The 118,147-nt window shown below is 37.4% G+C and overlaps 2 protein-coding genes across 3 annotated transcripts; one reads left to right on the top strand and one right to left on the bottom strand.

Annotated features, from left to right (window-relative positions):
- The first annotated feature begins 3,955 nt into the window (after window positions 1-3,955).
- On the top strand, window positions 3,956-105,094 carry snx19a (sorting nexin 19a). 2 transcript variants are annotated; one of them, XM_032576260.1, is made up of 15 exons: window positions 3,956-4,294; window positions 22,392-22,443; window positions 47,704-47,808; window positions 94,728-94,835; window positions 98,158-99,678; window positions 100,200-100,338; window positions 100,424-100,524; window positions 100,588-100,707; window positions 100,804-100,922; window positions 101,017-101,104; window positions 101,200-101,350; window positions 102,382-102,505; window positions 102,928-103,112; window positions 103,203-103,290; window positions 103,444-105,094. In XM_032576260.1, exons 2-15 carry the CDS (start codon window positions 22,417-22,419, stop codon window positions 103,571-103,573), a joined length of 3,006 nt encoding a protein of 1,001 aa, XP_032432151.1. In that variant the 5' UTR covers window positions 3,956-4,294; window positions 22,392-22,416; the 3' UTR covers window positions 103,574-105,094. The 2 variants fall into 2 exon arrangements, with proteins under 2 accessions (XP_032432151.1, XP_032432152.1); XM_032576261.1 differs by lacking the exons at window positions 3,956-4,294; window positions 22,392-22,443 and adding an exon at window positions 46,577-47,589.
- Window positions 86,401-96,242, bottom strand: LOC116728287 (beta,beta-carotene 9',10'-oxygenase-like). The gene is made up of 12 exons (XM_032576262.1): window positions 96,089-96,242; window positions 92,681-92,864; window positions 92,338-92,549; window positions 91,792-91,907; window positions 91,204-91,306; window positions 90,550-90,678; window positions 90,290-90,450; window positions 90,041-90,208; window positions 89,776-89,913; window positions 88,642-88,824; window positions 88,130-88,240; window positions 86,401-87,442 (listed from the first exon to the last, which is right to left on the bottom strand). The coding sequence occupies exons 1-12, from the start codon at window positions 96,117-96,119 to the stop codon at window positions 87,326-87,328; spliced, it is 1,653 nt and encodes a 550-aa protein (XP_032432153.1). The 5' UTR covers window positions 96,120-96,242; the 3' UTR covers window positions 86,401-87,325.
- Window positions 105,095-118,147: the final 13,053 nt, after the last annotated feature.

The raw sequence follows: 118,147 nt of genomic DNA, 5'->3' as shown, positions 1-118,147 counted from the left end.
CCAACATGAAGACACCTATGAGCTCAGGTAGGCTAAGCTAGCTATTGTTTTTGTTCCGTTGATTATGTTTTCAGTTTAATGCTGCTTTAACGTTTTTTAAACACTTGGAAATATTTTCCCGTACAAAGTCAAAATTTTATTTAAGCCTCTGGTTGAAGTAGATAATAGTTGAAGTGCCGTTCGCTTCAATGTTCCGCAAATGATTAGCTAGTTAGCTAGTTAGCCGTAGACGTTTGAATTTTTAACATCTGCTGTCAAGATGCTTATACTGATTTATGTTTCTAAGAATAACATGGGGAGCCTTATGTTTTAAGAAATGGGGACAATTTTGTGAATGGTTTCATAAACATCTCATCTAAAGCGCGACTCCATTAAACGGAGAGACAGAATATGGTCTCAGATCTTGGGCCAAGTGAGGTCGTACAGTTTCTCTATTGTTACAAAAGAGTCAGTTTTATACAGTTGTTTTTCTCTATGGGAATTTTTTGTAGTATTTATTTTTAACCTTTTATTTGCTATAAAAATGCAGTTCAGCTTGTGTCTACTGAAGGTGCATCAGTGAAAACTGAATTGACTTTTGTCAATGACGCCAGGACAGCAGTAGGAAGGTAAAGCTTTAGACTGAGTAAGAAAGAATCAAGTTTTGTAATTGTTTTGTCTAAGTCTAAACCTCAACGAGACTGAATTACTGTTGCGTGAGACAGCTTAAGACAGCTGTGCATTTAAAAAAAAGAAATGCAACCAACCTCAATGGACCAACCAAAACCAACCACATGTTGACTAGTCTAAAACTGCCAGTGAATGTAACTCACTGAAGGTTACAAAACAGTGAGTTCAGAGTACCTCTGCTACTTTAATCTACAGTTATAGAGTGAAATAAGTTATTTCATATATATTCATATATATATTTCTGTTTATTTACGTTTTTATTTATCTTTAGCTGATCTTCAGCTCAGATGTCTTACTGATGAGATACTTTTTTTTATACCTTGTATGAATCATTTTTACGTGTTTTTTTCAAAATTGAAATATTCATTTGATTTTACTTCAAAATGTTTGTAATCAATTTTACTTTTTACTATATTTGTGTCAAATTTGCTAGCCTTGTTTTCTGTCACTTTCCTTTTCCGACTGCATGTGTGTTACCGAGACACATACATGCAAAGTGTAGAATTTACATGATTCTGTGTGTGTACTTCTACAATGAAAGTAAACACTAGATGGTGCTGTGGACCAATGACAGTAGATATCATGCTTAGCTATAAATTGGCACATCTGAATCATGAGTCAGAAATAATGCTTATTTATGTCTTGTGTCACAAACATTACTTTTTAATTAATTCTTTGAGTCAGTTTGCAACAACCTGTTTGTGAACTGGCTTGTTTTGACGTTTTGATTTGGTGCAACGTCCGATCATTGCATCAATACAATGATACATTACATCTGATTAAAGTTTGATGTAGTTTTAAATAACATAAAATATTTATTATTCCTCCAACCTTAAGGGTGACTGATAAACATAAATACATTTTTTAGGCTTAGTTGTAGCACTCGGCACATAGAGAACTTTTGTTTCCCCCCTATTTATTAGTAATTTTTTTATACTTCAAATAAAAAGATTTCAACATCCAAATTTTTTAGCTTCAGAAAAAGTCTCAAAGTGAAAATTAGATTTTATTTACTACTATTTGAAACATCTTTAAATTGTTTTGCAATCATGGTTATTGGTTTTGCTGAGTAATAACTCACTTGCAAGTAATGAATTAAACTGGCAGTCATCAACTCTTCACCTCAACATAATTATAAAGATTCAGCTAGTTGGTTCAGTTTCATGAAAAAAGGTTATTCTTGACGTAAATATTAACATTTAAATTTTTAAAGTAAGAACAGAAACTGACTTAAACAACTGGGGACATACTGGAACCTGGAAATTATCCTCTGACTCCCTCTGGTCTGTATTTGGAAGGTGAAATACTAATTAGAAAAAAAAATTGTAAAGGCATCAAAACTGAAAACTCACTAATATTTTTATGCATAAACAAACCACATGTTCTTTGATACAATTTGTTTTGTGTTTACTACTAATTAGATAAAGGTTAGTACATTCTTTGGGGACCTCTTATTCCATAATTTTTCATCACTACTTCTTTAAATCTTCCCTTTGTGTTTAATGTTATTTACATTTTATTGTGGAATTAAAACAAAATGTAAACAAATACCTGGTTGGTGATACAGTCCTTAGAAAGAACATCATAATTGCTTGATCTGACAGAAAAAGTCAGCAAGATCCAGCTGCATCTTTTTCAGGAAGTGAAGTATCTCTGGCATTTTTTTAAAAACTAAATTAATACATTTTTCATTATTATATAGCCGCAGTAGACTGTAAATTAAAACTGAACAGTACCAATGTTTTATTTCAGTGTGTTTGGTCATAATATTATCCAAGAAATAATTAGAAATAAAGCTTAGGAATCCTTTCTGTCACCATGGAAAAAGCAAAGCTCTGGCTTTTTCACTAGTCTTTAGTATAACAAAAATTAAAATTGCATATGGACAACAGCAAGTTTAGCTCAGATGGCTTAATAATAGAACTATTACTGTGTGAAAGGTGACTCTGACATAATGTGACCCTTGTGCCTACTTTAAACATATTCATTCGTGCTGCTGTACAATTTTTTGACTGAATTTAAAAGAAGGTTAATGTTTGATGTGTGTACAAAGTTATAGAATCTACTCATTTAGCCGGACTTTCTTATATTAGTTTTACCACTTGGCATGATGAAACTGATTTACTGTATAAAATAATGAAATTGCACCATATTGCATTTTTGTCATAAAGTAAATTGATCTGAACTGAATATTTGACCGGTTTACAAAGTAGCTTGAGATTATTTGTGTTGTAATTTGGCGCTACATAAATAAACTGAATGGAAGTAAAACACTGATATGAGATCAGAAAAGTTGAATATTTTATTCAGTACCAAATATGGATAAGCCCATGTGAAGGGAATAAATCAAGATGGGATGTTGATTTTTATAATCAAAACTTTTACCTGACTGTTCTGAAAAAGTTTCACAAAATACATTGTCACTTTTTTGTTTTTTATATTTACAGCGTTTGGAATTAAAATGTTCTCTTAGCCTCTCAATGCTAGGGATAGCAGCTATCACGAGTTATTGACATCTCTGCCAATTGTGAACAGACTCCAGTTTGTAAAATGCCAGTTACTAAACACCATCTCTAAATGGATAAAACTGAACTCACAGTGATTGTAGAGGAGCTCTTCAGATTTCATTAGGCTTTCTCTCTAAATGAAGGAGTAACTTTCAATATTGCGAAATACTTTCGCTTTGACTTACTCGAACACAAGTCAGTCGTCTAGATTTATTCATGTAAGAACTGTCAGGGCCTGTTTGAGGCCCACATTAGCCTAAGGGGGACTTTGATTTATGCTTTCGAAAACCTTCATGCTGATTTTACTCTATCTTCAAAAGTCATCAGTATATAAGCAGTCTGAGTTTTGGTGGGAGTTTTTGCTTTTGGACAGTTATTTTGTTGAATTGTTTTGAAATTCATTCATCACCTACGCATTCATTCTTGCCAAACATTTCAAGAAAACATCCAACAGACATTTCTCATTCAATTGTAACTCTGAATTGTGTAATCTAATCTTATCGTGACAGGGAAATGAGTTTATCTTCTCGAATCCTTCAGATTACAAACTCGGATGGCGCTGCTAGAAGTTAAACTGTTCTGCAAAAGATGCACGTGAAAAAAAAGTTTCTTTATATTGCATTTAAAGCTGTTCAAAAGTAACATTTTGAGAAAGAGGAGTTTGTGAGTCCTTCTCTATTATGTCTTTGAGCTGTTTGGGAGCAAGGGAGCGGAGGCACAGGGAGGAGGGGGTAGGTGGAGTAAGGTTGGAGTCCCACACGAGGGGAATCACTGGCAAAGGAGCCGTTTCATACAGTTCTCCTTTGAGCTCTCTGTGTGCCTCTGTAATATCTGTCAGTCTGCATGCACCTGTGTGTTTTAGCACTCACTGGTTTCTCTCACTCCTACAGGTTGTTTATCTGTGTTGTTACGTTAGTAGCCCGTGCAACAGGCAGTGGAAGGGAGACAGAAATTGACCCGGTACACTTACAATAACAAAACTCAGAGCAGAGGAATTGTGTTTGGAGAGGTTTTTTTTTTTCTTTCTCCCCTCCATCTTGAGACTCAACGAATCCGAGGAACAAACTTGCCTTGTTGGAGCAGAGGACTGACAACAGACAGAGTTGTGTGAAGAAAAGGTGAGTTACTCACAAACAGCTGAAGTTACTGTGACTTGTTTGGTTTCAACCTAAATACACAGAAATGTTTTGCTAGCTTGTAGATCCTTCCTTGTAGAGTGGTTAACTGTGCAGAACTGAAGTTCTGATTCAGTTTTCTTCTACGCATGTTGTTTTTATTCCTGCGTCTGTGTGTGTGTGTACACATGCATGTGTGTTGTGTTTTTATTAGGTGTTGCCTGCTCTGTGCTTGATCTTTGGAGTAGACTCAGCTGCTCTGTGTCTCTCCGGGTACGTCTTGTTGTGCCGTGATCATTTGTACAGACATTTCACATGTCCAGAAATAAACACACTTACTGGAACACACGTATTGCCACACAGGAAACGAAAGAAGACTGTATAACGTCTTTACTTTAGCTCAGACACTAGATCAGGGCTGGTTAGTAGTTGACTTCAAATAATTTGATTTAGTCCTGAAAATATGTATATTTTTTACACGTTGTTTAAATTAAATTGTCTCTGGGTTCTTAAAAGTATCGCCTCAAAAGGTGTTCGTTGTTACAACTTGTTGCTATGTAAAGCTGTGAGTGATGATGGTGGGTGAACTTAAATGCAAGCTGAGCTTCAGTGACTGATGTGTGATGAAGATAAAATACAGTTTAGTAAAACTAAAGAACCTGTGTGGTAGACGGTCAATGATTCAGAAAACCAATAATAAACATTAGCATGGCTGGACATGATGAGAAACGCAAGAAAACACCTGAATCTTACATAGAACATCAGAAAACTTGGGTGTATATAAGCTTTGAGGTAATGAATAACCACAGGCAGGTGTGGCCGTTGGTAAAGTGAAACCTGGACCAGAAGCCCAACGGACATGATGTACATTTATTTGCAATTGTGCAGTGGTTGATTCATTCAGAGGTAGTTTTAGGTATTAGTTTAAATAACTTCTGTAAAAGTTGTTTTCCTTACATAATGTTAACCACTGTTTACCAACAATACCAGGAGCTTAATTGGATGTTTGCAGATAAGCCATTTATTAACTAATGTGTCAACAGTAAACAAAGAAGGTGTCTATGTTTTTTATTTCTGATATTTGTTAAGCAAATGTTGATAAGAACATGTTTTTTTCTACTAAAGGAAACCCACAAAAAGCAAAAGAGCAACCAGGAAAACTAAATCAAACTTCTGATGCTAGATGAAATTTAAAGAAAAGCAATATTAATCCATAAATGTCTTAGAAAGCATGAGCTACATGTTTTGTTTCTACCCTATATTATTTGGTAGGTTTAAAAATTGAATGAACGAATCATACTTTCTTCCAAATGTCTTTTTCCCGGTTTTTCTTGCAGTGCGACTTGCTAATTCCAATTTTTCATAAATTCAGAATTTCACAGAATTATCAATTATTTTTCTTGAAAACTTTATTGGTATAAATGTGCTATCGTTTCTGTAGCAGGAGCAATAGTATTGAATTAAACAGACACTGAAGGAATTGTGTATTTATCCCCATTTATGGATTTAAGCAGATTTTCCTGAAATGTATCTCTTTTTTTTTTATTGAGCTAGAAAAAATTAACATGTGGTTGGTTAATGTGTTTACAGTCCAAAAGTGGTGGGGAGTATCTGGTTTTAGTTTTTAATTATGGGAATCGGGAGGCTTGCCTGTACTTAGGGATTGGATCATTTTGACTCCCACCCAAAACCAATGTAGAAAAATTGTTCAATTATGTCTGGTTGGTTGATTGATTGATTGATTCAATGCATTTAAAATAAAAATTAATATAGGTATTTTACATTCATTCTATATGAACATTTTTCATCATATTTCTAAAATGATTACTTTATATTAGTTTATTGTATTTAATAATTATTTGGTATAACTTTTGCTTGAAGGAGTTTAAATTTAAATATCTTTGTTTTATATTTCAAAAGGACAGTTTCATTGTATTTAATATTTTGTAACTACAGAAGTTTGAGCATAAAAACACCCAAATAAAAACACAACTCTAACATAATACTTGCTGTACTTGAATATATAAATAAACTCTTTATGCGCAACATGGGTATATATTTGTTGTAAATAAACAACAAATAAAAATGAATACAAAAATCTTAAGCTAGCATCAGGCATTTCTAAATTAGTGTGTTGGGTTAAATAAATAAAAGTTGAACATAATCACTTATGGATGCATGTTGTATTTCAGTAAGAAATTTAATAAAGATTTTTCAGTTATTTCTTATATTTGTGCTTGAGTACATTTTAACATTGAAAGATATTTTTTTCAAGATATTTTTGCAATTAACAACTCCTGCTGTGAATCGTTTCACTTTAGCTTTTCAAAGTTTTACAGTGCACACCATCAGATAGGTCATTTCCAAAAAATAGATAATACACTCTTGTTGATGATAATAAGGCTGAATGAATTCTGGATCTGGTTTAGCAAAGACTATAACACTAAGCACATTGAGAGCTTAACTTGTTCTTTTCTGTCGTGAGTTATTCCGTGTTAAAATGTACATGCTGTACCAGGATATCCTGCAGGAAAACTGATAAAAATAGCGTTTCTACTCTTATTTCTTTCTCAGGTTTCGCCTGGAGGCACTCTTCTGAGAAATACTGACATAATAGTTCTCACATTTCTGTAATCTACAAACAAATCAAATCTGCTTTAAGTTGTACATTTGTTTGAGATTAAAAAGATTTAATGAGTTGTTTAGGAAAAGCAAAGTGAACACCAAAGACAATAAGTTATTGATAAATGTATAAAAAGATTGTGGTGGCTGTTGGGACAAGAACAGCATGTTTCGGTCTATGCGTGCTTCACATTCTTAGCTGCTGACCTCTATGGAAAGTAACAACAGCCGGCCTTGAAGGTCACACTGCCATAGCCAGTGGCTGAGACTGATTTTTTTTTTCTGGTATCATGCTTGATGTTTGCAAACTCATTGATTTGCTCAGTATCTATGGAGCAGGTTATTTTTGGGGGCTTTTTCAGAATTATTTGACTATTTATGAATCCATTCATTATAAAAATCTTTATCTGATACAGTTGACATAACTTTACCTCTTTATCTAGGACAAGTATGAAGTTAAGTATTAGCTCCAGGTGACAGGGTATGATAGAAAACCTGTTTCTTTGTTGGCATAAAAAGACAGTCTCAATGTCCCAATGGCGTGAATACACACCATTTCACTAAACGGTTTAGAGTAATCCCTAAACAAACCAGAGGGGCTTTAGAGGCAGTGAAAACTTCTGCTTGGCTCGTTGTACACAAAGTAAAACATCTATTAACAAAAATAAACATGTGCTTTTAAAAAAGTAACCATGACATGAAGTGTAGTCCAAATGCTAAGACCTCTTTATGCACTTGGCTTTCTGTATGCATTTTTAAAGCGTATATTTGTACAGAGAACAGCTGGTGGACCGCCAGAAGTGAAATGTTCTCCACAGTAAGACTGCTTACATCATTGCTGGAAATATTTGAAAGTTAATAGTTCTGTTTGTTTGGAGGAAAATTTGCACTTGTAGAACCTTGCAAAAGTATTCACACCTCTTGAACTTAACTGAAAGCTTTCCCGTTTTTCTTTGCAAATCAAATTAAGCAGATAATTGCATTGGATATAGAGCACAACTAAACAGTTTAGTTACATTTAGAGTCATAGATGCTACGAAATGTAGGTTTGGGCTATAAATGGGCCGCTCACGTGAAAATGCTTTAATCTTAAACAGTGGTTCTTTTTATAACAAGTTCCACCTTTTTAAATACCAAGATTTATGAGTGACTTTGACTTTTTCACTTTGTTCTAACTTAAAAAAGAAAGTAATGAAAAACGATATATTTTTCCATTAGCATCTTGTTCACAGATTAGGTCTAAGTATGCATTTTATTGTTTGTAGTTAGGAAACTGAAAGTGTAAACTTTATGTGATTTTTCTTAACACTCCCTGACTTCCGAATCTAACATGGAGGCTTTGAGTATAAACTGTGACAATATGAGTAATAAAATCATTTATTTGCACTTTTAAACATTTCTACCTCATGAAACTTTTCAAGTGCTCTTCTATCAGCAATCTCTTTTAGTGAACATGTTGCTTCAGTTATTGAAAGTATAAAATCACAGAAATGCAGGTATTCGTAATAATTATCATAGTCCCTGAGCAGTCATTTAGAAAATCCCTCTGGGTTTTGAACTTAGAGTTGGTATATTTTTAAATTTGGTTTCTTGTCGTTCTCAGATCTTTTAGTAGAATTACAATTTTCTTCAGAGGACCACTAGGCTCAGCCCCAGGACTACCAGTGGTTCTTGTACCACATTTTGAGAACTCTGGATTTAAAGTATTCCATTGTAGCTTAGACTGCATCTCCAGGATTGTTGTCCTGCTGTCCACCTTGTGTACAGCACAAGGTGGGCCCTTGTAATCTTCAAGAGACCAACAGGTTCAAAAATGATTTTAAAATCTCTGGAAATAGATACTCATAGAAATATTTACTGAGGATGTAGGATACATCTGTATCAACATCGGTATCGGACGATGTTAGTTATTTTTTAACGTATCTGTATCGGTCCGACAAGTAAAGCACGATTGATATGAACTGCTGATGTTATTTCCTTCTTGTTGTTGTTTGTGTGTGTTTCAGTCATGTGACAGTGATGCAGCACAGGATTATGGGGCATTGAACTGGAGCAGAGAATCGGTGTTACATAGGGTTGAAAATACAGGACAATTTTCATATTGGTTCATCCCTAACAATTACTGCTTTGTAGTCCAACATTAAGAACACAAAAATGTGTATACACTAGTCTTCAGGTTTTGTCTTTATCCTCTTCAGCCACCTAAATCGATAAACGCTCACTTTAAGCCATATTTTTATAGTTTTTGTGCCCAGGTAGCCTACCTTTGCCAGTGATGTAGACGGTGCACTCTGTTGCCCATTTGTTGCAACCACTACGGTATGAAGGAAATTTGTTTCCCAGTTTGTCCGTAAAGGTACACTTATGCTTTGTAAACATCAGCTTTAGCACAGTCCTACTGGCTGTTCGTCAATGAAGGGATGAGAACCATCCAATACGCAGCAGCTCAGGGAGGATGTCAAAGAAAGATTGGCGTATTTCATGCATCACACCTGTGAATTTAAGTATGTCTTTTGGTCCCCTGATAAATGATAAAACCCCAGACATTTTTATCCATCAATGAAATCCCCCGAATGTGAAAAGTGGATATGTCCGGTGGGGAAAGAAGACGTTTGGTCACCTTATCTTATCTGACCAGAGCATCTTCTCCCACATGTTTATTGGGTTTCCTACCTGGCTTGTGGCTTCCTCTGGTTTTCTTTCAACATCAACTTTCTACATAAAATTTCATAAAAGCAGGACAGAAACAAAACAGTTTCTGTTGTGTGTGAACAATAGTTATCCTATCTAGCTGACCTGTATTCCATTGGTCTCTTGGCTGCTCCTCTCATTTTTGTCTAACCTGTTAACTTAGGTGGACAACCATGTCTTGGTAGATCGGCTTATTTTTTTCTTTTTTGTTTTCAGATGATAGCTTCAACTTGGACATTCTTTGTGAGATGTTAGCTTATATTTGTTTATTTTGTATATCTGTAAAAAACTATCTTAAATCTCTCAAATATTCTTTCACAAAAGTTATTTGGAATAGTAGTTGCTTTATAGTTAGGAATGCTGCAGTTCTGAACCAGAATTTGTGGTTACCTATAGATTTATCTACTGATAAATGAGTAAGAGTAGTACTTTTTTCAGGCAGATGCATTTTTTTTTACGAAGTTGGCAGAAATGACTAGTTTTAACCTGTTCTCCTTTTTCCTCTTAGGACAACCCCTCGTAAAAGGAACAACTCTAATAAACTAATTCCTGCTATGCCTGCCAAACCGCACGCTTGCCGTCGGCTATAAAATATGAGCCTCCGCTTCCCCTTTTCACTGCTGACATTGCCCTTTTGACCTCTTCTCATACCTTTTTTCTGTCTCCATTGTCTTCTGCTTTTTAAAAAATCTTTTTATGTCTGCTATTGTTAGACTTATTTTGGCATTTGTCAAGTTTTAAGGTTTTTGTGTTTTGTAACTCTCAGTCAATTATTAGTTAGTGGTAGTCATAGGTAAAGTAGTTGGGCGAGTGTATCGCTTTAGCATGTTAGGGTTTTAAAGGTGAAAGCATTATTAGTTTTTACCTAGCGAAAAGAAAGCGATCTACCTCAGCAGATATAGAGTTTTCTTTGGCCTTGCTGATATTTTAAAACTAGGATAGCCTATTTTGTTGGTATGTTATTCAGCTATTTTGGACTGATTTTTTTTCTCACATTGTTTTTTCACTTTTAAGGTTTTTTATAGCATCTTTTTATAGTTACTTGCAAAGTTTTTTTGACAGTTTCTTGATATAAACAACACCTATGTATGAGGTAAAAATAGAGTTGGATGATATGACTGAAAAACTCATCCTGATACATATCAGTCAACATATAATTATTGATTAGTTTTTTTGTTTTAAATATCGAAAATACTGCCAAACTGGTGACGTAACCTTTTGTTCTTTATCCACAATTTCCTCTTAAGCTGTTGCATTAGGTTTCTCTGTACTGTTCTTGTTTGTTTTTACTTAGTTATGGGGCACAGTGTCGAGGTGGCCAGGTGTATTGTGGGTATTCTGTGGACGCTTGACATTTCACAGTGGAGCGTAGCAATTGCCTACATTTCTCGTGACAAATTTCGTCATTTTCCACAATCCGAATGTATACCAGGAAGTCTGATGAATGAGATGGCCTAGCTCCGTTTCTTCTCCTCTAGGCCAGCCATTGTACAGCTGTCGGTGCTGCACATGGAGTGGCAGTCACTTCTTACAGCTGGTTGTACTTATTCCCAACATTGTGAGCTTGGTGTTGCATTCTGCATCACCAAATACACATATGTACAAGTTTACCTATTTTGGGAGGAGTCTAGTGGACATCCACATCGAGACCGCCTGCAGTACGCAGGGTTCTCTGAAGAGTGAAGTATGCCCAAATATGTCGGGGGCAATATGAAACTGCTACTGTGCTTGTTACTCAGCAGGTTGTTCCTAGAGTGAGTTGCTTGATCCCATCAACCTTGCTTAGCCGGCTGTAAGAGGTTGAGTAGCTAAAGCTTTTCTTCTGCTGACATCCCCCAGAATGTCGTGTGGTTCTGGATCGGAGTTCATTGAACTCATTACTCAATAGCTGTTATTATTGGGTAAAAATGAGCTGGAAATAGCATTATTGTCTTTCTCCTTGTGGCCCTCTAAAGAACTGTTGGAGAGACATTTCTGATGAGTCCAGGCTTACCATGGAGGTTTTGAGTACTCCATGAGCTCATGGAGCCTGTTCATTCTCTGACCATCCTCTGGGGTTTGGCTGAACCTGTTTGATTGACAGGAAGCTTTATTGTCACCTGTTCCCCATTTTTACAGATGTGAGGCCTGGTTTGTAGGCAAGGCAAGGCAACTTTATTTATATAGCACCTTTCAGCCAAAGACAATTCAAAGTGCTTGTACAAAGAAGTTTAAAACAACATACAACAGAATAAAAATAAACAAAATAAACATTACAAATTTGAATATAGTTAAAAAAAAAAAAAAATAAATAAATAAATAAATAAAAATTTAAGAATAGGCAACGTCAAATAGGTCGAAGTAAGCTCAGACAAGGTGAGTGCTGGTATTTAAATAAAGGCAAATGCTGGCTTACTATGTTGTCTACTTGATATATTAGCTTCTAATACGAGTATACTTCTTGGTATGCGGTCTGCAGTTGTTGATATTATACTGCACACCCATTATTTTCCTGTCATACATACAAAGCAGGAGAAAAATAAAGTCAGCTCGTTTTCTAAAGATTTCATACATCCTCTTATCAATCAATTTACCTATGCTTATTTCATTTTAAAGGGAAAAAGACTGTGCCTAATGTACAAACTTCCTGTTTATGGAACCTCACTGTGTCTTTGCTGTTAACCTGCTGGCTGCTTCTAAGAAATCTGTCTCTTGACCAGAGAACAGACCCAAAATAAACAACATACTGTGAGGGGATTAAAGGTATTGGAGAGCTTCTAGAATTACAGCCCTCAGAACATATCCAGATGTTGCTTTCCTGTTTCTGCTCAGGTAACACGCATGACAGAGTTGTGGTTTGAGTCCAAAGTAATGAAAGCAGTTCATGTTGAGCATCCCCGTTCATATATTTATACTAGGACTTTAGCCAGAAGGATTAGCATGCTAGAAAAACAGAACTCTGTGCAATGTTCCAAAGGCTCTTTGCCACCAATTGATTGTATAATTTACAACAAGACAGATGGAAAAACCAAACAAACTTGAATTTAAATACTGAGGTGGAGAAAGAAGTTAAAAACATAGTATTTGACCAGTTGAGGGTCAAATTCTACATTCTGCCAGAAAATGCCCAAAACATCTTCTGGCACCTGCCACACTCTGACTCTTCTCCTCCTTATGTACACATTTGGCCCGATGTCTGTGTTCACAACAAGGTGTATGTAAATGAACCACATTAAACAATTGGATCGGCTTTTACCCAATCGCTAACATTTAGCCGTAACATGAAGCTACACTATGAAGCTTACAGGAAATTGCATGCGTTGCAAACAACCATCCCCCTCTGCAAAGAAAGAAGTGCCAAGTTACGTAGGTAGATCACAACATCTTTGCCAGCAATATAACGTTTAAAACATTGTTCTTGCTACAACCTTTAACTTTAAGTCAATATTTGGAAGCATAACCAACATGGGCTGAATAGCTTTATTCACTTACTTGCTGCCATTGCCAAACTATGACCATAGACAGAGTACAATTCAAAAATGGTGCAGAAAATCGACGTCTTTGTTTACAAATCCTTCTGTTAAGTGATTCTCCCTGGTTAAATTCATCCTGAGTTCATTGGAACAAATCCCATAGCAGTGAAGGAAAATGAGAGTTGAGCGAAATTACTTAGGAACGCATTGGTCTAGTTAGTTCGTAAGAAGTTTAGCCCTTAAAACATTTGCACTAATAATTTAGATTTTTCTTTTATTTCTTAATGTAAAATTTGGGTGCACTTAAGCTTTGTACCGGTGCACCTTGGCCTGTCACAATAATAACTTTCACTGGATGATAAATTGTCCCAGAAGTTATTGCAATAAATGATAATATTGTTTTGAAATCATTTCACATATAATATTAATAGCATTGGTGGTGTGAAATTCTGCGCTCAATTGAACTGAGTGAGTAGCAAGGAATATTCTGGGGTGAGTACACTCTTAATCAGGGTAGTGGGCCAGAAAAATACACTTTGGAACCACTGTCCTATTACACAATTCATATGGTTGGAGCTTCAAGAGAGGGGAATTTTGATAATTCCTCTCAGCTTAATAGCTCTGGGTTAGTCAGAATCACACATCTTGTCATATGCATGCTCCTCTTTTACTCACTTCACAGGTTTTCAATGCATTTCGACATGGGGATTCAGTTGGGAGTTATGTTTGGTGAACAATTAGTCATTTTGACCACAGGTTTTGGATTATTAACTTGCTAAAAAAATAAAATAAAATAGCCCATTTTCAGTATATTGGTAGAGCCATCAGTTTATTGTTTCAGTTATCTAGATCGCCAGGTTTTTATTTAGTCTCCTAAATTTAGTATTTTAAATCAGTGTTTTTCAAAGTGGGGATTGTGGCCCTCTTAGGGATGATGAGGAAAAAAAATAAAGAAAATTGATTCTAATAAACTTTTTAATTATAATTTTTTATCATAAAATCTAATCTGTTATTTAGTTATTATTCTGAAATATAACTTAAAGTCAATTATTGAAATGTTATTTGCCATGCTTATCTTTCTGATTGATTAATAAATTCATAAAGCTGCTTTGCTCCTCATGCTAGCATAACAAGCATGAATGGATGCATTTTTTACATGAAAAAGAGCCGCCCTGTTGAGGAGGACATTCCTGCAAAAATAAACCAACAACTCATAGCCAACCTAAATCAAAATGCATCAATCAGGATTTCTGTTAACTTGATCTAATAGTGAATAGTAAATGAAATAATGAAATAGTTTTTATTTTCCAAAAGAAAATATTTAATCCTATGAACTGTTTGATCCTACGACAGTTCATAGGATTAAATGTTTTGCTGCATTGTGAGTTTGCACAGGGGGTCCCAGCCCAGAAGCTAATTTTATTTGTGGGCCCCTTTTTCATAGAGTTCATGTTACCAGGCATTTTTTGTGAGTAAAAGCCCACAGATTTCCCACCAATCTTATCAGTGGATATGAAGTTCTCTTTCACATATTCAGCATGAAAAGCTCAGTTTTATTCTCATCTGATCACAGTAAAGAGTTCAGGTGAAAGTTTCAGTAAACTTAGGATTGTGTTTTCACTATTTAACTACATTTTTGAACTGGTTAGTAAGAATGACTATTACATTTAGTTTTGGTGTTAAGACTTTGATCAGGAGTTTACATTAAAGTCTCTAATCTGAGAGAGAAACCTTCAAACTCTAGCAATGTCATTCTTTGTGATATTTATAACATGATGCAAATAGATTTTGATAAATAAAACATGAATGTCCAATGCAGGTGTTCAAATTTGTCTTGTGGGATCCTCGCTCTCTCAATATTTAGACAAACTACTAAAACTCTAGTTTGTGATGATTGAATATTTTCTAGAGTTTGTTTTATCTGAAATACAGTCAGTGTGAAGTTGGTCTTGGCTGTATGGAGCCATTTTTCAGCAGCATAGCTTTGAAAAATAATGTAATGTCATGAAAATTACCAACATCACTCAGCGTTTGTTATGTTATGGCTGGGCAGCAATGCCTGCATTTACCTGTGTTAGTGTTGCTAGATTTATGTAAACTGATCTGAATACTAACCCACATTCCTGCATGTGAACTCTTCATTCTAACTTGAATAAAGGAGTGAGTGTGAATGCACATAGCTGCTTATCTTGCGTGTCTTTGGTCCTTTCATAAATAAAGCACTTTCAAGTAGTGCTTTCTTTTCTAAGTGTGATTCTTTTAAGATGTGAGGCAGCATGTGGTGGTTTGAAGTTAACTCGCTGCTATTACATTTCTGAGCCACAAAGGGAAAGATTCATAGAGCTGAGTTGGTATTTTATGATAAACTGAAAAGTTTAAATTGTATTTAGATTATAAGCTGCAATATTTAGTAATAAATACATCAAGTGGTTCACCAAAGAAACATTTAAATGAACCATAAGTGTTTGTCAAGGTTTTTATTGCACTGATATTTTCTCTTCTTGATGTTTTGCTCTTTGTAAAGTAACCCTTTGATTCTAACAAGCTATTAGCTGACTAATTAGATGAGCTGTTGGCACACCCAGCTAATCTGTAGTCTGATTGCCAAACTTGTTGCTCTGGCCTCCTAATGTCTTTATAGACAGCTTTAGATTAATAACAGTAACACATAGCACTCCTTTAGTTTGCCCAAAATAACTTTTTATACAGCCAACCTGTTGTCTTGTAAACAGGAGAAAACTGAGGCATTTACCAAGAGCGTGCAGAAACAGACAACAATGGACACTGCTTATACAGACAAACCCTGCTTGCTCTGAAACCTTTTCTGGCATGTTCTTAAAGGGACTGTAAATTGTAGCAACTATATGAAGGACAGTTTGTGTTAGGAAACACCTTTTTTGGAATCATGCTTTACCTTATTTCACCTGTTGCACACTTATCTGCAGGTGTTTTATGCATATCAAGATCAGAGGAGAACTGTAAATGAGTGACCATGAAATGACATAATTTTGATGGGGTGTATTTGTATAATTTTGCTTGTGAACGACAGAGGGATGCTCCCAGTATACCCAGTCATTCCACTCACCTGTTTCCAGTTGACCTGTTCACCTGTGAAATGCTCCAGACAAGTGTTATTGGAGCATTCAACGTCGTTTTCCGTCGGTTCTTGCCCCGACTGAAACTTTTTTGGAACCTGTTGCAGGAATCCATTTAAAAATGAGTAAATATTTGCAAAACACATTTGAACATTAAATATCTTGACTTTATATTCAGGATTTGAAAATTGTCATTGTTTTTGTTGGTGTTTTACAACTTCGTTGGAATTGTGGTTGTATGCACTGTCATCTTTTAAGAACTGATTTATAATAAATAGTATGCTGGAATATTAAAGTTGAAATTAAATGATGAACTTTTAAAAATAATTTTGAATGCAACTTTTTGGTGTCCTTACACCTAAATTTTCTGAAGGTTGATATATCTGATTTATGCTAAAAAACATAATTTAATAAACCTTTCCAGTTAGTTTGGATTTATGTTCATACTATGATTTATTTGGTTTCCCCTGTTTTATTCTCTGAAAATCTATGCTACTGAATTGTTTGTCTGTAGTTCTTTTATTTCTCTATGCATCTTCACGTTACTTTTTTTACATGTATTTTTTTCGCTTCATGACCTTTGGTCTTTCTATGTACATGTAAACATGCACAGATTGTTCCTAAAGAGCAGTGAATGCAACACAGAAGGGACGACCTGTTCGTGTGTTTCACAGAGCTTTGCTTTAAGGGCGAGCCTTGCTACTTGGTTAAACAAAAGGGCCTCCATGTCGGTCCTCTAGATAAACATACTTTCCCTGAGAAAACACGGACACAGTTACACTTTAACCTGCTTGAGGAGGCCTCAACCACATCCTCCTGGACAGTTTAGTTCAGACTGGGCTTTAGTTCAGACCCACAGTGGGAATCATGCGCTGCACGTGAAACCATGCTGGCCTATCAAACAATGGAGCCTTTGACAGCCATGCCCTCCCTCCCCGGTCCACAGTACAGTCAGAGCACTGTCTCTCGAGGGCTTGGATGTCACTCCCCATCTCTGTTGTGCTCCCCCGGAGCTGACCAGCTGGCTTCTAGGGTCTAGGGAAGCATCAGCACAGAAGAGCTACAGTCAACGTTCAGCACCGACTAGTTGAACTCGGCCCAAATATTCCCACCATAAATATCTTGACAAGCTTTGTGATTTCAGATGATCAATACCACAAAATATTCACAAAATAAAAATTAAGCTCAGTATAATATTACCAGTTTTAGATTAAGGAAATAACTTGAATATGGTGTAGGTAACAAAATCCTTTCCATGTTCTCAAACTTCCACCATTTTTTTGTGATTGTAGTGCATCATTATGAAATAGAAGGAAAAGGATGTCCTTAAAAATAAAAAGAAACTTCAAGACTTTGGGTACGTCCAGTTTTGCCTTTCTTTGCCCAGTAGTTCTTTGTCAGTCAAATTGAAAACAAGTGACGCCTCCCAATTTGAAAAGGAAAAGAAAGGATTAAAAAAGGGGCGGGTTAATTTAGTATGTTTGTTTGGATCTCCATTAGCCACTGCTGTGTCAATGGCATGTTGACAACATTCCAAAAGGAAAAGAGAATGAGATAGGTGTGGCTGATAAATTTAAGGAGAAAAAGAAAAGAAATTTAGTGCAAGATGCAGCCAAATTTGTCAAATAAACCAATATTTTCCGCGGTCTAGAGGCCAAGGTCAGTGACGACACGAGACCAAGCAACACGACTACAGCAGGTCAGCAAGGACTTCCTACATGACTCTGTCATCCCACCCCAGACTTACAGTGTGTTTTTGGATGTGTTCAGGGCACACAGATTAGTAAAGGAAGCCCATAATTGCACCAATGTTACACCATTGGTGCATAAACCATTAATCTACTTACTCAATTAAATCGATCCATAGTCTGACCAGAAAAAGTACATATTTAATTATAGCAAAAGAAAACATTACCTTCAAAGTTAAAAAGATAATATCTGAATATACAGACTATTCTTCAAGTAGTATTGTTCTGTTTTTTTCATTCATATACAGCTTTTCCAACCAGCTTCAGAAAAATACAATTAATGTCATCAATTCTCTTCCTATGTGTAGTCCTTTTTTACGTTGCTTTCTGTACTGTATTTGTGCTACGTATTTTTTTTTTTACAAAAGTGCTACAAAGTTTATCATTGTTGCTGTTAAGGACAAGGACAGTGTCAGCTGTGGTTGAGAAGTTGTAAAAAGGGGTCAGGATAGTTGGAGTAGGAATGAGGAGGAGGGGGAAGAGATGGATGCAGAAGTACAGGAGAAGGAGGAAAAGAGGAGGAGGTGGAGAGCGCAACAGGAGCAAATAAAAAAATTACAGAGGTGTAGTGTACAGGATTGGGTTGGCATTTTGTTTTAGGATTATGTCAATCTCTTAAGATCAAAGAATGGTAGTGCAAACATCTGCTTTTTGACATATGAAAGCAGTCTAAAAAATTTTTAATTTCCCATCAGACATATTTAATTCTTTCTCCTGACAGATCTGTAAATAAATTTTATCCAGAGTGAGTCTTCTACACACTCCTGACCTGATGACATTGATTTTAATAATTTTGTTCAGGGCATAAAAATTTATAAAATAAATGAATCTGTAAATCTTTGATAATAAACATGAAGATTCTCTCTCTCTCTCTATAAAATTAATTCAACATATTTGTCATAATGAGAAATATAATATGTTTGAGAAGAAATTAATCATTCTTTTATGTTTTCAGCTGTTAAAAATTGGGTTTCAACTAAATTTGGTCCTAATAGGTTATAATCCCATCATCAGATTATTGTATTATTTCCCCTTCAGCTGAATGAATTGTGCTCAGTGTAATTTTCAATGCTAGAAATATTGATTTAATTGATTCAGTTACACACAGGAGGGCTATTTACAAATTAGAATTTTACTTTATTTATAAGTATTAGAATAAATACCTATACATTACAAATGTATACCACACTTTTCAGATTATTTTTACAGATTACTATTGCACTGCATTGTGTTGGTCTATTACTTGAAATGATAAGAAGATAGATTCTGTAAAATGAGAAAATGTGGAAAAGTTAAAGGAGTACGGATATTTTTGCAAAACATTTATTACAATAACATTACTCCTTGTATTTTTCATGTTCAAAAACAATCCTCACAAGTAAAGTTATACATTTTTATTAAATAAATAACTATAACTTCTTCTTAAGTTTGGTTTGTCATATAGAAATGATTCTTACTCTGTCAGAGTGCTGTGTCGTATTGTAATACACTTCATCAGGTTCTGATGATGCAACAGGAAGTAAAGTCGTATTATTGTGATGGTGTTCCTCCGATAAACTGCTGCCACTGTTTGTGTTCAAATCCACATCCAGGCAGTCAGAGTGAACTGATATTTGTGTCCTGAACGCTTTCAAGACTACAAATAAAAGTTGACAATCCTTGTTGGGTGATGAACATAAATGCGAGGTATGGTTTTATCTGACGATGTAGATATGCAGAGCTGCCACCTCCCCCAGGCCCAGCAGCAGTCATGTAAACAGAAAGCGCTCTGGAGGAATGCTGGACTCTGTGACCTCCCGCCCTGAGCGCAGATACAGTGCACCGAGTTCAGCTGAAGCAGCCCGCCCCATGCTGCGCCTCCCCAGAGCTCCGCCTCACCCTACCCCAGCCTGAGGCCTCACACAGTGGAAAAAACACACCCCGTTCACTTAACACTAAAGCCTCGACACACACATACATGAACACCCACTCAGACACACATGCACTTCCTCACTGACTGACGACTACTCCTCACTTTTTTTACTCCACCTTTACTCAGCTGTCAGAACAGCAAGTTCACAGAGTTCCTTCGGTTTCAGGCTACTTTATTTGAGATATTTTTCAACAAGTAGGTTTACTGTACTTTGTAAATATTCAGTCCTCCCTGGCAGTCATTTTAATATTTCTTCGGTCTAATTATGTCCTGATTATCCTAGATAATGCAGGAAAAGTCTCTGTTCTTCATCTTTTAACCGTCTCTGCTATTTCAATGTGTATTTACTCAAGGATTTAAAATAAAAAAAACCTTAAAAGGAGAAAAAAAGCTTTCATAAAAACTAAAAAGCTCCTAATACCCTTTCTTATTAGTTAGATATTTGCACTTCTTTTAAAACCACTGACTGCATTTTGATTGGAAAAGTTAGCACCATGGAGACACTGCCATCTGCTGGTGCACAAAATGGGGGAAAAACGTGGAGTCCAGGGAAAGTTTAAATAATTTCTATAAAAATAATAAAAAAACAAAGTGAAAATATAAAATTATCGCGAAAAAGTCTAAAAATTAGATAAGAAAACACAAAATAAATTGAAAATCATTCAATCTGAGTGTGTTATACTTTTTCTCTGCCCTTTGCCGCAAAACCTTAGTTCTCTTGATCTACATGTTTTGCAATTTCCTCTCTGTACGACTCTTATAAATGAAGTTGCTTTTGTCTAACGCTGGTCAATCTCTATTATTTAATTTTAATTTTAGGTAAGCTAACCTCAAGGCCATCTGGATTACTTAATGAAACCACAGTAAGATTGAATTCCCTCTTAATACGATTCCTCTCTTTATCAGGAAAAAAGTCTGGATTTGGGCTGGGAGCTGTTTGCTGCTGTTATTCTCTTGTTCCGACTCAAACCCAAGGTCTATTTGCCCATAAAGCAAAAGCGCTGTGCCCTAGAAACATAAAGATCAATTATTTCAATTTTTAAAAGGATAAAAAGTTATTGTGCATCTTCATGACTCACTATTTAAAGACGTCCAGGGTATTCCCCAAGACTCGCCTATTAACTGCTGAATAAGTGAATATAGAAAGTGGATGTTATGATAAATAATAAGGATGTCAGTATTGTGTTCATTAACATTGTCACCTCACAGCAAGCAGATTTCCTGTTTTAATCGTTAATTTGCAGGCCCTAGTGTGTGTTGTTCTCCCTCTGTGTGGGTGTGTTTTCTCCAGTAACTTTAGGTTTGCAGTTGACTGTAGAGTAAATTGGTCAGAGATGTTTGTGTTTGTTCACTGTTTGTCTTCTATATCTCTGTGTTGGCCCTGTGATGCACTAATGACCTATCTAAAGGGTAACGCTTCCACTCCACTCGCCCATCGCAAACTAAGTTAGGTTCCAAGCCATGAATAACATGAAGCAAACATAAAAATATATTAAATATATTACATCTATTTTTTTAACAATTATCCTGCATGCTCTGATCATTACTCATTTAGTACTTGACATATTCTATGACAGATTTATTCTTTTGTGCCAATCGTTAAATTCCCTCCGAATGTAGGGAAGCCTTGCACACATACACCCCCCCACACGCACACACACACACACACCGACTGAAATATACACTGCTACTTTAAACAGATGTTCACCAGATGTGACATCCAGCAGAATCCAGCAGGTCAGTAAAGAGCTGGGCATATTGTTGAGCATTTTGGAGCATACATCTTTAGACTCTAGTTGTCATTTTACTGCAACAACTCACAGTAAGCTGTATGCATGCATGTATACAGTGCCTGTGCCCACATGTGGACAGGTGGTAGCATACACACACACACACACACACACGTCCAGAGTCTTGCACACTGAAACACACAATCACAGATAGCAGTTTGCTGAGAAAACGAGGAGCTGTCTGGTGCCATAGCAACCAATGCGGATATCCCACCCTTCTCAAGCAATAGAGGAGAACAAAAAGCAGACGTAGTAATGACAGATTGACAAGACCTGAATGAGATCTTTAAATATAAGTGCAAAAGTCAGGGCATTATATTGCAGATATGTTAATATCAAGAAATAATCAGAAAGTGAAACATGGAATATAAGGGGAAAGCATAAAGCACACAATAATAGCAAAGTAGAGCAATTAAAATAGTTTTAATATAAAAAGCTCTCTGGGGTATGTCTGTCTGAGCCATGGCCTAAAAATATAGTTGCTCTTGCAGCCTGTCTCCGCTTGCCTTTCTCTACCATGACTCCCATTTGAACTGCTGTCTCATATGTAATACTATTATTCTGGCCCATATATCGGGTTACATAACACTCTGTACCAAATCCTGACCTCAATCTGCGAAACAGCCACTCTTGCTCTGATCTGAATATTAGACTTCACATTATCGCTGGTGTATGTGGAGCACCAGATCAAAAGCACGAAGAATCAGTAGATCACAGCATCAGTGTTCGACTGTATTTTACCGTTTGGACAAATACACCTGTTTCAGTCGTTGTTTTTCTTTTTGTTTAGGAGGCTGAAAGAGCTTTTGCAGTGGATGGAGAGCGCCAACCAAGTCCCACTGGTAAGTTGAATCTTCACAGAGCTTTATTTTTCTGTCTGGCCTGCAGGTGAAAATCACACCTACTGCAGTGTGATAGACTACAATATTGGCAGAATCGCTGTTGGAAGACTCACTTTCTCTCATCGTTATTTGCTGATTTTTGGTGTGCTGTGACTAAGAGACACTGAACACTGTTGCATCTCACTACTGTGTTATGCTAATGGGGGTGTGTGGCGGTGTGTGTGTGTGTGTCTGTGGATTTATCCGGCATGCTCATACAGCTATTTAGATTGGTGTTGTACACATCAAGTGACTCAAAGCAATGACGTGACCCAGTTTAGTTGCATTTTGTGTGTGTGAGCCTGATTTGCAAACCTTTTTGAGCTTTGATGAGCTGCCCTAAAGTGACCTTTGGCACTTTACTGTTTGGTGGTTTTGACTTAGATTTCAGAAAAGCAATTAGCACTGTTGTCACTATGCTAATGACTATAAACTTGTGGAAATTATTTTTTAAAATAATTATTTCTAAGGCTGGGCGATACGGACTTAAAGTTTTATCTTGATATTTTGTGGTACTGTTGTTATAACAATAAAAGTGACAATAAGAACTATTTATTAATTCACTTTTTGGGCGTGACACAGCAACCATAGCACCATAAACACAATAACTGCTCTTGAAAAACATTTCCATTTGTAATATGCCACCAGTAACGTTAAGAAGTGCCATTTGTATCACAAACTGCACACAGTAGCTACATTAAATCATATTTTAAAATTTATTCATATTTATTAGTTATATAAACTAACAATTCCGACAACATAGAAATATGGTGGGGTTTTAAACATTATTCATAGGAATTTATTGTGGTAACAATAAATATCACAATAGGAACTTTATTACGATAAATTATAAATTATACAATAAATGCTCACCACTACTCAGTTGCATTTTCCAGAATAAATACATGTAAAGGAAAGTGATATACAAATGTAGAACAACACACTGGCACCTCTCTAAAGACGTATAAAAAGCTTTAGTGTCGTATGTTGTTGCAGAAACATTCTTAAATTGACTATTTTTGAGGAATCCAGACTTTGAATATGTATTGAGTGGGGCAAAACATGTTTAAAAGAATTGTCATTTGCAGCGTTATAGGTACAGCTGCTGTTGATACATACTGCAACCTCTTTTCTTTCCTTTATTTAACCAGGTAAAACTTCAATGAGATACAGATTTCATTTGCAAGAGGAACGTGGGCAGAAATCTGCAGCACATTACGACCTGGTTACACAAAAGTAAAACTACTGTAACCATATACACGAGTTTAAAACAAATTATAAAACAGTTTTAAAGCAATGACCTTGATTGATAGAATTACATTGCTTGTTTTTGAGAACCGCTCTAAATAATTCCAAAGAAACAAGATCCTCCTGAAAACCAGACAGCACTGAATCTCCTCGTATAACGTTTAGCAAGGTTGAAGCACACAGAGACACAGATCTTTCATCACTCATCTTTACACATTCTCTTTAGAGCATGTGTGGGCAGCACCAGTCCTCAAAGGACAGCGTCTTGCAGAACTTGGTGACAGGCAGAGGATATGACTCGAACGTTGAAATCAGGCGTTTTAGCAGGGGCACATCTACAACCTGAAAGACCTCGGCCCACGAAGAGCGAAGGTGTCCGACCCGTATTGTTCAGAGTTCTGGCTTCGTTTTTATGCTCTCTTCTGTTCAGCTCGTCCCTCAGGATGCATCCCTTAGTGTCTATGTCTGGGGACTCCGATGTCCATTATCCAAGGGCAAATATTGAATCATTTAGTGTTGTCTCGGAATAAAATGGTGTGGCAAGCATTGTGATTCATAATGATGATGGTAAGGGGACGGATCTACCCGGTTTCACCTGTGAGAGCATCAGTAAATATTAAATTCAGATGCAATTATTGTGTGCTGCTTAATACTATAAATGACTTTATGTACCAGTATTATTGAACGTTTTGCAGAGCCTAATGTTAAAATATATATATATATATATATCATCACTTTTATCATTTTTGGAATAAATGCCACAACATGATACAATTTTAAGCCTACATCCTCCATCCTTCAGGTCAGTGGTAGTTGCTTTATTTGAACCATTTCTGCTCAATTTGGCTGTATGTGTTGGATTATAATTTTTGCTGAAAGAGCCAACTATGACCCGTATCAGTTTACTGTTAAAAGTCAATCTGAGTTTTGTAGAAAATGCTCTAGCACTGCTGAGTTCATGATTACAGAAAAAGACCTTACCCTAACCCATTATAGATCCTCCAGTATATTTCACAGTTAGCATGATGTGTTTTCTAACATAGTCATTGTTTCATGTCAGGCCCACCTGGAGTGTTTTGTTACAAAAAATGCTCTACCTGGAGAGTTGTTTTTGTTGGTAGGACGAAAAAAGCTTCTTTTTTTTGCTGGCACATCTCCCAGACGACCAGTTGGCATGAAGATAGCATTGTGTGGTTGTTATGGCGACTCGGTGACTCTAAGACACCGCTTTTTGCTGCAGTTCTCTCACAAAAATTGATGAATTATTATTTTTTTCCTTCGTTACCAAGGTACTCACTGTGCATGCTGCTAAACCTAATGGCCACACTACAAAATTAATGGTTTCCTTGTTTGAATCTTTTTTATTGTCCAGGAAAAACCAAAAGAATATTTGCTTAATTTGGTTCAAGAGATTTGTTTAAGGTGACAATTGTTGCAGCAGTGATTTCGTACTAAAAACTCAAAATAAAAATTAGATTTTCCAGTGGGAGTTTATGCTTCTGTAATAAAAAGTGAATGCATTAAAAGGGTTTTTCTTAAACCACTGATCCCAGCAGATTTATCTGTGCCTGTTGTTGCTACCCTGTCCCCCATGCTGGTGCTGTGTTACCTGGAGTGGCGAAAAGTGCTTCTTCCCGTCTCTTTAGTAGCGAAACCCCACCTGAGCCACTCATCTGTCTGCCTGCTCATTTACGCCCAGGCTTGGGGAGAGTGTGGTTGGTGAAGTGTGGAGTAGGGTTGAATTACCAGCCAATAAGACTCCTTATCCTGACAGTGCTTGACACATGTGTTCAACCAATCACAGAACACTGCAGCAAAAAAAGAAGCAGCAGTAAAGAGGGAGACAGAAGAATAAATACAACAAGAATTTATTCAAAATGCGGATCTGGGCTCTCCGCTTTTTGGGTCAAATGGCCAAATAGCAAATTAATTCAGGTCTAGTTATATGTGACATTAGCTATTGCCTTACATTTTAATAAATTTGATTATTCCTTATCTTAAAACTTTTAATTTTGATACGTGCAGATGTCCAGTGTTAAAACCTCACTGCTCCATTACTACTGATAATGTCTGACTTTTATGTTGGAAAAAGGATTTTCCGCTCACTGATGTGAAAAGGACAAAGAAAGGGGAATACCACAGGGAAAATTTAATCTGTGTTAAAAAAAAAACAAACATATTTGTGACTGAGTCGCTTTTCCTTTTCATTTTAGGTTGAATTGATTTAACTTATCAATAATCTAAAGTAGACAAACGGTATCATATATAATGAATATGAATGACAACATCTCACTGTAATCAGTACATTTTGTTCAGGAAACGAGTGGATCAGAGTCTGCCTGGTGTGTCTCATTTAGTTTCAGAAGTCTTCAGTACCTCAAAAATGTGTAGAGCCTTGTTACTGTACACCAGTCATCGCTCAGCCTCTGGCAGTTCTTAAAGAATCAACAGAGGAAGGAAGGATATAGCTAATCAGCTTATAGTCCGTCAGCTCGGTCACAGCAGATCAGAAGCCTCTTTCCATGTCAGCTCAGCATGGTGGTCCGGTCTTCAGAAGACTCCTGTCAGGTATCGGAAACCATCAGAACGACGTCTATATTTACAAGCACTTTACTGGACGTGTCTCTGTTTCCTCTACTGGTAACAAGTCCAAAACCAGTGTTTAATATACGTTCACACGGCAGGGAACTGAATCAAGACTAGAACCTACAGTGATTGTTTTGTTGAACTTTTATCAGAAAACAATTTATAACTGTAATTAAATTAAAGAGATAAACATTATAACTCCTCTTTAAAGTTTAGTGCCTCGGATTTCATTATGAACACATTAATCTTTAGCCTGTTCAGACTCAGAATCAAATGGACTTAATTTATCTCCAGGCTTGGATTTACTTAGCAGAAGACCAGCACTATCACTGCAACATGGAGACTATGAAAGATGTTTTTTTTAGCTACTATAAACAGGTCATATCTACAAAGTCCCTCAGGAGACAAAAAAGACATGAAAATAAACTTTATAATCCATTTGTCTTCTGTGTCTCAGACAAACTTTATATGTCCATTGTTCATCTGTTATGTCTGTAATACTAGATTTAACATGATTGATTCATATGAAAGAAAGTGTCTTGATGGCTTAAATAATGTTCTTTTTTTTTTAATTAAACTATTTGAACAAAGAATGTTTTAAAACTGGTACATAATGGCAGTTTTAGTAACATTTTAAAATGGTTTATTTGTCTAACCTTGTGGAATCATTATGCAGTTTTTTTGCTTCTAGATTTGTAAATATCTTAGTAATATCACAGAAATGCTGTTTATAGGGTCACAGTCCTTATATCTCTGTCTGTTATGTACACAGACAAACAAATATAAAAAATGACACTTAATGTAAGGGTTTTATGTCCTTAATTTTCCATAAAATTCCCCATTGTCTGCTGTTTTTTTATTTTCAGTGAGTAAAGACAAGCAGGGATTCCTGGTGTGTGGCTTTTCTATACTTGATGAAAGATTTTAATTTCATTAGACCCTGACCAGATCATTTATAGGACGGAAATCTGAGTCTATATTTTGCATTTACAGAAATCAGGTAAACCTACTTTAGCTTTCTGATAATGAAAAGAATTTGCTTGTGATCTATGTATTGTTTAAACACCTGCAAGTATAGCAGTCACATTCAAGGATGTTTGCTTTTTCACATTTTCATTTCATCGCTATGTGTCGCTTTCAAAACTGAAGCTGGCGGCTCTGTCAGAATATTCTTTTTCCCATTGGTCTTTTTTTAAACATTTTCTTGTTCCTTCACCAGAAAATCTTACAGTAGTGATGGGATACTGATGAAAAGTTTTTCTTATTGTTTATCATTTCATTTTTGATTGAGTTTTAGCATGCAGTAGTGCAAATAAATGTGCAACATTGACGAACAATAGCAGACCGTTGTTGTTCTGACCACAGCTCACATCTTTTCTCTATTCACAGTCTTACACCTGGAGGTTGTGAGCCCTGACTGGCCTTTTTCCCGATGTGCAATATTATGAATTTGTATGTAGTGATGCACCAAATAGTTGGCTAGTGTTCAGAATCAAGTCAGATTGTCAGTCCAAATCCTGAAAAATCTTTATTTTTGCTTTATTTTTCCTTTAATACATCTAAGCTGAAGGAAAACCCCTTCCTTTTCTGTCTATAAATGCATCAACAAAGTGTCAACTATATTTTTTTAGTTGATCCAAACTTATTAAGGTTGTACACTTTGATTCATGCTTGATGATGAGCTTTTGATATATTCTCTTGGCTTTGAAAACGCTTAACTGTGTCACAGTGTCTATAGCACAAGTATTTTAATCTATGATCTAAACAAGGTTTTTAAAAATGACTTTGCATATGTTTTAGCGAGGTCACTCACACCTGTAAAACAACAAGATAGGAACAATTAGTAGTTAGTATTGGGCTTTATTGCCTGTATCAGTGCATCTTTATCAGCTTGGGCAACTGAATTCCTCTTCGGAGTAATAGTTAGTTTGTAGCTTCTAGCTCTGTAAATATATTGTTTCCATATTGTAGAAACAATAGAATATATAATTTTTCCTTTTTGTCAAAGAATACTTTGGTTTACTTCAGTTGTTGCTCAACAGTAGCTTATTTCACTCCTTCTGGATGCCTTTCTAGTGAATTAATATCTTTGGATTTGTGTTTTAGAAATATTATGAGCCGTTGTCTTGTTTCTAACCCTTAACCCAACCTTCTGTGGTTTAAAATGCTTTCTAGGAAACGATTGAATATTGGTATACTCCCAAATGTTTATACATATTTTTAATTCTTTTAATTTAGTATTGATCAACTTACATTGGAGGAATCACTTCCTAGTGGTTGTTGAACGATTCACTGAAATGAGGTTCGTCTTTGAACTTTGGTGTAAACAAAGCAAAGCAGTCACGGTTGATTCAAATCCAAAACCTTATCAATGGTTACTTGAGCCCTGTTATGGTTCCTTGTACTACTTCCCTTATTGCATATTAAAAAGTTTTACTCTTATTATAATCCTAAAAGGCTTTTTTATCTTTCAGTGCAAATTTTGGGGAGATTTCTGTATTAAATTACCCATGACATAAATAAAATGAGCAGCAGATGCACGCCCAGCTCTGTCGGTCTGAACTGTTAATGTCTGTCTGATTTGAACTTGTGTGTGTGTGTGGGTTGGCGGGCGGGGGGGGGGGCGGGGGGGTGCACTGGTGTTTGTGTGTGTGTCTCTGGACATATGATTCAGACTGTCTTCATAGTCCTTGAAATAGGTTTGACTAACTAGTTTGTTCCTTTAGTTCATTACAAGTGAAAGTGCAACTGAGTCATAAGGCAGACACAATAGCACAGGAACCCACAATATTTTCCTGGATGAGTGGGTGCACACTACACTGCAGTGTGATAAAGCATGCACACACTCAATTTACTCCATTGAATGTCTGGGACTTTCATGCCCTCATATCGGCTTCCCACTGTTCTAAATCATGTCTGGTGTTTTTGGAAAAACACACCCATCATAGTGCTGTTTTCATAACTCAATGAGTCATTCTATAGAAACAGGGTGTTATAACATGTTTTTTAACTACTGACCTGTTGCTGGAATATAATGTAGCTCTGCTTATTTGGTGACTGTGAAATTGTGTAGGTGGGATTGTTCCACTAAGGAAGATGTGGCTTTTCAGTACCATACTCATTTTTACAGTGCTTTACCACAAACTTCAGTGGCATCTATGGGGATTTTATATGACAGACCAGCACAATGTATTGCATTACTATGAAGTGAGAGAATGGTCAAACTATTTTAGAAATAAAAATTGGGAAAGGGTGTGTATTTACAAGGTTTCCCGAAAACCTGCTAAGCCCGGTGGTTGGGTACACTCATCAGTCGATCATTCAGTGGCCTGTTGTGTTTTTGAGTTAAATTTTTTTTTTAAATTGACAGGAAATTTTAAACTATCACTTGCTAATTATGTATTGTGGACAGTTTGTAAGATTAATATCTGAACACCAACTATACAGTCTTAAAAAATGCAGACATTTTTAAAAACGTAAATAAATAACCAATGTTTTGCCTGGTGGGGGCACAAGTAAAGCCTGGTGGCCCGCCAGGCTTATAATACTAAGGGGAAACCCTGTAGTCCATCTCATAAAAACAGCCAAAACACAAGAAAGGCTCTTCGGTTGAGTCTCTAAGTAAATGTTTTTACTTGAACTTTGTGTTGTAGTTAAAGCTACCTTTTTGGACTATTTTTTGTCCAAACTCTAATGCTTTTAAACAACGCTCAACTTTAATGTTTTCCATTATAACTGTATTTTTTACATCTTTCAGACCTAAAGGTGTATTGTTAGCCTAGTCTGACCCACAGAAGTGCCAGAGGTTGTCTGTGGCAAATTGATATGAATCAATTCATCATGAGTCAATTGTCTTTACAGCTTCTCTTAATATATTTGCTGAAATGGTGAACCAGGAAGGAATATGTGTCAGACAGCCAAGAGTTATGTTTGCCACATAAATGATGCAGAAAAAATTATTTGGCTACCTTTAAAATTTGGATGGCTGAGAATCTGTGTGAAAGGAAAACTAAAACAGTCATATAATTTTTTTTCCAACTATATATTGGCTTACAATATTCAATGTGTAATTATTTACAATTTTTTTTCCCTCACAATCTGTTCTCCCGACTTAAAGCTGCAGCTTGTAGCATTTATTCACTTTATTTTAGTGTTTACTATGATGAGGTTTTTTTTTTTTACAGTCGGCATTTATTTTAATTTAGCTAAATAGCTTTTTTCAATAATCATCAGGTTGATTTAGAATTTATTATTTACTGTTATGTTGCTCTGATATAGCCTGGAATAGGTTTGTTGTTAACCTCTATTTGTTTACTATCTGCATCTGACTCTCACTCTTTCAGACCAATTACTCCCATTTCACAGCTTTAGATCATTGGCTCTTCCCTTCCTCTCTCCTCCTCCGCAGACATGTGTAACAGTCTGGCAATGTCCGCATCGTTTTGGTATTTTCCAGAGTTGTGTGCTCCCCTAATCGTTCATTGAAATAAGCTGCTGACGCAGTTTCCTGAGTCCAAAATGAAAAATAACTTGTCAGAGCCGAAAGGCTTGACTGCAGCCTGCAGAAACTACGAGGAGTCAGCGTCTGTGACATCACTACGGATTTCTGAAGGGAAGGTTTTACTCCAGGATCTGGGTTTGCTTATCATCAAAAGGGAGGGGTTTTCCCCTTAAGACAGACTCTATGAATCATTGCTCTCCTTCACCGTCACACCCAGTTACACAAATGGGTGTATATATTTTATTGTTTAGTTACTGTCATAATAAGTGAGAAACATTTTTGGGCATCTTAACGGTTGTCTAAAAATGTTTAGACAGTGTTGGAGAACTAACACTTAAGTAGCACATAATGTTTTATAATCATTAATTTTTTATTGGTTTATATATTATTATTAATCGTGGAGACAGCGGCACAGTGGTGTGTTGGCTAGTAGAGCACAGGGGCATATTTTCTGGTTTCTCCCCAGACTAGAAGCAGCAACACATCAGGAGTGAGTGCCTATGTGCATGTTGCCTTGTCTTGCTCTGTGTTATTCTTGGTTTTCTAATGTCCTTTGATTCTGCGTGACCCTAAACAGAAAAAGACACCTGCAGAACATGGATGGATGAATAAACGATTAATTATTGTTGGGTGTTACACTTATGTTTCTTCTCATCTGCATCATTAGAAATTAAATTTTAAATCCAAAACATTGTAATCGTATGTCCTTATAAAATTTATATGAATGTTTTGTTTTTGCAAGTTTCATACTTTAAAATTAAAAAGATATGTATTTTCTTTGTCTATTTGAAAAGCTCAATTCGTAATTGTTTTTGGACTACATTCTGCACATAGACTGGACCCTCACTGCTACTGCTTGAGTTTTGATCATGATATCTTGATTAACAAGTAATTAGATTGTCACACTATACAAGATGGTAATATTCGAAGAGATGGTACAATTGATAATTATAGTTTTGACTGTAATTAACATGTTGTGACTGTGTTTTTGTTATGATTATATATTTACCCAAATTGCCGTAACTGTTTTCTCCCATAATTGTTAGCTTTTTTAAAATTGTGACACATGCTTTGGACTGACATTCAAGAAACTAAAGCGACTTGGAAAATTCATGAAAAATAATCTGAAAGGAAGAAATTTGTTGCCATTTAAAATAAAACTAAAAAAAACAAAATAACTGCAAGTGGTTCCAAATATTGTTTTACATTTTTTTCCCTGCCTAAATAAGATTTTTATTTTTTTATGTTATTAGAACATAACAAAAATGCAGCGGTACCCTCGGTGATGAAGATGAAAATATGACGATAGTAAAATAATCACAGAAAGATGCAAATATAACTAAAAACAAAAGATAAAAAGAGCAAAAGTCAGCTGTCTCCCGTGACACACTTCTCTCCATCCACCTTGCTGACATGTTACACGTTGTTTTTCTCACTGGTTGATCATTGAGGTATTTGCCTAAAAAAAACACACCAGCTGCAGGAAAAGCAGAAAAAAACTGTTTCTGAGTTTAAGATGTTCACTTCCAAACACAGCATTTCACATTTCTTTAAAAAGGTATTTAAGATATAATTTTATTCATCCTTGTGATTTTTCAACTACAATGAGCATATGATCTTTAGTCTGCTTCATAAAGTATGTACAATTTTAAACTGATGGGAATCTCCACTGAGCATTTTAACTTTACTGCCTCAAAATTTAGGGGAAAAAATGCTCAAATTTTCCCCAAATATCAAAATATTCTAATGCCTTTAAAATATTTTTTCTATATTTTTTTCAACTTAATAGCAAATAATTATGACCTAGTTTTGATATAGAATATCTTACTGTATTCAGTACAACCAACTTCAATGTTGATTAAAAACTTTCATAGGGAATATGAAGATTCATGTACAATTTCATTGCAAGAGCCAATTTGTAAATACAACTATTTTCTTAAAACAAACTTCTGAAAAAAAATGCACCTTGAGATAATTAATCTGTCAATGTTTAGGTTTATTAAACGATTTTATCTTGAACATTTTAGCTCAGGTGACTCACTGATGGACTATGGGTGAAAATCTATTGGTCGTTCATTACAACATTGCAAATACGGCCTTTTGAAATAAAACAAATACTTTAAAAATATTAACTTATTCATATCATACTGCCACCTAGTGTGGGGTGAACTGTCTTTGAATGATGTTAAAATAGATTTTATCGATTAACCTTTTACTACATATTTTTCTATTATCTAGCTAGCAGTTGGTTATTTCCAGTCAACTTTCAAAACATAACCTGTCTTCTTTTTCAGCTTCTGTTAGTAGATGAAGCATGCCATTTTAATGTACTCCTTTACATGTACAGTTGTACTTTTCAGATTCACGAGGAGCTTATTTACCTTTATTCTGTGCCAGTTACACAACATTAGATAGTCATACAGTTGTTGAATGTTGTCTCTTATCATAAGTCCTTTCTGTCTTTATGGTTTCACAACTCTTTGTTTGTGACCTATTGATATCAATTATATTAGATGTGGAGATAAATGCAGTGAGACTCTGTGAATATGTACACTGACCATTTTCTTTGGCATGCTGGTGAACCTGTCACATGGCAGCAACACAGTACATAAGAAACCTAAATTTGGGGAAGACAACTTATCGGATGATACGCAGAAGTCGGATACTCAACTGACTGACCGTTTCACGGTTGTTGGTGTCAGAGGAGTTGTTCCGAGTATTTTAGAATGTGCTTACCCACTGATATTTTCACACACACGGCCACCTCTCTGGTTTGCAAAAATATGTCAGAGAGAGAAGAGATCAACTGAGTAGCAAGTGTTTGAAGAAAACATATCGTCTTGTTGTTGGTGTTGGATAAGGGACAGACACAAAATGGTAGAAAGTCAATAGTAGGTTTAATACAAGCAGGAATAACATTTTTGAATACACAAGCATCAAACGTGGAAGCAAATGGATACAGCTGCCGAGGATCTCACTGGGTGCCACTGCTTTCAGCTAGCAATATGAAACTGAGGCTACAATTTGCAGAGACCCTCCTAAAAATGGCCAATAACAGTCTGGGGAAAAATTTGCAAGTTCTCATTTGAGCTTTTATGTGTTGAACATTTTCTTACCACACTTTGGACCCCTTAGAACTACCTGGGCATTGTTTAACTTTACCACCACCTTCAGATTGCTACTCCTGGCAGGATTAGAACCATGGCTCAAAATTCAAATAATCTCAAGCTGGTTTCTTCAAAATGACAATCAGTCCACTGATTGGTCTGTACCAATCTCTGGTCACCAGATCCAGAGGTTTGTTCCATGAATGTCCAGCTATCATGTCTATATGGATCAACATCTCGAAGGAATATTTCTTGTTGAATCTATGCAAACATTTCTCAGGCCAAATAACATGGCCTAAGTGCAATATTGATGAATTAATGGCTCTTCAAATATAATAGGATTCCAAAAAATGCTTTGATGATATCCTTACTGTGCATGCTGATATGGTGATAATGTATTGAACACCCCTGGGGTCTTTCCATTAAGTGCTGTCAAGTGTTTTTAGGTTGACACAAAGGAGCTGCCAGCTTAAATGTAAAAAATTGCTGCATAGGTCATAGAAAGGTCATTTTAATCCCAATATAATAGTGACATCAAAAGCTAAGATTACAGTATGCAAACCTTAGACTGGAGCTGTAAATGCTTGTTGTAACGCTCTTGCAGACTTTCTCTTGCCAACTGAAGTCTATCTATAAGGTCTCTGCAGAACTGGCATCAGTCATGCGTCCAAGCACTCTATTTAGAGGGGAATTAGAAATCCCGAGAAGCTGTTAATCACCACAGTCATTCACATTCCTTATAGACTCTACTCAGCTCAGGACCTCTATGCTTGGGGAAGGGGCACAGTCTGGGGAAAGCTGGGCCAACGCTACTGGACTCTATGGTCTTTAATTAGAGTGAGCGCTTGGCAGGGACTGATGGAGGAGAAAGGCTCTCAGGATGTTAGTCCTGGGTGAGAGGGTTCTCACACAAAACACTGGCTTTTCATTACTGCACTACTCACTCAGTTTGTGTGTAAAGTATGGTGTATATGTGAATGCGCGCCTGCTTGTGTATGCATGTGTGCATAAGGCAGAGAAAGTGAGAAAATCCGTGTGTTTGTGCGTGTGCGGATGTGTATGCACATTGGAGCGTGTACATGAGCTTCCTTACCTCATTGCTCAGGCATTCCCAAAGAGAAAGTGGTGTGAAGTGAAAGGGCGGCTCTCACAGTGTGAGTATTCATGGACTGGGCCCCCGTGGGCCAGCCAGGGCTCCAATGTTCATAGACAAAGCCTCTCCAGCGGGACCCAGACACACTCACACAGCAAGGGGAGCAAAAGAAGGAGAGGAACACAGAGGAGGAAGGGAAAAGGTAACAAGGGGAGGGAAAATGGAGAAGGACAGGGGAAACCGTCTGTGTGGCAGCACCCCCTGTCTCCCAATAGTGCAGGTGTGACGGGTTGTCACTGATAATAGACCAACTCAAACTCGCTGAACTCCCAAGTTTTATTTTGAGAAAAATCCTGACTGGCGTGTATCTTTCTGCATTTTGCTTTCTGAATTCCCGATTTAGGTGGTGGTATTAAATTTTCCCTGAAATTCTTCTCTAAGTCACCTTTAAGAAAAGAACTTGGACTCTGATCTCCACCTCTTCTTTTTGTTTTACTTCTGTCGGCAGATTTTATAAATCTATCCTCCTCCCTCCTCCTGTTAGATTTGACCACTCCCTCTCTCCTTACATGAGCCAGTCCTCTCCCTCCTTCTGCCTTCGCTGCTCCTTCTAGCTTTAAGCCAGCAGCTGGAGCTCTTACAATTCAGAGAGTTTATTCCACTTGGCCGTCCTGTCAATGTTCCCCCTGCCTGGCCCCTTCTAGATCGGGTAGCCTGGTTCACTGTGTCCTTAAACAACCCGAGTGCATGTACACGAAAGAGGCCCCAGATTGGGGAGGCCCATCTTTAATCCCTGGCTTTTCTAAAGGAACTCACAGTGAGCAGTCTCTGTGCAGATTTCTTTGTTGACAACTTACTCCAGTATGTCTGTTCTCTGCAATTACATTATTAAACTTGCCAGCATGCAGACAGGCGTACACTGTAACTAGGTGATGATGGTTAATTAATGCAAACCGATAATACAGATTCACTCTTATATTACATATTTTAAAGCAGTGAATTAACAGCAACGTGAACAAACTGGTCAAAGCACTTCAAGTAAAGACGCAGATTGATTCACTGCCTGTGGAGATCTTTTATTCCTTTCTGCTCAACCAGTGTTGCTAATGGATTGTAAGATGTTGCCGACTGAACTGAAGAAGTCATGGTCACTATGCTGTCTGAAACATTGGACTCAAAAACTATTTTAGCTTATTTTTCCACAGTTTTTTACTCTAACAGAACACAAAAAGTTAGATTTTTTTTTGTGGATCGTAAAGTGTCTTTCAGTCTATTGAGATAACTGAGAACATTTCTTTTGAGGATTAATTTTTAAATTTAATTTAGTGGTATAAGAATATTAGTCTATTTGGTATTTTTGATAGTTTTTGTAGGTTATAATGAGTGGCACCACCTTCAGTTTATGTGTGCAGTATCTTATTTTAGTAGAAAGCACTGTCCCTGTACAACCTAAGAGCTTGGTCCACATCTGGTGAGAATTGGACTCTGTAAAAGTTTTCCGGTGTCACCGATTCTGTTCATAACCTTTATGGACAGAAGTTCTAGGTGCAGCAAAGGTGTTGAGGGGATCCGTTTTGGTGGTCTTATGATCGCTTCTCTGCTTTTTGGGGATGATGTGGTCCTTTTGGCTTCATTAGATCGTGATATCCAGCTTTTGCTGCAGTATTTCGCAGCCATGTTTGAAGCTGATGAGGATAAGTGCCTCCAAATCTAAGGTCCTGGTCTTGAGTTGGAAAAGGGTAGAGTGCCTTTTCCAAGTTGGAGAGGAGGTTCTGTCCCAAGTGGAGGAGTTTAAGTATCTCTGAGTTTTGTTCAGGAATGAGATCGATAGGTGGATTGGTGCTGTGTCTGCAGTGATGTGGGCTCTGTACCGAGATTTCATGGTAAAGGAAAAGATGGATGGATGGGTGGGTGGGTGGATGGATGGATGGATGATTTGGAAGTATGGCTACGATTATATACATAGCAAACTACAAAGAAATCTACTTTCTTTTTTAATCCACGGTATTTTAATAGGGCTGAATGTAAAAACTGAATCTGATTGTATTGCATGAACTCGACTGATTTGCATTGAAACTAGACTCAGTTATATGTTAAATATTTAGTTATGAATTTAACCTGTTTGTCTTGTAAAGTGCTTCCAAAATATGTTTGTTGTGAAGTAGTATTGATTTGAAATTGTTGCAATAATTTTCCCATTATTGTAGTATTCTTGAAACAAAAATGAACATTTTGCCATTTGTAGAAGTATTTTATTTTTTTGTTTCTAGCTTAAAATCACATAGAAGTCCATGGCTCCAGATGATGAGGCAGAAATTTGGAAAATGTACAGTTAACGTTTTAAAATAAAGACTTAATGATTGATGATAAATTAGTTGCCATTTAAATCTGTCTAGCACTTTATACGAACAATTTGCACCTCTAGCATTGCTAAAACAGCAATCTCTGTGTGTCCCTCAGAGCAGACCAACACACCTGAAAACAATGGCTCCTCAGCATCGTTTAGCTCTACAGAGGCCTGGTAACCAGACATTCATTTGATTCAGTTGTGTAGAAGCAGGGATGCATCTTAAAGTTGCAGCATAGTGGATCTGAAGGACTGGACTTGGGCACCACTGCCTTGGAGAATATCGATATAGTTTATTGTAAGTATCTAGTAAATACTTGAGTCAGAAACAGCAAGGTTTCCCCCAGAAAACTTGCTAAGCCCAGTGGTTGGGCTCCAAGGCAGTCATTCATCCAGCAGCCCGTCGTGTTTTTGAGTAGAAAAATGTTCAAAGTTAACATGAAATTTGAAAATATCACTTGATAATTATGTGCTATTGGAAGATTGGAAGATTAATGTCTGAACACCAACTATAAAGTCTTAAAAAATGCTAATGTTTAAAAAGAAATAAGTAAACAATGCTTAGCCTGATGGGAGCACAAGTAAAGCCTGGTGGTCCGCCAGGCTTATAATACACCTGAACCGATATAGTGCTTTCACCGGATTCCAATCGCCAGCAGATTTCTTTATACATCTCTACTTTGTCATGAAAGGAAATATACATTTTGTGTGTTCTTAAGTTTAAAAGAATATATGAGTTACAATAAATTGTTGTCATTTACATGTTGTCTATATATGGGAATCCTATTAAAAAGGAACAATTTAAAAACATTTTTCATGACTAAAAAGGCTTCCAATATAACAACATATGATTGTTATACCTTTAACTGGACTGTAAATGATTGGCTAATGGATATAGGAATACATAAGACACAGTAGAAATCATAATGGCTTTATAATCCCTTTGACTCCTGATCCCTTTAAATCCCCCTTGAGTATAAGGCCATGACCCCAACATCTGCCAGCGCTGACAGAAGGAGCAGCAGTGGCAACATCTGAGTTACTCCAAAAAAACATGCTCCATATAAAGTGAAGGAGAAAACCCCTGTGTTTGCTGTCTGTTGGAGTCTTGCAGGGCAGGATGTATGATAAAACCTGTGCCTAGGTTAGCAGCAATAAGATTTTATTTTGGGTTTTGTTTCAAAAGTTGTGAGTAAAATTAGAAACTTTCAGTCTCCTTCCATTTTGCCAAGTGTAATTTTCCAAAGGATGCAGTTTTGGAGTCGACAGCATCAGTTGAGATTGTTGTGTGAGGTCTTACACCTGGTGTCAAAAGTCTGGTGTCACTGAGACTAATCTAACACTCTGGGATGCAGCGCCTCTCTGAAGGATGGTTTCCCACTCCGAACTTTTCCCGTTATGTCTACAGACACTCTGTTGTCGCTGGGATTGTGGATTTGTCTTCAGTTCCAGATGTGATTTATGAGAAAATGTTTATTTTTTTTCCAAGTTAACAGCGGCTAAAGATACTGGAAGTGATGTTGTGAAATTACAATAGGAAAGGATAAGGCTAACCCTTGAAATAGTAAATCTATCTCAGTTGGAGGGCACTAGCCAATAATTACAGCTTCCAAAATGCATCTAAGAAATTGTGACTTGTGCTTTCTGTCAGTTTTCTGTTTGTGTTAAACTTTCCCAGACTAAAGTGTGAAGGTTGTAACATTTAGCAGGGTTTCTACACAATCAGGAATTTGACTGTAGTCCGTCCGTCCATCCATTCTTCCTTACTTCTTTCTAAACCTTATTGATTTTTCCTAAACTTATGTTTTACTCTTATTGACCACTTATTATTGTCTAGACATAGCTCACGACAGTTCAATAGGATGATTTTAGTCTGATAGATTAGCTAGTTTATGATTTTATGCATTTTGTGGTTTTGTTTACTCTAAACTTCTTACATTATCTAAAGGTTATAACTGTGGCTGTAAGAAGTTTAGGCCCTTCTTGATTTAAAAGGGCCTTTCTATGTATTCTTCCTGTGTATTATGGCTATATTTATTTGTTCGCCTTCCTGTATGCAGCAGTGCATGGATGGATCACTGGTTTGATGTGCCGAAGTGAAGCTGTTTGTCTCCATCCTGTGTGTTCTGAGATCTCCTTTGCTGCAGACAGTCTGGGGTGCAGAGATGTTGTGGGGAGTGGGGGAGGTGGGCAGCGGACATGGCGGCAGGCCAGAATCAATTGCCAGTGTAATGAGATGGCCCAGTGCCAGGTAACCATGGAGCTATCCTCTTTCCCTGTCTACAAGTGCAGAGTTCAAAATTAAACTGAATGAATGAGAGAGAAAGGCAGGAGGGAGGGGAAGGAGGGCAGGGAAATAAGGGTCTGAAATGGCAGGAGTGGAGGGTGAGAGAAAGAAAGAAATGCCAAAAAAAGAGGGTGGTTGATGAGGCACTGTGGACTATTTCTAAACTCCTCAGTAAAATCCGTCTTGAACCTGTACTTGAGAAAGAAAGATGGAAGGAGCGAAGATCCAGCTGAAGAGAAAATCCGAAAATTATTGTTTCTGCATCTGCCACATTAAATCAGGCATATCAGGAAGAAAAAAAATCCTTATTTGGTGTCCACGTTTAGATTCTATCTTCTTAAAGAATTGCTTTTTTCCTGTCAAACCTTTGCATTTCCCCGTGCCTCCCCCTGCACCTCCAACCCACGCCCTTCCTGCCTGTCACGGAAGATGTGTTAATACAGAGAATTTGGCTGCATTCTTTAAGTGATTAGTAGCAGCACGTGGAGACCAGAGATGAATAGAAATTAAGCAATTAATACAGTAATTAGATCTTTTTCTTCTTCTTGCAGCCCTACCCCTGCTATGTCCTTGTGCTTTAAAGGAGCAGTGTGCCAAAAAAGAAACTTTCTCACTCGGATTTTGTCTCATGAACAGTTAGACTCTGCTGCTGTCCAGACATATTTAAAATGTTTTCACAAATGCTTTATATATGTCAAGCAGAATGACCTTCTGTATTGTTTTAAGTAAAATAAAGATATTATTTTACATTAATAATGAGCAAATGTAATAACAGCCAGCCCGGTGTTGTTGAAATAAGCCTTATGGTACATGTTGTGTGTCCTGTTAGCATTTTGTGCTTCAAGATCTGTTTATACTAATTTGACCTCTCCTTTGATGCTGCATGTTTTCTGCTGAGTGGCATTTAGAGAAAGGGAGCCTATAGCGTTAGACAGAACGCTCTATCTGTACAGTGAGAGGCATGTTCGGCCTCGTGGCCTGAGAAAAATGTAGAGGGACTGAAACGGGCTAGACTTTGAGACTTCTGAGTGCACGCTGTCAGAGACGAGACAGTGGGCCAAGATGTCTGTGGTGTGGATTAATGGGGAGGACTGGAGAAAGGGTGCCGCAGTTGTGCGTGAGCAGAATATTTGATGGAGGCAGCAAGAGGAGGGAACAGTAAGGGACAAGGAGCAGCAAGAAACGGGTTTGGTGAAACGAGGGATACGGACAAAAAAATGGGCCAAAACCTCACAATGCAAAAATTTAGACAAGGCGGTATGAATAAAAAAAATGTTGAGTAATTATTAATACAGTTGCTGTCTGAGGTCTAATAGTGATGATTTATTTTACTCTCTTCTCTGATTGAGCATTATTGTAGTGGATTTAAACATTTGAAGATGTAAGTAGGATAAATAATATCTTTAAATAATCACAAACTGATACATTTCAGGTAAGCTTAGTGTAGACAATATTATTTAAACACATGACAAACAAGATCAACAAAGCAGAAATGTTCTCTACTTTATAACTGTATCTCTATGCTGAAGTAATAAATGCTGTTAAACTTTCATTATTATGACTGCACAACCTTTTAGACTTGTTTAAGAAACACTTTGGTAATAATCCACACTTTTGGATATTGAAATAGATTTTTTTATTATTATTATTTTATTCGTTTTTCCATTAACTTCTCATGCAGACAGATATATTTAATCTGTTTATGTCTGTTTTTGGATCAAGGCCCAAATTAAGATCAGTGAATAAAGTGCTCTACTGGCTTTCATTAAAATACTTTTATATGTGCAATTCAGAGCTGTAATTAAGTAATGAGTCTGTTATTTATTTACTTTATAAATGACTTCTTGTATATATTTGTTGAGCCCAAGTAGAATTTGCAGATGGTGTGAACTATAAGGAATCCTTTCTGATTCTTTTGGTAAAAATGTAAACAGGTTGTATTATGGATTAATTGATGTCAAACGTTTGAAATCAGGCATTTCTGGTTTCCTTGCATCTTGAATGTCACAGTTTGTCGATAGGTACTAAATATTCCTGAAAGGAATTTATTTCCATTTAAGGTATCAGGAGGTGGGAAATCTTCCTGACGTTACTTTGCTAAGTTTATTTATAGGATTTCTTCCCCTCCTTGTTCTGGCAACCAGGATGAATGACTTTTGTTCAAACTCTCTGCTATAGATGGACAGAAATCCTGCCTAATATGTAAAAGAAAAATGAGTTGTGGTTATACATTTTCAGTGCTCTTTTTTTCAGGATAATCTGATTTGTGCTCTAAAGATATTAAACTTTTGGAAAATAAGGATTTGGATTGTTCTGGACTTCTCATTCCTAGTACAAAAAATGTTCTTTTGCTACAATGATTGTGTTAAAAACGGATGCAACAATAAAAACATGCCAACTTTATCACAGTGCTGAGTGTAATGTGGTGTGTGTGTGTGTGTCTATTAAATCTAGACAAAGAAACATGAAGGCGTTTCCACTTATTTTATGTGATTTATTATAGTCTGGTTACCAGATTAAACTCCTACAGTCTGTTCTATCCTCAACGGAGCTCAGACCCACAAGAGCACACGGAGTGAAACCAGATAATAGACTGCTCAAAGAAGAAACAGCCAAGGGGAACCGTATGAGTAGTTCTCAGCAAGCTGTTGATTTATCACAAATTTATTACAGAAATATGCTTTAAGGTCACTGAAGAGCAAGAAATATTGTTGGGTTATCATCTGCTGACAGTGCATCAAAAGGTCAACGTTATACATAAAGAGTCAGCTTTTTATGTGGAAAAGACAAAAGTGCAAAAAGGAGAAAGTGTGGTAGGGCTTTGAATTTAAAGTTTTATATAGCGATGCACCAACCATGTTTTTCAAAGTCTGTGCTGATTTCTAGGGGTCTTTCAGATCTGACCAAGTTGTTCACCAAATATTATAAAAGAACATAAAGCAAATATAAGTAATAATATGTCCCTAACCCATATCAAACTTTCAATTGACAAAAGATCAATTTAAGACACTATTAATTAATCTTTTAAAACAGTGGTTGGTGTTCTTAGTTTCTGAATATCATTTGATTAATTAGAAATTTAATAAAAACTTTTTCAGTATTTGACCTGCCGATCATCTATTAGAGCCGATCAAGGAATAATTTACCAATTCCGAGCTCTGGCAGATTTGTTGATTTAGTTGTAGTTTTAAATGAGTTGATATCAATTTTAAACCCTTTATGTCCTAAATTTAAAATGGATATAGTGGATATCTTTGCTTATTTTAATTGCACGCAGTTCTTTAAATGTCCTGTGAGTAAATATATATTTGCCCATTTATCCATAATAACTGGAACTTTCAATATCTAGCAAGTTATTTTTTGCAATTTACCATCTATTAAAAGAGCGCCCCCCTGATTAATTTCACTTCCTGCTATGGTGGGAGTGAAATTACCGTAATAACCCGATATTGGCTGGAAAGCGTCTCCCCTTTCAGAAACCGCTGGAATTTTTTGCAATGTGTGGCGGAATTACGTTACTGCAGATTTTGCTGTCGCCGGCACTCCATTTAGGACATAAAGGGTTATTTAAAGGACATTTTGTCAAGTTATTATGATGCGAATGCTCCCAGAACAATAGGTGGTTACAGTAACTGAATAATTTCTGTAGAAAATTATTATTATTCAGTGTACAAAGTACAGTAGAGCAGGTAAAATGAAGAGTAATGGCTTTCAATATTTGAGTAAATAAATAAGTACTTTAAGTCTTCTTTTGCAAAGGGAACACAAACCATCTTTCTGATGTGATAACAACTTGTCTCTAAATATTTGATAACAAACGTCATCTGAACTATAGGATCAGCAAATACATGTACGAAGTACTTGATAATGTGCCGGATAACCTTGGGAGCTGTTGCATCCGTACTGAATATCATACGCTGTCCTCGCATGGATAAGAGCGTAATGATCTGAACCAAAGTTTCCTTTAAATTTTCCTTTGCATCTATGTACAGTAGCATGTCTTTTTTTCAAAATCTAGTGGGAGATAGCTAATTTTCACTTTTGTAAACAAATTATGCTAAAAAAAAGAGTCGCATCCATCTCGTTCTTTCCCCAAAAATTCACCAATAGTGCTGTTGTGTGTCCATCTTGAGTTTGCACTCATTCACAGGTTGAGGGATTACTGTGAAAGTTTCCAACAGCAGCAACTAACCGGCCTTCTGGTCCTTCATTAACAACTTTAAAAGTAATTATCATAAAAACTTGAAGCGGTGACACAAGACCACTCATTAGAGTCGCCCCAATCAGACATTTTTGGCTGATAGTGATTTCTTTCAGGTCTACTCTCCTGATTATTTTTTTACTCTAAGGATTATGAGACATAAAAAAGAAAATCTGTGCCACAAGTAATTTGATAGAGGTAGTGGTTTCGAATCCAATAAAACTGATGGTGTTTCAAGACTAACCCTACTAATAAAAATAAAAAAAACCTGTGAATTTTGTATGATGTAAAAAAAAAATATATATATATGTTAGATTGTTTAAATGTATGAGATTTCTTGTACCCCTCAACTGAAAAATCAACTAAACATGTTGGGAAAAGTAGAAACAAATTTCTCCTGTCCAGGATTTTTCCAACATTTACTAATTTGCATCCAAAAGCTGTAGATTTAAGAAAGTTTTCAAAGGGTCAAATCATTGCAATAAAAATAGGTATTAGGGCAAAGATGCACAGTAATTCAATAGTGTTATGTGTACACCATAAAACTGTAACCGTTAAAGAGGGATTATGAAACATCAGTCATGGTATATTCCATTAAAATTTACTGCATATAAAGATACAATGCATTTGGCAAGGTTTAATTTTTGATTTCACCAAAATCAGGAGTGTGTTGACTTTTTATATCTGATGTATGCCCTTAACCTTTATTTATTTTAAACTCGGAAGACGAGTGCATGTTGGTTTGTGTGTTTTTATAGAGAGGATATGTGGCATGTTGTTAGTTTTGTTGCATTTAATTTAGAAAAGCAAAGTTCAGTATTTGACCTGTCCATCACCAACTGGAGCCAACTAAGGGAAACTTAATACATTTCAATTGTTGGTCAGTTGAATGGTGCATCTTTGTCATTTGGGCTAAATTGATTCTTTAAACTTGTGAAATGGCTCTAAATACCATGGCTGAAAAGAAAAATCATGATTCCTAATTAAGTAATTTTATTTGACCTTCATATTGAGTGGTGAACTGCAGTCATTGCATCAGGCTTGAGGGCAGAAATGTACTCTAAGTCTATTGTTTATTTTTTTGTTTGCATCCGAACAATGTGACATTGTGGTTGAAAGCTGAAAGGTGAAGATGTCAATTGATGTCTGAATGTGGTTTTGCTGGATGAAATGAGTGAAACATGGCTGACTTTTAGTGTCCTTGCTCAAGCTAAGTTTAGACCTGGGCTCTAAATAAAGTCAAAGAAACCTGGTCAACCTTGAATATTCCTTATAGAGACACTCATCGACCCTCGGTGCTTGAAACATAATGTAAAACAGCGAGGTAATTACTTCTACCTATTGTTGGCCCCTTTCTTGTCCACTTTTTCCCAGGCTCTCATTGTACCTTTAAGAGATTACCTTGTTTTAGGTTTGTTCTTGTGCCCATGTTGGTTACTCTGTTTTCTGCAACCTTCTGTTTCTGGAGAGGCCCTTCTCTGTGGTTCTGGCAGGGTTCTTGGCAATATCCTGAAAGTCAAATCTGTTCATTTAGATTCAAGTGGTGGCCATGGAGCAGACAGCAGCCTATTGGCATGCTGTGGCAGAACTGGTATCCTGGGCGCATAACGTGCTGAACCCAGCATTTGTCCTTATTTATTAAACACCAATAAGCTAATGGGTGGACGGGTGTTTTTGTTTTAAGATGCGGCTTCTTGTGCTACTTGTAATTGTTCATGTATCTGTTTGCAAGCTCACTTATTTGTCAGAGGCTAAAAACGTCGGTGCCAAATCGGGCTACTGTACGGCCTGTTCTAGTTTTTTATGTCTTAAGGATACTTAACAGGAGTGGCTGCCTCAGTGAAGGCACTTGAACTGCATAGTGAAGGAAGAAATGCTGCTCTGACTGAAACTTTGGCTTACCTAAAGTGTGCACCGATTTAACAGAGTGGAAATATGTTGGATTTTTTTTTTTTTTTTTTACCAGGAATAATTGTTTATTGTGCTGTCAGATATTTTTAGTATTTTCGTATTTAGTTTTTGTATTTCAAATAAAAAACGAAAACATTCAGGGCTTGCTTAAATGATTGTAAAGTGTGCAAGTCAAAAGGTACCTTTTCAATCTAAAGGTGTACTTTAAGATTGAATCTTGAAGCTGTGATTCTGTTTCCCTACAGAATAAAGGATACTATCTGTCTTCTATTTATTTTTTTTAATATTCATGACATTTTTAATAATTCGGCTGATGGCAATCGTTGGACTATGCTGAATTTGAAAGACGTTTCAGGGAACAAGGCAAAGAAAGCAGACAATGATTAGAATCGGCCCATGGTTATAGCCTTGAGATGCTCTGAAGAGAGCATGGATGACTGCAGCAGTGAAGCTGCTTCACCACGTACTGTAGTCTTGTGACGTCAGAGAGAAAGCACAGAAACCACATTCAGCTAAATATGTGCTTCAAATAAATGTGATTCATGCTGAGATCAAAATATGATAAAAACATGTATAACACTTTACTGAACAGAGAATTAAACAGAAAGCGCGTTTCACATTTTAAAATTTTAAAACTTGTTGCAGTGCAAAAAAAAAGATCCTACATGCTTATAAATGGCATCTCAATTTGCCTTGCATGCTGATAATAGAATTAAAATTAAACAAGATTAATGATAAAAGTATGAGATTTTACAAAATATCTTCGCGAAAATGGGAGATTCCTGTTAAAAGTCTGACATACTAATGCAGTTGCAGCCTCTCCTGGCTGGTAGGCCAAGTACAGTTTCTAATGGATTCACAACAACACGGTTGTACGCCATTCGTTCCCTCTGAAAGGAGGCATAAATAAGGAGGGGGAAACGAGGGAGCGATGCTGGCTGAATCGCCCAGCCCTCCTTCGAGCAGGACGGGGTGCACCTCTCTTCCTCTCTGCTCAGAGCTGCTTTCTCTCAGCCCTCAGCCATTTTGGAAAGGAAAAAAGTGGCTGCTTTCTCTCTCCCTCTCTCATTACGTGGCATAGCATTGGAGACGTTTCGGCTGTTGCACTTTGGAAATAATCTGTTTGCAGGACAAAAACAAAACAAAACTGAGAGGCAACCAAAAACCTGTATCCATCGTGACTTTTTTTTTTCTTTATTTACGGAGCTCCTCTCCTCTCTAGAGTTTTCTTTAACAACTTTCGCTCCACTTTTGTTGACAGATCATTTGGCTCTCGTCTCTGTTCAGTTATATCTTTTGCCCATCCCTCAGACTAATTTTGTGTAACAGAATTTAAGACAAAGGGATATGTCCAGATTTTGGCAGCACTAAGAAAAGACAGAGCTGAAGCCAAGGATCCTGCTGGGATCCAAAAAAGCCAAGCAGAATGAAGCATCAAAAAAAGAAAAAAAGAAAGGAAGAAAAAAAGAAAACACCACCCTTTCCTTTGCTTGGTCACAAATTCCACTTTCTCTGTAGCCAGCCCTGCGCTGCGCCTCCTCCTCATCCACATCTCACCGCATTCAACCTTTTGCCATTTCTCTCTTGCCGTACCATTTTTTTTCAAAGGCGATTTGAGGTTTTGTACCCTGGAAAATAGGGACCGGACAGCGGGTTATGAGGGCGTAACTGGGAGTGAACGAGGGAATATTATCAATTCACTTTCGGGTGTTATTTAGATTTTTTTTTTTACCTCGTTACTTTCTCTGAATCGTTGCTTTGCTGCCTGTAGTTTTTTTGGCCATTTGTGTCTTACTGTAAGGGTGTGCATGGACCACCACGTGTTTGTAAGTGCGTGATTTTTGGAACGTGTGTGCATGAATATTGCATTTTTGAATGCTACTCATGCTTTGCTGTTCACAGATCATTTATACTGATGATTTATGTATCTGTTTTTTTAGGGTTTTTGTTATTTACGCCAAAGCACCGGCCTGCACTGCTCCTCAAGCCTGACTTCATCTGATTTTAGAGGACATTTGACCATCAGGTCCAGCCTGTGTCCCCTGGTATGTTGGCAATTCAGACTGCTTTTAGTTTTCTCTCTGTCAGAGTGGTCTCCAATAAGCATCATATGATGTGTGTCTGATGATTTTTATCTGGGTGTGCGTATTTTAATATCGTTCGCTATTTTTGTTTCTTAACAATTATTTACTGTGTTGTATGGCCGGTTGTAAGAAAGACGGAAAGATGAAAGCATAAATATGATTAGATTACTACGAAGAGGGAATTTATACAGAACCGCGTTTGTTTTATTTTAATTTTTGTGGTTTTATTGTTTTTGGTTTTAATACACACACACTGAATATGGTGCAGGGTTACTTTAGCAGTACTTCATAGCTCTAATATGATCTTGTAATCTCACCTTTTTATGGGAGGGTTGTTCATAGTGTAGCTTCACATTTTATTTACATAGCTTTACATCCAGCTGATTTCAGATTTATTGCATCAACCCATTTAATATTTAATGCCATGTTAAGATTCTAGGGCTTTCTTTTATTGTTGAGTGATATTTTAGACATGAATGCTGACCTCAGTCGAATGGGTTAAGTAGGCTACACAAACACCTCATTACCCTCACAGTCATGTGCTCTGGCCTGTTCAAGAACATTATTGCAACTTCAAAGCTCGCCTCTGTTGGACATATGAGATCTATAGGTTTTCTGCTTACCTTTAAGAGGTGTTTAAAAATGTAAAAAAAAGACAAATGATTGTTTCTTCGTGGTGTCTACTATTAAAATTGTACCGTTTCTACGATTTTTTTTTTGTTTTGTTTTTTGTCTTACTCTTTTTCTTTGAATAACTATAGTTACCTGGAGAGCATAGAGTGAGTTTCGCATCTGAATGTTTCTGTGGGTTTTTCCTGTCTTGAAATGGGTAATGCTAGTTGCCACAAACCCGTAGATCCGAACTTGTGCTGACTGTCTACGCAAGCTCGTATCTATAGGTATGTGTCTTCCTGGCAAATTCTCCACTCGCCTTTCACCTGTCAGAAAAATCAACAACAGAAGTAATGGAATAGCTCTGCAGCAGATTTTTTTTTTTACTCAATAGTTATAAAGGCTGGAACTGATTTTGTTTGTGTTCTAATGATTAAACAACACGAAGCCTGAGTCCTTGGATACGGGGTTTTCTCAGCCAAAATTATCCCACATGTGACGTGTTTGTGCAGTGACCCCACCCAGTTTGGAAGACTGTGTTATGGTGTAACGTTGTGGATGACATTTTCACTATGTTACCCATTCATGACCCAGTCCACTAACATAGAGAACATGGTGAAGTGTTCAGACTCGTTCTGCTCTCTGGGTTTGGAGATAAGGGCTTAAAATGTTTTTATGTTTGGCTTTTCTCAATGCAGATGAAAATGTTTTCTCTTTGAATAGCTTTAGAAAAACAAATACTTTTCTTAAAGGAAGGTTACATGTAGATATGTACCGATCAAGTTTAGAAATTAGCTGTTCAAATCCTGAAAAATAGCGCACTTTTTAAATTCTCCATTAAATGCATTAAAACTAACAACTCCTATAATTAAATAAACCACAATCATACACTTTAGGTTCTTTTTTTAGTTTGGTAATGATCAGATAACGATTGGGGAAGTTTGAAGCATAAATTGGGAAAATCTAATCATTCCTTCATTCTCAGTCTGACTGAAAATGAAGGAAGGAATATTGTGTTATTTTCAGAATTGGTAAGGAAAAAAATATTTGAAATTTATCAAAGTTTTTTTCAGAAAATCCCCGTCCAATCTGAAAAACAAATTGGAAATCGTCTCAAATAGTAAGAAAAAAAATTCCCCTCCACTGAGCAACTGCAGTACTCAGTTTCTGCCTTTGTTCACCTCTGTGTCTGAAAGTGTGTTAGTATGACAGGCAGTCGGTATTACAAATATATTCAGAAAGAAATCGGTCAAAATTCGTCAACAATTTTTTTGAAAACAAATCCTGTCCTCCTTTACATAGATACCTGCGAAATAAAGTCAGTATCATTGTTTATCTGCATTGTGATTTGGTTGAAATATATTTCAAATGAGTTCAAATAAAATGATCTGAATTGGTTTAAGATATAGTATTATTTTATCTCCAGGCTCAGGACTTGGAGAGTCTTTCGCTCTCTGAGTCTTGGGTTAAAATCTTAATGAAAAACCCAAAGTTAATATTGGCCAGGAAAAGCCTGATCGGCACATCTCTACTTACACATTATTAGAAAAGGGTAGTTTACTACAATACTATATTTTATAGTTCAACTTTATTGTTAAACAGTTATGTTTGGTCATAGCTGAAACTTAGACACACCAACAATTGATTGGATTTATAGTCGAAACATGGTTCAAACTGTAAAAGTTTGAACCACCGTGACTATTTGTCCATTTGGATAGCATCATATTCATGATGGGGTTTTTTTTGGGGGGGGGGGGGTTCACAATAACAATGAACAATATAATTGCCCCTCCAGCTGCTCGCTCCGCCCTTTCTGAGCCGTCGTCCTTCTGTGTTCCTCAGGCTGAGGTAGTAGGTTGTATAGTTCAGAGTGACACCACAGGAGATAACTGTACAGCCTCCTAGCTTTCCCTGAGGACACACAACACACTCTACTCTGACCAGGAATTTAAATATGAACAACTTTGATGTATTTGTGGGGGGGTTTTTTGCAGTTATTTCTACAAAAAAGAATGCTACATTTTTAATGTTTTCACATTTTTACAGAGCAAAGTAACAGAAAAAAAAATATCTGGACCAGCTAAAAAAGACCAGCATCTCGTCCCGTGTGACAATATTTGTGACAGGAAGAGCTAATTAAAATCCTGACAGAGCACAGGACAGTGCTTCAGATGTTTGAGAGTCAAGGGAAAAGTACCGTTGCATTGAGGTTTGTGGGACGCTGTAATAAAAGAGATGCCACTGAATGGGGGAAACACCATACACCCGCAAGGGGAAGAGCACGGTTTTGGCAGCCAATTATGAACAAAGTTTAATTTCACTTAACCAAAACGATATATTTCCTCAGTGCAACTATGCGGTGAACATGCTGCTGCGATAAAAACAACTTTCACTGCTTCAGACCAAGAAACCCACAGACCCCAAAATCATCTACAGCAACTGGAGGTTTACTTATTTATTGTTTAATTTGGGGTGTACTCTGATTGATTTCCTGTGCATGCTCGGAGACAATTCAGCTGGTTCCGATTAACGTCTTTCTGTGAATAAACTTCTGATCAAATTCTGCTTAAAGAGGGATTTTATTTGTAAACTGCCTGACACTAAGGATGATTAAAAGCAGCCAGACAAATAATAAGATAAGCATAATTATGCTTTTTTTTCCTTTCAAAGAAGTTTTCAGATGTGATCTCCGAGGCTTTGGCCGGTTGTTCCTGGTGCTGTGGTATGCTGCTGTGTGCAGATGTGAAGTACGTGGAGCATCGTGGTGATGAGAGGCTGTTTCCACTTAAACTCTTTGCTCTCTGTCTCAAGGCCACCGGGTTCGACAGCAGTGGGGTTAGGGAGCTCTTTGAGCCAGAATGAAGAAGAGGCCCTGGGTACGGGGTAGCTTTTCTCAGAGCTCGAGCGTGTACAGTTACAGCAGACACAACATTAATCTGCCGGGTTTATTTAGTCAGTGCATAATTACTCTAGTTTGTATATCTTGCCCTCGTGCAAGCGAAGTGCTTTATTTTGTTTTGCTTTTTGCCGATTTCTCTTTTTTGTTTTGCATCCTTCTTTGTGTGCTACGGTTCTCTCTCCTTGGGGTAGTGTAACACTCTGTACAGCAGGAGGCACCGTCGAGCTCTCTCGTTCATCCCCCAATGCACACACACACACTCCACTTTCCTTGTATTTTATCTGAACATTAATAGTTACTCACATGTTCTTAATGTAAATTTGGATCTAAACGAGGAGCTTCCTGAACAAAAAAAACTTTTTTAAACTGCTCGGAAAAATGTAGAAAATAAAAATACGGAACAGAACGATCGATTTTTATCGGACTGAGCTTTACAGGACGAAGATAAAAACCAGCAGAGGGAGAGAATGGGACCACACAGGCTTCTTTCTGCCTTTACTGATCACTGTCCATTGTGTGCTGTCCCTCTAAAGAACCCTGTTCCGGTAATTCCCTCTTCTCCCCAGTCCTCTCGCGTTCGTCTTTCATCTCTTCTTTTTTTCCACAATCCTTTTCTGCTACTTTAAAGAAGTAACATTGATCAAACATAGGAGTACCAACCAGCAGGCGTACAGTTACATTTCCTTTACCTCTTCCTGAACCAGTGCGTTTACTCCCTTGCTCCCTCCTTTTCTCTTGTTCCCACCCTCCTTTTCTCCATGAAATGCACGCTGTAATACCGACTCACTTTCACAGACACAGAGGGCGAGGGAGACAGGAACAGAATAGTGGACTTGCCGACCGGAGGGGAAATTTTTTTGTCTGAAATGAAAGCCAGCTTGGGAACGGACACTGTAAGATGAAAACATGCCTCCTTTTTGTTTTGTTTTTTCTGCCTTCGCTCCTTCTCTTATGTGCTCATGTTCAACACTTTCTCCATTCTTCCTCTGCTTCTCGGCTTCTCTTTGTACACCAGGCCTTTTGCAATCTAAGTGATTTCAGCTGTGGAAGGAAATAATAGAAAATTATCTGAATTTCCTCACTCTTCTCCTGCTGTTTTGATGTTTTGCGTGTGTGTGTGTTTGTGTGTGCGGGCGTGGGTGTGTGCGTGAGTGTGTGTCACAGGCAGAGGGGCATGCAGGGGCTCCACAGTTTGTCTGCCCTGGGGACTTGAGCCTACAAAACCATGAAGCATACGAGGCAGAGGAGGGAAAGGCAATCAAAGCGGCACAAGCTCAAGCTGAGAGGTGTGATACAGCCAAAGACAAAGGCCCGAAGAAGGAACGTGAGGCAGATTGTGCCAGGAGACCAGATAGACCGACAGGCAGTAGAGTCACATGGAGAAAAGAGGCAGGAGCTCTACAGCAACAGGCGTTTCACGTTTTTCCCCAAAAAAATTCACTCCTGTAGTCGTTTTGACATGTTTGTGTCAGATCTGCTGAATTTAGATTTTTTTTTAAATTTGCTTTTTTGCCATGTCGTTTCATTTTAAGATCTGATTTGCGATTTATGCAGACAACTTTAGGAAATGCTGAGATTTCACATTCTTGTGGCACGAGGTGTGGATTTTTGAATTGCTTTAGGGGATTTCCTTTGGATTCGACCGTTACAGATACATTTCTTGTACTTTGCTGTATCACGGCTGTCACTGTGATGTATTTAGTTTCTCTTTCTTATAGCTTCTTCTGTACTGGTCAGCACGGTTTTTACAGTAGCAGCTCAGGCCAATCGAGCTGCTCGTTTCTTCCTTGTGCGTACCATTCTTGTGCCACACCACATTCGTTCTTTCTCTAATCTTTTTTTTTTTTGAGAGAGAGAGAGAATCTTTAAAGGTAGATTTACACATTAACTCTTTCTGACTTTGTCGTCGTCCGCAGTCCTCGCTACTTTCCGATCTAAACTTGTCTATCCTTCTCCCCTTTAACATTGCACCTGCTTCCCCCTGCATCTCTCTCTGTGTTTCCCTGCCTCTCCTTCTGTTTCTCTCCGGCTGCACATGGTACAGTCTCGCATGTCTGAGCACCAGACGGCTAGACGGCAGCAATCTGCTCGAGAAGCCTCGTGCACTACTTCGAGCGATCCATTGAACAAAGCCAGTGAAGGCGGCACTAAAATCTTCCTCTACTTTTCTCTGCAGCATTCTCTCTCTCTCTCCCTCTCCCTTTTCTTTTCCCTTGCAGATTTCTCTCTTTTTACGTTTTGTCTGGCCACATCTCCTCTCCCTCTGCTAAGATGACCTGCAGAGAGACACGCTGAGGACTGCGGCAGCGTAAGCCGCCTCGGCCAACGGGGTGAGTTTCCCCTCTTGCTTTTTCTCCATCCTTGCATCTCATCTCACCACTCCTCCCAGCCTCCTATTCCTTCTCCCTTTCCATCTCGCACGCAGGTCGGATTTTATTCTCTCCGCCACACAAACGAGTTTCTTCCCATAAAGTAATCGACTAGTGCAGGTTTGCAGGTCTGCCAGTCGGCGTGTGCTTGGAGATGTCATTGTGACAGAAAGTATAAGACCCTGCAGCCCACGTATGAAATCTGTTGTTCTCCTTTTTTTTTTTTCATCTGACTACTCTGCTAGATTATGGCTTTTTAAATGAAAAATCAATTTCGTTTGATGCAGGTCTAGCCGAGTCAGGCTGTGGCAGTAACAGGCGAGCCAAATATGCTGAGTCTGATTCATGAGCAACATGTGAGAGTAAAGAGGTCTCTGTCTGGGTGTGTATGGTAAGTCACTGATGACTTACTGTGCATAAACACTCTCAAATGTACATTAGAAGATCAGATTGTAAAATTTTTTGATCTTCAATAGGTGTCATAGTTGATGCATATCCAGTATATAAATAGGCCAAAAAATGTCCCTGGAGTTTAAAGTTAATCCATTGCGAGAAATGAGCCTGGCGATGGTGACTAAGTTGTGACATCAGTTACATTACAGCACAAAGCCACAGAGAGCGGAAGTTGCTTTAGCCCGAGCCAAAGCGTCTGCACAGAAAAAGGCCGGACAAGAAGTGATCTGTACCTTTCTCATTCCCTGAGACCCTAACTTGTGACGTTTTGCTGTGATGTGCACGGGTTGGGTTCTTGGGAGCTGCGAGGGGCACTCACACATCTCTGTAAACCAAAACGCCAAAACCACGCTTAACATGGCGGAAGGACAGAAACCGCAGCAAAGACCAAACGGCAGCATTTTATTATTATTATTATTATTATTATTGTTATTATTTCATCCAGCGGCACTTTCAATCCAGAACGAATGCAAATAGAGATAACGAAAAAGAGGAACATTGGGTTTCTTTCAGGAAATGGAAGAGTTCAGACCCAGAGGCATGCACAGCTTGTGGACCGTAGGGGTGGGGATGAGAGGAAAGATGGCTAGAGGAATGTGGCTATGAGAGACATGTGACCGGGGGAGGAGGGATGACCAGACGAGGTGGGGTGACATGGCGATGCACTGTCAGATTTTCAGCAGCATTGTTTTGTGGGGAGGTACAGTGAATGAATGAGGAATCTGAGACTTGGGTTACACCCACAGTGTGTAATCTTACACAGACATCTCTGCAGACAGAATATAGCAGAACCTCACTTCGGTTGCAGAAGACACTGTACTTTTGATATGCTACAACAAACTGCTAACTACTGTGTAAAACCCTTATTAAGGAAAAGCACCTCCTGTTCCCAGCTGTCCACAGACTCGAAATCAAAATGTCTTATCTTGAGAGCAGCACAAAGTACTGGTGAGAGCGTGACACTGAAAGCTCAGTACACTTGTGTTTGACCTCATGAATATCATCTTTTTCCGTATCCAACCAATGAGGCTGGCTTTGTCACTGCATGCGAACATCAGACATTGAAAAGAGAAACGCATTCAGAACTAAATAGATACTTATACTTCAATACAGCAGGATGGCTTCTTCATTAACAACGATATGAATGTACTCAGGTGAAACGTTACATTCAGAGTGTTTTTCATGCGGCTGGTTGGAGAATAGAATTAGCGGAGCACCAGTCAAGGCTTTACATGCCGCACAATGCTGCAAGTGAGGTCAGCTGAGGTCTTCATCTGCTGAGTGCCAGACTTTTGCATCGTCATAGTCAAAGTTTCTCCATGCCTTTCCTGGTATGTGCATAGAGACTAATGAAGTATAGATGACCTGCGATCTCAGTAACCTTCACCAGTAAACCCCCATCCCTCCACCCTGCAGCCACTTCTACAGCATGCAGTAGTATATTACCTGTATTTTTTAATCTTGTCTCAAGTAGCTCTTAGTGTCTAATGAAACTTCAGCAGCGTTTGAACGCAGACGCTGTTTGATGTTTTGTCCTCATTCTTTCATTAGTTCAGATGGGCTGTGGTTCAAGGATGGATCAGTTTGAGCTCAGGCGCTATTTTCAACCTCCCTTTGAAGAGGTTTTTGCTCTCATAAGGCAGAAGAAGTTACCATTTTTGGTGCATTGTGTCATCCTTAAAGAATACTGATTAGCAAAGAAACTGAATGAGCTTTCAAATCTGCAGCTCTCTACACATAGATGAAAAAGGATTTGTTTAATTTATGTTGTCAGGTATTTAGTAGGTGTAGTATTAGGAAACTATACCATAACCATATTTTCATTAAATGTTGCTATGATGATATTATGTGTAATAAATTCCTGTAATACTATAGAGCTTTGTCATTTAGTGTCAGATGTCCACATCTACTCCATCTAACAGCCTAAATGTATTGACTTGCCAAATGTGGATTTACTTTGGGATGTTATTGCCAACAATTACTGTAATGATATTTTATTCCCAAAATCCATATATTGTGCACAATTTAGGTTGGATGTGAAATCTGTGTTGGCTAATATAAAATGCTCTTGTGTAATTTCTAAAATTCAAACTTGAAATCCTGCGTCTGCTTAATAAGATTTATTCCTTAACATGATTTTCAGAAAAAAAATATTTTCTGTGTGGTTTTGTGAACTTGATATTCATATTTTTAGTAGATGTTAAGTATTAAACTTCCCCTGCAGTGGGTCAAGGGGCCACTATTTTCTTTTTTGATCCACACAAACATGCAGCTTGAAACATGATACATTTTTATTACTTTTAATGTTTATCATTTAATAGCCACACTGGAACTAAACAGACATTATTGGAGTTACAACATGGAGACAAAACGCTGAACAGTTACTATACTTTGCTTTTTTAAGGCTTTTTCTAACTACAGATACATAAAACATGTTGATGTTTGCAATCAACATGTCATGTTTTTACTTTATGTTTAGTACCACAAATAAAGTGGTATGTTAGCGAGCTAGCCAATAATTGCTCGGTTTGGGGGGTAAATATACCGTTTGGGCTTGAAATTTGCACCCGCTTGCCATATTATTAACCCTAAAGCAACACAATTAGTGCATAATTGTGAAGCAATAGGAAAGTTTACGTGTTTTTGTTTTTATGAATAAAAATCTGAAAAGTGTGGCATGCACTAAATTCTGCTACATGTTTTTTTGGAGTATGTCTCTTATGTCTCTTCTACCTTTGCACATGTAGAAACTATAATAGTTCCCCTTCTTGTAAGCAAAATGTTCATGGGTTGTTCTCCTGAAAGTTGAGCCGCAGCCTCGGGTCCAGATTTTTTTGGCAGCCCCATCAATCTTCGTTTTAACACGGACCACCTTCTCTGGCCCTGCTGAAGAAAGTGTCACCACAGCATAATGCTGCCATCAGCATGTTTTATGGTGCAGTGTTCATTTTCTGCCACATACAACATATTTTGCAGTTAGGCCAAACGGTTTCATTTTGCTCTCATCTGGCTAAAGCACCGTCTTTTACATGCTTGATGTTTATTTAAGTACAGGACTTGTTGCAAGCCGCAAATGGGATTTTGTTTGCCTTTTTTTTCAGTAAGTCTCCCATAAAGGCCATGAAATGCTCAAAACTGCTCTTTTTATTTTCAGAAAATTAATTGCACAGTGCTCTGTGAGGTTTTCAAAATGTATGGTTTAATGACCAGTCCCCCCTTTAAGCTTCATCACAGCTTTCTCCCTGACCTGTCTGCGAATCTGAGTCCTTCACAGAGCAGCGTATTTATACTGGGATTCAATTACATCCAGTTACACTCTGTTCAGTAATCACCACCTTCTGAAATTAAATTTGATTGCACTAAATTTTATTTAGAGGCACCAAGTCAAAAAGAGCGGAAAACAAAAAAACATGCCACACTTTTCAGATTTTCTTTGTAAAAATTTCCTAAATAATAAATCACTAACCTTCCAATTCATTTTTATCATGAATATTTCACAAAATGTGAAAAATGTGAAGATTCAAGTTTTTCAAAGTACAAATGAAGAGTATAGATTTCAGTTTTACTCAGTTTGATGTCAAACTGATGCTGCTCCCAAATTTACAAGCTTAGTATAACCTTTAACATTGAGTTAATGACATTATATTTTTAAGACAAAGAGGAAAAATACACCGATAAGTAAGTCTGAACTGAAATGTGTCTGCGTTTGTCATATAACAAAGATCTTTGACCTCAGTTGAAACTTTGTGGATCTCTCAGCTGTAAATATTGTAACCATCGGGGAAACAAATCATCAGATCGTCCCAGATACTGTCAGGTAAAAGCTAAAGGAGGTTGGAGAGTTAATTGGAAAGAAAACAAACCAGGTACACCTTGAAGTCTCTGACTGACAGAACACAAGCTTATTATTCTACCTTGGCGATAAAAGAAAATTAGACTGCATTGTGTAATCTTATTATGAGCCTGCAGCGTATGTATATGATCCTCTGGTATATTTAACTTGTTCCTACCTGAGCTGTTTTCTCCAGGCTGTCATCAACTATAGTTTTCTATAAAATAGACTTTCTTGAGTTTTATAAAAATTTTATTATCAGATAAGCGTAATAGAAAATAATATCTTTTGGAGGTGAATCATGTTTTATTCCTTTATTTGTGGTAAAACTATGAATAAAAAAAAAAAAACATCTATTGTTTTACCTTGGATCATTTGAGCCCTGATTTCTAAGTGCATTTAAGAGCATGTGTGAGCATACACCTGGTTAAGTGGTTTATGTCAGCTTTTTGTCCTCCCTCTCTTGCTACTTGCTGGGTTTTGACCTCAGCGCTGCTCTTGCAGTCCTGAGATGCCCTCTGCCCACCGTATGAACGCTGGGCTCATGTCTGGATTGAACTGCTTCATTTCCAGCCTTTTGCTTGTTCCAGAAGCTGCTGTTGCTCCAGCAGCAGAAGCAGGTGTGTCTACCTCCTGCACGCCCCCCTCCCTCGTTCTCGTTCCCTTATCACTGCAGTACGGCAGCTCTGTCTGGGAGGCAGCCATTCCATTGTTCTCACACCCGGCTCACCTATCGCTGCTTCAAGGGGTTCTGGATCCGATCTGGCTGCTCTGGTCCAAATCACTGTAACACTTGGCACTTTGCTGCCCCGTCTAGATCGTTTTTTGTTTTTTTTTCTGTCTCGGCTCTCCCAGGACAGAGAGTACTATATTCTCTGCAGCAGACTGCCGCCATCTTGTTACAGCGTGTGCTGCCAGTCTGCCCATCGCTTCTGAGCTTGAACCAAATTGTCCAAACCAGACTTTACCATTCTGACAGGAGCGTCTGTCTTTTACTAGAACTGTTCACTTCTGATTCTTTCCTATTCTTCCTTCAGTGACTTAATTGATTCAGTTTGGTGCTTCTGATTTTAAAAAAGAAGAAATAAAAAGCAACTTTGAGGCTTTATCCCAGATTGTATGTTACAAACAACAAAATCAAAATCTGGATCTATTTATTTGGGTAGGATCCTCTTTTCAGCTAACTGTTGCAAACAAGCTGAGTTAGTTCAACTTTTCCTCAAATGTCACCAGTGGGATTTACCTTCTTGAACAGAAATTCATATTGAAAATTAATACTTTGAATCATACTAATCGTCATAATATCTGTATGTGCACAATTTCTGTTGCTTTTTATGTGTTGTTGGATCTTGGATGCCATTTATTGACACATTGCAAACTAGTAATACATAAGGCCCAGAGGTCTAACTACCTCATTTAATATGGATTTTATTAACCGAGATGCTAAAGCATATGGAAACACAGCAATGATGTAAAAATAAAAAAGGAGAATTGGGGAAACCTTGATATTATCATCACAATATTTAGTAATCTCCCAATTACATTGTGTTTTTTTTAATTAAATATATATAAAAGTCGTAATCGCTCACTAATTTTTATGTTTAGTGCTTAGAGCACTGATTGTGCTTTTCACAACCACAGACTTCAATGTCAAGTAGAGATCAAAAGATACATGATACTTTTTATTTCTTTTTAAATGTGTTTTCTTACTTTCATCCTCTGTCCTCTGATACTCCTAAATAAAATCCAAAGCATTTAGTTGCCTTCAGAAGTCAACCTGTGTGTGACATCACCGTAATATAAATCCAGGTTTGTTAGAGAACATTAGTGAACAAACAGCATCATGAAGACAAAGGGACAGACAACACAGTGTAAGGAGAAAGTTGTGAAGAACCTGGTTATAAGGCAATGTAAAAACTTTGAACATCTCACAGTAAAACGCTCAAACCGCCATCCAAATACAAACATCATCTGGGTCCAGGTCTGCAAAAACAAAATCAGCTTCTCAAATAAATATCTCAGCTTTGAGCTTGTAGTCGTCCAGATCGTCACATGAGGATTAGGACACATCTGCAAAGAGTGACGCGACCATCTACCTAAAAGCATCCATGAGAGCTTCGGTGACTTTGGAGGAGCTGCAGAGATCCTGAACTTATGTGGAAGAAGCATAAAAAATGGTTCATCTACTTCTGATCCAATCTGACTGACTGAGCTTAAGCTATTTCACAAAGAAGAATATAAAAACATCTCAGCTCAGATAAAGAGAGTTGGTAAAGAATACCCCAAAATCCGATTACAATTTAAGAGATGCTTCTACCAAGCTGGCTAAATACAAAGGCAAACTTAGACTTTCCAGATTTCAATATCCAAGGAAATCAAAATCATTTCTTTGTATACATTACCGCATTATGCACAACTTTGTGTTGGTCAGTCTTATGAAATCCTTGTTAAAAATGTTAAAAAAGCCCAAAGGTGCTGTGTAGGGTATACAGCACACATAGTATAGCTCACTTCTGTAAGTAAAAGCCTCGATCCAGATTAAACAAGTGGTTATAATTCACAGAAAATGATCTTTAATGCTGCTTGAAGCACCGCTATGTTTTATTCTGGAAAACCAAACAGTGTTCTGGTCATTTATAATTTTTTTATGAACATACATTATTAAAGCCAAACTTTTCATACCAGTTCCATCTATTTGTCAAACTAAGTTGCACAACATCAGGTGTTTTTTTTTATTTAAATTTTGTTATTACAGATGAGCACAATATGGTTTTGAAGTAAAGAAACTGATTCACATGTGCATATTCCTCGATGAATTGCTGTAAAAGCCTTTGCTTTGGTGAAAAACGTGGATGTGAGTAGGTGGAGGTCAAAGAGACGCAGTAGTGAGTTCAGAAGGTCTTTCATCCTCTTAGACATTCTGCCAAGAAGATAGCATTATGCTGAAATTATAAAGACCATAAAGAAAACAGGTTGTCCCACGAGAAGACATCTATCCATCTGCACTTGGCAGATTTCTACTTTTTTTCTGTTTGTTTCTACATTTTCTGTAGCTCTACACTGACCTTGCATTTACCAGGCCAAAGCCTGCATCATTCCAGTCTTTAAGCCGTATGCTGCTCACTTTTTGCAAACATTTCAAATGTAGTTTTAATAAAAGAAAAATTCCTTGTTAATTTGATAAAACCCTTTATTTGGAAGGAGAAAAGTCAGACTACCGGGCACTATGTTGTGGAGAAGTGAATGATTTAAAATGTTTTCTCACCTTAAACTCCTGCAGTTGATTGAGAAAAAGCTGTTTAGACAAAATCAGAAGTGGTTATGTCACAATATTTATTAGCAATTTTTGTTTAGAAAATGGTAAACAGAATAATTGTTGAATCAGTTTATTATAAAACCACTAATTACACTTTAAGACCTAAGATTCAAATCTCCGCCTGGATATTTTTGCTTATTTTAATTGTACGCAGTTCTTCAAATGTTCTGAGTAAATATATATTTGCCCATTTATCCATAACAACTGGAACTCTCAATATCTAGCAAGTTATTTTTGCAATTTACCATCTTTTAAAGAGCGCCCCTCAGATTAATTTCACTGCCTGGTATAACGGGGTGAAATTACCGTAATAACCCAATATTGGCTGGAAAGTGCAGCGTCTCCCCTTTCAGAAACCATTGCAGAAACGTGTGGCGGAAATACGGTACTGCAAATTTGGCTGGATCGCCGGCGCTCCGTTCTGTCTGGAAGGGTTAAAAACAACACAATAATTTGATGTTATGCAAACACTGAATCTCATATGTCACAACATGAAATTTGTACTTTTTTTTAAAACAATCCCTGACCAACCAATACTTTTCTTAGAGCTGGGTGTTAATTTTTCCAGTCAATATGCTGCAGGCTATTTCCTGGCATTTTCCTTTTCACTGATTGGCTGTAAACCTCCTGTCAACTTTCCTGAGGAATCTTTGCCCAGTTCATGTTAGGCATCCGGATCATTAATATTCATGGATCTGCATGCTGCTGCTGTCTTCTATAAATCCCACCAGACGTCCCGGATTCTCATGGTGGCTATTTTAACATCTCCCAGGACGTCTTCTGAATCCACACCGAGGTGGAGTTTGAAATATGCTGGGGATAATTATCCTGTTGGAAGTCCAAACTGGCTTTTCTTGAACTTTTGGGACAGAAATGTTGCACATTATTAGAGTTTAATGTGGGCCTTATGGTGGAAACTGAAACCTGATTGGCTGCATCCACCAGGTCTTGCTGTAGGTCTTCTGCAGTGAGACGAGAGTCTTTGTCTACCTGCTCCTCTGGAATCTAATGTTTGCTGCTGACAGCTTCCTATCGCTACAATTCCTTCAAACTTCCAAATTTTGCTTCCGATTTTATCTGCAGGGACGTTTAAGTCCTTTGCTTTTGTTTGCCCCCCTTTTTCTTGTATCTGTAAGGCAATTATCTGTTCTCTTATCTTTTTGGGCAATTCTTTTGACGTCGCAATTCTTGTCTTTGTGTAAAATATGTGTTGGACACACTGCAGAATTTTTTTGCATTTTTCACACACGTTTAATTTGCAGAGGAGGTTGAATAATTTGAGGTTTAACTGTGGTCTAAATCCAACAGAAAATACTGAGTACAGCATTATCTGTATTTATTTAGTTCAGCTAAATATCAGAACCACCTGGGTTAATCGATAAAGTTGTCCATTTTATATTTACTTTTTTTTGGAGCTGCGATTTTGATCGGTCCAAGACTCTTGGGTTTGCCTTCACCTGTTTTCAGGTCCACCAAAGCCTAACAGCTCAAATAAAGCCAAGTCTTTGAGCCATCCACCATCTCAACACCACAGTTTTCACTGCAGTGTGAAATTTAATCGAGACATTGGCAAGATCGACTGAACTACCAGTATTATGAGGTCGCAGCTAAAAATCTATCAGCTATCGACTCAGTAACTTTGGAAAAGTGGCTGCTCCTTTGCTTTATTTGTATAGCGGGGAAGAGTCTTTCTGCTGTGAATTATAATCACAGTAGCAGAGTAGAAATGTATTGCATGACATGCCGCGGTTATCATGTGGAATGTTGAAATATTTGAGGCAGAGATGAAGGCCAGATGTCTCAGTTATGCATCTAAACTAAAATGTCTGTACTTTATGAAAATGATGCAGGCAGGCACCAGCAGTTTTATATGCTGTAGAGACAAAAAAACAAAAAAAACAAAAGGAAAACACAAAAACCTGTCACATTAAGGCTCAGCACAACTAATACCAGCCCCAGTTCTGAGAAACAATCATCAAAGAGCATCATATAAACAGAAGAGCAAATAAAAATAGTAGCAGTGCATGAGTAGGAGTATTTATGAAGAGCTGCATGTAAGTCACCTAGTTACAGATTGCATAGCAACTAATGCAGTTTTCTCTTAAAGCAAAACCTCTCAAGTGTTTCAAGAGGGAATTGGTTGTAAAGACTTCATTACCTGTTCAAGATTTTGTCAGGTTACCACCATTAATTTGAATGTATTTTACTGGGATTGTAGGTGGTAAATCGACACCAAGCTGTGCATAAATATGAAGTGGAAGGAAATGGATACATGCACAAATCCAAAGATATTTTACAAATAACACTGTGTATTATGTACTTAGAAACCCAAATGCAGAGATAAGATCAGGGGATGCATAATTACTACTTTTATTGATTAAGAAAATAGGCACAGGTAACACTAGTAACAACAGCAAAGGATCTGACAATAGAGAGAAGATAATGTGGAGCATTTACACTGGGGAGACAAAAATACTATACAATCTTTTTTTTTTCCAAGAAATTTAATTATTTTACCTCCCTCTTTATAACTTTCACTACTTAATGTTGACATATAATTCTGACAACATACAACTCTGGAAAAAAATGAAGAGCCCACTGCACTGAACCCCATTGAAAACCTGGTTATTCCACCAAATGTTGATTTCTGAACTGAGTTAAAACATTAGCATTGTTGTTTCTAAATGAATATGAACTTGTTTTCTTTGCGTTATTTGAGGTCTGGAAGCGCTGCGTCTTTTTTGTTATTTTAACCATTTCTCATTTAAATGCTAAATTTTTGACGTGTTGTCAGTAGTTCATAGAATAAAAGACCAATTTTACTCAAACATGAACCTAGAGAAAGTAAAATTAGAAAAACAGATTAGTGGTCTCTTAATTTTTTCCGGAGCTGTATATTGAAGTTTGTTGGGGTAGGAACACATTTCCCAGCAAATATAAACATAAATCTGGCCACATAGCCAGCCAACACGAGTACACAAAGGTGACTACATTTATTAGTTAAGTGGCTTCTGAAGCCAACAGGTTGCACTGAATCCATGCCAAACATTTCAGATTTGTAATATACTCTTTTTACTTTTGCGCTATAGTCTTTTATAAGTTTTAAAGTAAAAAAAAAAAATTGGAAAGGTTTATGAGTAACAAAGACTTTTGCAAAGCATTCTTTAAAAAAATCCAACCTCAGTAAGTTTAGAGTGAAAAATTCAGATTTAACCTGCAGCTCATCACATGTGTCTCTGTGTGATGGAGTAAGATATTTAAATTATAATGTTCTTATAAAAAAATCTATTTTTTATTTTTTATTTTTTATTTTTTTTTATTTGTGATTTATTTATATGTTTGCAGCACATATTCTGTCTGAGGAAAGATGTGTTCACCGGCCTGACCGGTACATACTGGAACCCAGCCTCTTCTTCCACTTTAGGCTGTTTCCCTGTGTTCCTTCTCTTTGTTTTTTTGTTTTTTTCTGCTGCTGATGCTCACAGCCACACACACATTCACCGGCAGCTTGCTGAGTTTCACACATGTGCATATGCACAAACACACCATCTTTTGTTTGGAGTCAGACAGCATTGAAGGCAGATCCTGTGGCCCTTCTCAGGAGAATGTTAATATGCCTCCTCTGGTCTCTCTGGGGACGCAGAGAATGGACTCTGGCTGCTAATGCACTGTCACAGTAACCCCACTAACTCCCCTCACAGCAACAGGAGCAGTGCAGAAATACTCCGCAGTACTCTCACAACTTATTTCATCACTACTGTGGCGTCTCTCTCTCAAAAAAAGCAAACTTGCACACATCTACCTGTCTGAAAACAATTACAGCAGAGCTCTTTGTATGTAGCTAAAATAGATTTTAGTTTTTATCAACATTACATTCATGCAAATCAGGCATGCGGGCAATGAAACCAAATAAGAACAAATTGAAAGGTAAAACACACGAGAGTTGTGGCATTATAGCAGAATACTGAACTGCAGAGGATGGTTGTTCCTGTAGAAGAAACAGACATTTGTTCTGTAAAATAGTTCAAAACAAAACTAAAACATGATGTTTACACCAACTACATTTTTTGGCACTTCAATTATAAAGAAGTGGTTCTTATTGCATGAGAAAAAACATTTAGAGAAATCCAACTGTTAATTTGAGTACATTTATTCAGGGAATAGGATAAATATCTTGCTAGATAATGATTGTTTTTAACTGAATCACCAGTTGCACACTTGTCTCTGTTGCCATCCAGCCTCTCCTATAGAAAGAAGGATGTGTAATCTTTCCTCGTCTGTCATAAAGCCCATCATGTTTGATTGTGATGGTAGGACAGAAAAAAAAACAAAAAACTTTTTTTAAATCAATACCAAAAAAACTGCATGACATACAAATAAAATCCACCACAGAAAAAATGATTAGTGATATTTTGTTTCTCTACAATCAAGTTAATTTTGTAAACATATTAGAACAAGAACATTGAATACAAATCAAAATACATTCAATATTTTTTCTTCATGATTTTAGCCATAGTTTTCCATAATAGCAAAACAGTTAACCATTTTACTTTTAAAGAGTAAAATAATTAAAATCTTTATTTTATGATACTTGAGTTTGAGTTCTGTTCTGTTCTACTTTTTGTTAAAAAAGAAGAGACTTCTTTAACTCTGAGTTCATTTGATTTACAGGTGCATACCAATAAATTAGAATATTATCTCAAAGTTGATTTATTTTAGTAATTCAATTTAAAAAATCCAAGTTATATTTCCTACACCACCATGAGGAAACTGCAGAATTGACAGTTTTCTGCACACTAAATATAGTTGCTAAAGAAGTTAAGTACCACACTTTGCCTTTTTCAAGCATATTAAAGAAACATTAAGTGAAAAGAAAAAAGTTTCTTTGAAGATCAGGTAAGGTAATTATATTTATATCGCACATTTTCAGCAACAAGGCGATTCAAAGTGCTTTACCTGAATTAAAAGGAGATACTAACAAAATAACAAACCAAGGGAAAGAGCAAAAGAAGAAAAAGAATCTAATAATGTTGATCCAAAGCATATAAAGTAGATTCTCCTGTTCTGGGTTGCTATAGTACAAGTAAGTATCCTCTGGACTTTCTAAGTATTCTCTAAATTTGTAAAAGTTAGGGAGTCTGACCCTGATCAGAACGGATTTATATGGGGGCGGCAAGCTCCATCCATCGTGTACTGAATATAATTCATGCAAAATATGAACATCCTGATACAGCTTTGCTTTCACTTGATGCAGAAAAAGCATTCGATAGAGTGGAACATAATTATCTCTACAAAGTTTTCTCTCAATTTGGTTTTGGTAGTTATTTCATAAACTGGATTAAAATACTTTATAATAAACCCTCTGCCTCAGTTATAACTAATAACATTGTATCTAAATCATTTACTCTAGCTAGGGTCAAGGCTGTCCCCTCTCACCTCTCCTCTTTGTTCTGGGAATTGAGCCATTGGCTATTGCCATAAGGAATAATCAAAACATACATGGTGTCAGAATACAAAATATTGAATCTAAAATTGGACTATTTGCCAATGATATTATTTTAATGTTGTCCAATCTAAATTGCTCAATCCCCCACCTACTTAAAACTATCAATGAGGTTGGTTATAGTTCCGGTTATAAACTCAATAAATCTAAATCCGCCATCCTATTTTTAAAACAGGCTGAAAGAAACAATCCACCAATTCACACATTTCAGGTGGCAAAAGACAGCCTTACTTACTTAGGCATAAAAATTACTCCAAACATAGATGATCTGGTTCGGGCAAACTACACACCGGTGGTTTACTCAATAATGGAATCACTTGATAGATGGTCTACCTTACCTATATCTATGATTGGCCGTATAAATATTCTCAAATTGAACGTTCTCCCTAAATTTCTATATCTTTTCCAGGCTATCCCTCTTAATCCTCCCGACGGGTTTTTTACAAAAATTCAAACAATCCTAACTAACTTCATTTGGAACAACAGACGAGCCAGATTACGCTCATCATTATTATATCTTCCATATGACAGATTAGGGCTGGGTGTGCCAAATTTCAAGTGGTATTACCGGGCTGCTCAGCTCTCTAGTGCATCCTGCTGGTTTTCAGCAACTGTTCTGTCGTGGGTAAATATAGAAAATATAAATACCACTCCCTTATCCCTAAATTCATATCTATACTCAAGGAAATGCAAAGAATTATTAAAAAATACTTCAAACCCATTTGTTAAAAACACTATGTGAGTATGTTATGATGTACATAAATTCAAAAATGAAATACCAACACCATCCCAATTCTCCCCGATCTGGGGCAACATGACATTTGAACCAGGTAGGAAAGACATGGGTTTTAAAACATGGTACTCTAAAGGTTTATGCAAAATTTCAGATTTATTTGATAAAGGGATTACGATGAGTTTTGAAGATTTGAAACAGAAATTTGACATTCCAACTAAACATTTTTTTTAAGTTTATGCAAATCAGAAGTTTTGTCTTGGGTACTCAAAAGTCTCTAACATTACCTAGTCTTACTTCTATAGAAGAATTGGCAACAAATTACCATTTGAGGAAGGGCCTAAAAATATCCCGCTTTTATAACATCACCAAAGACAGAATCCCAGACATCCTGAGAACACAAAAGACTGGCCTGGTGTGAAGACTTGAAATGTAATATATCAGTAGAGGAATGGCAGAGAGCCTGTCTGAAGGCACAGACACAATCTATTAATACTCGATTTAAATTAATTCAATACAAATGGTTGATGAGAACATATGTTACTCCAACATTACTAAATAAATTTAATTCCAACATCCCGGACTTGTGGACTGTGATTAAATCTCTTGGACTAAGTCTCAACATACATCCCTGAGATAACAAACTTAAAGGACTCTGTCTCACTGCAATCAACTAATGTTTGTCACCTTGAATGTTTAAGTTGTTAATGTGTTTTCTTTTGGTTTTGTTAGGTGTTTTGTGCTTTTGTGAGTTACTTGTCTGTGTGTCTCTTTATAATCCGTTTATAAAAGACAATAAACAGATTTTGGAAAGAAAAGTAGGGAGTACTCCACAATTTCTTAGAAAAATTAAAAACTAAATGTTCCTGTTCTGGAAGTATTTTTTCTGGATTCTAAGGCTGCGTTCACACTGCTGCCTGAAGTGACCAAATTCAGATCTTTTTGACGTAATGCAACCTGTATCTGATCTTTTCATGACAGTCTGAAGAACACAAGTCGGATTCTTTTCAAATGCGACCCAGGCCGATACGTATCCGATTCAAATGTGACCTAACGTCCAGGTCGCATTCATCCGACCTGAATGTCACTGATACTCGACAAACGTCCCTACTCTGCGTCCTGATACGCGCAAGCGGCAAGAAAAACAACAACCATGGCGGACGATAATGGGGATTAAGTTGTTAAAGTGCTAGCTGCGGGGAACAACAACTTCAAAATTGTAAGCTATGCTACACCGTTGACATCCATGTTTACTTCCGCAAACACTGAGCAATTCTTCTGTTTATGACGGTTGGCAAAACACTGAAAACATATTTGGAAGTGTGAACGACCACGGCCAAAAAAATCCGAATGGACAAAAAATTGGCATTGGGTCACTTCAGGCTGCCGGGTGACCGCAGCCTTAGTTTGTTCTGATTCCTTTTCTGGGTTGCAAGAACAGGAGTCTCAGTGCATAATAATCTAAAAAGTAGACTCTAAAAAGAAAAGCGTGGACAGGGAGCAGGACCTTTTGAGAGGATTTTGAAAGACAGTCCATTTGATAGTTTGGTGGAAATCAACCAGATGTGGACTGAAGCTGGAGTTCATGCTATAAAAGCTACCAGGCAAAACTGTGTCCCGGACTCAGGTTACAACAAACCTTCCTTGGGTTTAGCCCCTTGAACCAGAGAATGCATTAGAAACGTTTTTCTGGACCTGATTGACCTGCAAACTGCTCTGATCTAAAACAACAAAGTCAGTAAAGAAATATTATCAAGAGGAAGATGAGAGGAAGCAGAGCCATCAATGCAGATGAGCAGGAAATCACCATTAAAGCAATCTTGGCTTATAATTTTCTCTGTCGCCGAATTTTAAGTTTTTATTAGCTGCAATCCTTCAAATGAATCAAACTAAATTTTTAAATTACACCACTTTACTAATGTATCATTATAATATGAGTTTCAGCAGCACTTCCTGCATGAGGAAGAAATTCTGAAATATTTCACTCTGGTTTCCATTACTGCATTGAATCGGGAGGTACATCCCTTACTTGGCAGAATGTGGGTCACCAAAACACTATTGTGTTATTTCCTAATGTCAACTTCTAAAATGACATCATTGCTTTTGAAAAGCAACGTGTGTTCACAGTCACACAATCTGCCATGTTGTTTGACTATGTACAGAAATGATTTGCAGTTTGTTGTGCTAATTAAACACACCCCGTACATGCATTTTCGGTTATTATTTCATTCTTATGCTGAACTAGTTTTAGCACCCCGTCCCCTCGTTGTACATTTGAGCTATTTTTTGATACCGTCCGCTGATGCTGCCACACATTTCATTGAAGAACAGCTAATAATTTAGCTAAATTTGAACTTCTTACCCGAGATAACTCTGTGGTCTTGACCTCTGTCAGAGCTCAGGTTGGAGCTTGTTGCATATTTTTTGAGGGAGAGCCAGATTGAAGTGGAAACTTGTTTGAAAAACGCTGTTTTGGGGTTACAATACCAACTTGTTTGTGAACACATAGTCACTGCTCTCTGTCATCTATGCTTGTTGTCGTGTTCCCAACTCTCAACAAAAATAATAATCTGACCAACAGCTATAGACACTGAAACATCCCATCTGACAAATAAAAGAAACCCTATTACTACACTCAAATATGAGAAAAATGTGTAATATTTATATTCCTAATTAAAACACCATAAAAAAGTAATCTGTTATTCTTCTGACCAGAAAAAATATTATCTGCCACACTCAGCACAGACTTATCTCCCTCTCCCTGTCTGCTACTTATTTTGTTGTTCAGAACGTTTTGGTGAAACACGCAGACACGTCAGCTGTTCCAGTAATTTGTTACTGCTGAGCACAGCAATGATTCCTGTAACTGAGGCTCCTCATCATCAGGTGCCTAATTCAAAATAAGGCTCTGGGCAGAGAGATGCAAGTCAGTGTGACCTGAACAGACTGAAACGTCAAAATATATATTCAGGCTGAGATCGCTTAATGAGCCACCTGCAACAAATTTGTTTTCTTATGGAAATATTTGTCATCTGTCCTCAGCCAAAACCAAGATAAAATCGCACACAATTTTAAATTAACTAAAAGATTAAAACCAACAATAGTGAACATGATCTGTTTACTTTCATTTTCATTGTAGTATTTGACACATGATCTGTGGGTCTTTGTGTTGTTAACTCACTTCTATATAGATCATTTTGGGTGATTTTTTGTTTTTTTGTCACTCATGATGTTCCTTACTTGGTTTCTTGTTTTGTTTTAAATATTATTGGTTCTTGTCTTTTGTTCTTCATGTGTTAGGTTATGTTATAATTTTTAGTCCTTAGCTTTTGTCTTTTTGTTTCCTGTTTTCAGTCATCTTTCCTCAGTTCTGATGATCACTCAGCTGTGTTGCATTTAGTTGATTAGTCTCACCTGGGTCACAGGTCACTGATCCCCTTCCCAGCAGATAAATATGAGTCAGTTTCCTTATCTTCTCCTCAGATCCCTCTGTACATGCTCTGTTAGTTTCCCTGCCCCCTGTGTCTCACCTGTTCACTGTTGTTTAACCGCTTGTTGTCCTACATTATGTTTCAGAAAGCAGGATTAACAAAGCAGATACTCTGAATAAACTTATCTGGCTCTGTGAAACTCAGAGGTTTTGGTTTCAGAACAGAAAATATCAACTAGATAGCTCAATTCTGAGTCAACTTACCCTGAGTTAGCGAGTGTAGAAGAAGCCCTCACCAATGGAACACAGATAACTTGATTCACCATGGCAACGGGAGCAAAACAAGAAGCCTGAAAATAAGAAAGTACGCCACATCTGCAAACCTTCCAAGACATTATCAACCATACAAGCTGACAGGCTGGGCATGAAAAACATTAATAAATAGTTACTGGTGAAAAATGGCAGCAAAATACTGTGGGATTCGTTCCTACAGTACAGACAGAGCTGATGGAAAATTGAACTGATGAGCTAACTTCAGCTGGATGAAAACCTGCTGCTGGAGGAGCCACAACAGAGTGGTTTAGATCAGTGGTCCCTAACCCCCGGGCCGCTGACTGGTACCGGGCGCGCAAGAAATAATTAAATATTTCCGTTTTGTGTATTATTTGAGTCTGGAGGATCTTTTATTTTGAAAATCCTTTAACCGGATTCTCTCGGTTACGTCTTGCGCTCCAACATTGATCCCACAAGCAGCAAAATGAGTAAGAAACAGATCAGATTCTTTGGAAAGTTCCTTTGCGAGGGGAAAAGAGAAGAGACAGGAGAATGGATTTATCCCGGTAGGTGATTCCCACATTCCAAGCTCTGCATGATATGGTGACCGGCTCACTAATGAGGCAATGAAGCTTTAAACTGTTTTGCCACGTAGAGACCAAGCACCCTGTGCATAAGCAACACTTCCGGTGTCATTGTCTCCCATCACTCCCAGTTGGGACCCTGTCGTTGCAGAAAAACAAGCTCAGGGCTCCCATTAATTTGTCGTCATCGTGAGTTAAAATTTTCACGAAAATAAAATGTTCGTTTTTGTGGCGCATCTCATTTTGAAGGGATATGTAAATGTTACCATAGCGACCAGAGTCAGAGCGCGTTAGGGCAGTGGTCGAGACGAGATGAGAGGAGTAGATCTTGTGAGTTTTATGTCTGGTTCACACGGCACGATTTAAGGATTATCGGCCAATTTTCCAAACCTCTGTGACACGATAAAAGTACAACAGGTTCGATCGGTTCACACTGCAGGAGCAACACATCACACACGAAACGATTCCACTCACAACATCCTGATTCCAGAAAAAAATCCAGTAAAACCCCCAACATACCATACGTGAATTTAGAATAACCAAACACGGATGACGATGTAGAAGCAGCAGTGATAGTCTGTGGACTCATTTTAAGCGATAAAAGACGAAACAAAAAGAAAAGGAGTTTGATAAAAGATGGCGGAGCAGCCGCTCTGTTTGCGGCACTATGATTTGGAGGTGAGTTATGTTTTTTCGTTTTTAACTGAATAAACATAACCACATATAATAAACATATAAAAATGACCTTTACATATAGTAATAAACATTTCCACATGTCACCTCCGATGTCCACCGGACTCTCAGTTGCCATGTCAACTGTTTGGGATTCCCTCCGTTCTTACGTCACCGCGCTTTCTGATTGGCTACCTGTCACATTCAACAGGCTGCGTTCTCGTTCCCGGTCAGGGAAAAACCCCACAGGCTGCGATAATCGGGCCAAGACAATGTTGAATATGCCCGATCTAGACACCACACACTGCAGGACGTTGTAAGATTGTCCTAAAGGGAAAATCGGGGCAAAAAAAAAAGGCTTTAGCGGGAACACCAACATGCAGAAGCATTATCTGACGGTCTTGCATTCATGCAAACCATGCATACTTTTTCTTTTGGTTCATAATTAAGCACTCATTTATGTCAAAATGTCACACAAATGTGTTTCAATGGAATTTTTAATTGTTCTTATAATGTGGCAAAATGCAAAAACTGAAATTCCCTTGAAAGAAACAACACAGTAAAATGCAACAAAATGCTATTTTCCAACCAAACATTTGAGTTATTTTTTCACTTACAAATCAAAACCCAAATTGGGGTAACTTTGCAAAGATCAGCAGAGCAGATGGAGGTTTTCTTCCCCAACACACGGCATCCACCCAACTCAGGTTCCTTCCAGCTGCTGGCGTCCTCTTTGAAATCGAGCTCTCACGATCGCAGTTCTCCTTCAGCAGCTGCTCTCTGTTTAAACAAAGTATTGATTCAAGCTGTCGTTTTTCACACTCTTGTTTGTGTAGGTTGTTGGTGATGATCTCTGATGTGTTTATGCCATGTTTGTGGTGTCAAAGTGCAGGTTGGTGTTAAAGTGATGGCATTTAACTGCTATCAGATTCCTTTCATTTTCTCAGTATTTCTCTTACTGTATCATAGATTGCACAATGGACTGATATGATTCTGTAGAATAACAGCATTTGAAAATGAAAAGCATGTCATATTCCAATGAATATAAAGTTTATAAAATTTTCAATATATTCTGATTTGGGGGGGAGGGGAGATTATTCATGGAAATTGGCATATTGATGACATCTGATTTTTTTTTTTTTTTCTTGAAATAATGTTCTAGAAATTGACTTGGATCAAAATTATTAGGTTTAAAAGACCTAATGCAGATTTCTACTTTTAAAAATGAAAGGCACAACATTGACGGTATTTAAAGGGGCTGCCGAAATGGAAGCAAAACTGAAGTTGATGAAAGACGGTTTGTGTTGTACCTAATATCTTTTTTATGTTAAAAAGATTTTAAGAAAAAAAAAAGTTTTTGTGTCAACTGCGTGTGGTGACAGGTCAAATTTGTAACATTATTGAATTGTGGCCACAAAATCATTCCCAGGGCCACATATGGCCCCCACGCCACACTTTGGTCACCCCTGCTTTGCTTTGCATAATGACAGATTGGCTCAGCTACTTCCTTTGTCACCCCTTGTAAACTTGATATGCGCCACCAAACCTAATCTGTTGTATGTTGTTTTTAACTTTTTTGTACAAGCACTTTGAATTGTCTTTGGCTGAAAGGTGCTATATAAATAAAGTTGCCTTGCCTTGCCTAATGTGTTGGAACGTGACAACTTGACATATTGTAAATAAATTGTGATTTACAGCTGCTCCAAAAAGACAAAATAACCGAGACGTCTGACGACTTTATAGTTTTATTACTAAAACTGTTCAAGCTCAAAGGCGGGAATCTTTGATAATTCCTGTTTATGGATCTGTGCGCACAGATTCCCTTTGATAAATTTATATGATTGTGGCACAGCATGAATGAACACAACCCTGTCTCAAATCCTGAGTGGGAGTCAACACTGCTAATTAAACCTTTGCTTATGCAGACATTGCAGCATATTTTCATTCACAGAGATAGTTACGGGAATGAAGGAACACAGTTATATTGAAATAGAAGACTAAGGAATTTGTAAGAGAAACTGAGAAAATTAAATATTTTCCATCTAGATGGCTCATTTCTGGAGCCACAGCAAAAACAGAGCCAATGACTTAAATCAAAACCAGCAAAAACTGTATATCATCCAGGAAACTCAGGCTTGATCTGATTTTAAACAATATTTAGTGGATGGACAAATTTACTACAATGTATTTGTTGATCATTAAAAAGTTGAAGAGTCAGAAAATGTCATCTAGTTTTCTTAAATTCATCTGTAAATGATTTTTCCCCAACGTGGGATCAGTTCAAGCTTTGTGAAGATGTGAACATATTTATGATTCAATAAACTGGGTCCATACATTATATTACCCTGCAGATCCAATATTCATGTATATGTTGCTCTCAAATACAAAATGAAAGTTATTATTTGTTTGGTCATTCCAGAGATGAAGAAAACTCAAAATTGTTAGATGATATAAACACACCTCTAGTAATATTCTGTCATTATGAATGATGCCACTGCTCTTTTGAAAATATTATACCAGTCAGAGAAAATCAGTATTTTAATGTACTTTATTGTCATGTGGAAAGTTTGTACGTGGAATTTAAACTTGTATGAAAATGTAGTTTTTTTAATCAGCAAATATAAGCTGATCATTTTTAAATATTTGTTTCATTATGATTGAGATGGAAAACAGCAAAATCTTGAGAAGATTGTGATCATCTGTATAACCTACTATTAAAAAATACAAATACAAAATGCTGCCAAATTGTATTTTTAAGACTTTCATATGGTTAAAGTTGCTGCTTGATTTTCATTTCATAGTGAAAACAACGTTGACTTTGAGATCTGTTGTTTTTAGGATTCATTATCATGTCTTAACATTATCAAAGAAAACAAACCTGTGCAAACACATCTGTGTAATTTGTACAAGATAAATAATGTTTGAAGAAGTTTATTTTCAATCCAGGGGAATGAAAAACAGAGAATGTTCTTAAATGTTTTAAATATTTTCTTTAGTAGACACAAAGATAAATTAGGAAAAGATTTTTGTTTCACAAACATCTTATTCACTGTGCATCATTTCACTGCATTTACCAGTTTTTCTGTCTTTGAATTATGCAAAGATAGCAGAGAGTCTAAGGTTGACATAAAGTGTTTAATTGCAGTCGGTTCTGATATTGAACTAGATTAAGGCAGTCATCATTTAATCCCAATATGTTGATGTAGAAAAAAGAAAGATTTTTTTTGTTTTAGGTCTTACAACATACCTATGTTTATTTTAAAGTTAAAAAACAAACAAATATCTGTATGGGTGTTGAAGTAATATAATTTTGTGTCTGCATATTTTATTTTATGTTGTTGCAGTCACACAAAAGATCATTTCTTTAATTGTTCTAACACTTCATTTTTAGATGACATTTAATGACCACATAAAAATTTCCATAGCCACAGATCCATAATTTTAATATTACTTCCTGTCATAAGAAACTTTATTCATTTCTTTGAGTATATTTTGTTCTTAACAGCATCTCTCTACCAGCTTTGCACCTGTCGCTTTTAAGCTTAGATTTAGATTTCAGAGTTACGTCTAGCCTTTGACTAGGCATGGTCAAGTTTTCGTCACCTGACCATGCCATCCTCTTCCACATGTTTTCTGAGTCCTCTACATGGTTTGTAGGCTAGATTGGCTTGATTTCTCAGATTTTTATGACATTGAAGTCTTTGATTGTAACTTGGAAAAGTGTTAAAAACAGTCTAGAGTTGTAGAAACGTTTGCAAACTGCTGTAAAGTATTCATTAAGGACACAGTGCAGATTGTGTCTTTCCGTCGTGGAGCCGTTTATCTTAGGTCTCTGTGGCCCCTGCATCCACAGGCCATTTTGGCCAAGGTCCACGTGGCACAAAAAGGCCGCGGCATTCCTGATGTCTGTGGCTAATCTGTGGTGTCAGCTTGTGTTAACGCCGCACCACCAAATTTGAGGGCACACAGGGCTGGAGAATATTAAAATCTCCAACGAGCAGCATTCCTCCGCGGGAGAGCAGGGTCTGATGAGTGCAAGGGTCACCTAAGGTTGAAGAGCGGTTGTGTGCGAGAGCGGCTCGTATACTGTAACGGCTTGATCCGCCGGACAGGAGGTGGGGCCGGAGCAGGATGGAGGGGAACACACTTCAAAGAAGAGCCGCTTTCTTCTTGTCCGTCTTCATTGAAAGTGGACTAAATGAGCTTTGTGGGGGATTTTGTTGCCGCTGCCAGATATTCAGGAACTAGACTGAAGACGCTGAAGAAGGCGGGAGGCTATATGAGTAGTTAATTATTTGCATCTCAGTTTGCCAGATGCTTCCTGTATCCCACCCTAATCAACCTCTTAGGCTGTGAGATGTCATTCTGCAAGTGTAAGTTCAGACTGGTTGTACAAATCGCCAGATGTCAAATTTCACAGAAATGTGAGAGACAGAGACTTCAGAGCAAGGGTTTATCTTCAGACATCAAACCATGCAACTCCCATTTCTGATTTCGGCGCATAACGGCTGAACAAACCAAATACTGAAGTCTCCCTGGGGATTACAACAACAACAAAAAATGCATGAAAACATTCTGTGTTTTAAACCAGCAAATTCTTGTCTGTACCTGAGTTTTCAGCAATCGATGCAGTTAAAACACGGAAAACAAACAAAAAAAAAAAGGCAAAAAGAAGTTGGGTTTTACTGAAACTGTTGTGCAGACACTGACATATGCTGCGCTCTCTCCGGCTCCCTAAAGGGAAAGGACAGGAATGCGTTCAGGGTCAGGGGTCGGACAGCTATGTACACGTGCAGAGTTGTAGCATGGCAACAGGTGCTGCACAAGAGTCAAAGCCAAGTTCCTGAAAATTACCGTAAACTTTCAATCATTTTTAGTGTTCCTGAGCATTATCTACACAGGAGATTTTCTCTTTGCACTCTTCCCTTTGTAGTCCCTGTGACATCTGTAGCTAAAGAATTATGCGTCGCAATATAATTCTGTCCTATATTTGAGAGAAATACAGTTTCGTGCAGCCACCAGGAGTTTCTGCACAAAAGGAGAAGCTCTGAGGCCTCGTAGTGTCTTGAGAAACGATAGTTCTGTGCCAAGGTATTCCTTCTCCCTCCTGAGAGAGGCCCCAGCACTCAGCACAGCGAGGTCAACAAGTACAGACCATTACCCACCGCCTGTGAGCGCACACAGACAAAAACTTAAATATGCAGGCCGGCTCCTTTAAGATGGCAACTCAAGACTAGCCTGAATGCACTCGGAGTCGTAGCTGCAGCCCAGATACAGAGCAGAGGGAAGAAAAAGATGTCCCAATGTGGATGTGGAGAAGGCTAAACTTGTTTCGCTGCTTCTGCTGCAAAAGCTGTAAAGCTGCAATTATTCATATTGTAAAATTATGGGTGTCAGTTTGCTGATTGCGCCGCACTGAGGAAAAAGAGTCTTGTTGCTAGGAGAGGAGAGATTCAGTCTTCTCTTATTGGCTGCTCGCATGCGTAAGGCGGTCCAATGAGAGTCCTCTCCCCCCGAACAGCAGCGCAGTAGTAGAGCTACCCCCACACACCGAGCCGATTAATATGTCAGACATGTTTTATGGGTTAACGTGAATCAGGCGAGATGTATTCAAAAAGACTGCGGTAGTAGTGTGTGAGGATGCGTGAGGGGTGTGCAGGCGTGTGTTGGGGTGTGTGTGTGTGTGTGTCAGGTGGTGGGAGGCCATGCTGTCACAAACACACACAGAGGTAAAGAGGATGCTTCATATTCTCCATAATGTTCACAAACACACTCGGTGTAATGCAACAAACTGACGGGATGCTGAATCAAGATGGCAGTAAGATTCCTCACATGTACATGATTATCACATGAATGGAGCACACAGCAGTGAAACACTAACCCTGTTTTGGTCGTCTGAAGTCGCTTAAAGGACGACTTGTGCTGTTGACTTACAGCTCACAGTACAGTTGTTACCAGGCGGCAAATCAAATCTGTAGAGGAATTCTGAACTGGTCTTTTAATGCTGTGCTTTTTAGAATCTTAATATTTCCGATTTTTACCAGTTGCTATTTTACCTACACATCCATCTTCAGGTATTAATCCATTACAAATTTTCATATTTTTAAGGAACAGCTGTGCAACTAGTACTGTTTTGGATCATAGTCACAATAAATTTGCATTGTACTCCAAATAATCAAAATATTTTGCTTGTCTGAGAAAAATACTTTGAGGTTTAGTTGATTGCATATCAACCTAAAGTTTATGGAATCCTGTATAAAATCCAAAATGCTTAAGACAGTTTTACTTAAAATTACACCTGTTGTACATTCCCATACGTACATGCTACAACTTCAGTGTGTTATAGTTGGATGTTAGGTAATGGAGCAACACAAAGCGTATAACTGTAACGTGTGTGAAGCCCTTAAAGGTTTGCTATAAGCATCATGAGGACCAAAGAACGCTGAAGAGAGGTCAGGTAATTAAAGCAGGGTTACCATATAAAACTACGTCTAAACTTCATCTCACAAAACAAATATGGCAGCAACTTCAGACATGCAGAGAGGTTTGTTATGTTTCTGGAGGAGCTGCAGAGATCCACGTCTCAGGTGGAAGAATCTGTTGATCAAACATCATAAATCTGGCAAGAAGAAAACCACAAGAAGTTTGTTATGAACCACAGGCGCAGCAAGCATTTTAAAGACGGAGCTCCGCTCTGATGAGACCAACACAGATTTTTTTTTAGCCTGCGTGTTTGTGCGATGTGTGAAACATGTTGGTGGCAGCATCATGCCACGGGATCATCTGTAGTGATAAGAAAGCTGGTCAGAGGCGATGAGAGGATGAATTGAGCTAAATGCTTGAGGAAAAACTAGTTACAGGACGCAAGTTAATCGAGACTTGAGGTTCACCTTCTAGCAGATCTTTATCCAGTATTAATTGATTAATTTATCAATTGCTATGAATTTTTATTGATTCGTTTATTTTTTCCTCAGCCAATGAGAGACTTTAGATTGACCAAAATCTGGGTTGCTGTCTTTGTTCAATGTGTTTTAATTTACATTTTAAAAAATGCTTGCTCATGGAGCAGCATTTATTTTTGGCTTGCTCAGGTCTCTGACCTGGAATTTAAAATAAATCTGACTATATGCATTTGTTTTAAGCAACGTCTTTATGAAAACATGCTAGACCTTTAATAAAATTCATCTCCATTGCAAACTGAATCCGGACAGAAGGACAGTGAGGAGAGGAGGCTTAGAAAATCTCAAATAGATATGAGTTGTAGTTTGTAAAGTTCTTGTTTCAAAAAGGTCTAGTTTGTGAACAAAAAATTTAAATGTTGCAAAAATCTGCATTTGTATAATCGGAACCTAACTTTAAAATGAATCCAACCTATATTTGCAAGATATTTCAATTTATATTTATCTAGTAAAAATAAGTCACAATGATATAAATATAGAGATTGCATTTGATAACACACACACACACACACACACACACCCACACTACTCCCTACAGAATTATCAAAATATATGACGACACAAATAAATAAATCTAGTGTTAGTTTTATTGAAGTCAGTATATTGCAGTACATTAGTAAAGTTTGTTCAGCATCCTTCAAAAAGTCTTTAAAAATAAAAATATCTACATCAATAAACTTAAAACTGAAAGATCTGAAGTGAAATATAAACAGTCTGCACAAAAACCAGTAAGAAACTATATAATCTAAATCTAATAAGCCTGTCTGATATTAACATTTTAAATTCAATACACAATTAAATATAACTAACAAAACATTTTAATCATGCACATTTCATTCACAAATGGGACATAATATGTCCTTTAAACATTTTTTTTATTGTTTTTTTTATGACAATATAGTGGTGTGAAAGAATGCCATGTAAAGAAATAATTTGTTCAAAATGAAGCTAAACATTTCTAAAATAAACTTTTTAAATTTCTAGAATTTATACTTTGCTTTTTCTTTAAGTTTTTAAGGACAGTTATAAAGGACGTTTTGTTTCCCAGGGGTTCAAACACAGTGAGACACATTTCTGGTGGCCAGTAACTGGATGATGTCCAAATTTACCACAAGGGAAAATCCTGCATCTCTTCTGTCCTTTTTTACAATTCAAACATGCAATACAGAGAAGCTGGTTGCCTCAATGTGCCGGAGCAGTTTTGATATAGAAAAAAGTCATGTCAACACGGCATCCTAATGGCGTTATTGACTTGATTAAATCATTGAATAGGAGGTGTGTGTAGAGCAGGTGTGTGACTGTGTCACCTGCAGGGGGCAGGGAGACATTGCCTTTACGCTCAGTGAGAAGTGGAAGAGATTCCCAGCAGAGGTCAGTTCAGTCCCACAGTCGATTCATTTATAGGCCTCCACAAAGGAGCCCAGTACTTAGTGATGTGACCCATACAAACCAAAACATACCAGCAGATGCTGAAACAGATGTGCCACTTTTGATTTAGACAATTACAGGGGCGGTAGTATGTAAAATAAACTTTCTTGAGCTTTAAGTCATATTATTACCTCATCAGAACCATACCTGCAGTAATGCTTTGATTCTTTTATACAGGCTTGAGAAATCCTTTAACCTACCGTAGCAATCATACTCGGCTCCTTCAGACTAGCCAGCAGTAATTAGCAAACACCTGGTGGAACTGAGCATCTGCTGAACTGTTTATACCAACTACTTCTCAGTGCAGCGTGGTAAAAACGTTCTTGAAGGGGTAATAGAGGAGTGCTGTTGTGGTTACCTCCTGAAGGCGGAGTTTCAGAAAAAGCAGGAGCTTTTAAAGCAACAGAGACCCAATTTCAAGGTGTTAAATTGCAAAGTCAAATTTCTTTTAACCCTCCCATTGTCTTAGCGTGACGCTCAGGAGGAGCACGGAAGATTTCACGGTCGGACAGTGGGGACATGATTGGGGTGTCCCATCAGCTTGTCAGTTCCCGAAACAACACAAAAAACGTTGTAAGAAAAGCAAAAGGGATCAGTTGACCACGCTGGGACGTGCACAGGGTAAAAAGCTTGCAAGGTCCAATGGATCCTGTTTCTTAGGTCATATTTGAAATATACAGAATTTATAAAAGAACTGAAGGCAATATAGTAAAATGCATAACACCTCTCCTTTAACTTAATGTACCATTTTATCACTAATTAATAAATGTACTGAAATTTTCTGTGAGATTATGCTACTGCCATTGAAGATCAATTTCTTTTAGGACTTTTTACACATCTTTACAAAAGTTGCCAACATATTTATCTGCACTGTACATGGTGCCTTGCAGCAGTGATATCTAACTCAGTCAAATATAAAGTGACTAGAAGAATTTCAGCTGTTGTACATCAGCTCAGAGATTTGGGGGGGTTTTTTCTCCTCTTAGCGCTCTGGTCAAGTCGGCTTTACTGATGTTTGCTTCTCTGCTTCAGGACCCGTTTATCTGCCTTCGCTTAGATCTAATCTTAAGTGTTTTTTCACTCCGTTCAGTTTGATTTTGCGTTTAAATTTTTGACTTCTTACTCAGGACCTTACAAGCGTACCGATCTGTTTTATTTAATAACTAGTTTGAGGACTTCATGTAATATTTATCTCCACCTACTGTCAACCTGAGCAGAGGTCTAATCAGGGTAATTGCAAACACATGTGTGGGTGTGCGCAGCCAATTTAGATGTGATGTACAGCGGCTCAGTAATATAAAATATCGAATTACGTGGTGAGGTTAAACCGGTACACGGCACATGGCCTGCCTTTATGTACCTTTATTTATTTTTTTTTAGCTCTCTCAGGAGTAAAGGGCAATTTGTGTGTGTGTGTGGGCGGGTAGGCGTGTGTGTGTGTGACTATAAGCGGCCATGACTAAGCTCATTCTGAAAGACATCAAACTAAGATTTGAACCCACAACCTAAATAACTAGCTTCTTTTTTTTATTTCTTTGTCTTGATGGACAAAGAAAGTATCCACAGCTTCTATATTTGTGTGTATTTGCTGTTAATAGTTAAAACAGTCTATAAATCCACACTGTACATTATGTTCTCATCACCTATTAGTAATAAAAAACCAGGCTTTTGTAGCATAAACCTGAGCTTATAGCAGAATGCTGGAATTATTCATGGACAAGTCCAAATCAGAGCAGAATTTCTTCCATATGCTCTCCATGTGGAGGGAAAAAAGCCCGTTTTGTGAGCATGTTTAACTTTGAAACTTTACCCTGTGATCAGCTCTCAGTAAGGCTGCCGCCACAGACGTATAGAGTGGTGAGAAGCGATTACATCTTGATTGTTTTTAAATCACTTGGCCAGTTTCTCTTGTGAAATGTTTGCTTTCACTTTTCACCGAAGCTGAACTGATAGTTGCTGTTAGCCTAAATGATTAGCTGTTTACTTGTGAGTAGTTTCTTTTTATATATAACTGTGAAGCTAAAAGATATTCGTTGCGAGCGCTGGAGTCCATGTGTCTTCAAAAGTTTCCACTTCCACAGAAGGCAGCGGCTTTTGGAGTTATTCATATCACTGACAAGAAAAGAGCTAAAAATACATCTAACACTTATTTTTCCATGATAACATCCTTCCAGAAGAATACAAGCCCTGACCCGAGCCTGAGCTGCTCTGCAGACTTGCTAATGTATTAATATCTCTACCCTTTTCCACATTTTATAACATTACAACCACAACATTAATATATTTTACTGAGTTTTTGTAACAGCCAAACATAAAGTGGTGCATAATTACTAGGAGGAAGAGAGAGGATAATCTTTGGAGTCTGTCTCTATCAGCTTCAAGACTTCAAGATTATCTCTGAACCGTAATTCCCAGATTAGATTAGAATGGCCTCTAATCCAGCTAATCCTCACACATGAATATGCTTTGATTGAAACCATTTCATCGTATTTATGTATGGATGTTTAAGATTGTAATCTTGCCGAAAGATCTTCACTCCTTTCTCATGTTTTTTGGAGATCCTAATAGGTTTTTTTTCCCAGGGATGCTCTGTGTTTACTTCCACAAAAATTTGACCAGCTTCCTTGTCCCTGTTGAAAAAAGGCAACGCTACAGCATGATGCTGCCACCACCATGCTTACTGATGGATATGTCAGTCAAAAAACACACTTGGTCTCATCTTCCTTAAAGGCCGTAGTCTCTGGAGTCCACAACTAATCCAGGAGACAGTTAAAGCTTTTAGGATTTGTGTAGGTGGACGACCGTGTCTTGCTGTATTTGCAGTTGCGTCACACTCTTTATTGTTAAAGTACCAGAGGAAAAATATATATTGACTCAATTCTTATTCTGTCTGAAAAAATAAATAAAACCACTGAGTATTTCCCTGTCGCTTCACAACTATGCAATGTTTGGTGCTGGTCTGTCACAGAAAATAAAAATTAAATTAAATTTGTTTTGGTGGTTATGCAACAAAATGCATCAAAGTTCAAGGGGTATTACTTTTTTTTCCAACTTCTTTCATCTGCGTGATAGCAAATGATAAATGAATCAAAGTTTCTGTTAAATCATTGTTTGCAAGAAAAATGCATCAAGCTGTCAGATTAATCAGTTTAATAATAGATCTGTGTTTTTTTTTCTCACTCTGCATTTCTACTAACGGTTGTTCTGAGTGTGTTAACATGGTAAAGGACTGATTCTGCAACTTTTTAATAAAGTTGCAATGAGAGCAACTCAAAAAGAGGTTGAAAGTTTCACCAATTTAAATAAGTGACGGGACACGTAGACCTGCTGAAATTCCAATTACAGAAACGCCCCTGTTATTAAATACAATCTGCAGATCCATTTGGAACCATTAATAATGCATGCTCTGCAACCCGAAATCCTCCCACTTTAGCGTTTGTAGGGGTCCTTTTAAGATCGGGGTCTCTGTTGCTTTAAATGTCTCTCAGGAACACCCAGAGCAAGCTCTTTTTTCCTCTCTTCTCTTTTGTTCACTCCTCTGTGGAAGTTTGCATCCTTTCTCTGGCCACACACACGCAGCTTATAACGTGAAGCCACAGTTAGTCTCCATGCTTAATCCACTGTTTTGATTTAAATACATTTCCTTTGCAAACTAAGGTAAAAATTTATATCATTTTGCATCAACTTGCATTTATTTCTCCTTTGTGGTTGCTGCATTTTCTCTTAGCTGTCCCACATGTGCAGAAAAATCAAATCTAAACTTTAGAGTGAGCCAGCCAGCCTGGTGTCTCTTGATGCTTTCTCTCCCTCTACTAACGAAAAGCGCAGCTTTTATCGCTCTCATGAGTGGATTGTCCATGCTGGGTCCAGAAATGTTCCCCTCTGCTTTTGTTCAAACATTTCAACGTAAACTGCATCTGGTATGATTTAGAACCACACAGTTGAAACAGGGAGAGTTGCTGTTTAATAATGTTGCAACATTTGACATTTTCTGCTCAAAAACAAGCAGTATCAGTGAATAACTCCTACAGAGAAGAATGTGGCAGTTTTTCACTTGTTAGAATTTCTCCCTCTTTTTAAAACAACTTATTTTGGTGAGGAAGTGATTTCAGTTCTGTACTGAAATCTTGGATCCCAGTAACAGAAGTCACTTCTTGCCAAATGGTGCCCTCTAGTGGACAAGTGTTGGATTATTTTACCGCAGTCATGAATTTTGACAATCGCTGTGCTTGTTTGTGATATTACTACATATTTATTAGACATTTGATTGGACAAATATTTATTGAAAAACACTTCATTCAAAATTTAGTAACGTGGTTGGTTGCTCTACTGGTAACCAAATTGTTTTTCTAGGTGTGATGACAAAATGCAAATGCAAAACTTTTATTTTCAGTGTCAACACGAGCAACAGAAGTCATGAATGCATTTATTAATGATAAATGATTCATTTATACTAAACAATTTGTGCAATGAAATTATGAATGGAGAATATCATTAAAATTACGACCACTTAAATCTTGACAAAATATAAACACCTTCATTTTTATATTTAAAAATATATTTTCAGTTCTTGTAAATTCTAAATAAATTAAAAATTTCAAAGAATTTTCCTTATTTTTAAAAATTTTCGTTTATTGAAAAGAATGCTTCATAATTCTACCTACAAGTTTTGAGCTTTTTAAAATTTGTATCTTGGTTGAAACAGGACGCTGACGGGCGCCCCCTGCTGGCGCGACGGCCTCGCGCAGCAGTTTAGCTCGCCAATGCCCTGGCTGGCTCTTTTTGCGTCATAACATGAATATGGGATGCAGTTTTCTTGAATTTCCCATCTACATCTTATTGGCAACCTTGGAAGAGGAGTGTACTCAACATAAAACAAATCCATCTGCTTTTCAGAGGCATAATCTGAAATGTAAAAATATTCAAAATATAAATCCCACCTTTAATTTGAGTAAATTTATTCAGTGGGGAAAAAGCAAGCGATTGTTTAAATTGAAATCATCAATGGCTGCTTATTTGTTTTGTCACAGCTGGAGTTATTTTAAACTTCTTACTTATTAGTCCTACTGTAGATTGTGACAAATATCAGAGCTAGTATTAGACTGTGTGCACAAACAAGAAATTTGATGAGGCAATTAACTAATTTCTTAAAGCCAGTTCCTGGGATTACAAGACCAGCTGCCTTTATTATATGTTTAAATGTCTTTCTCCTCTTGAAGAGTATCTGAGATAAATTAATATCTGACTTATATGTTTCATATTAATAAAAAAAGGGAAACAGGAAGTCACAAAATATCATTGAAAAGGGAATAATTGTGCTACAGATATTATGTAAACAATTATTGTTTGAGTTTATTTAGTGGGAATCTGTTGGTTTCCATTCACTAATTTAATAAATTTGCTAAATTTAATGTTGGACTTATCCGGATGTTTTTAGGTCACACACACCCTTAACTTGATGTATAAAACAGAAGACCAGGAGCACATTAGAAGTTAGCGAATTAAAAATTTAATTATAACTTCGTTGATAGAAAATGTAGAAGTGAATACAAATATTTAAGTACAAAAACGGTAAAGAAAAAATTGTACAAAGGCAATTGACTTTGGCAACTTATTTAATACTACTGCGTCCTTAGGAACAACTAGTCAGTTTTGAGCTAATGTGTAAAAAGGAAAGAAAATAAGTTAATAGGCCTATAGGCAAAAATTTCAAGAAAGCAAATAATATGTTAGCAGCATTTAGTCAGTATAAAAAGTGAATCGCTTAAACATTTGTTCACGCGCAGGCCTCTTTTTAGGCAAATTTTTTCAATTGCGTGAGACAAAAGGCAAATCAGCCAAAACATGGCAGCAACTTGGTGCTTGTAAACATTTAGACGTGGTGAAAACGACTTCCTGAAGTTCAGAATGGGAAAAATAACGGAAGTGAATTTGAAGATGGCACAATTTTGGTTGCAGACGAGGCTTGTCTGAATGTTTCAAAAACTGAATAGCATCTCTGAATGCATAACATATCGTACCTTCAAGGGAAAAGGCTGCAAACCACAATGGGTGCCACTGCTGTCAGTTAAGAACAAGAAACTACGGCTACAATTCATACCTGCTCATTAAAATGACAAAATAACAGATCAGATCAGAGGAGTCTTGAGTGGAGCTGCTACATTCAACAAGATTCACATCATGACAAAAACCTTTGCGGATTGTTTCGGACACTTTGCTGAAAGTGCGCCATGAAGAATTAAAACAACTCTGAAGACAAACACAAGTGCTAGAAGGTGTAGCTAAGAAAGTAAGTGCACATTGTAACAGCAACTGTGTGGCCTACGGAATACTGTTTATTTTTGCGTACTACTTGATTTGTACCAGTTGCATTATATGGAGTAACTTTAATGCTGTTAATGTAGAAGGCAGTGGTTTATGGAGAGGCGGAGAAGGCACCATGGAAGCCATAAGCCATGTTAACAGGCACGTTAGCTCTTCCCAGCTCCTCAAACGTTTTTGCATCCAAAACCAGGAGAAATGTCTCTTTATCCTGCAGAGAGAATGGAGAAAATCAGGCATGGAAAGGTTCACTCAATTCAGACAAACAGAAAACCACTGCAGTCCATCTTCTGGTGACATTAACCCTTCAGTAACGTAATATAAATGCAACATACAGCTGCTAGCTTAAAAGAAAGAAATTAATCATCTTTTTACTGAAGTCAACATGAATTTATATTAAAACTAACATAAGGATTCCAGCACTGAAGCTTAACTTAAAACTTAGTCTGTGATTAAAGCAATTTTTTTTTTTATAAATTGGTTTAGAATAGCATAATTTTTATTAGGATTAATTTGTAGAAATTTGTACACATAATCAGTATTTTCCTGTAGATTTCTGGGACACAAACATAACATATTTGTTTGAAGTCCACAGAAACAAGCAAATGACAAACTTTTCATGTTCCAATATTTTAATACTAATCCTTTGTTTCTCTTGCAATAAAATATATTCAGCAATATTAAAGTGAACACTTTGTGTGATTTCTTTGAGGAATATTTATTGAGGTATATTGTGTGCAAAAATCATAGGTTTTTAATTGAGTAAATGTTCAATCTTAAACTAAATCCCGTGACGTTAGACAGTTCTGCACACAAACTCAGTGGTAAAAGTATTGCACTTGTCTTCATGTAACCGTTTCACTAAATTCAGTATCAGGCCTGATGTGGGGAGTTTTACCTGTGAAGGTGTGAGAACCACCGACAGAATGACTCCAGCATCCTCGTCCGTAGCATCAGGCGACGGCACAAACACCGGCTCTGATGGGTAGAAACCCTTCTGTTGCCAGACCTGCAGTCATTTATATCCCACACATTACACTTTAGGTTTTCTTTGACATTTACTGCAAGTTAAATAAAATAAAAAATCCTTATTTGGATTTTTTAGGCTCAGGTCCTCTGTGGTTTCTTGCAAATAATTTTACAAACCTGATATATGATTTGTTCAATTTATTTATTTTTGCCTTAATGTTGACTAATTAAGAAAAAATACCTCACCAAATGTCTTAAGTAACACTGAGCATCACTACCTTCATTGATAAGTAACTCTACCGAGTTACTTAACAATCATGTCTATTGTTAACTTGTTCTGCAGGCTTAAAGAACAACATGTTGCAGAACCCTGGTCGAAGCATACAGTTGTTGATGGTACAGTGCATCTTCCAAAATGAGCATTTATCATCACGAGCACACCTTAAGTGTCTTGTCCTTCAAGTCCATCTTGAGCAGGGAGTCTCCCACCATGTGTCTGAAGCCACAGCCGTAAAAGTAACGATATGGTCTGGTGTTAAATTTGCTGTAGTTGATTTGTGGGAACTCCAGGCCACCGTAGTCATACAGGTCATCTCCATGGAGATCCTCGTGTTGGCAGAAAACCTGTTGATGAAGACAAGAGCAGCTGTGTGTTGCTAAAGTCAGACACTCGTTTAAAGAATGGTTAGGCTTCGTTCAGTCAAATTCAACAAAGTTGGACACATTATGCATCACTAGAATGTGTTTGTTTCTATTTGTAAGTTTTATTACTGGCCCTGATGTTAGATGAACACTCGACTGCCTTTTTGCTGTGGTCGTTCACACTTCCAAATAAATGCGACCTGTATGTGTTCTCCAGTATGAACTGCAAACGACCTGTAAGTGTCCCGCATGAGCAGTAAAGGGCGCAATAGCGTCACAAAGAGATCGCATGCCCCGCCAACCGCCATAAATAAGAAGTGCTCAGTGTTTGTGTAAGTAAACATTGATGCTAACGGTGGAGCGTAGATTTTGAAGTTGTTGTCCGACCGCAGCCAGCACTTTAACAACTTAATCCTCTTTATAATCTGTCGTGGTTGTCGTTTTTCTTCCCGTATCAGGATGCAGAATAGGGACATTTGTTGAGTATCAGTGACATTCAGGTCAGATGAATGCGACCTGGATGTTAGGTCACATTTGAATCGGATCGGATATTGAAGTGGTGTGGGTCATATTTGGAAAAAAATCCGACCTGTGTTGTTCAGGCTGTCATGAAAAAGTCAGAAAACGGTCGCATTATGTAAAAAAAAAAATTGTAATTGGATCACTTCAGGTTGCAGTGTGAAGGCAGCCTAAAACCTTTGGTTGGTTGATACCTGAAAATAGGCATAATAACTGCAATTTGATGTGTATTACTATTGCAGAAAACAATAAACTGTATTTTTATATCCAATATTTCTTAATACTGCAGAGCTTATTTGAGATTTTCTCTAAAGTTCCAGTGACATACAACAAATTTTGTGGTTGTAACATAGTAAAGTGTGAAATTTTTAAGGGGATTGAATATCTCTGGAACGCACTGTAAATCCCTCTCACCTTGTTGACACTGATTTTGATGCATGTTGCTTTGCTGGAAGGCCGAGTGTTCAACTTCTGGTTTGTTGGGGTGTCACTGGTCACATTTAGGGGCAGAACAAAACGCCGTGGGAAAGTCCTGTCACTGGTGTTATACAGCTGGAAAGATCACAGAGGAGCAGAATGTTTTTGGTGTCTTTGATCAAAGAAAGTCTGGAGGTTGACTGATTATCTGAAAGGAGAAAATAGGTTGCTCAACACAGTCTGGTTAGGTTGTTTTACTGACTTCATCTAGTGCCTCTCCTGATTTGCGTAAGTTCTGGATGAGGTAGTTGCTGATGGCCTGGCCGCCATCTGAGCAGCACATATCCAGCATCAGGAAACCATCTTCCTCGAAGGCATTGATCTGATGGAAGATGGAGATGGCTTTGGTGTGATACTTCATGGGAATGACCTACAGAGGAATAAACAAAATCATGAACTTTATGAAGTTATGACTTTTGGTTTTAATTTTAATTCTTGCTTTTCATCAGACCTCTCCTGAACGCTTGTCAATGAGATGGAAAACAGTTTCCAGCTTTGGATCCCAGTATATTCCCTGACTCAAAGCCTTTCCTCTGATCTTGCAGGTGACTATCTTCAGGAGGTCCATCTTAATTGGCTGCTCGATGAAAACCACATAGTTCTCGGACATGGCTGGTACCAGAAAGAATGGCAAGGAGAGAGGTGCTTTAGAGCTGAAAGCAGCAAATGGAAAAGAGTTGAAAGAAGAGGTACCAAGAAGCACAACTTTACCAAAGCTGTGGTAGTAGGAGGGATGGGACTTGTTTGCTGGAACAATTGAACAAAGGACTTTGGCTCCCTGCAGGGTGTCTTTTCTTTCTGTTTTCTCAGGGGGGACTTTGATGATGTTGTACAGTGCTCCTAAAACATAAGAGTCATCATTGGCTTTGTGGTGAAATTTATATTGAGGTAAATATATTTTTTTTATTATTTTATTTTTTAAAGTGTTTATTATTTTTTTTTAACGTATTTATTAAAACTGACTCTATGTCCTTACAGTATAATTTGAGGGAATTAATATGTGAAAAGAACTTAATTCTCACAGTGCTACTATCGCCAACCATTCAAAGCCTGAGGGCACGAAGTTCCAATTTTTGGCACTAATGGAATCCCACAACTGCGAATGGCGGAGAAACAACTTACCATTACAGAAAATTATCTGTGGCTATGCTAACTGTAGCAATGGTGGAGAGTCTGGCAGGTGTTTATTTTATTTTATTTTTATTTTTTACAAATTATGAAGTCAGGAGAAAGTGACAATTGTAAAAAAAAAATATGTAAAAATTATTATTTTTTTAATGAAACTTATGAAAAATTTAAATATCAAACAGTAGAAAAACCTAGTAAAAGTTAAATAGGTGTGCTTCACTAATGAATTGGCCTAACCTTTGCTTCCATAGGAGTTGCCCATATTGTAGGTGGTGCCGTCTGGGTCGTAGTGAGGATGAGCAGTAGCTCCATTCACAGCAATGAACTTGCTCCAATCAACCTGTAAAGCACAACTAATGGTTCTAGTTTCAGTGTGTCATTACAGAGAACGGCACAAAGTAGTGAACAGCTGTGACTTCCAAATAAAATCTGGAATATGTGCTTTTCTGTACAGAACCAGCTTTCACTACAATTACGGCTGGAAATATAGAATATGAGACATATAAAAGACTGATATTTTTTCCCATTTTTCATTGCAAAATAACTCAAGTTCAGCCAGATTAGATTTAAAAGTATCTTGTGAACAGCAGTTTTCAAGTCTTGCACCTGAATGAGTTTTAGGTCTGGAGTTTGACTCAGTCAATCTTCCATTATAGACACATCTATAGCTTTATTTTATGGAAGGGGAGCCACCCAGCAAAGACATTTTGAATAGAAATCAGAAGATGATCATAGCTGCTAAAACTGTATTACATAACAGAAAAATATGTTGCACAACATTTAAAAATGGAGGAATCGCTTCCTTTGTCATGACTATGATAGTACCTTTTCCAACGTTTCCAGGTTTTCCGGGTTCACTTTGTGCATGAAATTTGACTCTGTGCTGACATAGTAGTCACCCTTGTATTTCACAAAGCTCACATTTGCATTGTCCAGAGGTCCTGGAACAGAAAAAAATCATAACTTTAGCTTCTTTTATGTTCATAAGAGAGTTTTCGTCTTGAACTTACTGTGTGGAGTTTGGTTATGTAAAACATTTTCTCCTCCCTTGCTTCCTGCTATGTTTTACTATTATGTAACTGCTTCACAGAAAATTCCTTAAGAGGCTTCTCTCCAACACAGCTGGAGTACAAAAGAGTTTGAACAAGCAAAGACTTTAAAAATATTTTGTGCACACTTAATCAGAGCTAGATACAGTAGATGTTATAGTTTTTTTTTTCACAAATCTAAACTCTTTATTCTTGCTTAAGACAAGATTGAAAATAAGAAGGAAACACTAAAACTGAGAAGGATTCCTAGAAAAGTACACTCTGTTCATTTTTCTCCATCCTCTGTCAAATCAATATCTAATAATCCACCCACTGCACTCACCGATCATCTCAAAGCGAGAGAGAAATCTCTGGAAGAAGTTTTTACATGGATCAGGCATCGCCAGGGTACCGAACTCTGACATCATGATGCGATCCCGCTCGCTGTTCTTCTTGTAGGCGTCGCTCTGTAGAAAGCGACTCTTATACGTCACCTGGCCGTTCTGGATCTTAAACTGGTGCAGCATGGCCATCCCATCAAACCAGTGGTTGTAGCTGTTAGCAAAAACAAATGTAATTCTATACATTTTGTTTTCTTCAAAATGTATAGAATTACATTTTGAAGAAAACATATTAAGACCAAGCAGAACCAGAATGATGCAAACCAAGCTGACTTCCATACTCACTGCGTATTTCCAAACTCAAACTTCCCTGGCCCATTGCGGAGGAAATTACCATTGATCCAGGTTGGGATAGAGCCTTTAATTGTGGTGGTGATTGGTTCAGGGGTTTCCTCTACTGTGCTTATAAGAGGAGCAATGCTCTCTAGTCCTGTAACTACTTTGGTCTTGGCAGTAGGTTTGGCCTCATCTACAGAAAACACAGCCAGTATCTTAATTACACTCTATGGATATAACAGTTCAGCTATAACTATTACTATTATCACTTTTATTTCTCTATCAAGCATCATTCATGTGCTTATTAGAGGGATTAGAGGGATAGCGTGTGCAGCACATTGCTCTAAACAATAAAGCTGTTGTGGATTAGAAATCTTTGCCTTGAAGCAAGAAGATAAGGGATTTGATTCCTGACTCAAAGTCTGTCTGCATGGTCTTAATGTGTTTTCTTCATACACAAATGGTCTCTCACCAAGTACCATGTTTTCCTTTCACAGTCCAAAAATGTGTTATGCTTGTTAGATTAAATAGTCCACCTACATTGACCTAAGAAGTCAATTTATCCCGGATGAGCCTCCATTTGTTGTCCGGGATAAATTGAAAATTGAATAACTAGTTAGGTTTTTTAGGGGGTAAACAGCAGATCTCAAACTGAAGGCAGAGGAATTCCCTAAACAATTGACTGTTGTTTAGATTAATAATAATTAATGGAAAGAAAATTTCTTTTAGAGCAGTTTTAGACTTTTGCTGTCATTTAGTAACACTTAAAACTCATCATGTTTGTTGGTCTTCAATCATAGAAAACATCCATGTGCTTTGCATGTTTCTGCACAGTATAACTTTCACAAAAAAGTATAACTTCTTTATGAAAAAAAGTTCTTAAGTAATATTTAGCTTTGGTAAGACCATAAAATATGTGTAAAGCAAAAGACAATTATATAACCGGGACATTGCAAAAATAGTTTGATTTGTAGAATTTTACTGAACTCTAAATTTAGATTTCAGTTGTGGTGCATATTTTTATGACAGCAATAGAAACTGTTTACATGAGTTTCTTCAATAAAGTGAATGTTATAATGGACACGTGACAAACTTATTCTCTCTATAAAGAAAGTTACAAAAGTTGTTAAAAAAAATCAATAGTTTTATTTACTGGATCACCGGTGTCCTTCTTGCACAATCAATCTCTATACACATTCACACTGAAATGTTCAGCCAGACATGCATTTAATAATGAGAAATAAATGATTGATTCTCATCTGACTTTGAATGTTAAACAAACTCTGACACATGAACCCAATAAAGATCACGCTGTTCCTGTTCCCTCTGTTCCCTCTGTTCCTGTAGGCAGCTGTAAAAAACATTTTTACTGTTTTTCATAGAAACAGTAAAAATGTAGCTGACAAGTCAACTCCCACTCTCCTGAGGATTGAAGAGAATAAGCAATCTCTTCTTATTTCAAAGAAGAGATTGCCAAAATGAAAACTCAACATTGCTCAAAACAGAATTAATCTAAGCTGAACATCTTTCCAAAAGTGTGGCACTGTGCTAAAAATAAAAAAAACAAACCCATAATAAAACTATGACTTATTAGAAACACAAGCTTACAACCAATGTCTAAAAAATAACTGCTTGACAGCTAATTAATGAAATACAAACGCTGAATTGCAATTGTGCTTTAAAGCAGCAATGTTAAATCTGAGCTTTAAATTTGAGAGAGGAGTGACTGTCTGTGTTGGAGGAAGATTAACATCTTTGATTTAAGAAATTCATAGCATTTATTGGGAGCTTAGTCCAGCAGTGTGTTCTTCCTGGTGTATTCAGTACAGAATAATTTTTAATTTGGTTTATCAGTGAATGACATTTTTAACCAAAGTGTGTCATCCTGTGGAGGAAAGTACTGAACATTTAGCCATAAAGACGCTGAAACATTCTCTTTACCAAGCTCTCCTTTCTGATGTGTTTCTGTATTTACAGTCCAGACTCTAATGTTGCCTAGCTACAGCATGAACAGGATTTCAGCCATCTAAACTTGATCTTTTCTCTTTTTCAACAGTTGGTTGCCTGCAACACACAGCAATTAGACCATAAACTGACTCTCCACACAACATGGAGACGAATACCATCTGTTTCTGTGGGAACAACACTCTCCTCAACCAGGAAGGTACGCCATGTTCTTACTAATACTATTCTGAGGATGTTTGCTTAAAAAACAACCTTAATGCACACCAGCAGTCCTCATTTGGTAATTCACTCAGATAAAATCAACTTAGCTCAGGACTATGTTGACATGTGTTAACAGATAAGAGAAGCACTTTACAGAATCAGCTGGGCCAAAACAGCTTCATTGTTTAGAGCAATGTGCTGCATTAGCTGTCCCTCTATCAGGTTGGTTTTTGCCAACTCAGGTGAGTGTCAGCAGTCGGTCAGGTCTATATTCACATGTTCCACATGTGCACCCAGACCTCTGCATGTGTGAAATAGGCCAGGGAGGAGTTGAAGATGTAAGCTGAAGCTGAATCTGATTTTATGCAGTCTCAGTATCTCCTATCAAATACTTTGTTCCTTCCGATCAAAACTGAATTTGTGCTTTTTATATATTCTCTAATTCATTCTGCTGCAGCTGAACACTGCATGTTGTAGGGATAAAAAAGGTCACAATATGTCCAATCAGATAGAGGTTCCTAGAATCAAACTTTCAAAGCACAGGGAACTATTTGAAACTGCTGCAGATGTCACTCTTCAAACAGGTGTATGAGTTTTATTTTTGGCATGCAGTCATGCTGAAGAATTTCTAGGAGTTCAACAGAAATCTCAAGTTTCTGATCACTTCTGGAAACTGAATTTCAATAACATTCATTAACAGGATTATACTTTGCAGAAAGAGGCACTATTGCTTTGTAATAGTTGTAGCATAGTAGATTTAATACATATTTTGGTTTTTTGTCTTCTGTGCTACTACACTATAATTTTGCTTTTCTAGTTGTGCAGTTTCCCCTAAAATAGTTAAAATGGTTTATTTAATGTAGCTTTTCAAACACACTAAATGTCAGCCTTATAAAACCAATACTGGTGTGGAAGCAGCTCAAATAAAAGGCATGATGCCTGTAACTAAGTCTTTATTTAATTTAGGAGAAGTGCTAATGAGAGAGTGTCGTATTCAAACAAGACGCAGTGTATGAACGTGAAACCTGATGCTTCCAGAGTTTAGCTGCAAAACGAACATTATGTCCTACATAGTCCACAAAAGAAAACCCAAACAGATTTTTTAGCATATATAGAAAAAAAACTTGTATAAATTAGACATAGTAAAGCTCTACTATAAGACCAGTGTGCAAGTAGCCATCTTGATATCATGGTGAGCAGGTGAACAGCTGCTTTCATTCTTACTTAGAGTATAACATGCAGGAAGCTCACCTGGATTCTCCACCTCAACAGGAGCCATCATGAAGGATGGACGGTTGCAGATCCTCTCTGCTTTATCTGAGATCTGTCCGATTATAAAACGTTTATAACTGTGGGAAGGGTTTCTTATATGCTGTACAATTGCTCCGCCCCCTCCTGATGTCAGCTCAGCTCTGTGGGCTGTTGTGCAATGTCAGCCGAGTGTGCAGCACAGCGAAGCCACGGCGTGCGGATTATATAATACCTTACTCCAGGGAATTAACCCTCTGCTGTGGAGTCAGGCTGCTGTAGTAAAGGAGACATGTACATTTAGTAGTTTTATTTGGCATTTTTCTCACATACATACCAAGTTACACCATTTTATATAAGTGGTAGGGAATAGGTTTCTGTATTTTCTAGGTTCAGAGTCACAGTTGGTCTTGTGTTTGTTGTCGTTTTAGGATACGCTTGGTTGACTGTGTTTTCAAGCAAGAACAGGGTTCCAGAACCTTTTAAATTGGTGAACAGATGGAGGCTACAACTCATCTCAGAGTACAGAATAAATCCAAAAAACAAAATATCATTTTAAAATGTTCAGCATCATGTTCTCACTTATATAGGCTTCTGGGGGCAAAGGGATGAATAAGTATTTCAAACCCTGCAGAAGACAAAACATAGAAACAAACAAAAATAATAATTTTATTTCTGTATGCCTGATCAAGCTTTTACATCTGTATTTTTTATTTTTATTTTTGCAGAATTTAGTAACTTACTAATGATCTGAATGACCACATATTTACAGTATTTCAAACCCAGATATTTGCTCGATATGAAAATGCATTATTTTTTTTCCCATCCACAGATGAATTGGTTGTTTTATTATGTGCATAAACAGCTAAGTGAAGTATCAGCAGCTTCTCAGACAGTCAGCTGTCCATATGGGCAGCAGCTTTCAATCCAGATAATCTTTGCTGTAGGATTAAAGCAAGTCCAGAAAGCTCCAGGAGGAGAAGCAGGACGGTTTTCCAGCTAATATAGACCAGCCACATATCAGGTACTGTAGTCCTATATTTTGGAGTCATAACATTGTATTTCATGTTCTACATGGCGATTAGTTTTAAAATAATGTTCTACAGTTTAGCAGGGAGTTGTTTTAACACTCCTAATCTAGTTTAGCCGACCAGTATACTGACCTACAAGTGATTCTAATATTTCTATTGACTGAGTGACTTTAAACTTTGGCGCAGCAAACATTTCATAAATACTGAGCTGTAGATTTATACAAAAAGTAAACTCTGAGAAATGTTTATAAGATGGATGCAAATACAGACAATAAGTCCTTCAGCAATGTTAACCTGGAAGTAATTATTGACAGATTATCCATGCAATAAATAACTAACTGGAACAGATAAAAAATTTTACATGATAAATATTTTAACTTAAAATTTAGCTTTAAACTATAATACTGGATTTACTTTCTCAATTATTTCACCTTGAATTAAACTTGAGTTTACAGTTTCACTTATTTTTTTACTATTTTGTACATCAAAGTTACAGTTTTCTTTAAAAAGTAGATAAAATATTCTGCAGTACAAAATTTATGAATGCAATTTATTTTAGTTTGGACTATCTTTACTGTCCTCATGGTGTCCTGTCGACATGAGAAAAGTCTGCTGACACAGACTTCAATGAACAAAGAAGTATTTAATTTTAACCAAGCCCACATCAGAAATTACAGATCTGTGCTCTAATCCGGAGGAATCTTATGTCAATGTCGAAGAATTCCCGTTGATCCTTAAATAAAGGCTCTTTTATTCCTTTCCACACAGCATCTTTACATTCCTCAATGCATGGCTCTGGCTTTAGAAGCTCTCTTTTCTACAGGCACACACTCCTGTAATTTGGCATCAATCAACCTGGGTGATACTGAAAACGTGTAACATCAACTGATTGCTAAATTAAAATGATGTGTAATCATGTATTTTAAATAAATTTTAAAAAAAATCTTTCTCACTGTAGTGACTTATCTACAAACCTCAGCTTTGCAGTTTTCCCTTTAATGTTTTTTTTTTTTTTAATTACCGTATTTTTGCTTTCCACAGGACGTCATCTTCCATATTTTTGTGATGCCCTCTTCAAAGAGCTCCACTCACTGGACTTTGTTGGAGTTATTCGGCCAGCGGAGGCTCTTGGGTTTCGGCGCCATACTGGCATGGCTCATCCTGTTCCATCTGCTGGTGAATGTGTGGCTGCTCTGCGTCTTCACCAGCCTTCTGGTGGTTCTTGGTGGTTGGCTCGGCTCCCGAGCTGCGCTGGATGCTAACAGTTTCCTACATCTGGAACATTTTTTACCCCTGGGGAAAGTTAACCCTCCTCTATGTTCCCCTGAGCACGAGTGGAGGCTGAACCATGAGATCCACTGTGCGGTCCACAAGGCAGTACGTGACTTTGTGTCTTCGTGGTACCGCACCCTGCTTCCTGAGGTGGAAGGAGAGTTTGAACGAGCTGTGCGTCACTCAATGCTGGAGTCTGTGATGGAGCTGAAGGAGCGTGCGCGGCGAGTGGACAGGAAAGCTCTGGTTCAGCGGCTCTTAGAGCTGTATGGCTGTCACCTGCAGAGCTACATGACTGTGAGGCAGATCCAGTCGGCGCAAAAGGAGAGCAGTGGCCAGTGGCAGCTCTACAGTAAAGTCGAGTCTCCTCATCCGGCTGTGAGCAGCTCTACCGCTGAGCTCAACTACACCCGAGCGTTGGTTAAACTTGTGTTGCATGTTCTCGTCCCATACCCTCAGATGGAAACTAGGACCGGGGGTTACATGGTGACAGAGCTCATCACCTGCAATGTGCTGTTGCCATTGATAAGCAGGGTTTCCGATCCCGACTGGCTCAATCAGACCATTGTGGACATATTCACCAAAACCAGAGAATCACAGGATATTAGCGTGGATGACCCCTCTGTCGACGCACTGTATAAATGTCATGGACGTGAGGAGTCGTGGACTACTTGCAAGTCGCTGTCTATCTCCGATCAGACCGATTTCAGCTCCAAAAACACCTCTGTTGATTTAGATGAGCCTCAGAGCCAGAGTGCGAACTCTGGGACAGACTTGCCTCGAAGCAGGCTGGTCAGCCTCGCGTCTACCAGCCGCACATCCAGCTATCAACCAGGCTTAAACACACCGTCCAAGGTGAACTGCTGCTCACTCACATCAGGCCAGTATAAACAGTCATCAGAGACCAAAACCGTTTCTGCAGACCCACTTCTCCATTCGGACTCAGATGATGACCTGACAGCAAGTGCTTGCGACTGCGCTCCCACCACCAACCTCTGTAACCTTCTCCCTGTAAATGATGAAGAAGCCTGCGGTTGTTTTCGACCTCTGAGAAATTTTGGATCGAAGGTGGTTGAGCCCAAAGACTCCCAGTGGCCAGCTGGCATTGCTCAGGACAAATCCCCAGTTTGTCCCCCCAAAAAGCTTTGCCTGACTTCGTACAGCTTTGATCTGTCCAGGGGCCCGACTACGACGCCATTCAGAGTCCAGAACGTTCACATTTCTGGCACAGTCAATGTGAAGGAGCAGAGGAGCGCTGGCACACATCCCTACACACTCTACACTCTCAAGGTGCTTTTACTTACTGTTTGACAAATTTATATACTATTTTCTGAACTATTACTACAATGATGATGACTGGAGACCCTTGAGGTGGGTTCAGTCTGTCTCAGAGATTGAACTCTGATCTGTGAATGGTGCCACTGTTGTAGTTGCGAGTTAAAAACCACTTCACATTGTATTTGTTTGTGACCAAGCCAAAGAGGAGTATTTTGGCTCTTTGAAAGGATCTGGATCTTGTTTATCCTATCATTTTAATCTTTAAGAAGACCGCATGCTTAATCTTACTCTCCCATTATCAGTACAAGATTTCAAAAAAGACTAGTGTAACGCTTGACACAAAATTATCTTGATCGTTGTCTGACATGATCAAAAGTTTAATAAATTCTTACTCTAATCAAAGCTAAGCTGTTTTGTTTTTTTTTTTTACAAAATGCTTTTGTGTATAGATGTGTGTGTGTCTATTTGTTAACGATGCAGTTTACCTTTATATGACCAAATCAAAACTAAAACCCATGTTTTGTTTTTTACAGTTTGAGACGGTGGCTGATGGCGACTGCACAGGTGCTGCACCACCGGCAGTCTGTCACACCGTTAACCGCAGATACAGCGAGTTCCTCAACCTGCAAGCACGCTTGGAGGAGAAGCCAGAGCTCAAGAAACTAATCCGAAGTGAATGATAAACTACTTTCATGTCAAGTAAATCTTATTATTCCAATGAAAGTGCATCCTTATCTGTAAATGGAATGCTTTTCAGATGTCAAAGGCCCAAAGAAAATATTTCCTGACCTTCCTTTTGGCAGCCAGGACGGCGAGAAGGTTGAAGCTCGTAAAAGCCAGCTGGATACCTTCCTGAAGGTATGCTGAAGATGTAGGACTTAAATGTATGGCGATACATTTTATGTGCTCTTGTTTTTGTAGCAATTAAACAGTACTCCTGAGACAGCTAACAGTGAAGACATGCAGGAGTTCCTGGCTATCAACTCAGATGTTTGCACGTATTTTGGAAGAAAGCCCTTAACAAAGTCAAGAATTGATAAGGTAGCTAAAATCAGACTGAAGGAATCAGATTTATAGTTTCATGTTTCACCTTGATTATCTCTTGTACTGTTTAACTTCTAAAACTTGCAACCGAAGATGATGGAAAATGCTTTAGATACTCTGAGGACAGCATTCCCTCATCCTGAGCTTTTCAGTCCAACCGAGGACATTGAGGGTGATACTGACGGAAGAACAATGGACTACAGAAAGTACAGGTGACAGCCCTGTTTGTTTAGCGCTCTGTGCAGTAATGCTTTAAAAAGCATAAATAAAACGTTATTCTGTTTGCTTCTTTATGTCATGCCTCAGGAGGCTTTTCCCAAGTAAAGTTTCTCAGTCGCTCCATATTCCAGATCTCCATCCTAAAGTGACATACTGCTTCAGTGAAGGCAGCTCTGTGAGATAACACACTGAACACATTTGTAAAATGCGTGCTCCAAGCAGAAAACAGACATATTCCTTCCAATCAATCCATTTGTTGTGACTGTTCAGGTGCTCAATGGCATGTCACTGTGTGGCTTGGAGAACTTCGTCAGAGAGCAGGAAAGACTTATTGGTGGGCCAAACATGACAGAAACAGTCAAGCCGAGCCACGAGCTGAAAGCTAAAGACAAGAAGATATCAGGGAAAACTCATGGGACAGGTTGGGATAATGATACAGTGCCCTGCAAAAATATTCAGATGTGTGCTCCTCCAATAAGCCTTTGTTGAAGTAAACCATGAAAAGTACGTCTAAAGTTTGCTGGAAAACACAGCAAACATGTACAAGAATGTTCTCTGGTGAAACGAGTACACCTTTTGGCATTTTTAAGCCAGAAAGTGGTGGAAAACTAACTTTACTCGATCACTGTGAACACATCATGCTACAGGAAAACAATTGAAGCCAATCAGAGTAGAAGATTCATGAAGCTGAATAGAGCTGTGGGAAAATACTTTACTGTGCTGCTGGGAGGTACACTTCCACTAAAGATCCACAGGGAATTAGTTTATATTCATGTTGTAGGATGACCCAGTCAAAGTCCAGGCCTGAATCCAATTCCTTCTGTTGCAGGACTGTAAATTTTATGTTGAAAAGTGTTCTCCATTTAATCATACTGAGCTCGGGCTATTTTGCAAAAAAAAGAGCATAAAACCCTTAAGAACATGAACTCTGCTCATGGTTTTTTAAATTATTTTTGCAAAGTGCCTCGGGATGATATTTGTTGTGAATTGGCGCAATACAAATAAACTGAATTTAATTGAATTAATTAGGTTACTTCTGAAGACAGGAGTTATTCAGGAGTAATGACATCATGCAAACTCTATTTAAAAGCATGCCACACTTTACAAATTTTTATTCAAGAAATAGTTACAATTATTTTCTTCCAGTATAAAATGATGTTTCACTATCATATAACATTCCAATAAAATAAGTCAAAGTGTTTGGAATTTGACAAAAAAAAAAAAAAATGTGAAAAACGACAATGAATACTTTTGCACGACTCTGTAGTTTTATCTGTACTGTAGCGCAGCAGTAACCTGCAGTGACTTAGTTTCTCCAATAGGGTGCGCTAGAACTCCAGCGTGTGGCCAAACCTGACCTAGTTGCTTTGTAGCATCCGAACCTTTAATATCAAACGTTTTAAGTCGCTGTGTTGACATGATTTATCCAGCGCGTGTTCGTGTCCACCGCAGACACAGCTGTGGCAGATGTTGCTTTGAACATTTTGTGCCTGCTGATGAAGGATCATTGGAGCTGGCTCTGCACAGAGAACATCCAGAAGGCCATCAGACTTCTCTTTGGCACCTTCATTGAAAGGTAGTTTCTTTTTTATTTATTTATTTTTTTCATCTGATTTTGCATAGTAAATGCAAACACCACTACACACACACACACACACACACAAATAAATGGCAACAGATGCATTTTCAAGCATTTTTTGTTGTTGTTGTTTTTCTTATCTGCAAATCTAGATGTGGGAAGCTGCAAAAGTTGTTTTTGAAAACTGTTTTAGTTGTGTCCATAATGTTTATCAGAGACTTTAAACACGCAGTACATAGACGTACCAGGATTCTCCAGTCTTAATCTTTATATTTGGGTGTGGCTTTCTTTTTATTTTGGCAACAATTCATCACGATTACAGATTTTTGCTTGTTTATATCAGAGTTTGACTGATAAATTGACCAAAAATGCCCACACTTAATATAAAGAAGATCTAAACTATCCCATTTCCATTCCAGATGGCTGGACATAGGCGCTGCCCACCTAACCAGCGCCCCCTGCTGGGTGATTTACCTCCAGGTCTTGCAAGAAGCTGTGTGGCCAGGTGGGACGCTGCCTGCTCAACCTCGGCCTGAACGAAGTGTTGCTGAAAAAAAGGAAACTAAGGAGCAATGTCTGAACTGCCTAATGCAGCTGCTTCCTGGTCTGTAGCAGCTGCAGGGTTTAAATTTAGCTGTTGTGATTTGAATGGTGTCTCAATGTGAACTGAGTTTTTCTTTTTATGCCTTGATAGAGTTAATAGCTGATATGTTGGGAAGCGAGAAGTACAGACTGAGCTTGGAGACCATGCTGGAGTCTTTACAGGACTATCAGATAAACAAGTAAGTCATTTCAGAAAGCACCATGATTCTGCTAATCTAATAATCAACACAGAGGAATTGAACAAAATGTGTAAATGAAGGTCTGATTCATGTATTTACGTTTCCTAGAGGCTCTTCACATTTATCAGTGATTGTTTGTGTTCTTGTCTGCAGGCATTTGATCTACAGCATCTGTGACCTGCTGCTGGAGTTTCTGATCCCTGAGTCCAGCGATGTGACCTTTCAGAGATCTCTGCTGCAGAGCCTGACTAAAGACACAGAGAGAAACAGTCTTCATATGTGATAAACATCTGGGACACACAGAGAAATGTAGCCATTTGATGCTCAATGCACATTATAGTTGTCTGATGAATATAATATGGTCATAAAGTCTATCGTATACAATCGCTGTGGAGTCATGGTGCAGCAGGTATTACTGCAGAGGCTAATGAAATGTAAATATGCAGTGATATAAAGACAGAACACACAAGAAATGCTTTCAGACAATAGATCAAAAGGAAGAAATAATCTCATTTGTAGATTTACTTTGCTTAATCTGCAAGTTTAGCCACATTGTGAATACTTGAAAAGTTTGATAAATACTAAACTGTGCTCTTTTTCTTGCTTCTTATTCTTTCTTTCATGTGTTTTTATCTATGGTGTTTCCCATAAAGTTGGAGTATTTTTTTCTTTGTATTGTGGTTTCATTTTTAATGCTACAAGTTTAAGTGCATGTCATATATGTGCACTACAACTGCATAAATACTTTGTTTACAAGACTCCAGGTGAATTTACTGTGAAACAAAGTATGGACATGTGGAAAAGTAGTTCATGCCCACTTTGGTGCAGGATGTGTGATGCTGTGGGTCTGTTTCTGGATCATCATTGTGTTTTTTATGGGTCATACAGGCAGTTACCCAGGGTGGCATTACAATGGGGGTTGCATGAGGGACACAAAATCAAAAGCAACTTAACTGTGAGTTGCAACTTCAACAGATTTTTTTCTTTTCTTTCACAGTTAAGGATGAGTTGGTATCCCACTGTGTTGATTAGTGAAGATACAAATAGTCAACAAGACAAAAGCAATCTTTTTCCAGTCTTTGTCAGTCCCAAGACCTAAAAACTATACGTGACTGTGTGTGTGTGTGTGTGAACTAAAAAGAAGAAAGAATAAGAGAGTCAGGACTTTGGATGGAAGAAACTGTGCAAAGAGGATTGTTCAAAGATTTTTTCTGTATGTTCCAGCCTTCTGAAATGAAATAAGAGAACACTGAGTGCCGTTGGATAAAGGACTTTATACCAAGTATTAACATCCAGCATTTAAGTGTTTGAGACACTAGTGATGTTGTGAAAAGACCGCAAGCATGGCATTCAACTCTGGTGAATACATAAATTGAAATTAAGTATTTGTTTTGTCTTTTGATTCAAAAGAAAGTTGTTTTTGACTCCGGATGATCATTTCTGGGTTTATGCATTTTTTTTCTCTTACGTCTTTAGCTGTCATAAAGATTTTCTGTTGTTTTTGCAGATGGATAATTTTGTTTTTATGTATATTTGTCATGCTAGTTCAATCAAATATAATCTTGCTTTATAATACAACCATTATCCATATGGTTGCATCACATTGTTTAAAATTTGATCAAGGTTTAATAATTATTTCTCAAACAAACATTTTAAGTTGAAGCTTTACCTTAAAGTCAAGTCAGCGTTTCCCCAGAATGTCTTTGTATGAATACATCATTTAGGCCTTAAGTTCAACTGTTAGACATGTTCACAATTAATGATTCATGTAAAATCTCTGATTAAAATGATTTAATCAGTAAAATGTGTCCAGCCAATATGTCTAAGATCTTTTAATCTCCCCCATCCCCCTAAAAAAAAATTTTTTAAAAATAAAAATACTCTGCTTCACCGCCAATTTCTTTGGTGATCAGATTAACACTTTAACTGAATGACTTATGAAACCGCAGTGCAAATATTTCTTTTATGTTTGACTCAAGTGGTAGATTAAGAAAGGAGGCCAAAATACCCAGCGTCTGTGAACTGCTTCCATGTGTCAGTCTAACTTCATCTGATGGGGCACAAAATGTTTTAAAGCCTAACAACTTAAGCTTAACACAGAACACAATAAATATGGTTTAAATTAATGTGTTTTCCCTTTTTTAGTCACTGTACCATCAATTTGTGTGGTCACTACTGTCACACTGCATGCTGCTAATATTTTTGCAACTGACTGACACAAAGTGAGTTGCAACAACGAAGAAAATTATACATATCGTGCATTGATACGAGGTGGGGCAGATTCATGCTTTCCATCTCATTTATGCCAAAATCTGACTCTACCATCTGAATGTTACAGCTAAAATCCAGATTCATTGGACTAGAAAAGCTTTTCCAGACACATCATGTCTTTTTCAATCTGTTATTAATTGTTGTGAACCTGTGTGACGTAAAACTCTTTTTTTTATTATTATTATGAAAGTGTGGTCTTCTGCTGCAAAAAGTTAAACATTTTGTGCCTTTAGGGAAGGCGTTCTGCTTACAGCTGGTTCTAATAAGTGCTTTTTGGACCTGGTGCTGCCTTTTTGTCATCTGACCATTTTGTGTGAACATGAGAGACGGTTATGTGTGGAAAACCTGCAGTAGATCAGCTCATATGACATTAACATTCCCTGTTCAAATTCAGGAAAATCCCCTTTTTTCATATTCTGGACGTCTACTTAAACTTCTAATCACATTCAGCCTGTCTGCCCAAATGGATTGAGTCTGTGCCATGTGATTAGTATTTGTGGTGTCTTCTGTGTTTTCTACTATAATGCTATCATTGGACAGGTGGCTCTAATATAGTGGCTGGTGAAATTAAAAGCAACAAAGGTTTGGTTGATCTTAAAGTGAAGTCTGGTCAAGAAGTATGAAATCATAAAACATGTAGAGGAAAATCAAGACTTTCACGTTAACGCATGCGATTAATCTAAAAACTTTAGCATGTTATTATTACATAATTCAGATTATTGGTCTTTTACTCCATTCATAAATGCAGAGTCATAAACGCAAATGAAAATGAGTGAGGGGCATCAGACTGGTGTGCTCAGCTGCAAATTTCTCTTAAAAAAAACACAGCGATGGATAAAACCAAATTAGTATGTAGCCCACTTATTGCAAATGTGAGTTATCCTTCCAACGAAGCACAACCAGTTTATAGTTAACATATATAAATTACATTTGAAACAAAATGACTACTTTAAAACCTAGGAAATAAAAAATAGGAAGATAAAAATAGGAAAACCTGGAAAACTGAGATGTTTGGTTTGATAATATATATATATATTATTAGAGCATGACTAATCTGATTGCAATTTTTAGTTGATTGACTATTTGACAAAAAAAATTTAGCAAAATGTAACATATATGACCTAATAAGGCATTAATCTGTTTGATGAAAAGCTGCTGAGAGGATATAACTCTGCAGCAGGGATTAAAACCTTTCTCCTGTCTAAGCAATGTGAATTAGAAAAGCAAAACCACGGAATCAGAGAAGCTGCTGTGAAAGTTTGGTCAGTTGCATGTTTTATTTCTCAGTGCTTCAAATAACAGCAAGAAATCAAACTAAAAAAACAACAAGTTCAATGTGCTGTGGTGGCGAGGGTAAAGCATAACACAAATATGGAGGCGTCAGTCCTCAACGTGGCTGTTTAGGTTCAAGTCCTGCCCAGATGACCTTTGCTGCATGTCTCCCCCTCTCATTACCCACTTTCCAGTCTAATCACACTCAAATAAAGGCTCCTAGAGCCAATAAAACCTTAAAAAAACAGACAGGGAGCCAGTAAACAAGATAAAGCATCAGAGTTTATGCCCTTTTAAAAGGAGCAATTGCATTCCAAACAATGTCAAAAGGACAAAGAAAACTCTTCTAGATGAACAAACAGCGTATTGCAAAAGTCTAGTGTAAATTGGATAAATTATTGGACTACTTCGTCCATGTCCTTTAGGAGCAGATTAGGTTTCACTTTGGCAAAAACTGGTTTAAAAATTGCACTGATCTGTGTCTCCAACTTAAATGAGCTGTCAGAAATCCCCTCCAGATTTTTGAAAGAACTGGAACTTTGTGGAGCCAAAGAGCCCAGGATTCGACTTTCTAAATCAGATTACATTTAGTTATGCAAAATGAAGAAAAGTTTGATTAAATCCAGATCACAACTATTTGATGTGGATTGCTAAATGTTTCTTTTTATGACTTTTGGGCAAATAAATTTGAATATTTATTTAAAAAGCCAGGGAAAATATGGCAAACCACAGGCTTCAAAGTCAAAGCTTTGAACATATGGAGTAAAACCTTAGGTTTGTGTTAGTGACATCACTGTTTGCTCAGATGAAGACTCTGTCCTCCCTCAACCCTGCAACAATAAGACAATCAGTAATGGACAGATAGCTCACAGCAGGTTAAGTTTGAGCCTGTGGCACTGGTTTAAAATAACTCAATGTTTAAAAATGAATATTCAAATTTAGGAATGCAACAATACGAAAAAATTGGGCAGATATTGATATGTGTTATTAATTTCGCTGTTATGGCTGATAACCGATATTTACCAATATTATATATATTTCACTATCGTTTTGACACCTTTGGGAGAAAAACAGGTAGAAACAGATACAAAACAAATATTGATTGTTCATATTGGCCCAGTTTTATTTATTGGGAAATAAATAAATCTCCATCCATCCATCCATCTTCTTCCGCTTATCCGGGGTCGGGTCGCTGGGGTAGCAGCTTCAGAAGGGAGGCCCAGACTTCCCTCTCCCCGGCCACTTCTTCCAGCTCTTCCGGGGGAATCCCAAGGCCTTCCCAGGCCAGCCGAGAGACATAGTCCCTCCAGCGTGTCCTGGGTCTTCCCCGGGGCCTCCGAGTCACCGTAAAACTGAGTCACCTATATCAATATGTTAAAAATGACTAATATCAGCCGATACCAATGTTAGTGCCAATATATTGTGCATCTCTACTCAAATTATAGCCATATATCCAGAAATGCAACAAAAATAATCCGCCTCACTGTGATACATCATTGCAACTTTTACTAATGTATACAATTGTATGGAATACCATGTTAGTAATATTTAAAATCATATAAGAAGGAAGGAAAAAATCAAAACAGACTTTGTTGGGACCCCTGGTACTGTTCCTGCAAACGCCTGCTAAAGTCTGGTCAAGTCAATTCTACATGTTTCAGAATCATTAAAGCTAGAATGCAATTTAAGAATCAATCAATTATTTAAACAATCAGTCAAGAGTATTAAGCAGCACCTCTAGGCCAAAGCACATTGTCTAACTCACTAGCACAACAGGCTACAGAGCAGATGCTTGTACTTTACAAATTGTCTTAATCACTGCTTTTATAGTCGTAATATGCTCTCCTAATTTTCTCAGCTTCATGGGTACAAACAGTCCTTGTAAAATCTTCAAAAGATCAGCAGCAGGAAAGTGGTGGAAGATTCCTTATTTCTGGTTAGTCATATTCTAAAATCCATAACAGAAAATTTGTGAATGTTAAACTACTTCACAGTTCATTTGGGTTGCTAAGGTCCTCTGGTGGTTTCAGATATTTTCTTTGTTATTTGCTTGGGAATTTCATTCCTTCCACTCTTTGAGACGTTTTGCAGAAATGATGCAACTGTTTGTGATTTTACCTTTTTTGTTAAGAAAATAGTCGTGTATTAGAATGGTGGATATGCATGAAACGCTTTACCAATCCGACAAAACAAGATGGCTGTATCAGTGGTAGCGGAACAGAACTGAAAAAAAGAAATCTTCCCTTGATTATATTTTCGCACAAGAACAGCAACACATTCATATTTAATAGATTATGACAAGGTCCAGCAATTTTTTATTTTGTAAATGCGCATAAATGTTTTTCACTAAGTCAATGATTTAAAATGCCACATATCTGAGGATCACATTTCATGGGTCAGATGTGAGATAGCGCTAAACTTATTACTTCATTATCGATAATCAGTATCACCGAGATATTTCCTCCAGCTTTTATTATTTATATGTTGCCAGCATAACACAGGCTACGGTTACCCCAACATTTTCATATCAAAATTTTAACAAAAATTTTTGGTTTTTCGTTTTCCCAGAAACTATTTAACAAAATAATTTATAAAATGTTTACCTCTATGGTCACTGGGGTGATTTCGTTCACCAAAAGAAATAAATTTTGGAAAACATTGAACTTGGTGCTGAGATAGGATAGAATAGAATAGAAATGTCATTTATTTTCCCACAATGGGGAATTTCCTGCATAACAGCAGGACAGTGACAGGCAATCACAGTCAATAGACTCACACAAAGACAACAGTGAAGTTGCAAAGATACATGGATGTAAACACTTATTGAGTTTGTTTGGAGCGGTGACGGTTAGAAAGACTAACAGCTGCAGGGAGGAAGGATCTCCTATAATGCTCCTCAGTGGGTTTAGGATGCAGCAATTTGTGAAATGGATGGCACAGGATAATTAAGAAGAGGCATCGATGGCGGTTAATATATTTAAGTGCCGTCCTCATAATGCCTCATCGTAAAAAAAAAAAAAAAAAGAACAGATGGCCTTTTTATGTGTGCTGGGAAGCCAGCTGTAGGTGACAGTAATAACTTCAGTGAGTTTCACTACAAAAAAACAACAAGAAACCACAACTGAAAAGAATTATTTGAACATTAACAAGTAGGAAAATAAAATTGTGCTAAACCTTTATTTATTTATTTATTTTTTGCGAGGCTGAAGTGGGTAACTTTATAGAAGAAAGAGTTGGCGTTCTTATCCCTACAACTTGGATCTGTCTGAGCCTTTCTCCCTTCTGGCTGTCTGTGTTAGTTCTTGCTCAAGATGTATCTGCAAATATTTACTTGGTACTTCGATTGAGTAAACATATTATATTCAAAATGTGTCTCATTGATGGTGAAATTCTGCAAATTAAAATTTTTCTAGGAACCCAGGTTTGAATTTGACTTTAAAAAATATCTCAAGATTTAAAAATATACAAACTTTAAAAGTTTGTGGAAATATGTTTCCCTGTGAAGTCAAAGTACAGTATGAGTTAGCATATGTTTACCAACCATGCATAACCCTGCAGACCAATTTACAAGGTTTCTGTTACTTTTTACAACTGTGAGCTATAAACTCAGTTTCTTTAGATGGAGCAAAAAGAAAACATCCCAAACTAACTACTGGCTTCCACAAAGCTGTCCAGATGTCAGGCATAAGCTTAGCTAACGACACAAAAATGTGTTCCCTCACATTAGGAAACCGGACAAACATCACTGAGATTGTTAGCAGGTAATGGCTCTTTGTTTAGGTTCAGCTTAGGTCAAGTTTTGGACAAACACTAACAGGAGACACGGATCTGATTCCAGGGACGAGACAATTATTATGGCTAAACATTATAAGTAGATGTTAGGAACTGTGGATATGTCTCTTAAAGACACAATAAGTAACTTATGAAAATGTTTTCTTTCTGGGGGGCATATTTGTTAAAAATCTCACTGCTTCTTCATGGCAGAATATGAAACACATAATTGTGAAATAATCAAGCTCCTCGTAGTGGTCCTGCTGCCATTTGCAGAAACACATCGCTCAGGTCGGAAACAACCAATCTGAGCCAGAAGGAAGGTCTTAGTGGTGTCAATCTCGCTAGTGTACACACTGCTCACACCCTTTCTCCCATTCAGCGCGTACCAGCATTCAAGCTGAAGATTGCTAGTGTGATGCCCACGGGTGTGTGCTCACAATAGAAAAAAAGGAGCATGAATTTCTTTAAATGTTTATGGGGTTAATGACGATGGGTGTAGGAATGGTGTTTCACCAGTAGGTTGCGCATGGAGACTCTGAGCTGCCTGTATCTCATAAGCTGAGAGAAATTGGAGTAACGCAGGCTGCGTCTCCCGTGTGCTCATTTACATGCTGTTTTTCAGGTGAGAATAACCTTCAAGTTCGTTTTAATAAAGTACTTTTTGATTATTTGGTACTGTTCGAGAAATGCTTAAGGAAATGCGTCAAAGTGTGAAAGATATTGAAAGAGTTTTGTTGTGTTTCGGAGCCAGCAGCGGCTAGAGGAAGTAGCTAACATGCCGTGATGCTAGTTGGTTAGCACACTGTAGCGGCAGATAGTAACGGGATATATACTGTAGGTGCAACTGCTAACAGTAACCGCTTATAAAGGAAGTTAGGATATATATATATTCTATGGTATGAGAGTAATATGTTATTATCAGGCTCCAGGGTTTATTTGTGTTCTAAACACTGGTGAAAGGTTAAATTGTGATGTGATACATTCACTTAATTAAAGTAGTTGGATTCTAATATAATTATGCCAGTTTACAATAACTTTAGATACATGCTCATTAAATATGTCACTGTGTGTGATTAAATATGCATATTAAGTGCAGTGAATTGAAGGTACATGTTACCTGAGGGAATTGTGACAAAATATGATGTTATGGGATTATTTCTGGTTTAAGGAAAGCTAATGTTGATGTTTATGTCAATGATGGAATATGTCTAACATGTACAGTAAATTACTGAGCTATAAATTGGGCTGTATTGACAGTTAAATGAGCTGGTTTGTTCAATAAATAAGCTGAGAGAAATTGGAGTAACACAGACTGCGGCTCAGCTGTTTTTCAGCTTCATCTGCTGCTGACGGGTCCAGAACCCTGGTACCCGTTACACTAGTATGCTGCAGCTATGCTAATGGAGGAGAAACTATGTGACCTTACAGGACAACTGTCAATTTCTTGAGTTGCCAGCTGACTCCGCTGTGGCGGAGGAGATGTAGACGGACGCAGAGCGCAAGATGGAGGGACCTGCAAGGCAAGGCTGTCACTCATATTCATATCCAAATCATGAATGTCCTCAAAGGGCCGGTTGTGCCAGAATGTATTTCTAAAACCCATTAACAAACTGTTAAAATTGTAATAAACAGCTGTCTCTTCATTTGATAATAAGTGTTATGAAATGAAGATAATATATATGATACTATATTCCACATTGATGTAATTTGGCAGTATACAGATAAAAATTGCTTTGGTTTAAGTTCACAACTGCTATCCTAAAGGTTCAGTTTATGCGTCCCTAGAGTCTAGAGAGCCACATAAAAACTTCTGGAGGGACGGATTTGAGTTTTACACCTGCTGTAAGGTGTGCTTCTTCCAATTTTGAGGCTAACCCCAGATTTACACTGCGTGCATCTCTGCTCTGATACTCTATTCATTAATATAGCTAATACTTTTTCACCAAATGTCGTCTGTCGTGTAAAATTATTTTGGAGATAATGCTGGATGTTGTGTTCGTGCATTTTCCTATTGGAGCGGTGCGGTCTGTGATGATTGACTCTGCACTTTGGCGTCAGGTAAAATTGGGGTTGGGTCTAATTTTTACAGAAGACATGTTGAGGCAGTGTAAACGCTCTCATTCACTATGATAGGACTGTATTTACTGCGGCGTTTGTCCTGTGGTGAAACGGAGACACGAGCAGTGTAATAGTGAAGATAAGTCCACAGTTTTTTTCATAGTGTCAGCAATAAAATAACAAAGCAGGGGAAAAAAACAAAAAAATATGGGCTAGTATGAGATGAAAATGCTGTTGCTGCTTCGAAGGAATATTTAAAGTCGGTGTCAGTGTTACATCAATAGGCGTAGTATATTGTTTTTTTTTTGTCAGGCACTATTGTTTGAGATTTGAACATTTTGACCTTTCTTCTCTATAGGAAAGCACAGCTATTCAGGACTGAACATTTTGTTCTCTTAACCTGTTCTTGATTTTGTGGGGCAACACAACAGCTGTCTCAGGGCGATGATTTGAAACATTACTGTCTGAAGCCTCTCATCCACGTGTGAACGGACACTAGGGAAGAGAGGCGCCTCTGCAAATGTGACATTATGCAATATGCTCTACTCGTAAAGAGGTTTGCCCACCCTCTGTGCGCACTTTCTTCACACTAAAAAGGTTTACAAGCTAAACCTCAAAGAAGGCATTTGAAGGCCACCTGTCATCAAAATTACCGGCTTCAGTGAAACCCTGCAGGAAAAATCCAAACTTGTGCTCACAATCGTGTCTTTTCAAGAGGTTGTTCTTGTTAGGAACAGCTCCAGGCTTCACATGATGCATTACAACATTTTTAAGAGCACTTCCTGTTTTAAACTAGATCTTTGGAGGGTGATCCAGTGAAGCAAAAGTGGATCATTTAAGATCTTTATTTTATTGAATTTACAAACATTTGGTGAGAATCTTATTTTCGAGCATGTAATAAAGGTTTACGCTTCCACTGTAAAGATTGTACCATGCATTTTAGAGAGACGAACAGAATATTAACGGTCTCTTCCAAATGCGTTCAGGACTCTTGAAAGCAGAACAAAAATGAAACTTGGCTTTCAAATTTGTTTACAAATATAAATCAGAAAGTGGGGTGTGAATTTGTACTTACACAAATTCACTTTAAAACTCCTGATTAATGTTTGGTTTAACTCTGGAGGTGAAGCACCAGACCAATCTGTCTAAAGGTCAGCTATTAGTTATGCACTCCTCAAATCTGACGGACAGGAGCAGCAAAAAACTGATGCTTAAGAAATCTCAAATGAATTCCCATCTAAATAGGTGGGCGACACAGCCAAAATGTGAAAGAAGAGATTCTGATGAGGTAACAACTTTCTGTCCAAAGTGTAAAACATAATATGTGTGGCAGCAAAGCAACACTGCATATCACCCTGAGAAAAATGGTAGTAGCAGCATCATGACACGGGGATGCTTCTCATGAGGAAGGACAAGTAAGCTATTTAGAGTTTATGAGAAGTTGGAATAATCTAAATACAAGACAATCTGTGACCTACTGGACGCTGCAAAGGACTCCAGACTGAGTAGAGGTTCATCTTCCAACAGGATTATCTTAAAAACATGCAGCTTCCATAAAAAAAAAAGCATTCAAAGAATAATAGGAAGCAATTACATTCTCCAGATCTTTTACAATCTTTTTTCATGTGAAGCCCATTTGTCATTTTTTTCCCACATCCCAAATAATGTAAAAAACTGTTTTGGCCTGTTAAATCAGAAAAAAAAACCCATTAAAGTTTATGTTTGTCAAATGCTTACACAGGACATGACAACATGTCATGGTAAGATATCACTGATGTTTATCCAGGAATTTCTGTAGAAAATAGTATGTATGGTATCTGTAAAGATTAAGAAGAATTTAAAGTAAAAGGAGGAACCCATGATATTAACCTGTTTACAGTTTGTTCACAGCGAACTAATTTCAACTTCTGAACTAAAAAGACATATCTGTGTGGCAAACATTGCCAAGAACAAAAAAATCTTTCCAAATAGAATGGGGTCAGAGTGGCAGAATTGAGCAAACGCAATGATGTGAATAAAAGAACGTTTTGCATTTTATAAGCTGCCTGCAGTAAAATTGTTCTACCCATTCCTTGGTCTTTGTTGTAACAAATAGGAGTCGACATCATTTTGCAGATGTCTGTTTGATGTAATCCATACGATGAGGTAATGTCATGGCAGTGAAAGCAGCTAAAACATTTTCAGTATATTTAATTGTTGTTTATTGAAAACTTTAACATGATGTTGAAAAGGAGGCCGTAGGACGAAGATGATTTCTCATATGATGAAAGAGATGTTGAGTCTGCACACCCTCCCTTTAATAGTCCACAGGCATTTGTTTGTGAAGGGGGTAAATTAATGGTGACTGTGAAACATCTGGAAAATGGCAGAAGTCAAATTAACACTGTAACTGCTGTTGTTAAGATGAAAGTTATGAAATCCTAGCAACGGCAAATCTATTAAACCTGAGGGAATTCACACTGAAATGTGGAAATGTGTATTTGTTTTTATTTAAGCCTCTAAAAGTGACTTTAGAGGACGCATAAAAACCTTTGAAGCTTAAATGTGGCAACAACGTGCAGAACAAAAAGTTGTAGCTTGCACAAAAGCATAAAAAGCTGAGCTGACAAAACGGAGAATAACCACACTAAAGCCAGTGCTGACATAGCATTCCAGCTCTCTTATCTTCTGCATGGACCTACCATCATTCATATACAAGTCACACTGACAAAACACAAAGTATAGCAGTGCTTTAAAATCATAGCCTGATGAATTGGTTGAAAAAAAAAGACTCACTCCAAGTTAATTCTTGATTTAACTAAACAGAACAACTCCTTTGTTCCACATAGGGTTAGTTAATAAATTGAATAATCTTTTGAAAATTGCTTTTAATATCAACTCAGGTCATGTCTAATATTAAGGAAAGCAAAATGAATAAATTTTTAAGGAGTAAACCCTTTTCACATCACTGCGTATCCCTCATTGACATCACTGAGGAAGAATCAAATCTGATGTCTTTTCTTTTTAAGTTTGTAAATCTACATAGTAATGCAGGTTACTAAACAAAACACATTTTGTGAACGATAAGTCCTGTAGCATGACAGCAGTAATTATGTCAGGGAAGCACATATTTCCTTATCATCACTCTCCATATTCTGTATTCACCTTACTGGTTGGGAAAGAAAGTTCAGTGCCCCATAAATAACCTATGAGTGTCACCAAGTAGTCAAATAAATTCAGTATGCTAACCTACTGTACATGACAAGATAAGAAACAGTGTGTCATTAGTACAAGACAAAACTCTGAATAATGCAGAATAAATATTTAGGGTCCCTCTAATTTACAAATGGAAGCAAACACAACTTCATTTAGCAACATTTTGCAGCGTGTTGAGTTGATAAACGTTTTTGGTACTGCTGTACATTTTATTCCACAGAACTATGAAGAATTCATCATTTACCAGCCCCCAAATAGTCTAAAAACTATTTAAAAATGTACAGGATAATGTAAGTACTAAAGCACTGGTGCATTTGTTAAATGCAAGAATGGAAAATGCAGTTTTTGTTTATTTGAATACAATTTTGATGGATTACATAAAATCCTACATCCATGGCAAAGTTGTGACTGTTTGCATTATTATTATTATTATTATTATTAGTAGTAGTAGTAGTAGTGTTATTAAATTTAAGCCTGTTTTTCATGCAAAAAATAGATACATAATTAAAAGAACATATATCAAAGAACATTTTAAAGCTTCACACATTCAAGTTCTTTTACTATTTTAGTTGATGTAAGCATTTCCTGTCAATTTGTTATCCTTTTCCATGTATTTTTGGAGGGAATTTGTCTTGTTACAAAACCAGAAAGTCATTTGTGATTTACAGTTCTGGGTCAACTTGAGCCTTCCTATTTGATTAATGTAACCTATTTTTTTTATTATGTTGTTATTGCTTTTTTAATTGTAGTGAATTTACAATGAGATCACAATCATCTCAGGCCAGGATGATGAAGAGAAGACTTGTATCACCTCCTCCACTGAGTCTCCCGGTGAGTCAAAGGGTTTCCATTAACTCTTGGCTCCACACACAGGGACTTCCTGGAACATGTCTTGTTCTTGGAAACTTGCTCTCTGCCACATCGCAGCGCAGTTTCAATTGAAAGCCATGAGTCAATGCAAATGAAAACAAGAGCGGCATGGAGCTTTGTTACCTCTCAAGTTATCAAACAGATGTCAGCTGCTCTTCATTTTTTAGGTGTCCCTGACAATTTGACAGCAACCTGATTGGATTATGATCTCTGGGAAACCGCTGTAAATATATATATATATATATAGAGTATATGTATACTATTCATGTGGGAAAGCTGGCTTACTTCCAGCTGTGGATCTCTCGACAAGGTTTGAATCAGTTCCATATCTGTGTTTGATTTTTCAACATGTGAAAGTTATAAAGCCAGAAACATGCTGTCTTGTTCACTCAGACAACAGCAGCCAAACACTCACTTTTGAAATCTTGACCTGTTTTTAGTTCCTTCATAGCCAACTTTTCTTTTATTGTGCCTCTATAAAGATTGCACAAAAAATAGCTAAAATAAAGAATAATTGTTAGTTTGCCAATATATTTTTTGAATTTTTTTACTAGCCCTGTTTAGACTTCCCAGTTCCAGTGACTTGAGGAGGGAATGCTGCAAGTCAGTGAGTTGAACAATCGACTGGGTTTCCTTAGACAGAAAACTTTTCACCACTTTGAATTATGGACTGAATCTGACTGCATGTTTTGAGGGCTAGGATAAAATAACTGAGTTGACTTTGAGTCTGTCTGTATGCATGGACTAAATTAACTTTTCGAGACAATATTTGTTCTGATTTGATGCTACATGAACTGATTTGTACTGAAAAAAAACAGGAGAGAATGATATTTTAGTAGGAGAGAGCCGGAAGAACAAACGTAAAGGAAGGAGACTTTTGGAACAATGAACATGGAGTGTTATTAACTGAAAATGAATGTGATCTGTGAGCGATGAAGTAGCATAAGACAAGTGAGATTAGCTAAAAGGTTAGTAAGAAAACAAGGTAAATCAGGGTAAAAGAAGTAATAATTATGTTCCAACTAATCTAAAACAAAAGGAAACAGAAAAAACTAAATACCAGAATGAAAACATCCACATCACTAAGTGAAATCACTTTCCTGAGAAATTTCTTCTTCCTCAACAATTGAAATGCAGCATTAAAACATTTATCACTAATGTCTTTCTAAAACAAATTTATTATAGAGTTCATATCATCTGAAAAGCACTTGTGCTGATCCCCCAGATTGACCCGTTTGTGTATTTGTGTAAGGGATAAGTCGACTCCTGCCTCTCTTCGTTCAGACTTCTGCCTCAGGCAGCATTTTGTGTCTTCAGGTTAAGTGACACTTAACCAGCGTAAATCCAGGATTACGCTGGTGATTTAGTGTACAGGTGTTTGGAAGCTGTGGAGGATTTGGACCTCGGGCCATAAAAA

The sequence above is a fragment of the Xiphophorus hellerii genome, chromosome 11 (genome assembly GCF_003331165.1).
Source record: "Xiphophorus hellerii strain 12219 chromosome 11, Xiphophorus_hellerii-4.1, whole genome shotgun sequence".
In the NCBI taxonomy this organism is placed as follows: domain Eukaryota; kingdom Metazoa; phylum Chordata; class Actinopteri; order Cyprinodontiformes; family Poeciliidae; genus Xiphophorus; species Xiphophorus hellerii.
The sequence above is the reverse complement of the archived record's forward strand: the minus strand, read 5'-3'. Positions and strand labels throughout refer to the sequence as shown.

Excerpts from the sequence above, each read along its gene's own strand:
- snx19a (XM_032576260.1), top strand. The coding sequence starts at position 22,417 with ATGGAGAGCGCCAACCAAGTCCCACTG. Across the intron at positions 22,444-47,703 it reads GCGCCAACCAAGTCCCACTG|GGTTTTTGTTATTTACGCCA; the intron begins GTAAGTTGAATC and ends CTGTTTTTTTAG. Across the intron at positions 100,923-101,016 it reads ATGGACTACAGAAAGTACAG|GAGGCTTTTCCCAAGTAAAG; the intron begins GTGACAGCCCTG and ends GTCATGCCTCAG.
- LOC116728287 (XM_032576262.1), bottom strand. The coding sequence starts at position 96,119 with ATGATGGCTCCTGTTGAGGTGGAGAATCCAG. Across the intron at positions 92,865-96,088 it reads TGTTGAGGTGGAGAATCCAG|ATGAGGCCAAACCTACTGCC; the intron begins GTGAGCTTCCTG and ends TGTTTTCTGTAG. Across the intron at positions 91,307-91,791 it reads ACCTGGAAACGTTGGAAAAG|GTTGATTGGAGCAAGTTCAT; the intron begins GTACTATCATAG and ends TGTGCTTTACAG.